General features: G+C 33.5%; 6 protein-coding genes across 11 annotated transcripts; 3 read left to right on the forward strand and 3 right to left on the reverse strand.

The window, feature by feature from the left end:
- The first annotated feature begins 4,917 nt into the window (after positions 1 to 4,917).
- LOC132757738 (uncharacterized) lies at positions 4,918 to 7,029 on the forward strand. The gene is made up of 2 exons (XM_060749124.1): positions 4,918 to 5,068; positions 6,643 to 7,029. The coding sequence occupies exons 1-2, from the start codon at positions 4,925 to 4,927 to the stop codon at positions 7,012 to 7,014; spliced, it is 516 nt and encodes a 171-aa protein (XP_060605107.1). The 5' UTR covers positions 4,918 to 4,924; the 3' UTR covers positions 7,015 to 7,029.
- Positions 7,030 to 7,340: 311 nt separating this feature from the next.
- LOC132757740 (heavy metal-binding protein HIP-like) lies at positions 7,341 to 8,446 on the forward strand. The gene is made up of 2 exons (XM_060749125.1): positions 7,341 to 7,527; positions 8,097 to 8,446. Exons 1-2 carry the CDS (start codon positions 7,356 to 7,358, stop codon positions 8,384 to 8,386), a joined length of 462 nt encoding a protein of 153 aa, XP_060605108.1. The 5' UTR covers positions 7,341 to 7,355; the 3' UTR covers positions 8,387 to 8,446.
- A 1,880-nt stretch (positions 8,447 to 10,326) lies between these two features.
- Positions 10,327 to 41,101, reverse strand: LOC132757728 (visual pigment-like receptor peropsin). Of its 2 annotated transcripts, none has more exons than XM_060749102.1 (6): positions 31,233 to 31,380; positions 25,297 to 25,456; positions 24,407 to 24,534; positions 22,970 to 23,060; positions 22,305 to 22,509; positions 10,327 to 10,932 (listed from the first exon to the last, which is right to left on the reverse strand). In XM_060749102.1, the coding sequence occupies exons 1-6, from the start codon at positions 31,303 to 31,305 to the stop codon at positions 10,693 to 10,695; spliced, it is 897 nt and encodes a 298-aa protein (XP_060605085.1). In that variant the 5' UTR covers positions 31,306 to 31,380; the 3' UTR covers positions 10,327 to 10,692. The 2 variants fall into 2 exon arrangements, with proteins under 2 accessions (XP_060605085.1, XP_060605084.1); XM_060749101.1 differs by lacking the exon at positions 31,233 to 31,380 and adding an exon at positions 40,741 to 41,101 and having other exon boundaries at positions 10,330 to 10,932.
- Positions 41,102 to 45,106: 4,005 nt separating this feature from the next.
- Positions 45,107 to 67,889, reverse strand: LOC132757729 (fumarate hydratase class I, aerobic-like). Of its 2 annotated transcripts, none has more exons than XM_060749105.1 (13): positions 67,734 to 67,889; positions 65,972 to 66,143; positions 65,012 to 65,139; positions 57,362 to 57,500; positions 56,634 to 56,734; positions 56,002 to 56,208; positions 53,295 to 53,421; positions 52,034 to 52,224; positions 50,694 to 50,804; positions 49,885 to 50,091; positions 48,850 to 48,969; positions 48,067 to 48,184; positions 45,107 to 45,976 (listed from the first exon to the last, which is right to left on the reverse strand). In XM_060749105.1, exons 1-13 carry the CDS (start codon positions 67,737 to 67,739, stop codon positions 45,876 to 45,878), a joined length of 1,728 nt encoding a protein of 575 aa, XP_060605088.1. In that variant the 5' UTR covers positions 67,740 to 67,889; the 3' UTR covers positions 45,107 to 45,875. The 2 variants fall into 2 exon arrangements, with proteins under 2 accessions (XP_060605088.1, XP_060605087.1); XM_060749104.1 differs by lacking the exon at positions 67,734 to 67,889 and adding an exon at positions 66,854 to 66,971.
- Positions 59,241 to 63,219, forward strand: LOC132757730 (uncharacterized). Of its 2 annotated transcripts, none has more exons than XM_060749106.1 (4): positions 59,241 to 59,368; positions 60,608 to 61,271; positions 61,880 to 62,017; positions 62,602 to 63,218. In XM_060749106.1, exons 2-4 carry the CDS (start codon positions 60,618 to 60,620, stop codon positions 62,830 to 62,832), a joined length of 1,023 nt encoding a protein of 340 aa, XP_060605089.1. In that variant the 5' UTR covers positions 59,241 to 59,368; positions 60,608 to 60,617; the 3' UTR covers positions 62,833 to 63,218. The 2 variants fall into 2 exon arrangements, with proteins under 2 accessions (XP_060605089.1, XP_060605090.1); XM_060749107.1 differs by lacking the exon at positions 59,241 to 59,368 and adding an exon at positions 60,198 to 60,323 and having other exon boundaries at positions 62,602 to 63,219.
- Positions 67,890 to 68,853: 964 nt separating the features above from the next.
- LOC132757733 (trichohyalin-like) lies at positions 68,854 to 112,270 on the reverse strand. 3 transcript variants are annotated; one of them, XM_060749115.1, is made up of 13 exons: positions 112,124 to 112,270; positions 105,464 to 105,526; positions 104,311 to 104,449; positions 103,656 to 103,749; positions 102,516 to 102,593; positions 100,537 to 100,684; positions 99,741 to 99,807; positions 94,551 to 94,698; positions 92,218 to 92,367; positions 91,428 to 91,948; positions 85,325 to 85,503; positions 81,957 to 82,058; positions 68,854 to 79,070 (listed from the first exon to the last, which is right to left on the reverse strand). In XM_060749115.1, the coding sequence occupies exons 1-13, from the start codon at positions 112,188 to 112,190 to the stop codon at positions 78,886 to 78,888; spliced, it is 1,941 nt and encodes a 646-aa protein (XP_060605098.1). In that variant the 5' UTR covers positions 112,191 to 112,270; the 3' UTR covers positions 68,854 to 78,885. The 3 variants fall into 3 exon arrangements, with proteins under 3 accessions (XP_060605098.1, XP_060605097.1, XP_060605099.1); XM_060749114.1 differs by having other exon boundaries at positions 99,729 to 99,807; XM_060749116.1 differs by lacking the exon at positions 81,957 to 82,058 and having other exon boundaries at positions 99,729 to 99,807.
- Positions 112,271 to 144,179: the final 31,909 nt, after the last annotated feature.

The raw sequence follows: 144,179 nt of genomic DNA on the forward strand, positions 1-144,179 counted from the left end.
AAAATACTTGATACAATTTCTTATTTTTTTCTCTCTTTTTAATAAAAAAATTAATTATAATGACTGATTTTAAAGAAAACAACATGTTAAGCTCGACTTTTAAAAAAAATATAATAAAAATAGATAAAATAAAAAAAAAAATTAAAATAATAGAGGTATTGTTACAGTCATGTCGATGTTGACGTTTCCGTCAGCAAACTTTAACTGTGATAATTACTTTTAATCTTCTTTATGTTTTGTCTTCATACTTGGCCACAACAACCTTGGGGCAAGATCTTTAAGTAGCCAACACTAAATTTGACCTTCATTCATAAATGACCTTGACCTCCAAGGTCAAATGTCTAAATTTTGCTTATTTTTTTCTGATTTTTGCTATTAGATAACTTTGTTATTTTCTAATGGATTGTCTTCAAACTTGAACATAATAATATTTCTAGGATACTAGACCTTCGAGTTAACCAGACAGACCTTGATCTTCACTCATAAATAACATTGACCTTGAAGTTCAAATTATAGAAAATTTATTTTTATTTATTTATTTTTTTCTGTGTGTGTGTGGGGGGGGGCTGTAACTGGCTATAACTTTGTTAATGATTAATGGATTCACTTCATATTATAACACAACATTCTTTAGGATATGACTTTCATGTATAAATTTAAATTGACCTTGGCTTTTTATGACATTGACCTTGAAGGTAAAATAATTGAATTTCCACTGATATTTGCTACAATTGGCTGTATCATGGTAATTGATTTATGGATTATCTTCATACATTGACAAAACAACACTTTGGACAAGACACACTATCCCGAAAAAAATGTAATTAAATGAAATAAAAGGTGGAACTGACTTTGAACTTGAACTTTAAATAATCTTGACTGTGAAAGTAAAATTTTTAAATTGTCATAATTTTGTTATTTATGTACGGATTTCATTTATACACAACTTGTTACCAATATATATATTTAATAATTAAGAGTTGGCCTTGACCTTAAGTTGAACATGACTGTTAATGTCAAATTAATGAAATTCTCTTGTTTCATTTTTGGTTTTTTAACTGGCTATAACTTTGTTATTTATAAATTGATAACCTTTATTTCCAGACATTTTAGGTCAGGACCTTTATGTATATTAAATTAAAATTTACTTTAACTCATGAATGACCTTGACCTTGAAGAAAATTTATTGAATATTAACAGATTATCAAATAATTGGCTGTAACTTGGTAATTAATCAATGGATTATTTCATACTTGGACAAAACAACCTTTTGGACAAGACCTTCTAAAAGGTTGAACTTACTTTAACCTTTAAATGACCTTGACCATCATGGTCAAAGTATTAAATTTTGGCGGTGGCTCTTGTTAAATTCAAAATCTAACATTAAAAATTTTCATTTAATTACATTTTTGGGATAGTGTGTATTTTTAAGTGGGGTATGGGGAATGATTAATTTATTTAAATTTCAAAATACTGCAAGTATCCTAATATAACCTTTTTTTGACAACTTAAAAGACTTACATCTATTTATCTTAAATTTCAGAGTCATTGCTGTATAGACAATGCACTAATTGTGAAATATGAGAATATAAGTATAATTTCAATTTTAAAATGCTTAAAATTTAAACAGCAAATCTGTTTACACGTTCCTTATTTCTTTTCCCTTCTTCATGAACTTTTACACATATCTTTCTAACATATAAAGTTAGTAAATTTTAGAACCAATATTTAGTTTGTTTGTTTGATTGGGTTTTACGTCACAGGTTATATGGCGATGTCCAACTTTACTGTAAGATGAAGACCTCAGGTGCCCTTCCGTGCATTATTTCAGGCACAAACGGGCACCTGAGTAGAACCACCCACGTTGCGTAAGCTAGCTGGATAGCTTCCTCACATGAAAGAATCCAAAGTCCCTGTCGGGATTTGAACCCACAGCGGTGAGGAACAAAAATTTTGAAGGCCACGACCACTCGGCCACGGACGCCCCACCCGAATATTAAGATTTTAGCTTTTCTTTTCATATGTTATACACAAAATTGTCTATCAATATTTTTTACTGAATGAGTGGGATAGAAAATACTATATTTTACGATGTTGCAAATTTATAAGATTCGAAAATGCAATAAAATCAAAATTTTAATATGTTGAAATGATTAATAACTGTAATAAAATAGTAAAGGATGAATTGACATTAATTTCCATGAAAAGTTAATTATTGAGGTTTACTATTTAAAATATGATAGAATATATTATATCTATGGAAGAAAGACCTGTTTGCTGTTCAGATTGGAATATCTGTCTCTCTGAAACCGCCCATGAGCTACCCAGCAACTCTGTGGACTTTGTTAGGTAACCTTAGGACAAATATTACAGTCCGAAATGCTGCATGTTACAGATATCATCATTCTGAAATGCACTTTCTGTGCTTACTTTTATATAACAATTGTTGGTCATTGTCGAAATATGAAAAATATAGTATTAATTTTAAATATAGATTTCGCTCTTTGAGCACAATGATTACTTATAGCAGACATGCATAAAGGGATACAATTTTTTGTGGATTAAATTAAATTAATATCCATAGAGTTAAATCTTAAAGGCCCATTATGCCTCAGAAATGATTTCATTTTTATTTCTCAAAAAGCTTTTTCATGTTGGTTTTCTTTTATAGTATCCAAATAGTTACTCATTGGCTAATTACCAGAACTATCTTTTTCATCTCTTTCTTTTTGGCAATAAGTACAGTTATAGTATTCTGTATAGAAGTCAAAATACTACTTTGTTTACATTTTGCTACTTTTATGACAAATTATTTTACATTTAGTGCTACTTTCGTAGGATAACAAGTACCAAACATTCTCTAAAACCATTATTCCAACATTATAAAATTTATGTTTGCCCTTTCTAAAGAAGTAAAAAGATATTTGTTTCTGAGGCCTTTAATTAATGAGTAATGAAGGAAACTATTGGTTACTGTATTTACCAGTTCGACTTTATTGAAAAGTTTCTAGTGATGCTTTGTTTTTTTGTTAATCTATTTTCCTAAAGTTTGCTTTATGTGAAATTATTTTACATCTACGTTTCTAAAATGTCTTCAGATCAGTTTTGTTCAACATGCAGGCTATAATTTATCTATTACTCCCCTGCCGCTTAGGGAAAGGGTTTGTTTGCAGGAATCTGTTTGCATAATATTCATGTCCGCTCTACTACGTTCAAGCTGCTAATAAGTATTAAAAAGAGGGCCATTATGGTCCTGTACTTGAGAAATATTACTGGAAAAGGTCACAATTCTGCGATTCAAAAGTCAGTAATAAGGCCACATTAGGTTGTCATTTTTTAAGAGGTCAAACATTTGTATTATGACCACTAAGCAATAATACATGCCAAATATCAAAGCCTTGGGCATTGTAATTTTACATAAAAAGCTTAAAATATGTTTTACATGTACTATGTAACTCTGCTAAAACTTAATGACCTTTATTAAGAGTGGACTTTTGACTCCAAGTGCATGCCTGATGTTTCTTTGAAAAGGACTCTACAAAAATAATATAAACCATGGCTGTGGGGTCAAAATTAGCCCTACCCTGGGGTCACTTAGTTTATATTGACTTGGATATAGGAAAATACATTTAAGTCTTAGTTATGAAATTATGAAACTACAATGCTACAGGCTTAGATAGATATTCATCATTGGGCATTCTACAAATATTCTTTTTTAAATCAGCTAGGGTAAAAAATGACAAACCCAATGTAACCTCATTACTGACTTTAAATCAACACTGAAAATTTAAAATTTGGACCTTTTCTGGCAGAATATATCAGGTGAGGGAGCCAGGACCATCAGGCCCTCTTGTTTTCCTATTTTTACATGGAAAATACTTATTTCATACAAGTGACAATATAACTGCATTTTGAAACATATTTGATTAAATGATGCAATGAAATTTCAAACATTAATTTCTTTAAATTTTGTTTATCTTCAAATATTGCAAATTCCCAACAGTATTAAATACATTTGCTATGTACCCCCATCCACTCAGTTACATACTTAAATGACAAAGTAGAACATGTTTTGGAAAGAAAAACAAATTCTCAATGTTTTATTTACTGATAAAATATGCCAGAAAGAGTTTATATGTAAAAAATATTTTGAGGGAAAAGAAAGAAACTGCAAAAATTGACTGTTAAAACATTAAGTCACAGGTTTTAAATTAAAAAAACATGTATTTTCCTCATATTTCACAACTAGGGCATTGTCTATTGTGCAATGACTCTGAAATATGTAATAAGGAGTAGATTCAAGTCTTTTAGACAGTCAATATAAAGTAATCTGAAGTATTTTTTAAATTTTAATAAAATTACCATTTTACCCCACCCACTTAAAAACACATTATCTTAAAAATTATACTAAAATGATAACTTTCATTGGCACATTTTGTTTGTAAAAAAAGTTGTTTCCTGTAAATCAGTCATAAGGAAACAAATCATTATTGAATTGCAAGAAAAAAATAGAAAATGTAAAGCACATATTTAAAAAAACAGCAATTTTTAGAAATATTTAGCCTTAATTATCGGTTTTTATCATAAAAATTCTACTAACATTATTAATAGATACTAAAACTAAATTTAATAAATATATTTAATATCAAAATGTTTAAAAAACAACTTTTTTTAAAAGTTAATGCTTGCAAATTTAAGTAATAAATAATAAATGATTATTTTCATATTTTTGGCGGCCATCTTGGACGCCATCTTGGATTTCTTAGTCCGCCAGCACTTATGGCAAAAATGAAATCCTATTTCGTAATCTAGGGACCCAACCGAACATTTTGGTATATGAAACCCCCTGTTTATGATCGGGGACCAGTTACTCCCCTAAATAAGCGAGTTATTTGAGTCTATTTGCAGCACTATTAGTCTTTGTATGACTTTCAAGATGTCAAGTAGGACAATGATACTTGAGGTTTTATTTACGGCAATTATCGCTCTCTGCCTACAAGGTTTTGCAGATGCATCCGATTGCAATAATGAAGAGTTTGTTCAAAGGCTGATACTGCTAGAGAAAAAGGTAAGACGATGAAATATATTTGTGTAGATTATTGTAGGATTTTGTATATAATATTTATAGTTGGCTATGTAAAACGCTTAGTTCTTTGTCACAATAAATTTATTTTGATTCCCCTTTTGACTGAGGTACTGCCTTATAAGGTTGAGGCATCAGAATTGCAGCCAGCGTTTATCCCAACGTGATCGTAGGGGGCAAATAAATGGGTTCGAATTACAGGAGTCTATGAATCTGTTGGCTTTAGCAGGTGAGGCTGTTAGGCGCCACATTACGTAAATTGTGTTGACCAAACCAAACAAAACAAAATTTATTTTGATTTCATGCGACATTCTCATGCCGAGGAAATCGGATGAGAAATGTTGAAATTGCGCCCGTCGTTGTTACGTTTGAATCTATATCTTAGAACTATGTTGATGATGTTATAAAGAATAAGGCATGAATGCATATCTAAAGAACGATTTGGGGCTAGCTTATGTTGCAAATGTGCCATGAGAAATAAAGACAACAATCAGATATGTCTCTCAATATCCAAAGTCAGAGATGTGTGTATAATGTATTTTGATATTAGGTAGGTTCAGCCAACATATTTGTATTCTACTACAAGGTATATCACTACAATGACTTTATTTGATAATAATAAAAACAAGAAATATCTTTCAAAATGATACTCGACCGAACGTCATAAACTTAGGTTACTTAATAAGTCGGTGACTTCTGGGATGTTTGCGATATTTTTATGCAAACTGAGTAAACTTACAGGAACGTGAACGTTATCTGTGGTCTCGTTATATTGGACAATATGTATAACTCCGCAAGTTATTGTGTAAAATAAACTTAGTAAGTTCTTATGAAAAATGAACTATTCATTAGAAAATGCATTCACATTAAAAATATTTTGTGGGAGAAGGTATGTTTAAACAGAACTGAGATGTGTTAGCAATTTAACTGTAAATTTAAATAAAAATCCAGTACATTTTATTTAAGCACTATCCATGACACTTTATTTTATAATAGCAAGGAACTATCCTTTACACCTTACTTTAGAACTATCCTTAACATTTTATATTAGAATGGCAAGAACTATCCTTTACATTTTATTTTAGAATGGCAAATGAGATTCTAAGAATTCAATTTGTAATTTTAACGACGAATAAAAATTCTTTTGGTTTATACAAATTTATTTTAGTTCGATTGTGTTGGAAGCTATGAGCTTATTGAAACACTCTCGAATCCGTTCCTGGAACCAACCAGTACTAAGCAATGAATGTAAAGTTTCTTGCTCAAGGAAACAACGGCTTGCCCCTGACAGGGTTTGAACCCACACGGTCAGCAATCCTTAGATTACGAGTCCGACGCGTTAACCACTCTTTTTATATTCAGTTTTTTTTTCTGGCCAAATAAAATCAGGTTTTTATACGTAATATACAATGATTTATAGAATATATCGTCTAATCAGGAAGCGTGGTTATTATTTTAATTGTTACTTCTGGCAAAATTAGACTTCTAAAAAATAATAATTCATGAATACGTTTTAAATACCATGATAAAATATAGTTATTATAGTTCTTGTTTGCCAGGTTAATCAAGAGCTATCTTTTACCAGACCAAAAGAAGAATCTATCGCTCAAAGGCGGCTGTCTCGACAAGTAAAGGTCTTGGAATCTCGTGTCGCTGAAATGGCACTTCAACAAATCAGGTCCAAGCGAAAACATGAATTGTTGGAGACACGTATTAAAGAGTTGGAGTCGCAAGTATTGCATAATGAAAAACCTATTGACAAACAGACAGAGATTGAAAGATTTGGAGGTGATGAGCAAATTGAGAAGTTAACAATAAACAATCAAGAACATTATAATGACAGTCAGAACGAACATAGTACACCATTGGAAAAAGAAAGCAGTAAGAGAAAGATGAAGCTAACTGCAGGTAAATTGATGAATATTAAATAATGATTTGGATATCCTTCGCCGACGTGACTTTTTCGCCAGATAATTTCTAACATTTCGATTTAAAAGATTTGTCCGTGTATTTATCTCATGCATATATGAAAACAATGTCGAGTTAATGTCTCTTGGACTGATGACTTGTACATGACTTTGTTCCAGTATTTTCTCAAGTTTATTGCAAGTTTTGTAAGAACCGATTATCGTGTTCTTCTTTGGAGAAAGTTTGAAATATCATCAAAGTAATTTTTACAAAAATGATTCCTTGTATATTTCTATTTTACTTATTTACGAAACATTGTATTTTATGACATTTTGCTGTACATGGATCTAGCATAAGCATTCATATGTCGCAATGGTGTTTTAAAATAGGTAGAAGAATAAGAAGATCGTTTCCAGACGTACCAGTTGCATTTACAGCCATCCTTGACCACGATGTTCGCCACTCTGGTATTGACCAGACTGTTGTATTTAACAAAGTTCTTCTGAACGATGGGAACGCCTATAATTTTCATACTGGTAAATAGATACATTTTTAATAGTACGCCAATTTCTAATTAAAAAGGCTTTATAATCAATCATATTAAATTGATTAAGGATATGTTGCCTGCTTTTTAAATTTGTCTTTCGGCGTCTTATCTGTGATATGCAGGCTTCATAACCTCTGATCCCCTCTAAAAATTCCATTTTATTTAGTTTAGCTCATTGTTTTCTTGTGTAGGGCACACGCATTTTTTTATTTGGGGACCATATGGCGCTTTTCATGGGTCACATCGACGGTTCCATGTTAACCGCCATATGAACACATCTGTTGATGTTTCAGAATTCAAAATTGTACCAGTTCAGTTCATGTTAAATGAACAAGCTCAATCAAACCGAGCCTGCAACATGATCAATTTTGTCACTTGGGCTTTGTTTAGGGATTCTTATTTTCTCTATTTTAGATCAAATATACGCATTCTTTCTTTCTTTTTTTTTTTTTGGTTCTATAGTTTACAAATACATGTCTTGTTAGGGATTCTGTTTTTCTCTATTTTATTTTGTAGACTGCACTCATCTGATATGTTTATCCTTTTGATTATTTTCAGGTGTTTTCAGTGTACCAAGAGAAGGGGTTTACATGTTTAATTTAGCTTTTGGTGCTGGATATGAATCCCATAGGTTGTGGATGCGTATTGTTGTTGATGGACAGGAGAAAGTTTCTGGTGTGGCCGATACATTACAAAATTACCATGATGCACAAGGCACAAACTTTGTTATCTTACACTTACATAAAGGCGACTCAGTATGGGTGAGCACGTTTATGGTATCGGATGTCACCATCTATGGTTCTCAAAAGTTGACTACATTCTCCGGTGTATTGTTATATGAGTACTGAGGTATACATGTAGCTCAAAGTTTTTATTTATCACCGGCGCTAAATAAACCATAAAATACTTTCATGCATTACTTATTTTGCTATACAATGCGTTCTAACTAAATATTTCAAAGAAGAGTTTGACTGTTGGATATGTTCTATGTAAAAGAAAGAGCATCTAAACACGAGTCTTTCTTGTTTGTACGATTGGGCAGGTTGCCGAGTGGTTGATGCTCTTTCTTTTTTGTATTATCTAAAAGAGACCAGCTGTCACAACATGAAACCCAGAAAAAAGTAATAAAATGAGCATCTGAATATGACATTTCTATCGTTATCCCATTGTCTGTTGTCGCACTATGTAAACCCCAGAAAAAAAGAGCCAATCAATAAGCATGCTATGGGGTGCGGGTAACTAATACGTGGACTCAATTAAACGCGCTGTTCGTGTATGTGTATGCGTTTTACATCAGACTCATTTTAAACAGAGGGTCATCAAACTATGATACAATCATTTTTAACTTTACAAACATGTTGCATACATCGAACTCTCCTGGGGAAAATATTATTTTCCACTACTAAAATTTTGAAATAATATCGGTCTTAGCGGTGTTTATCGGCTATTTCGGCTATTTTACACTGGTTTGGAGTTTTGATGCGTAGGAATTGACGGCGAAGGCCGCAGGTCTGAGTGGTTTATTTTTTGGCACCAAAACGACAAAACCGGTGTATAATAGCCGATAAACACCGCCCTGATCGATATTATTTCGATCCTAACAAGATAAAACCAGGAAGATCACTAGCGCTATTTTTTTCAAACAGAGATTACTTCTACTGCCGATTTTTGTATTACGCTATTCAATTTTGCACCATACTGTCGCTACGACAATAGAAATTAGTAAGCTAACAGAATATCAAGATAAAAGTAATTTCATCAAGTTTTCATACTGTGTTGTACTGTGTTTAACCATCATTCTTGTCAATTTGAAACGACGTCCTTCGACGCCTAATTATGAATAAGTTGTATACTTAGAATGACGTCATCACGCTACTTTCGAATTTGCGCCGTTTGTCACATATAAATTTAATAAACTGATATGAATCAAACATGTGGCCTAATGTTTGTAAGATGTTATTTCAACATTGTTTGAAAAGAAAACATAAAACGGAAAATGTCAATAAAAATGCATTATTATTGTCTTAAATAAATTGTTAACTGTATTATCGAGGGAGAAAAATATAACAGCTGTATATACATTAACCCATTACTGCATAAGCATTTTGTGAAAAATGGCTGTTTTCATTGATAAGTCTCCCGTTACATGTTCAAATTGCTATAAAACTATAAAAAAAACTGTGTCAATACTAATCAAACTTGGCACACATGTTGACTTGACCATTGTCTTTGTAGCAAGATGCTCAGTCTTAAATTTCCTTGGCAACGAGGGGACATCTCAAAATTGCCAAAAATCACCATTTTGCATGTTTTTTTTTTGTTTATTTGTTTTTTTTTTTTTCATGTTTTTTTTTCATCAAAATTGATTTAAAAGTGCTGCAACGCCTCGATGGATTTAGATAGAGTCAAAGGCTTTTCAGCGTTGGTTACACGTTACCTTATGATCGACCTGGGGTCATTTTTCGCCTCTCACAAGTCCAAAATTTTCTTGGCGATGACGGGGACTACCGCACCCCCCCCCCCCTTCACCCCCCCCCCTTTCTTGATTGAGGCAGCGCCGAAAAAGTGATCACTTTTTTCTCGACATTTCTCATACGAAAAAATGTGTTTGGGGCACAAACAGGACATTTTTTTCACTATTCGAGGCCTAAAAGAGGTGGGAGGTTGAAAGTACGTTGTTTCGCGTATATACGAGGTAAAGAGTTTAGTCCTAAACCAATGTTACAAAGGCTTTTTCTTCTTTGTGTATAGTTACAAAGTCACGCAGGAGTGTTAGAATTTTATTTCAAGAGCTTCGTTTATGACAATGTTAAGATTATACAGCTCAATACAATGTGTGAGTTTATCGTGGAGCGATCGTTTCGTCAAGTTAGTTCAAAACAGTTTATTGAACTAGTACGGGAATGCCAACAGTGGAAACGTAATGTTTCAAAAGGAGATACATGTAGTTTTGTCTGTCAAGCAGAATATTGAAAATTAATTTTCTAAATCATTTATATACCACACAATAGTCGTCGCCGAAATACAAAGATACACAAGAAGCATGCAAAATCTATTAAAAGCTGATTAAAGTTTGTGTTGCGCTATACAGTCACTTAAAAGCTTGTATATAATACTGACTACATCTAACGTCCTTTTCTGTATATATCTAAATTCATTTGGCCTTCTTGTCATAGCAAATGCCAACTGTTTTAGCTGCGTATTCTGCTCTGAAGTTCTTCGAGGCCACTATGTACACCACTGGATAAACGGCCGTGGATAACTTGGCAACGACTGGCGGGATAACGGACGCTAGCATTGTCATCTCGGATCCATGATTGACGAGCGCCCACAAGGAAAAGAATCCGTACGGAGCAAATCCAACAGTAACGATGAAGAGATTGGCAAGAGCGATCTGAAATGCATAGATGTTTTTAAAGATAATCTCTTCTTAATAATAGTAAATAGTACAATAATTTGTATATACCGTATGTTAGATGATAAATATGCTGTTATAGGGTAGTGCTGAAAATAGTTGCATTTACATATTGTCTTATATTTGGTTTATATATTTCGCAGACTTCCTTTTACACGTTTTTAGATCTTAGTGAAATTTGAAAATTTCCTTCAGCAATTAAAGAAAAATTGAATTCAAATCTCAAAACATTGTTGAGTGAAATCATCGTCCTAAAAGCTATTTATAAAATTAAATATCCCACTGCACATGCTTTTCAAATGAAGTTATTAAATACTTATATAACAACATATTGGTTTACTTGCATTCCATTACACCGCGTCGCCAATAACGCGTTAGTGGCGTTCGTTTCTAAAAGTAGAAGACTGGGAAACGAATTGTCCGCTTTTAAATAACAGAGTTATTTTCTCTTAAAAGTTTTTCGAGAAATTACCATCAATTTTATGAAATAATTTAATTTCACTGTTTTTAAACTTTTACAATTTTTATTTTTATCAGATAGTGATTTATACCCGTTAAGAGGTAATTTTCTGTAGATAGAAGTCTGTTTAGTATGTTTTGACTTCTAGTCAATATCATTATTCTTTTGAAGAAGTGCTTCCACATATCTCAATCGCACATAAACAAACAATCACTAAGTAAAAAACAGATTTATTTTTGATCGATTGTGAGAAAATGGTGAAGCTTATTTTAATCTCTTACGTACGAAAGACCGGTGGGGACATTTCAACTTCATTCATTCCTGATTTTGAAATCGTGAATTCATGAAGTTGAAAACGTGAATTCGTGAAGAATGAATCCGAGAATTCAAGAAGTTGAAATGTCACCATCGGGTTTTCGTAATATCAAGCCCGCTTCCTAAAACTTACAACTGGTGGTGTTATTTGAGGAAACATTGTGACCATAGTAGGACTCGAACCCATGACCCCTGTTTTAGAGGCAGACACCTTAACAACTAGTCCATTCAGTGTCCTTAACAGGGTTTTTAGCCAAAAAATCAATGGTCGGTTGATTCGCATATTTGGCGAATTTTTAAAGCATGGTTAACAAGGAGGAGGGGAGGGTATTGTTTTTGTCCAAGTTTTTTAATACATCAGGACAATATTGCTAACAATGATATAATGCATACAGATGTGTTGCAGGAATTTACTTTTAAATATGCTTAAGTACGGAAATTTATGACATCTCCGTACCCACGGGGGATCACATGACTTTGTATGGTAATACAAACGAGTAATGGCGACTTCTGAGCCTCGATAAGTTTATTAGTTTTATAAATTTAGGTAAGAAACGTTTCCTTAATCCAAAATAAACAATTGTCTTAAAATCTAATTGTAAATATAAAAGCTTATGAACTAAGATAAATTGTTTGTAGATTAAACTTAACGTAGAAACCAAGGAGAAAAAATGTAAGTTATATATCGCATTATTCGCGACAAAGTCGTCAAGAAACATGTACCGATAATTATATTTTACAAAAACAACTGATTAAGCATTCGTTAATTAGGAAACAAAAGCAAAATATTCTATCACAGTTTAAAGGGGCTTTTTAAGCTTTTTACAATGTAAATGTAATTATTAGGGACAACAACAAAACGATATCATACTTTACCTAATTTTATTTTATAGTCATACATAGTGGCATATGTAATTTATCTCACTGAGTAATGTCTTAGTTAATCTTTGGCATTTTATGGGCACGACTCCATTAATAAAAGCCAAAAGGTTTGGATACCGGGCATACAAAACCCTGTTAGGGCATCCATAGCAAAGCAAACAAATGACACAAAATCAAAACAAGCAAATGGAACAAACTGTATAGCTTTTTGGAACAGTATGTTCTAGAAAATCATTGATCAAAGCTGTTCAAGCAATACTAGTCTTTCAATTCTTCATTCACAAAATAGTCAATTTTCACAAATGTATATGAGCAAAACACAGCATTGACACTGTTGCGCGAAATTGGTTCTGGGAAGCAGAAACCAGTATCGCCAGTATCACAAAATGTCTATTCGCCGGCCGTGAAAGTTCATAGAACACATCTCTGGAGTCGCACCGTTGTCGAATTCTCTCTGCTGGTGGTTTTGGCACAAGCAGTTTTCCTAAAGATACCTCTTCCGTGGTATTTAGTAGGGCTAGCTGTCTTGAAACACGTCGCTTATGCTTGCTAATCTGAAAACATATCAAAAGAGGCCAGAAACAACGAAACAAGCATGACGCTAGTATTAAATTTAAGCTCAAATATTTGACAGTTCACACTCATAATTGACCGAGGAGGGCGGGTGGGTTTTTTTCAACAATTCATTTCTTCCATTGTTACAACATTCGACGCCAGCGTTAAAAGGATATGACGTAGATACAGTACCTACGTCATAACCAGGGAAGGGTATAAGTTGTTCCCCAAATAACAGAGACTATTCTATAGAAATAGTCATCATTATTAGGGACAACAACAAAACGATATCATACTTTACCTAATTTTATTTTATAGTCATACATAGTGGCATATGTAATTTATCTCACTGAGTAATGTCTTAGTTAATCTTTGGCATTTTATGGGCACGACTCCATTAATAAAAGCCAAAAGGTTTGGATACCGGGCATACAAAACCCTGTTAGGGCATCCATAGCAAAGCAAACAAATGACACAAAATCAAAACAAGCAAATGGAACAAACTGTATAGCTTTTTGGAACAGTATGTTCTAGAAAATCATTGATCAAAGCTGTTCAAGCAATACTAGTCTTTCAATTCTTCATTCACAAAATAGTCAATTTTCACAAATGTATATGAGCAACAACACAGCATTGACACTGTTGCGCGAAATTGGTTCTGGGAAGCAGAAACCAGTATCGCCAGTATCACAAAATGTCTATTCGCCGGCCGCCACTAGACTTCGGATGGTGAACGGGAGATTTCCCGTTTTCCAGTCGAAGGCTCCGCCAATAACATAAAATATTGGCTTCGCCAATATCATATTATTATTGGCTCCGGCGAATTGAATATTTAAAAAAAAATTAGTCGTGCCCAGCCATATACAACACTGCCATGTAGGTAATTCAACTTAGCAAATAAAGCAGCATTCCAGCAAATATGCATATACTAGCGCTCATAAATCAAATATGACACTATCTGAAAGACAATAATTTGGGTAGTAACCATCAAGATCTCGAGTTCAGTGCCATTTCTCCTGACATGAATATAGCAAAAACATTCAAACTGCTCCAAATATGTGCTAGCTAAATGTATATACATTTGGCAGTGCATTTTTTCGAGATATTATTTAGCAATAACGTTCAAACTGCTTCAAATATGTGCTAGATACATGTATACAATAAGTGCATTCAATCAACGTGAACTATAAATTATGCATCAACACGTCAACTTTTCAAATATACATTTCCTGAACCACCCTATGCCATAGGTGTTCGGCGCGCTGATCGGCCACCCACCCCACAACCCTCCCACCCCCCAAAACCATGTAAACTGCAGTATTTTTCATTTTAAACATGTTTTAATATTTGGTATATGCTTTTAATTCAATTACCTTCATTTCCCACAAAAATGAAAAAAATAAATTGATTTATATATACATATTTAGTAAAGGTATGCAACTCGCTGCACATTTTTCAGCACTCATCTTAATATGAACTCCATAACTCCAACGTTTTTCACCAATTTTCAATATTATGGTTCTGAAAGGTTTGGAGGGCCGCAAAGTGGACGAGGGGCCCCCGGGGGCAGCCACCAACCAACGCGCCGAAAACATATGCCCAATACAATAGTGACCATCAAGATCGTGAGACCTGCATGACTCTGAGGGCAGATATTTCCAATTGCACTCCATGGGTTCGAATCCTTCCAATTCAACCGACATGTTTAATAATGTTACATTAATCAGGTCTCCATTTGTTTATAAATCGCATGATGTAAACACTTACATTCCATGCGTATAGAAGACTAGCAACAATTCAATGCATCATATCTTCGACAAGGCAGAACACTGGTATTACATTTTAAGTATGCTTAGCAGCTATTGTCATTAGAATAGCATGCAATATTAACGTGTTAGAAATTGTCCTAATTTTTTACCCCACAATTGTACATAGGTTGCCACAATTGTACATACATGTAGGTTCGAGCTATATTTTTCAATTTGCAGCATTTCACACCACCCATCCTGGACAGTCCTGGACTGTCTTTCTTACAACTGTGTGAAGCGCTTATTTAAAATAGGTACTTATACTAATATACTTAACTGAGCTGTAAAAAGATTTGAAACAATTTATAGATTTCATGGAATATTTACTAATAAAATATCTTTATTGGCCAAAAACATACTAAATTCCCAAACTCCAAGAATAATGGTTTAAGCTTTTTGTTGGACATAAATTCTACTGCCAGTGTTATAAGCAATTACACAAAATATTCTTTCACTGGTCAGTTTGCAGCATCCAGCTATACTGTCAGTTAAAAGTTGTTTGATTCTGTATTGGTTATTAGTCAATTCAACCAATTAATAGACTTAAATAAACATTGATTATAATAATACACATGTATTTACATTTTATTTTAATTGAAAGCCACACTGCAATACAGAAAGCATTTGCTGATTATCAGCCAAGACATTTTTGATTATCAAATTAAGTAGCTGCTGAAAATAAAATAATATAGCTTAATAATATGGTAATTTAAGTTTTGAACAAAGTGAAACCTTAGAACATTGCCAACGTATTTGCATCATTTTATTTAGACATTGTAAAGTTAGTGTTTTTTATGTGCCTTATTACGTTTATTGTTAATAAAATAATCCAGACAGAAATCAACAAAGTTTATTACGATGAAGATAAATAGGCAATCATTTTAAGAACAAAAATTATATAAATAGCAAGAGCTTAGATGGACTCTGAAGTGCATAATAATTTATTACAAAATTATGAAAATATTTGTACATTTAATTGACACTAATAGAATGTAAACAGTATTAAACAGTATGTAATAGATATTTTTGACATAATGCATAATGCCCATCCAAGGCTTTAATTATAATGAGTGAACAGGTGAAAGTCAAATAAGTTTACATCTTGCCATAATTCCTTTCAATTTTATAATGTACTTTCCATTTATAAACGATAAATCAATGCCATTGGAAATTACCCAAAATGTTCAATTTATAAAAAGTTTGGGACAGTCTTTTTATATTTTAGGCATACTTATATTTTATCCTAAACATTTTAAAATATCAGCTGTAGGTCAATAACCTTTTTTCAGTCAATTATTTGAAACATAAAGTCAATTCAGCATAACTTGACCATGACAAAATAGGCACAATGTCATTTTAATATCATAACCATGTTATTTTGAAATTAATAGGGTGTACTTTTTCAAAATAAAATATTGTTTCAACACCGAAATTAAAGTAAGACGATTTAAATTAACTTTTTAAATATCAAACCTCACATCCTCTATTAGTTTACATAAAAATTGGTCTTGCAATTTAACCAAAGTTGGGTATTATACTAAAGCCAAGAGAAAACTGTCTTGAATGATTTTCCTTTGAACAACATTCAACAAAGAAAAGTTAAACGTTGAATGCATGATTTTGTGTAAATATTATCAACAGTGTTTAACACTAAAATTTAAGAAGCGTGTTCACTTTTATCGCTAGTTTAGGGGAATGAGTACCTATCATATAGCATAAGATTATAAGAAATCCTAAAGAAATGGAAAACTTTTAACCTCTAAATTTAAAACTTCTAACCTCTAAATTAAAGTTTTAAGTTTAATTATGTGTAGATCTATGGTCAAACTATAAGAAAGAATAAAAAATAAATGATATACTTTCAAATTTAAAGTTTTATATTAGGATGGTGTTCTCTATGACTCAATCATCAAAAGAGGTTCACAATCATTTAATAAATTAGCTATCCATTTATTATATTAAAATATTCATCTTTTTAGGTTGTGTAAAGTAAATAAAAGGTGCAATGGAAAATAAATTTTACAATGAAAAGTGAACTACAACTTGTCAACTTAAAATTGCAATAAATTGTGTGACAAATATAATTTGTTATAAATCTGTACTGTAATGTAGCCTACACCATGAATTATAAACAACATAGTCAGACAAAGACAAATATTTAAAATTATTATTATTAATAATTTATTATTATTAATAGAGTCTAATTTATTATTATTTTTATTATAATTATGAATTCATGATTGTCTTATTATTATCATTAGATCACATCATCATTATTATTACAATTATCAATTCATTATTATTATTACTAATTTATTATTATTATCATCATCATTAATAATTTATTATTATTAACAATTCATTATTATTATTATTACTATTTATTTATTGTTATTATTTCAGTTTTATATAATATTTATTAATTTACTATAGTTATTATTATCTAATATCTTAATCATGTGACTGATGTTGCATTGAAGTCTGCATCTTTTAATTATTTGTGCATTATTAATTTATCAATTTCTATTTAATGTGATTTTAACCCCTTCTTATCCAACATAATTTGCTAATTATGCATACTTAATTTTACCATTTAAACAATAGGCCCTAAAATAAGGCAATGTATTCACATCTATGATAACAAAAACTGAAATATAACTGAATAATTAATTTGTTCAACATGTAGATCTAAACCTACATGTAGGTTTCACATTGTAAAATAATGTATAAAATAAACATTTAAACAGGAAATACCTCACCTAATACTGTAAGGAACTAAACTACTAGCTCTACTAACATCAGTCACCAATTTATCTCATACAACAATTCATCAAATGTCAGGAGTCATCACAAGACGCTGCTGATCACCATCGCATTTATTTCCACATTTCCCATACAGACCAGTACGGCAGTAGTGTATTGTCTTTAATCACATATTCTTCCAATCTCGTCCAGCAAAAAGAAAATTATAGATCTATTTTGAAGATTTAAAAGCAAATAAAATATATTTTAAAACTGATTAATAATAACTGATTTAATATGAACCTGTTAGATTAATAGACACATTTTTTCCTAATTCAGGACAATTAGCACAAGTTAACAAAAATTTATTGCTTCCACCATTCTTAACGCCATTGAAAATAGCAAAGTGCACCTACTGACCTAGCTAGATTATCGTATATTTATATATCATTTTTTTTAAGGTTTTCATTTAATACAATCATCATCGTTACCATCATAACTAATAAACCGCGAATGATTTAACATTATAGCGAGATACAGACATAGCTAAACGAATAGCCGTGGGCGAGAGTAGATCCATGGATCGTCATAGTAAAATTGTCAATTTACGGCAGCAGTCAGCATAAAGCTAGACAAAGTACAATCTTATGTTCATTTCACAAAACAATGAATATAAATAATTTAAATTTAAACTGTTCTCGACAACAATCTTTTGAAGATCTAAATCTGAATTGACTAAGAAAACTTCTCTGTCCATATAATATCCTGCTTGATTCAGTGTTCCATGTTCCCACCAAAGACATCAAGAACAAATCCGCTTCAATCGTGGAAAATATCAACAAAATTGCTGCTTATAGGGCACACAGAAAATCACCGACGTCTTATCGATTCATATCTAGAAGATATTACTATCGATTGCTGTTTTGATCAGCGATTTTTTCCATTTTTTTTTCAACAATTCATTTCTTCCATTGTTACAACATTCGACGCCAGCGTTAAAAGGATATGACGTAGATACAGTACCTACGTCATAACCAGGGAAGGGTATAAGTTGTTCCCCAAATAACAGAGACTATTCTATAGAAATAGTCATCAATATTAGAAACCGTGCGTTAAACTTACTATTTTGTTTTCGTTTGACTTGCTATCCAGAAATTGCTTCTTTTACTTACTTCACATCGACAAAGAACGTTTTTACTTTACAGATCTTTCAACAAGATTTTATATGGACTTCTACGGTAATAGGTGTCAATATTATTCTTGGTTTAGTGTTTTTACATGTTTTAGTGAAGGAAGAACACTTATTTTTATTCATTTTTGTACAAAATTATACCGACTCATGTGAATTAGTGAAGCTGAATATGAAATTTTCACACAATAGTCTCGAAAACCATAAAACGTAGGACAACTGCTATTGATATTTAAAGAAAGTTAACTTGCATATGATAGGTTTGGTCTAGTTTTGATTAAGGAAACGATCATCACCTAAATTTATAAAAAAATAATGAACTTACCGAGGCTCAGAAGTCGCCATTATTCTACAAAGTCACGTGATTCTCCACGTGGTACCCATGGACAGAATTGGAAAAAAACAACTGTATTTGTCCTGCCATTGTAACGTATTGTAACTTTTTTAATAACGTATTGTAACATTTTAAAGACATAACAAATATCTAATAATCCCTGGCAAATGATAGCATGTACATTGTATATCAAAGTACAAATCCAGATACAGAAAGACTTCCCGCTCTGGGCGGATATTTCTACAACTGTTCAACAAAGTAACTTATCTAGAAAGTCATAATTATTATGAATTTAGATTAAACAAAGCATGATGAAAGAAGAAATCTATTTTACTATATTCAAAATGATGTGATTTAAGTTCTATGTCTGGCAATATAACAAGTGCATTTCTGCAAAGTTCAGACTAATTGATGTTTTCTGAAAATTTATTGCTCATAAAACTCCCCTTAAAAGACATTACCGTCTGGCTATCTGGAAAGCCTACACGCAAATGAAATTAACTTTCCACGACAATGAATATTTTAGCTTAAAAACTTTCTTAGATAACAATACATCATTGCTATGCAATAATTTTAAAAATTGCAGATTTAATTTTGCTGACATGTTGTGTCCTTGTGAAAAGTTTACTTTGATCAGTTTGTTTCCATGGAAATGTAGTTATACAGAGCGCTTTCATGAGCAGATGTTTGACAATGCCTTATAACTGACTGTTAGGCAAATGCGCGGAGATTAGTTACACACTCATCAACTGAACCAACTCAAATTACAATTAGGTCGTTCCGGCAAGACATCGTACATTGGTGATTTATGCTCTGCGCATTTAAAGGAACTCAACCGAAGTCAAAAGCCTAAAAATATAACATCTTATTTTTACATACATCAACTTGCACACTGAAAACAGATAGATATGCAAAAGTTAATTAAGAAGCATACATGGAAACAAAATCGTATTTTGTGCTATTCCTGGTCCAATGTGAGTGAAAAGCGTTGCAACGCTTCGTAATTGTGTGTCATTTTTTACAATTTGAATTCTGAAAAAAAGGTTGTGAGCGAACGATCAGCATTAAATTGAGTATTAATCTTGAAAAGTATCTCCAGTCTCATTTTGTCAAAAGAAACGTCAGTAGGGTCCCTTTAATAAACAGCCGGAATATTTATGAAATGCACAATTCATACACCATGCAAATACATAGCATGAGTGACATTCTTCTCGAGAAGACACTTGTATAATCGGCCTGTAGAGACTACAAATGTGCATTTACTGCTCTGTGTTATTGAAATTTGGTTATACAAGTAAGAAATCTTTCATGTTTTAAAATTACTCTTGAGAGAAAGGGATTTAACTAACTACTCTGTTAGAGCAGTACATCCAGACACTTGCAGAATCATGATCACACAGACACTTGCAGAAATCATGATCACACAGACGATTGCAGAAATCATGATCACACAGACGCTTGCAGAAATCATGATCACACAGACACTTGCAGAAATCATGATTAAAAAATAAGAATGTATATCGCTTTTTGATGAATCAGGCGTCTTAAAGTGCATTTTGGCGGACAAAAAGCCGAAAATTTATTATTTAATTCAAGAGCCTTGATCGGTATATACCGGAATACGACATTTAGTGTGGTGTCTAACACTTTTTTTCAGTCTCAGTCGAAAGAAAGTGATACCAGTTTTTGAACAATCTCCGCTTATTTCACGTGCATATTAACGTCTCGCCAATCTATAGAATTACATTTACTGTGATTGCCATTAATGAAATAGAACTAACTACATATATCAACCAGTATAGTAATTGACATGCAATAGTGTGTATGCTGCCGGGGGATAAAATTAATTGGCGTCAGTGAATGACAGCTACGTGGAACAAACTTACATTGACCTATTATTCCCTTTCACTAAAACATTTACATTTTATACTAATATATATACTTATACTTTCATTATAGTTTCTCCATGGTTATAACCAACAAAAGGGGTCGCCATGATGTTCACATAACAACGTATAACATAATGTAGTATAACCAACTAAAAGAACAGCTAGTGGATACAATAATTATTTTATCTTGTATAATAGTTTTGAAAACAACAAGCAACTGTTATAGTACTACATGCTTGATTATATAGTTTTCCCAAATAAAAATTCAAAGGAACTCCATTAATTACTTTTTTACTAGTCGTGTCAGGAAACATATTTTTTCGAGACTGATGTTCCATTTAATGTAGGACTATTCAAATAACATGTGTACATAATTTCTGATCATTCTGTCACTGAATAATTACAGAATATTTATTCTAATTGTGGAAAATATCCCAACATTGACTCTAAATCGACCTAAGAAAAGCACAAAAAATACGATTGATTTTCAATATATTTCTAAGTTTATTTTCTAATTATCTTTTGCAATTCTTTCTGTTTTAAGTTCCCCAATTGATCCACATAAGAAATTTAAATTTTATGTTTTCAGGCTTTTGGACCTCAGTCGAGTTCCTTTAATTCAATACAGTTATTGTACGACTGCAACGTTAATTTTCATTGGATAGTCGTATGGTGTATATATTATTTATGAACTGTGGGCACATTTATGAAATAATACCTATTTTTTAATTAATCAAAGATAAGATTTTTCTCGCAGAGTTAACACTTTGACAGGTTATAGTTGTTGTTTGCTGCAGGACCCTAGCCAACCGTTTATAATGGTTCATATAGCATTTTAAATTCCATTTAAACTACGAACGTTATATCAAAGTGTATTGGCAAAACGCCGACCTATTCAGAATGGCGGGCAATTATATGCATGTATGGATGATATGAAGAAATCACCATCGAACACTAGGTTTCTTTCCCTTTTAATTTATTTCATCTGGGATTTTACTTTATGGTTTCTATGAATCATAATGTCCTATATCGATTGTTCATAGTTTAAGGTTTGTTTATATTTAGCATTATTTAGACAACTGAAGGGCAATCATGCAAAATAGAAGAGGTTCATGAATATCAATTTAACATATAATGACAAAACGTTCAACAAAAATCAAAATAATAAACTACAAACCCAGTTCAACTGATGATTTGTAAACCAGTCTTTCTCGTCCATCTTCTCCGGTGTCTTCGTTGAAAATGCTACGCGTAGAGCCCACAACGATATGACGAACATTACAATAGACATAACCGGAAGTGCAATAAACAAAGATCGATGGCTCTGATCGTCTTTGTGCCAGTTCAAGCCGCAGGCAGTACCAGACGATTCGATGGTGTAGCTGAAATTCAAAAGCATTCAATGACAAGGATATTTCACAATAATACTTAGCACACCTATAAATAAGTATGTCCAACAACTTTGTTACCATTTTGAAAAGAAAATAGGAGTTCGACATATGTCTTATTTGTCTTCCAAGAATGATAGGGTGAGCTTACTTTGCAAGTACTATGCACGTACTAGGGAAATAGCAATGACACTGACGTTGTGGATGTACAATCCCCCGGAAATGAACTGCCTGATGATGAAATCCCCGCTAAAAGACTCAACAAAAAATAGTTCCTGATATTTTGGCGCCAAAAAAATTCCCGAGCATTCGCCTAGTGTTACTTGGACAGAAGATTAAAGCTTGGCTAATTAACCTTGACTAATTAACCTTGCTGTCCCCTCCCACTGCCCCGGAAATCGGAGCAGGCTTATAATTTACTAAAAATGAAAATAAGTAATTTAAACGGAAATACCTGTTCCAACCTAAAACCGGCGAAATGGCGATTCCAAAACTGTATATCCAACCAATGGCACACATGATAAGTGAGCGGCTACTCATGTCATCTGAAAATACAAACATAGCATTGTACACGGACTTGAAAACAGCTTTTACCAACTATTAAATTTTTTTCTTGAATGTTATTGGGCGTATTTAAAGTTATCAAGACTTTTGAAGTATTCGTATGAGCTGTTTATTTTTGACGTGTAAATTAATTGTGTTCATAAAATCTTAAGCATTTTTTTTATCATATAAAAATGTTCAAGATTCAAAGTAATTTTAAGACACGTGTATGAAGAGAAAATTTAAGCATAATTCTTATTTTAAAAAAAAACAGAATATAAAAGGTGAGACGACGAGTAAATTAAATTTGAACTGCGGTTAGAAGTTGTTCTTCTATAGTGACCTTAATGTTACCTAAATAATTTGATAAGCCGTTGGCGAGATCTTTCCAAAACGAACAAATGTAATACACGACCAAAACATTTGACCCTTTGAATACAATAACCACAATAAGAATGATAAATTTGGCTAATCACTTAAGACTGAAATCTAGATAATTGTTATACGAGTACATGTAGTTCATATGATCAGTGTCATCTCCTCAATGAATTTTAAACAAGTGAGTTTTAAAAACCACTTTGTTCCACGGATAACCATTTAAAAATATGTATATTTAACAATATTAGATCTAATCAAGATGCATTACTAAACGTAAACGTACGGTTGTGTTTCGGGAGACCTGTAGTTAATTTTTCAGGGATGGTGATGCCGAATGAAACCACACGGTCGAAGTATAATTAAAATATCACTTGAAAACACTTCGTTTTGTTTGTTTAATGTTGCTGCTGTTTTAAAGAGCTATATATATAAGGTGTGTTATTGGTTTTATCTTCCTCATAGAATCCTATATTTCATGTACTGGCTGACAAAATGATTTTTTTCCATTACACCACTATCAGCAAGAACAATACGATGTACAATTGACATCACTGCAATGTCGTGCTATCAGGTGAGACCACCATAGTGGTAGTTTTATTTCAGAATATTTATGTTCAAATCCGTACAAGCAATAACGAAAGGGCCAATGTCGAGGCAAGCCAAATCCGTTAGATATAGTTGAGTCGTGTCATGACAAAATCAACATTGTTTGCGACCAGCATGGATCCAGACCAACCTGCACATCTGTGCCGTCTGATCAGGATCCATGCTGTTCGCTTACAAAACCTATTACAAGTACAAACTGATAGCGAACAGCATGGATCCTGATCAGACTGCGCGGATGCACAGGCTGGTCTGGATCCATGCTGGTCGCAAACCCACTATGTTGGTTTTGTCATGACACGGTTCATTTAATATGGGAAGGGAAAGTGGGGGATATGGGTAAAATTCAAGTTCATATCATACTTACATATATTGAGAAGAGAGGAACTAAAGTAACGTTGTAGACAAAGTAACCCAGCAAACGTCACCGCACCCATGCCACCTGTATAGGTCAGTGCCCCATAGAATTGACATCCAATATCACCAAACAGCCACCTAGTAAAAAAGGTGTTTTAAACTTATTAAAGTAAATTATAATCAGTTTATTTCCCAGTTCATTGACGAAAAGTCCGAGCAAATCCTTTAATTTTTATTGCGAGTTAACAACAGAATAGTTATTGGTGCATGGAAGGAAGAAATAACTTAAGTAGATTGTAACTTTAGTCAGTTTTACAACAAATATAATAAGCCTATCTACATAGGCCCTAGAAAACACGTGCTTTACATGGGTAGGGTAATATGTTGCGTTTCTTTTGTTTGTTTGTTTGTTTGTTTGTTCGTCCTTCCGTACATTCGTCCGTACATTCATTCATTCATTCATTCATGCATGCATGCATACATTCATTCAGTCAGTCAATCTTTCATTCATTCATTCTTTCATTTATATATTTATCTATTTATTCATTCATTCATGTTTTAACCACTATTTTAATTAAGCTATGTTTTCAGTTTATGGGACGATATACATAGGTTACATTTTTATTATCACATATTGAATTACAGCTACATGAAAATCTAGCTCCAAAGAACTGTTTGTGTGAAAAACATTATATGCAATGAATCCATCTTTATCGAGCATTAAGTCCAAGATCTACGTATATAATAACAAATTTATGTTTTTCCCAAGACATATGTCATTCTTATGTACCCAGACATTATGCAGATACCTTGATTTTGCAAAGAATGATATGTCGCCTATGGGCAAAAAATGATTGATACGAATATGTTTCGGTGCGAATACGAAATCGTCATAATTACCTCCCTGCAAACGCTGAAGATCCGGAAAGCGGGATACCAGCAACAATCAGTAGGTTTGAAATTGCAAACTGTATATGCAGCTTGGATCGGCAACCAGACAAGACATTTTCTCCTCGAAGGATTGAAATTATCAGAATGTTTCCGAGTATTCCAAGGAAGCCTGAAAGAAAAGGATGTCACTTCATTTAGTTTATACAGAATTTATTTTATCCAACTGTGTAGGATGGTATTACCTTATAAACATATCCTCGAATCCGTTCCTGCAACCAACAGGTACTGAGCAATAAGTATAAAGAAACAACGTCTTGCCCCTGACGGCGATTAGAGGGCTTTGGTAACATGGTAAAATGTCATAGAACAGAAAGAATCAAGTAGTCTTTGATGATTTGAGGTTGTGTTGTTTTTTTTTTGTTTGTGTGTTTTTTTTTGTTTTGTTTTTTTGTTTGTTCTTTTTTAATCAGCTATTGAAATCAAAATGGTCAATTTAAGATATGAATTATGGTAAAGGCAAAGACGATACCGTTTTACTTATTCAAACATAATATCATGAATCGTAATGAGTCACGAAAACAAACGAGTCACGGAAACTAACGAAAAGAATTAACCACTCTCTGCAGGTCGGTATTCCAACATAATATATAGGAACTGTATGTAAACATGTTAAAGATTTCTCGTTTTCTTGTCACAAAATAATTATGTGGTAGGGAGAAAGCTGGAATATATTTCTTTCTTTGAGAAAAAATACGTCAGAAATGTATATTTCTAACTTATTATTCCAAAACTTGAGAGAAATCATTAGGCCTTGAAAGCATAGCGTGTTTTTGTCAAATATTTCAGGCAGGAAATTTCTTTGAACTAAGTCAAAAGAAGAAATGCTATTTATCTTTGTAATGTTTCACATTAAGAGCTGTTATCTGGAAACACTATAATGGGATAACAGTTTGTCTGAAAAGATCTATCACTTCAAGGAACGTCGGACGAATTTTTTTTTGCACTCCTAAAAGGAAGTTTGTACAATCAAATATTGATGTAAATATGAAACAGAAAGAAAAACGATACACTGTAAAGATATGAAAGATTCCATGTCAATAGTAAAGAATTAATATTTGATATAAATACAATATTCAAGTGAAAATAAAAACCATCTCTTCAGGCAATAGTGTATATTTATTTGGAGCAATTTATAACAATATTTGTGCAAACAAAATCTCTTATATTTTTTATAGAATACAGATCAGCCGAATAGTCATTTAACTTTGTAATTATATCGACAAAAACATGTGCACGTATATTTTCCCTCATAGCTCGCGGCACTCGAAAGTGATGTCAAAAATAAAACATATTGAAAATGTGTCGTGATTGTTGAACAATTTTGAAAAAAATTGTCATTTATTTTAACTTCTTTATGATTTATTTATTATTATGTAAGTTAGTGTGATAATTTTACAGTCAATGGACCCCATTGGAAATAAGCTTTTAGCTTTATTGGCAATCCTAGAGTTACATAGAACATACTCATTAATTAATCTTATAATTAGTTTTGTTGTATTTATGTGTGTTTTTACATATGCAAATTGATATATGTGATAACATTGTATGTGTTTATGTTTATTCCCTGAATAAATCAATACGATGTTCAAATAAACCTAATACATTTTCTTATACAACAGTTACTGTTATGTCTAGCATATGTAATTAAATACAAGTATTATTTGAATTGTCCAAGACAGTGCAGTGTCGGCAGGGTACTTCTATTTGAAAGATCATAACTTTATTTGCACAAAAAGTTGTTACTCCCTTGTTTGTTTGTTTTTTTTGTTTGTTTTTTTTTTTTTTTTTTTTTTTTTGTTTTTTTGTTTTTTTGTTGATGTTTTATTATTATGTGATAAAGTTAATGTTATGGCTCTTGTTATTTATTCCTATTGGCTATACCTTTATAACACGATCATTCTTTCTGCCTACATGATTAGGTAGATTCTGAAATTGATGATTATGTTAGACAATTTTACGGACTTTTGGGACATTCTTGCAGAAATGCGAGCCAAATGTTGTTCTGTTCCACTATAGCACACATTCTCCCCGACCTTTATTTTGTAAGCGTATGAAAAATATAGGCCAACTTTTACCAAATTATGTCGCTTGATTCTTGAAATACTTTATATCCATGTTCTGATTTTTTTTTTAAATGACATCTGTCCCGATTTTCTCTACTCCTAAATACCCAAAATTTAGGAATCATGACGTCATTTACGAAAATCATTAGTTACATTATTTATTTTTCACCACGATTTTCTTCATCATCATAACAATAAAAATAGGCCCGTTCAACACCATCGTCATAATCATCATTATTATCTTCTCCCTCATACCATCATTGTCGTCGTCATCATCATCATCATCATCATCATCATCATCATCATCGTCATCGTCATCGTCGTCGTCGTCGTCGTCGTCATCATCATCATCATCATCATCATAATCATCATCATCATCATCATCATCATCATCATCATCATCATCATCATCATCATCATTAACATCATCATCATCATCTTCATCATCATCATTAATATTACACTATCTTCTTAAGTCAGTAGCAACATTATTATCATACTCATTTCTTTTTAGCTCGTTTGTTATCATTTCTAAAGCATTATCATTTTTAACATTATCTTTATTATCAACAGTATAAACAATATTGTTGTCAGGCCTTAACATTAGCGGTGGTCCGTTGGTCCGAGACCACCTGATTTTGGCAAGGACCACCTAATTTTAAAATGCACTGGTCCGTCGGACCACTTAAATTTTCTGGTTTGTGCAAGGCTCATTTGGGAGAATGGCGACTTGGTCAAAAACATGTTATATATATTTTGTTTAAAACCATTTGTCCTATGAACATGTATATGGTTCATTAATAGATTAATCTGATAAGTTAAAGAAGGTCTTAAATCATCAATAACTTTCATTTTAAGTCGCTAAAATTTTGTCTATGCAAGTTAAAAGAGTTAAGAATTTGTGATATTAAGCTAGGTACAAATTGCATTCAAATGATGCTAGTAATGATGCATCGTCGGATTACCACGGTGGAACCTTTAATATTTATGTTATGTTACATGTTAATCACACATGGGTATCCGACGATGGTAATTATGATATTGTATGGGATACCGTATGAACTTTCAATTTCATATACATGAATAATGGCAGCAAACTAAAGGAACTTGAGAAATACATCAAGTTATTTGCTAGTTATTTTAACTTTTTAACGCTAAGAGATCCATTTCTTCCAGAGTTAAAATTACTTTTTTTAAAATGTTTAATAAAAGGTTAAAAATACTCAATGTAAAAAATAAATATCAACCAACAAGCAACGGGGCGGTAAAAATTCTGTATTCATAATAAATCTGTGAGACAAATAAGCTAAACTATAGTTATATATAAAGGTGTTTTTATTCTTTATCCTTTAAAAATTTCCTTGTTTTAAGATAATTTATTAGTTTTTATTAAAATGTTAATCTATAAAAGATACATGTAATTATCATGATTATAAGACGTACCACGTATCAGCAATGTATATTTGAATAACAGTAAGAAAAAAACCCAGACACAAATGGTTTCACTATTCCCTAACTTGAGTTGAGACAGAAATCACTTCAATATATAAGTTAACACAAATAAGAGCCCTGTTGTGTATTTTTGAATGAGCTATGAAAAAAACAAAAACAAATAACTTCACGACAGAATACCTACTAACTTGCTCTCAGGTAAAAATATATATCTAAAATGTCTGTTTTCTTTAAAGGTTAATAATACATCTTTGTCATCAATTATAAGCATACTTTTTTCTAAACTTACAGTAAACTGATATAGTAATTGACCACTTGACTTCTGGAAGGACCACCTTAATTTCAAATCTAGTGGTCCGGCTTACCACCTGATAAAAAAGTTAGTGTCGAGGCCTGGTTGTTACTTATAGTAGTGGTGTTGCCTTCGTTTTTGTTATTGACGGAGATGATAATTATTCTTCCCATATTATTTTCATTATTATTATCACAATTATCACTTGTGAACATATGTATCAACAGGGACGGTGTATTTGTTCGTTCGTTTGTTTACATTAACTGAAGAACTAAAATAACAATTACATCGTAGGAAAAACCAAATAAATGTGTGCCACGGGTATTCTATAAATTGGTTATTTTCTCGTGAAATGACATTCCTGTAAACATATATTCAAATTAAGTCTATAAGTGCTATTTATAATTAGATTATCAGACTGGAATCAATACACTGATGTATTATCATCTTTGTGCAATTTTGACTGGTTGTTTTACCCTTACCGTGCCATATTTTAAATGTTCTTGTCAAACTTATTATCTAGACAGAACTAGTCATCATTTTTTGTAATAATCAAAATATGTATTGGGTTGAATAGCAACACTGCAGGCCATGATCGGACGGCAGGGATATTTGTTTGTTTGTTTGTTTGTTTATTTATTTGCTTATTTGTTTGTTTGTTCGTTTTTTCGTTCGTTCGTTCGTTCATTCTTTATTCATTCATTCATTCATTTATCATTCACTCGTTTGTTTGTTCGTTCGTCCGTTCGTTCGTTCCTTCGTTCCTTCCTTCCATCATTCCTTCATTCATTCTTTAATTCATTTATTAATTAATTTATTTTTTATTTGTATATTGTTATTTATTTATCTATTCATTCATTCATTCATTCATTCACTCATTCATTCATTCATTTCTTTATTTATTTATTTATTTATCTATTTATTTATTCATTCATTCATTTTTGTATATCATTTATTTATTTATTTATCTATCTATCTATTTATATATTCAATAATTCATTTATGTATATTATTTATTTATTTATTTATTTATTTATTTATTCATTCATTCATTCATTCATTCTTTCTTTCTTTCTTTCTTTCTTTCTTTCTTTAATTAATTTATTTATTTATTTATTTATGTTTTTATTTATTTATTTATTTATTTATTTATTTATCTATTTATTTATTTATTTATTTATTTATTTATATATTTATTCATTCATTTATTTATATATTTATTCATCTATGTATATTATTTATTTATTTATTTATTTATTTATTTATTTATTTATTTATTTATTTATTTATTTATTTATTTATTTATTTATTTATTCATTCATTCATTCATTCATTCATTCATTCGTTTTTGTCTATTTTTGAATGTCGAGCTGGGATGTGAAGCTGGCTAGACATTCAGCACAACTTTCGGCTCGACATTCGTTTTTGTCTATTTTTATGACAACCTGGGATCTGAAGCTGGCTGATATTCATCATAACATTTAGATCGACATTCATTTATTGCAACATTCATTTATTGTCTTCTTGTTAAATGTCGAGCTTGGATGCGGAACTGGCCAGACATTTCGCACAACATTCAGCTCGACATTCGTTTCCTGTCCTCTTTCTTGATTTAAAGCTAGCTTTTATCAGAAATACATTTTGCAGATACATATTTATGGACAGTGTTGGTAAATGTAAGATACATGATCATATATTACATACCTAGATATTGCAGATAAGTAATTTTTGTCCTAGAACAATTTATTAACATTCTTAAAATGTATGCTCATACTAAATCACTTAGACCTCTTTCAGCAACTTATCTTTTTCAAGAAATAACTTATAAGAATATATTATACATTTTATAAAGTGTTCATTCTTTTTATCTTTTTTATCAATATTTAAAATACTTATGGAAAATGTTCTCGTTGTAGACCAATCCAATTTAAATGAACTAATATTTTATTCGCCAGACACTTGCCCAATTTTAATGTTATTCAACTTACATGTTCAATAAATTCAAGATTGAACCTACACTCGTCCGATATCCTTTATTTTTAAAGCGGAAAGTTTGAGAGGAAATAACTAAAGCTCACCACTTAAAAGATATAACACTCCAACAGCTCTATGACCACTCATAGTTAAGTCCGTGATTGGTGGTGAAGCCATGCCCCTTCCTTACAAGAATGTTCACACTCTAAACAAATTATGTCCAAGACTTACTTTGTAAATAATGTCCTTGCAAAATTTGTGAACGAAAAGCACCCTGTTACAATTCCGTGTACCGTGTCAAACATACTTAAAGCTATTGACTGAATCTTTTTTCTTCTTCTGTTTTCAGTTTAAAAGTCAGATGTATTACATAATTAGTGAATAACGTTCTCTTGATGATCGGACGTCAACGAGCAACGATGATTGTGTTACGGTTATATGGAAGATAATGGCTGCCAAAATTACATTCTGTTTTCTTATATTGTAAACTGCAGATTCTATACGGCTTTCATTAACACTGACGCACATATGGTATTAACAACAGTTTGGTTCCTTTAAAGCCCTATCTATGCCTCTCCTTTTCAAAATACAATAATTATTACTATGTAACACGTGGTCTAGTATTTATACTGGCGTTATATCATAGAATAATACAATTATTACACTATTATCACACATAATTACACTATACAACAATACAATATTGGGTGATTTTGAAGCTGTTATTTTGTATTTTGTGAAGCTGTTATTATCGACCCAATTTATCTCAATTCAAATTCTATCTCATCAGTAATACATTCTTACGAATATCTACATTAAAAATCCTTTTACATAAATCAAAGGCATTGCAAGAGACTTATTTAACATTCTGAAATTCCAAAAGAAAGTCATTAAAATGTTAATTAACTTATATTAGTTTACTTTTAATTTAACATGGGCAAAATATGTCTAAAGTGGACATCCGCCAAAGATTGCCTTTCTCAAGTGCTATCACAGGACCATCCCCATGCCAGAGATTGGCAATTCCTGAGCATCGGCAGCAGCTTATTAACATAAAAATGCATAGAGAGGCGCGTGTCACAACCAGACAAAACCCGGTGAAAGATGACCCTGACCATCATAAAATCTCATCCTTTCAAAGGTTAATAATCGTCTGACACATTATTATGGTATTCCTTAGTTTACTAAGAAAACTTATTGATATTATTTAATCATTAATAGGCTAATAGATTTTTTTTTGTCTTTATATTAATGTGTTTTACAAAGTTCTGACAAGTAATATAAAAAATTATATACGATAGAAACATGTAATTAAAATAAAAAGAACTACAATATTATCTAGTAAATGGATACAGTTAAAATACTTCTCTCCCTTCATACAGAAAAAGTTAAAAACCTTATTTACAAGATAAAAATTTTATTAAAAAATAAAAATAGGAAAAAGATTATTAACTATAGCACTAAAGGCAGCGTGTTTTGAAGCAGACTTTTGTCGAACATTTCACAGTATTGGAGATGTTGAGTATAATTATAACAGTTTAACCCTGTCTGAAAATAAATCAAAAGTGTTACTAATTCCCTTATTTTCATAAACAAATGTTCACGGATTTCATGTCACCATAGCAACGCAGTTGTCAGGCGTGAAAATTCGAATTTTTAGACAAAAATTATAGTTGTTATCTAAGTCATATTTATATTGTTTTAACATGTCAATTACTTTGGAAAATGTTGGTTTTTTTTCCTTCACAATAATTGTATTAGCTAATTGTGCCTTTACGCAGAATAAAATGTGTTGCTTTTTGTTGGGTTTGAGTAAAAAAATGTATGTTAAATAATGACTATAATGCATAATAATTATATAATTATAGAAATGAAGCAATCTGACTTAAGTTCAGATCTACTTAAGTTATTTCTTGCATAAAGATCTGATTGCCACCGTATTGCATTGTGATTAGGATTTCCCGAGAAAGCTATTTTTATCCACGCAAGCAAACCGTCCTTTACAGATAGGCATTATATATAATCAAAATATCAATAATTGAAGATTATTGTCAGAAAAAAATGTTTGAAGTAATTTGAAACAACTAAACTGGAAATAATAGACTCAATTTTCAATGGACAAGATTGTCTTGCCAGTTTAACTGCTGTTATGTTTGTTCTCGAAATCGTGAAAATTTTCAGTATTGGTTTTCCAGTGGTTAAAATTAGAAACTGCATTACTTTCAGAATTGTTAAAGCTCGCCAATGATTCGGTGTTTGAAGATCACGAGAAGGTGCCAAGCTACTGATGGTCGTCAGATCCTTATGCATATCGTTAATAAGGAGCTGATTTTAATCAGATTGGAAATGTAGCAACATTGAATTTCTTTCAATTTGTACTGATGATTTACCATCAATGTAAAAGTGTCCTCTGTATAAAAGCTGAAAATGACATTACCTTTATTCTCTGTGAGCAGTGATATTGAAATGCAATTAGTGTTCGAGGTTTAGAGGGTCACGTGATCCATGTTTAAAAGCATGGAGGAGCACGTGATCTGTAAATCGTACTTGATTGGTTCATATCAACGTTGTATACGTATTGTTTTAATAAATTGGTAATAAAATCTATACCACATGCACTCATGGTACTTTCGAAGGGGTATATGAAGTGAATATTCAAGTGCAATTAAAAATAAAAAAGAGTTCAATGTAAATTTGACAAATATAGTCTGTATCACCAAGACGTTTGGAAGACAAAACAAAAAGGTAAATGAAGTATATTAAAATTTTAAATCATTAAAACTTTTCCTCGCCGGAAATACTTTTTAACTTCTTAAATCTTGTACATAATCACTCTAGTCTATAAACTACTTGGTTATATATATCAGATCAGGTATGGTCGGGTCAGGAGAGAATAGAACAGAACTGAATAGCATAAAGTTTATTTAGTCATTTGTATAGTTCAGCATGTTGACTTTTATAAGTAGTACATTTACTTATATAATATGGTAAATCGATATGAACCATTTTCATGTTTTTGTTTCGTGAGCACGGTTGTAAAGAGATATTTATATTCTGTTAAAAGGGGGAGATCACCGGGGAGCTAAACAAGTGACAAATGCAGAGTCAGTATGTTTGAATCTGTTTATGACAGATAACTGAGGTGCGCCACATCTCACAGCCCTGTATTATTTGTTGTTTATTTTGTTTGTTTGGAAACTATAACAGTACATTAGAAATAAAAAGCTTTTGAAAAATGAAAGTATTTCTTGGGCATCACGGGCCTTTAATTCTAAGTATATTTTTAATTAACCTTTGCATACTTTCATTTATTTTAAACTATTCACTTATGTAATATAGAAAACTATATTTATCATCATTTAATTTTGGCTAAAACTACCTTGTTGTTCATAGAAATACAGCATGTAAAACAATTGTCATGAACACTTTCCGGTTTTGTCGGTTTCCAGAAGACTAGAAAAAGTCCATTTGTATCGCATTGTTTTTGTTTGGTGATTACTTTGCTCCGGAAACTTTTAATAGTTTTATTTTCGTTTTTCTGTCTCGAAAACCTTTCCAATATCAATTGTTTGGTTGTTGGCTTAGAACGTTCTTGTGTAACAAAATGTTTCCTTGCTTAAGTCCCAATTATTAAATAATGTAATAATTCTTCATCTGTATATTCCAGCTGCGTTATTTGTGAATCAGGGCTGCGTTTCATAGTCTAAAATTCTAAGTTTATCCTACGTTCTATATATAGGACATAAAACCAACTTTAGGACTTATATAAGACCGTTTCAATAAATGCTTTACCTTCAGTCAAACACTGAATACTATAATTAAATTCATTTTCCAGAAAAAAGTAAAGAAATGACAGACCCTTTCATTCACAATGTGTTATTACTAATCTGTATTGCTATTCAGGATTTAAGAGTTAAAATATGGGAGTCATAAGTTAAGATGTTTTTCTTCAAAAGACAAACTTGTCTCAGTTTTGGACTCAGACTAAGGACTTTCTATGAAACGCAGCCCAGATGCCGACATGCATTCTTTTGATTCATTATGATAAGGTGGGTGGGGTATGACTGAGTCGTGCGGCGGAATTTTGAGATTATACAACCTTGGCTCGAGGTTAAATTATATTATTTGAACTTGTATTCTGCAATGTTGTGTATTTACCAGCCGGTGGATTATCTGTCAGTGTATAATATAGCTGTAAGTTGCCATGGTAAAGCGATGTCTAAATTTAGATTTGTCGTAAAGTTTTAAAATACAAATTGGCAAATGAATGATCAAATCAAATTTAATAATTCAACATACATGACAGTTTTCTGCCTTTGTGAATATAGATTTTGTTTATGATTTTATGATTTATGTTTATATTTGAGTCAACAAAGGGCGTGCTGGTGCATAACGCGTTTTTTTTTCAAAACTTTTATTTTATTACGTTTGTCGCAAGGAAATGAAATTGTTTTACAGAACCCCGTTTATTATAGGAACCCGAACGCTTCCGGTTACAGTCTGTAAATTTTGTTTTATTGCCGGCAGATTAATTGAAATATCAATCGTACCGTCTCGGCCCTTTCCGTCAAACATCGGATATCAATAATAACCGAGATGTTCCGATTGTAAAAATATAAAACAGGATCAATTAATCAATGATTTATTCTGCATTTCTGAATTAATGGCGGATTTTATTGTAATTTTATTGCTATGTAATTTTAATTGAATAATTTCTTAAATAGGCTGTGCACTAGACTATTTTTACCATACAGTCTCATGGTTATTATCAAAATTGGGAGGTGCTGGCTACAGATTACCCATAATGTCAAAAAAGACTCCATATTGTATATATCCCTTTGCCCCCCGCCCCGTGTTATTTATTATCTATCTTTTTTATTCCTGTATATATAAACTAGTATCCTTAATACTAGTAAACGTGAACCCGTGCCCCCATATGGAGCAATACGTTTATCACGGGTTCACTCAAGCATGAGATTTTCTTAAATATGTTACATAAAGACTATCTCATCACATTATGGGTAACCAAGTTATTATTATTAGCCATATTTGGGACTTAGATTTTTCTTATTCTTCTATGAATTGTTTAAGTAATAGAAGATTAATTATTATGTGTGATATCTAGATGCATAATAATTTATAGACCATGAGACAGTGATAAATAGATAAGGCCGTTTCCACCACATTTTAATTATCATATTTGTTCTAATTTTGAAATAAAGTTGGTAAAAACACGTATACATTGATGCAACGGGCACCCGCAAAATTTCTATCCAGTCCGCGCGACAAACTTGTCGAAATAGGTCAACACAAAAACTTGCAGAATTTTCAAGAAAATCGGATTGACCTCCTTATTCAGATAGAAGAAATTTTAGACCAATGAGAACAAAGGAGGCAATCCTCTCTAAACCAATCAAAATTAAACTTTATAAAGCGGGTGTTCGGTAGAACTTACAAAATTTACAAAATTTAAAACAAACTCTGCTAATTACAAACATGTAATTAATTATATGCATCCCAATGTATACGGTTTATAACATGTAAATAGAAACCAACATAAACAACAGTCAGCCCACATTGAATTGGTCAGAATTACGTTCCTGACATGCCTTCTCGCACATTAGATGCGAAATCTACAATTTATAGGTAAATTTTCTAAAAACTTTTTAGTTATATAAATAAATATTAGTCCTGTTATAAAAGACGGTACTCTATATAAACGTCTTGGCCGATTTTAAATCAAGTGCTTTAATTAATAAATTTTAGATTTCTCAAACTTAGTATGGACTTCCCCATCTTCCTCCCATGGCAAAGGTTGTACGTAGAGACAAACCCTGTCATGGGGGATATGGTATGCACATAAACACATGTACGGATATAATAACAAGTATAATAAACATCAGATCCCCAATTTTTTTAATGATTATAAATGAAGTATATGCTCGCCCATATGGTCTCTTTCCGGTGGCGAGGGTAAACAAACGCAAACACACACACACACACACACACACACACACACACACACACACACACAATGGCGGATTTCTTTTTTTTTCTTTAAATTCACAAGACAGACATGCGGATTGAATTTTACTTGCTCACGGAAAGCAATGGAATTTAATCAAGTAAAATGTGCTGATATCTCGGAAGTAATCAAGCAAACAAGATTTTTAGAAAATCGTTTCCGTGACTGAGATTTGCTTTTAGTTGTTCTTCTTATTTTTCTTCCTTTTTTCTTATTCCTTTTTTTTTGCTTTTTTTTATTTTCTTTATTTTTTTATTAATTAATTTATTTATTTATGTCGATTGATAGATTGATTGATTGATTGATTGATTGATTCATTCATTCATTCATTCATTCATTTATACATTCATTAATTCATTTTTTCATTCATTCTCATCAAAATCTACGATATCATCATCGTCACAACATCACATTATCACCAACACACCGTCAACAGCATCATCATCATCATCATCATCATCATCATCATTATCACCACCACCACCATCATCATCATCATCAATATTTAAAAATTACTGGTTTTTTTTTATTATCATCTAGTTGAAACTTCAAAATGGATTTAAAACATTGCTAGTTATTGACATCATGTGAATATCTGTGTTAATAACTGGTTTCAAACGATACAGAGTAAGCGTACTGTTCTGATGCGAACGAAACATAAAACTCCATTTCAATAACTTTGAAACAAAAATTATTGCTAAATTAATGAATTTTCTCAGAAAACATTTGAATTACAGTCAAATAAAAGACAGAGAAAAGTACTATATTACACTAATTCATCAATTTAATTTAATCATACTTTTCGTCTCTGAAACATCTGTGTAAATCAAGAGTTAATTATCTCTGTCACTCACAGATCAATATACATCAGTACATTTACTCATTGCCTTTGTTTAAACAACTTGCAGTAATGTTTTTCCATTTCTGATCAAAGAAATGGAAGCAAAAAATTGTTTGTGTTGTTGTTGTTGATGTTGTTGGTATTGTCATTGTGGTTGATGTTGTTGTTGATGTTGCTGATGCTGTTGTTTTCTTGTTGTTGTTGTTTTTGTTGTTGTTTAGAAGGGGTTAATGTGCAAGAAAGTCAAACAGGTGGTTCGATTAAACGAGATTGCAGATTTGCAGAACGAGCAGTGTAATATCAAATACGTGCTGAGGACCTAAAGGCGAAGCGACTCATTGATAAGGTAATATAATTGTGACCTGCGAAAAAGAATTCCTGAGTCCAATTCAAATATAAATGTTGCTGTTGTTCTTTGTTTTTTGTTGTTTTACTGTTGTTTTTTGGTTTATTTATTTATTAACTTATTTATCAATTAATTAATTAATTAATTAATTAATTAATTAATTAATTAATTTATTTATTTATTTATTTATTTATTTATTTATTTATTTATTTATTTATTAATGGTTTTCTTTTTCGTTTTACCTTATAATCTATGGGACTCGACAGCATAGTTCAATAGATATGATGTTTAGTTCGATACTCCAAGACCTCAATTTGGTTGTCTGCAGTATGTTTAAACTAAACGTCCACTACTGCTTCAGAAGGCTTTTAAACGTGTGTATGATAACATAACTACTTGCAGAATAGAATAAAATAGAATAGAATATAACAGAACAGAACAGAACAGAATATAATAGAATAGAATCCCGAATAGAATACAATCCTGAATAGAATAATCAAAGGGCTGCAAGCTATGTGGTATTTTCTGATCTTTGCAATGTTAATAGTACTGTATATCTGTATGTATTTTCCTATTATAAGTTTATTCTTATATACTATAATTCGCCTTACAGGGCACCGAGATGCAGCGACTGCGTTTGGATTTTTTTACTATAACAGTTTGAGTTTGATACATGCGATATTTTGCATAACTAGAGATGCATCAAAAATCATTTATGTTCATTTTTTATGACAGCCACACTTTATCCTTTTATCCTTGCATATCGTGGCTAAGGTGTTACTTCCTTAAAAAGACATTAAAAAAAAAACATTGCCACGACTGGGATTTGAACTCCAGACCTCTCACACCCTAACCAAGCGCGTTATCCCTGCACCATGGAGAAGTTTAACGGAAACAGTATGAATAAAATCAAATTATTCTTATTTAAGAATATCCATACAGGGTTTGTAATCCTTATTAATTTCGAGGTATTTTGTTCACTATATACATGTTGTTAACACGGATGTAAATAATTTAGAGAAAATCAGTCCTACACTATATATTCCACTACTTGACAGTCAGATTTATTTGTGTAATGCGCTCTAAGGTAGTCGGTAATCGACATCGCTAAAAATAGCATTTTAATTGATTAAAATCATAAACTTCCGCGTGCATTTATTGACAATTTTATACGCCAACGCTACTTTTAAACTTTGAATGCGTTGTAATTTGTTTGATACTTTTAACAAAATAAAAATATTTCTTTCTTTTACGCCGCTAATTTTAAGCTGTTTTGAGAACTACTTGTTGTAAGGTTTGTCCTGAAATTTCTGTGTCAGAGATTGAATGTCAGCTTTGTATTTCCTGATCTGCGATCCGAAAATACAGAAATAGAACAGAACAGAACAGCATAGAATAGGTTAGAATGGAACAGAACATAATAGAATATAATAGAATAGAACATAATAGAATAGAATAGAACAAAACATAATAGAATAGGATAGAATTGAATAGAATAGAACAGAACAGAATATAATATAATAGAATAGAACATGATAGAATAGAATAGAACAGAATAGAATAGAACAGAATAGAATAGAACAGAACAGAACAGAACAGAATAGAATAGAACAGAATAGAACAGAATAGAATAGAACAGAATAGAATATAACAGAACAGAATAGAATAGAACAGAATAGAATAGAAATTGGACTCTTGGAGCTCGGTACACATTTTAGATACCTATTTGTGCATGCATTTTTACTGTTGTTATTGAGGCTATTGATTTATACAGAGGGCCGCTTTGTAGAGGCTGCGTTGTAATTATCGGAGAATACTTATTATAATTATTTAAAGAAATGATTTTCAAAATGATTTTTGAAACAGTTTTTTCTCACCACTGGTTCAATAACTATATTGTGTTAAAAATTTTGCGGAATACTTCACTTTTCAGAGGATGATTCCCATGTCCATTTTTTTTAATTTATTTATTTATTTATCTAATTATTTATTTGTTTGGCAGATTTTATAGTATTTGTTGCCATATTACTACCCTTGACTAACACAGATAGGACTATTAATGTTATGCATATTTTGACCTCTTTATGGTAATTTCCGTGGATTTTAAGTGCCGATAGTAGTGTATAAATCACTTTCTTCGTTCACTTCACAATATTTTACTTTTATATATATTTTCACAATTTCCATGATTATCCGTATTAATCTGGAGGCATGCTGCTTCAAAAGAACATAAAATATGAAGCAATTCAGCGAAGATGCTCAAATTTCACTTATACTACAAGCATATGAAAATATTAAAAATAATAAACAATGAGGTACAATTATATATTCACGGCAAAAGAATAGGTACACCCAATAAATAAAATATCAGAAAAATAATGATAATATAAGAAATCTTACCGCTTAGAAAATATAATATTCCGACGACTCGGTGTTCCGCCATGGAAAAATCTCCGCCGGCTGGTGAACTCATTTTTTCAGCGTTCTATGTCTTGAATGCAGACGCCAATTTTCTTGCAAACTTTTTTGTATTAATACGAAACTGGTACGAAACTTTATGAAACTAATAATTGTATGACTATTCACCAAAGAAGCACTGCTTATATTGAGAGGACGGTTAATGGTATAAATGTATATATAGAGCTTACAGCAGACGACTCGTTATTGACTAACTATATTGATTGAGGCCTCCCTGTTATGGTAAAGGCGTTACACTTAAGGTAAGTGACATGCCATTATTTGATCCCCCTTGGTAATTTTCTCTCAGGTGTAATTCATTAAAAGAACATATGTCCCTTTCTTTTCTATAACCACTGTAAAAAACATTGTTTTGTTCGTTTATTTCCAACTTTTCGCATTTTTTAGCAGAACATGAAATTCAACAGGGAATAACTTAAATAAGTTAACTGATTGATCTAATGTATACAAAAGTTATAAATTTGTTGTCAGTGTTCCAAAATATTTATCAAATATTATATATCAAAAATAGTAAATGATCTAACGATAAGAAGAAAAACGTTGCCAATTATTTTTCGTTAAATACATTTGGTACGACATTATACTAACCGCATTTTATCTTTTTCCTTAATTAGTTTAAATTAACTAGACCTTCAGAAAGAATTTATTTTATACATTTCTTATTTGTTGTTGTTTATGTATAAATAATAATTATAAATTTGTTGGTATTGTTGTTTGTGTGTTGGGATGTTTTTTGTTTTTGTTTTTAATTTTTCAGCAACATAGGTTGCCCATTTATTTTCCCCGTAATTGGTGCAGTGGGGTCGGAGAGCCATCGTGTGTTGGGATGTTTTGTTAATGTTGCTGCTGGGGTGTTCCTGGTGTTGATTTTGTCTAGGTTATGTATGTGCATGTGAATAAAACGTTTTTACAATACTTGATTGTATTTGATAAGAAACATATGAATTTAACTTTTGAGAAAGGGTGTACAAATAAACTTGTGTTAATAATAGCATTGAATAAAATGTGTAAAAATGAAAAACACGCGAATGTATAAATCATTTAAATTCATTCTGATATCAATGCGTCTTTTTCATTAAATTCTAAAGAAAACAGAAATAAACATAAAATATATTTCATGATTTATTGTGATTTTTATGCAAACTTAAAATTATGCACAGTATCTTAAAACAGAATGAGTTTGTTTAAAATGTATGATGGTTTGCATCGATTTTACGTGTGTTATTTCTCTTGATTATTGAAAAGTTGTCTCCCTTTACATCGTTTTGTCTAATTATCGGCCAATAATGAAAATCAATATTCGTAACTTAACGGCACTTTCCGATGATCTCGCCGAACCGGTCAGAATGTGTTATTTAGACAGGTATTTATATTACATAATTTTTCTCTGTAGATTTTTTAAAACATTTCTTATTCGTGGGATTTTATCTTATCCCTATGGTGGCTGATTTACGCCATGCCGTTTTTTCGCTTCTTCGCTTCAAAATGCGAAAATGAAAAAACACGAAGGGACTTTTCGCTTTTCGCATTTTCGAGGCAACAAAGCGAAAAAACGACATGGCGTAAATAAGCCACCATATATCTCCCTTCTTCATACATGTACAGGAGTGTTTTATCAATTTCACAATTTAAAATGTAGAAAAAGTTCAGATATATTAAAAAGAATATATATTATTTACATGACATGAAACATATTTTAAACATCATATTACACAAGTATGATACGATACGATGTTAAAAGTCACATAGCAACGAAATTGAGAATGTGAGAGTATTAGTTACTTTTTTTCCCCAATATTTCTTTTTCGCACTTCAAATTCAAATGATGGTGTTATGTTATCGACGTATGTATCTACTGTTAAAGTCTCTGTAATACCTTTGACATTAAATGATTAATATCCTTTGCAGATATCTGTGCATTAGGCGCACTCCAGGTCGTCGTCGTCGTCGTCATCATCATTATCATCATCATCATCATCATCATCATCAACAACAACGACAACAACAATAACAACGACAGGAGATAGAAACGTTTGTGTAGTGAAAATTAATAACAACAACAACAACTTCATGATCCCTATCATCATCATCATCATCACCATTAACAGCAACAACATGAAAAATCAGCAGCAACCACTAGCTCATCATCATAAAAACAACAATGTCATCATCATCATCATCATCACCACCACCACCAACAACAACACAAACTTTATCAACATTATCGTAGTATTACTGCGACTGTTGTGTCACTGTTATGCAACAGCTACCTTTGATGATAATGTTGTTGTTGTTGATTTGTTATGTTGTTACACCGACACAGTTAGATCATAAATTGATGTTACAGATTTACTGATGTAGGAAGACCTCAGATGCCCGTCCGTGCATTTTTTCAGGCACGAGCGAGAACTCGATAAGAATCACCATGTTGCTGTTACTGTTTTTGTTGATGACGTTGTTGTTGATGATGATGATGACGATGAAGATGAAGAAGGAGAAGAAGAAGAAGCTGATGATGATGATGTTGTTGTTATTGATGATAATGATGATGATGATAATGTTGTAGTTGATGATGGTGATGATGATGATGATGATGTTGTTGATGATGATGATGTTGATGATGATGATGTTGTTGTTGATGATGATGATGATGATGATGATGACGTTGTTGTTGATGATGATGGTGGTGAGATGAAAATGAAGAAGAAGAAGAAGAAGAAGAAGAAGATGAAGAAGAAGAAGAAGATGATGATGATGATGGTGGTGTTGATGATGATGACTATGATGATGATGATTTTGGTTTACCTTTAAAAAAAATTATCTTTACGCAATAAACAACCACTAAAATTCAAATCTCATTAGTTGTGTGATACGTACATAAAGTAAAAGACCATAAAAATGTATTTCATCTGGAACAAAAAAATATTGCCCCAGATTTCATATGTCACACAATGATACGTGATATTGCAATTTTACTACAGTTTTAAGCCTTCCTAATTAAATATTACTGATTGAGTCAGCATATTCTATGTGTCTTGATTTCCAAGGTAACGCCTTGATGAGGGGATAATAAAATATCTAATCCTATTAGAAATAATGAAACAAGGTTCGTAATAACCCGATTAAGAAATTAGAAAGAAGTATGTAGCTAAGTACATAGCATTAATTAACAGTAATTAAATATTCTTCCACTTTTTCCCCCCAACAAAACCGTTTCCAAGATATTTTATTTCATGAAACATATCTGATAACTTGTCACTGGATATGTCACGTGACTTGAAATACAAGTGCATTTGCTAATGCTGCACTAATTAGTTTTAACCGCAATCATACTCAACTGTATGCACGCCATCTGCAGCATAATTATATACATGTACCTTACCACCGATCGTAAAATGTACACGCTTTATAAATAAAGCGTCTTAATGCAGAGGCTTAATTGATTCATAATAAAGTTGAAATTGTTGGTAAAATTCCACTGAGCTCATAAGAAATTCCACTCAACATACATTCGTGACAAATCGTAACATTACGTATGTAATATATATTTAACTATTCTTTACCATTCGCCATTCTCCCTCTCTTATATACATATACCATGCATGTTATATGTTACCAGATTATCAACTATCGTCATGAAGCTAGCGACAAAGTGCGTCAATAATACACGAGAGAATTATTGTATTTCTATGTATTATTTGAAAATCTGGCAGCCATCTTGGACGCCATTTAATCGAATGACACTCCTTTTTCACATTTCGTAACCAAAGTGTGAGACAAACCCCGACGCCGACGCCAGTGTGTGTACAATATACACGTAGCCCTCCCTTTTCTGCGAACAGTTAGGGGCCTCCGTGGCCGAGTGGTTAAAGTCGTTGACTTGAGATCACAGGTCCCTCACCACTGTAGGTTCGATCCTCACTCGGGTCGAAATCTTTCATGTGAGGAAGCCATCCAGCTGGCTTACGGAAGGTCGGTGGTTCTACCCAGGTGCCCGCTCGTGCCTGAAATAATGCCCGGAGGGGCACCTGGGGTCTTCCTCCACCAATAAAGCTGGAAAAAAATCGACGAAAAATCTCGGCGGGACGCTCTAGGATGACCCGACTTGAGTGTACGGTCGCCCATATGGGCTTTCCGGCGGCGACCTTAAATAAACGCATAAAAAAAAAAAAAAAAAATCTGCGAACAGTCACGCTATTAACAGGGAAGAAATAGATTCATTCCATTCCCGGACTATTCTATAAATGTGCTAAATTAGAATGCGATCTAAGTTATTTTTTAAACAACATTTCAATTTTGTAAATTTTAATAATTTATAACATAAAGTTAGTAATAATTACTAGTATAAATTTGTTAGAGTTCACACAGAAAATGCTGCCCAAAGAATGGTCGTCGTCTGATGCACCCAAATACACATAGGTAGGACTAAAATATACTTGTTATATCAATGTTTATCACATATAATAGCAACAGAAGTTAAAAATACAGTCAAATGCATTTATATGCACGAAAGATGTAAAATGCACTTACAATATAAAAGTGTACTCATTGAGACAGTCAAGTAAATTTGAAAATACAAAGGTTTTGGTTAAGTTCAGTTCAGTTCAGTTTGTGGTAACAGTAATGAACGCTGTATATACATGTACATGATAGTTCCTGATAATGTTTCGGCCTTATTACGCTTATTTCGTATAATTATTCGAAATTTCTATAAGTAATAATAATTTGAGCCGCGTCATGACAAAACCAACGTAATGGGTTTGCGACCAGCCCAGGATCCATGCTGTTCGTTATCAGTTTCTCTACTTGTAATTGCGTTTGTAAGCGAACAGCATGGATCCTGATCAGACTGCGCGGATGCGCAGGCTGGTCTGGATCCATGCTGGTCGCAAACCCATTATGTTGGTTTTGCCATAGCGCGGCTCATATTTAGAAAATGTCAATTTAATGGTCATATTTCTATAAATAGATATTTACGACAGCTACAAGATATTGGTGTCTTATTTTATTTCATATGTTCACACTTTTCGAGTAAATGTCTCTCACTTGCCAGTTAATTAATCAATTCTCCATTGCTTAAAGAAATCGTTGCCTTTATCGTCAATAACTAGAAATGCAGGGAGGTTCTCTACCTCGACTTTATAAATTGCTTCCATACCTGAAAAAAGGAATGAAACAATAATTATCAGCGTCAACGATAGATAATTTAGGTTGTTCTAAGATTTTTCTGTAGGTATTTGCTTTTCCCTTTCACAATACGCATTTACAGTGCAACCTCTACTTAGCAAAGCGATCTGAGAGACAAAAATAAAAATATCTGTTGTTGGCAAGAGACATACTGTCTTTTGTTAGGAGGTTGTTGCTGAGGGCAGAGGGCCGCTCTACAAAGGTTGTTATATAGTATACATGTATAGTGATAGCTTTCTATAATGTAGCATGCCTCCAGATTACCTATAATGTATTTGTGAAATTTTAAAAAGTTCAGAAAAAATATTGCCGTGTGTACAGATAATGTGATTTATAGCTAACCTAAGACAATTAAAATTATTTTCTTAATATACATAAACAAATGTAGGTGTGGATGAAACCGCAATTATCCTTTCTCCGATAGAAACGGCAGACAACAGGGAAATTCAGACAAATTTTGACTAGAATATGCAATAGGCCTCATTGACTGTCAATAATTATACACGGCTGTTAACTTTTCAAATTTTTGATAGTTTTGTTTTGGCTAATTTAGTTTTTTTCAGTGTTTTATGCAGATCTAATAAGCGTCAAAATGACAAAGAATATCAAAAGTTTTCGTCATGGTCAACAAACCACTTAACAGATGAAGAACAGTGACGAAGCTGCTCCAATTGGAATGAGCTATCGAATGACAGAGCATGTTATAGGATTAGCACATGCAATGAATCTAATGGAGTAAATAAAATGCGTGCATAATATGGGGCAAATTGTGCACATCTTGCGTAAAGTATACATTTTGACATGGAAAATGATTCTTCTAGAACTTAGCGGCCATCTTTGATTTTTACAAGCGGCTTCCCAGGCTAATTAAATGAATAACATCAGTCTCTAAGCATAACTAAGCCATTCATTAAAGGGATTTGAAATAACTCGGCACAAATGTTTGTTATTGTAATAAGACGATGTGACACGCGCAACACCCAGACCTACCTCCAAGGTCAATGTCACAGCTGGTAGCCAAAGCTTAACATTATATGTTATAGGGTATATTTTGTGTCCGGTCCATAACTTTTTCGTTTATCAAGGGATTCTGTTATAACTCGGCAGAAATGTTTACAATGCACAACACATGCTTAACACCTGGATCCTTCAAAGTCAAGGTCATATTTTGAGGTCAAAGTCTCACATGGTATGTCACTGGGTATGAGACCAAGTCAGGCCAAAGTACATAAAATGTCACTGATAAGCGCCCACATACATTAATCGATGAAAAATGTATGGACCGGGCACAAAATACACCCTGTAACAGACAATAAATTTTGTATTTGTCACATTTTGTGAAGTTGAAATGTTGAAAACTACTGTACAAATGTATTTCTATTGACACATACACAGGAGTTATTTCATTCCATTTCTTTATTTGATTCTATTGTTCCATGTGCAGATCTAGCATTGATACTGAAAGTCCAGATACATACCGAAATCTTTTGAAGTTGCGCAATTTTGTGCTTCATGTTAAACTTAGGCGATGGACGTTGGTAACTTTGTTTCAAATTCTTGTTGCTAACGGCAATATAAATTACATTTATGCTTTCATTAATATGAAACTAATTTTAATTCAAATATTTTCATGACATTGATTGCATAAGTATTGAACGATAACGCCATTGTGTTAAACTTTTTTTACGACTTTCATGAATTGTCATACTGATTGTTTTGTCACCAATTAATCGATTTGGCAACAACATAATGTTAGTCCGTGAAAAAACGAAAAATGCTGTCAATAATTTATGCCTATGGTCTGTCAAATATTTACACACCACTTCAACAAAAGAACAGATAGGTAGTCTTGTAGAGAACTACATACTAATAAGCTAAGCCTAATGAAAAAGGCAATAAAAATAATATTGGAAAAAGTTGCATATTTTCAATCAAGAAGGCACACTCGTTTTCCGCCTACTAAAATACGTGCCTTGTACGTCCATCCGCCAAACCAGACGTACACCATTCATACACATGTAGATTTCATAGAACATATTCTACATCGCGTTAAAAACTTACCAAGTTCGGGATATTCTAACAATTCTATAGATTTGAAGCATTCCTGTGCTATAGTTCCTGCAATACCCCCGATAGAAGCCAAATAGAATCCTCCATTCTTCTTACATGCCTCTACGACCTATAAATAAAGAGGTAAAAATTAAAATTTTGAAAAAGTTATTTCGGAAATGTCAATGATCGGTAATGTCCGTATAAAGTCGACAATTTCCGTGTAATTCCGGCAGTATTCGAGGAATTAATGCAATGTTCGTGCAATATCGTTTTCTTATTTAATTGGCTATAGTTCGCTGTATAAACTGACTTTATAACAAAATTAAACAAAAAAAACAGGTCAATAAATCCATTCATTGAGTGGATTTTTTTTTGTCATCATTGAAAATGTACATATTATAGCTTTCGAAAATTTAACTTGTGTAAAATATTTCATTATGATCAGATAATTTGACTAGTGTAAGAGTTAAAACGCTAAATGGACTTTACAACTTTGTTGGCAGTACTATGCAAACACCATTCTGTGCAAAGGTAGCCATCCCTCTGCTGTTGGGCATCATTTGGCACTGTGGTAACATTAACGCACTTCCGTGAAACAGTCAAGTATAAAATATTACGCCTCTGTCAGGTATCGAGGTCAGATATTAAATATTAACCACAAGCAGCTTATGTTTCTTACCGAATAAATAAGTATCGGAGTATCGACCTTGACCTGATATCATTCTTAAAACATCATGTAAAGTATATTTACAAGTTTATTCAGATTTGTGTAATATAATTTTCATGCTAGACCTGTTTGCTCCTGTTTCCTTTCGCAATCATCACCATACTTCCGCCGGCCCGCTGAAACTCGTCAACATATGGATCCATTCTACCTCCCGTTGTTGGTCCGATAGATCCCGTCGCAAAACCCTATTCATTTATAAATACAAGATCTTTTCTGCCGCGCAATGACAAAACCAACATAAGGGGTTTGCGACTAGCATGGATCCAGACCAGCGTGCGCATCCGCGCAGGCTGATCAGGATCCATGCTGTTCGCTATCAGTTTCTCTACTTGTAATAGAGTTGGTAAGCGAACAGCATGGACCCTGATCAGACTGCGCGGATACGCAAGCTGGTCAGTATCCATGCTGTCCGCAAACCCATTATGTTGGTTTTGTCATGACGCGGCTCATTTTCAAAATTGTACTTTTCCAAGATATTTTTCTTATTAACTTCAGCGCTAAGGTTGCAATAATTATATGGTTTACAATACCAAGGATTTTATGTTCTTAAAATATAATTGGAGGCTGAACCGGAGATTGTTTTGATTAATCTTAATATTTATATATGAAAAAGTACTTGGAACAAATTACTGAATTAGAAAAAGTACTGGAACAAATTACTGAATTATTTTTATACAAAAATACACTCATATGGTTTATATGAAATTGTATATCGTTTATATGAAGTTGTATATCGTTTATAAATATTAAATTGTGTTCCGTTTATATAAAAATAGTACGAAAATATCACAAACCTTTATTGTTCTCTGACACTCAGAAGAAAGACATTTATTCCAAACGTACTCTATGCTCAGTCTTAGTCTTAATTTGACTTACTGATATCTGCACTTAAAACTTTTTTATCGCCATCGTCATCATCATCGTCGTCAACACCATGATAATTCCATCGTTGTTGCAGAAAAAGATCATTATCTTTTATTTTGATTAATCAAAACTTGTTGTTGTTGTAGATGATGATGATGATGTTTTTGTTGATGATGATGATGATGATGATGATGAATACGACGATATGAAAGAAGAAGATGATGAAGACGACGTACCTCTGGAGTTTTTGAAGGTCCAGCGTATATCACAGGATGCTTCTTAAAATATTCCGGAAGTGGAGAACCGGAATCTAGCCTCTCTTTCAACTTGGCATGCGCAATGTCACGAGCGACAATTAACGTTCCTGTTAAATTTACACGAGACTGTACCTTAAGTTTATTTAGCTCGGAAAGCACATCTGACATTGGTTTGTTCAAGTTTATCTGTAAAATAATGAAGCGTCAATAATGTGTATTTTCCATGCGTTAATGTTGGCACATTTTATCTATTAAACTCATATAATATAAATCAACAAAGATTAAGCAAAATTTAGACATTTGACCTTGCATGTCAAGATCATTTATAAATGAAGGTCAAGTTTAGTCCTGGTTACTTGAAGGGTTGTTGTGGCCTAGTATGAAGACAACACACTAAGGACTTAAAACGCTATGATCAACATTAAAGTTTGGGGAACGCAAGAGGAAAGCCGACATGATTGTAACAATACCTCTTTTCTACCTAAAATGGTCTCGTTTTTTAATAGTTGTTATTACTTTGTTTGTTTTCGTGTGTAAGTCAAGTAAAACCTCTAGACTCAATCATCTTAATAAATTAGGTTTCAGCCAATATTACATTTATTACAAAATACCTTTTTTTAACTAGCAAGCGAAAAAATCATATTTTTCTTTGACTTACATTACACACTGAATGAAATCAAATATCATTATATTTTCTCGCATAAATCTGATTACTTTATTGTAATTAGTCTGCTATCATTTTATATGTATAAGATCTGATTTTTATTTAATTAAACACGAAATATTACCTGCGCTACACCATCACTGAGAGAATCATTTCCAATTTCAGGCAGAAACTGGGCTGGGTTAATTTCCAATTGCTCCAGAAAAACGCCGTCTTCAGTAATAGAGCCTAAAATCTGAAATTAAAATGATTTACATGAAACCGAAGTGAAATTAGAGCCAAGTGTTTATGCTTCATCCACTTGAAATGGCGGTAGATTTCTATAAATTAATTCCTTGGCGCAAAAATGCCGTAAAATGAGTGATATAAACAAGATTTCCACCTAATGACTTTTGGTATCCAGAGTGTCACGCGCCGGAAACAGTCTAAATCTATAAAATGCATTTACGAACAATCTGTTACTAATACATGTAATATAAATCTGTAAACTCGTAGCTTGCTGATAAGCCTTTGCTCAAGCCAGCCTGTGGTGTGCAGTCTGACCAGGCTCTTTATTAGTGTTTGGTAGCTCAATTTTTGTGTTCAAACATTGAAATCCCTTCAACTTGAAATAAGAGTGTTTCAATGTTTAAAGCTGGATAAAAACATCAAACAAATTAAGCAGGTTAATGGAAAAACTTCAGTCTAATTAATTAACAAGTTATCATCTTAAAATACCCTGTATGTTGTAATTAAGGAGGCAACAACACTTAAGTGAAATTTTATATACATTAATATGATTATTCATCTCAAACAATTTTCAAACATCCCAGAATATTTTTAATATGTACTGCAAATGTTTATCCGCATTATAAATAATCATTAAAATATATATGCATTCATTTCTAACTGAACAATTTAGTGTTGACTTAATCAAAAATAAATTTCTAATTACCTCCCTTTACTTACATGAAATGTAAATTCGGTAATATCTTTACAAAAAATGCTTTTTGGAACTTACAATATTGATAAATCTTCATGACAACATATTTAAGATATAAAACCATAAAAAAGATTCATTTACAGTATCTTTTACATTATCAATAGATGGTAAATCTCTATAAAATAAAGGGAGCGTGTGCACAGTGGATAATGTCAGTTGAAGGCCCATTAGGCCTTAGAAATGACATCGACGGATATCCTCGGCCGAACTATTAACATTGATTACATATTGTGTTACATGTTAATCAACCTTGGGTATCCGACGATGCAGAAATGAAAGGGCAATCATGTTTTTTAAAACATTCAAGTAATGAAGAAATTAGCGCTAAATGTAAGTTTAAGGGATTTATATTTCTTTAGCGTAATGGGCCCTTAAGATGTATACAACATCGCAATGTGGGCTGCTGAGAAACAAATTTACATATTTAAAATATGTTATATTTCACACTATGTGTGAATATTGATTTAATCACATAGATCTACCTGTCTATCAGCTGAACAAGACACACCTATCCCAACCGGACATGACGCACCATGACGTGGCAAGCGTATCACTCTGACGTCATGGCAGAAATATTTCCCGCCAAATTGTGCTCCGATACCGGTTCTTTGAGATATTTTCAGTATTTCCTGTTCCGCATCCATGTCTCTAAACGCTCGCCCATGTTCATTTCCTTGTAGAAAATATAAAGTGTTAAACTTATACCGATTTGTTTTCAATGAAAGGAAAATATATTATGTCTTCATATTATGATATACAGATGTAGGCATAGCTTTGTTAAAAATCACATTTAAATAAAATTCTATGGGGCTATGCGTGGGTACATACCTTCACTCCAGTGTTTTTTTTTGCCATGGATTGCCGTGGTACATTTTGGAGTGTATTAATTAAGTATAAAAATGCGTACATATTTTGAGAGAACTGTTGGACGTTCAGGTACATGTAGACAAGTTTATTTTACTTTAAAAAGTTTATTAATTTGTTTTATACTGTGAAGGAAAGCTAAACAAAATATTAAGTATATATTTTCAAGACTTCAACAAGGGGGTAAAAGGTCACTGACTTTACGTCTCTTATTCTTCAACGTTACAAGTTTGAATTCGACAATAGACCTTTTACTTTTTACATATTACCAAGCTATCAAGCCAGATTATGGAAACCAATTTGTTTTATTTAGTCCTGTTCTTGCCTGAGTATCCCTCCACCAGTAAAGTTGTACAGTCACCGTATAAAGCACATGTCTCCAGATTCATGCTACTTTTCATGAGAATTTTGAAAATGTATTTAAAAGTAAAATATTGTAAAGTAGCCAAAATAAAACAATTTAGACATTACAAACAGCAATAACAAATCAAGTAAATTATCAAAATGAGGTCTAATTTTAGTAACGCAGTACAATAATGAAAAAAAAGTTACTCTGTAGAAATATGGATTAAAAATTGTGAAAATCAATCATTAATCGCCCATAACAAGTTTATTATTACTTAAATCTTATACCGTTTTACTTTCCCCCAAATCATTATTTCTTACTCTATTTTACTCAGGTTTGATTTTATTGTAATATTTTGCCTCGTCTGGACGCATGGTGAAGCAATAAACCTCAAAGTATTGACGTGGCACACGTCTGAAAATTGCGTCTAAAAAATAAATAAAGAAAACATCATACGTTTTTAGTTACTTAATACCTAGGCATTATATTTTAATAAATAAAAAGATATACAAATGTCATGTTGGTATATTTACCAGTGGTTGGTAGTGTATCCAAATATCTACAAGTTGCTAGTTTGACAGTTTTTAGGTTGAACTCTGCTGAAGTCCCACCTATCACCACAGCAAGATGGTACGGCGGACATGCTTGTGTCCCTAATGTCTGGAAGAAATACATATTAACAAAATTCAATATAAGATAATAATTGTCTTTGTTTGTATGTTTGGTGAGATTTAAAACCACGCCGACACCGCAAAATGGTGACTTTCCTGCGTGGCTGCCAATTCAGGCTGCGAGGCTACCAAATCATGCTGCGTGGCTGCCAACTTCAGGCTGCTCGACTGTTAGTCTGCCAAGTTCAGGCTACTAGGCCATCAGCCATCTTCACGAACATTGTCTTCGATGGAGGAATACCACAGTTGCCCTTCATGCATTGTTATTTCAGGCACGAGCGGGCACCTGAGTAAAACCACCGACCTTCAGTCAGCTAGCTGGATAGCGTCCTCACATGAAAAAAATCAAAGTTCCTGAATGGGTTCGAAATTTCGATCCTGAATAGGTTCGAAATTTCGATCAAGATATAATTCCATAAAGTTGTTTATACGAAAAAAAGTAAATGTACTTTCTTACACTGTACTTTATATGTAAATAATTATTAACATTGTACTTTTTTCAATTTTGAAATACTATAACAAAAAAAGCCAGTACACTTACGTTTTAGTTTGTATGAAATATACACTTATTGTATATGTAATACGTACACTATTTAAACAATGGCAAATTTGAAACATATTTAAGACTTCTTTTCTTTGCACTGGTATATATTAATTTATTTTTAATGGCGACACGTATGCGTAGAAAGTTCAGAAAAAATATAATAAGAAACACTTTAGAAATAAAACTGATATAATTTATCTCTTTTAAAAAGTGGGATCACATTTCATAAAGCTGTTTATAGATAAACTTGTAAAATATTGAAATTTCAAACCACGAAATGTTATTAAATCATGTGTTTATGGAAGAAAATATCTTAACTATCGTTCTATTCTTCCACAAATCATTTCAAGTATGGTTTTCATAGAAAAAAGTTACTGCTGTAAATTTGATTTGATAAATAAAAGCACGTTTTTAAATTAATAAATTTCAGTATTTCTGAGAAATTACTCAACTGAACGTAGGCGCTAATGATTTTTACTTATTAAGTGATTTGGTATTCCTACACCACTACAGAAAACAAACGTCAAATGGTATTTCTTATTTCTTATAGTAAAGTACATTGTACACATACGGGATTGAAGATTATGTTTATTTGCAGCAATGCTTTGGGATCATAGAGATGTTGATAACTCGATGACCGAATACAGAAAAGTCACAATATATAAACAAAATCGTAACATCCTCGGCTGTTATTCATAATAACCGTCCTTATCCGAAGACTGACGGAAAGGGCCGAAAAGTTCCGATTGTTATAATTATTTACGAACTTTATGAGAATGGAACTCTATGAGAACTCATTTAGGAAAATGGTCTTTTTCCATGAACTTTGGCTCATTTTTCTCATTGATATCGTTTAAAAATGTTGGAACGGTGCCTTAATAAAAACAAAACAAAAGCCTCCCCTTTATTTAATGTAGGAAGTCGTATAGGCCAAATATTGCACGCACGTCTTCGTTTAGATTGTAGCTCCCTGAACTTTGCCCTTCATAGAAAGTATATTATCCAGTCTCCATTATGCCTATGTAGCGAAATAGAGACCGTGCATCACTTTTTATTTTCATGTCCTCGCTATGACATCATCAGAAGCATGTATTTACGCCCCCTACCATATCCCTTGACACTTAACAATCTCTTGTGCGGAGACGAGCGCGCGAGCTGTAACACGAACGAGAAAATCATTCTTAAAGTACAACAGTTTACCCTAGCTTCCAAACGTTTTACTAACTAATATCAACTTTTTTTCTGTCCATCACTTCCCGATAATATTGTGTGCAGACATATATTCTCTATTCTTTACCTAAATTCAAAACTTCATTTAAATATTTTATTCCCTTTTTTCTCGAAACATTCTAACCATAATCATTTGAAAAAACTAACTTAAATCGAATACTAGTTAAAAACAATATTTTACTTTGTAACAGAAATTGTTTGGAGTAATTTCCCAATATTATGAAACAATCTTGAAACAGAAGTTTTCTTATTCTACTACTCTAGATAATATTGTTCTAACAAATTTATTTATTTTAATTATTTATATGATTACGCTTTTCTGTATTATTCTAACCAAATATGTGCATATTTGTTATTGCAAGTACATTATGTGTGGAAAGGAATTTACATAAGTCACATTTGACTTGTTTTCCAATCCACGAAATATATCAGTGTGTTTATATATGCTTACTGTACATATATATGTTGTAAAATAGAAATAAAATATTGTTTAAACTAAAAATGTTGGATCTTAGAGTCTCCTGCTATTTAATCATTATTTGTTACTGTCTGCAAAAGTAGAAAGGAATAATTCGAAGACAAATTTTATACTATGGTCAGTGGCCTTTTTATTTAATCTGTTTTGAAGCCAAATAACCAACTTCCGCCGGCACTTTTCATATCCGTCATAATTCCCTCTCAGCATATCGTTATATATTTGAGCTCGCCATTCTTTATATAAAGATTTTTTACTTTTGTTAGATAAAGGATATGCTTTATATATGGTTAACTTTCTTATCTTAAAAAACAACTTACCTTTATTTTTTCGTCAATAAATTTGTATAATTTTTCAGGATTAAGAAGAGCTTTTGTTTGTTGATACAGGAAAGTCTTATTTGCTGAGCCGCCACCTTTGGCCATAAACAGGAAGTCGTATTTGGAACTTCCGGTTGCGTAAATTTCCACTTGCGCAGGTAGATTTGTTCTCGTATTTACTTCCGTAAACAAGTCTAATGGAGCAACCTTTAGAAAAGAACACAGCTTTGAATAATCAAAAAAACACATTCAATCTAAATGTGTATGAATGCTATATGCATCAGTGTATATCCAATAATTATGTTGTTGTTTTTTTTTTTCTTCTCTTCAAGTGCAATCTAAATAAAACAATCCTGAACATTACATACTGAACTAAAACAACACGAGAGCTAAGTGTTGGTTGTTTTTTTTTTTAAAAAATACAATAAGTGAAATACTGTATAAATGAATGCTATATGCAACAGTGTATAAAGAATATGTTGGGATTAGTACTTCCAAGTGCAATGTAAATAAAAATATGTTAAACATAACAAATTGAATTTTAACACGAGAGCTAAGTTTGGTCGTTCTATTTTCAAATACAATTGAAAGGCCCTGATTTAGTAAATCATAAACATGTCATGACAACAAACCTGAGAGTAACGGAGATTTCGTTTTGTATATGTATTATACACACCACGTGATACCGACGCTTCGTCCTTCCCATCGGTGAGAACAAATTGTCCTTTTTTCCCTGAAATTGCAACAAAGTTTAAACTGATAACTGTTTATATTTTATGCAACCGTAGCATTTGCAATGTAGTAGTATCTATAGCGATTGACTTACAAGAAGAAGATGAATTAAAAAAATCATCTTGTGAAAAACCACAAATCGTTCAGCTCAAAGGTCAAATTTTCAAATCTTCGTTTTTTCATTATTATTTAAGCTGTAACTTTAATATTTGGAAATAAATGTTCATATCATTGGACATGCTTTTTGTTCTTACTATTATTCAGTGATACAAAATAAGGTGAAAAATGCATCCTTTGTTTGGCGACTTCAGAAGTAAATAAAGCTAAATGAAGGTTACTTCCAGGTTGCATGTAACAGCCTCATGTCTAACATAATGTATGAAGTTTTCGTTAAACTTTACGGCATATGAACGAAATATCAAGTTTTATGTGAACAACAAAAAGACCGAAAATCGCATAAACAGTCCTGTTACACATATGTTTGAATATTTCATAAAAAAAACTCTTATTTGTACATGTAGAAACAGCTTCACATTCGGCTGAGCTACAATCTTTAATTTATAAATAAACGTGATAAAAGGGTTTTCAGATTGATGAATTTTACAAGTTTTCTGAAATTGCGATTTACCAATACATATAGCCGTCCCGGTGTCCTGACACCCCGGAAGTACCATTCCTGCCGATACGCATGCGTTCTTCAGCATTTCCATTGCTATGTATCGGTCATTACCCGATGCCTCAGGATCTTTCAAAATGTTTGATAATTGCTGAAAAAAAATCAAAGAAAAATTTTCAACATTCGGGTAATGATATCGGTTTGTGTATGGCATTGTACAACAGATAGACACATGAATACAATAGAGCAATGGTCAGGCAAGCCGCAAAGATACATACGCATGACGTTCATGAATAAATGTTTCATTTCCATATACATGTATAATAAAGAGTTGACTGAAGCAATTTTAAAATAAAATCTGAAAGACCATGATCTGATATTGAACTCGCTATCTAAATGACTCGTACCAGCTATTTGATAATTCAATTTCGGACAATTCGTATGTCATGATTGAACCATAATGGTTATACCAACTGAGGTCATTTTCTCATCCTGTTTTTCCCAGAATAATCATAATCATATGAGCCGTGTCATAACAAAACCAACATAATGGGGTTGCGACCAGCATGGATTCAGACCAGCCTGTGCATCCATGCTGTTAACTTACAGACCATGTAGCAAGTAGAGAAACTAATAGCGAACAGCATGGATCCTGATCAGACTGCGCGGATGCGCAGGCTGGTCTGGATTCATGCTGGTCTCAAACCCATTATGTTGGTTTTGTCATGACGCGGCTCAATTATATAAATATATATATATGCCCATCAAAAGTCTGGAGACAAGTCAATAAAAATAAGTCTTCTTGACAAAATGCTCAATTTAATTCTATTTGAATGTATAATGATACATAATAATCCATTCATACCATATATCATCACAAAAAAACTATGCACAACTTAGATTAAAAGTATCAAATGCCAAATTTTGTGCCATTTACACTAATAGCACAACAACCAACAAACAGCAGTACAGACAGCATCACACAGTTAGTACTTGGTCTGTCCACCTCTAGCTGCCGAAATGGCTTGAATTCTTCTTGGCATACTCTGAACTAATGTTCTACATCTGTTAACTGTCAACTCATACCAGGAATCACAAACATTGACAGTTCTCTCAAATTACCATGATGCTTGTTCCCAGGCTTCATTGTGATGTGATGCCACAAGTTTTCGATGGGCTTGAGGTCTTGAGACTCTTGTGGTCAGTTCTCCAAGCACATAAAGCTGTTCTAGGAGTGCCATTCTTTCACTATCTTGGCCCGATGGCATTGGACACCATCTTCTTGGTACCAGAACCCATCTCCATGCACTAGCAGATGAGCCGATGGTATGACACATTTGTTCAAATTGTGGGTTATCTTGGGTTGTAATAGCAATTAACCATAATGCAACCAAAAGGAAACTATAGATTTGATGTTCAAACAATATCCGTTTGTAAAAATACATTTACTATAATATTATACACAAGTTTCGTGTTTGATATTGCAAGTAAGTATACACCTACATGGTCATATCTGCTTTGCTGTTTCTACACATTTTGTTGTGAATAAAAATCTGGAAAAAAGTGATCTCAAAAGCCTCAATCACAACTAACTTACAGGAAAATTGCAGATTCGGTCTGATTGAATTTTTTTTATGCGGGATAATGAAAAATGCAACATCCCTCACACCCTCTAGCACCGGCTTTCGAAAGTAACTGTTTCTCATAAGTCAAGAGCCGAAATAACTTAACACTAAAAATATCGTTACAGTCTGCACTCATGAATAAAAGGTATTTCTAATTGTGTTTCAATTATTAAGAAATGTACGAAGAAAGCACAGTCTAGAGATGTCAAAACCGATATGAATTATTTATGCTGTTTTTCTAAGTAGCGAGCATGTCTATGTATATACACGAGGTGGTTGTCACGTTAGACATGTTCATGAATATCATCAAAACTAAAGCTTGAAAAGTTTTCAATGTAAAATCTAGGTTTATAATTTCGACTAACTAGTGTCTGTGGATAAAAAAGCAAAACTGGTGAGTGAAATTTAAATAACATATTTCAACCTTTTAATATGGATTGAGTAAAATCGCAATTCATTATAAAAAAATGATTCATAAAAAATGGGTAAAACAATAAAAAAAAACCAAATTTATAGGAAAAAAGTAATATTACTATCTCGGCTGATACAGAGTGATAGAAGCCCGTAAGAATATAAAATAAATACATTGTATGCTAAATCATTTCAGCAACATGAATTGAAAACATCTGTGAAATTCCTATAATCATTAGGGCTTATATATGACAGTAAGCTTAAGCCGACTGGACTGGTCTCTTGAAGTAATAACGCTAATCTACAAATATAAGTAAGTCAAATGGACTTAAATTATCTTACGTGCATTGTTATTGGTGAAGGTATCTTACAATACAACCACAAGTGACCATACAACCACTTAACTATTTTGTATAAACTTGGTTATTTTCTAATAATATCAGATAATATAACATCTTTTTCCCATAACATAATTTATATTGCTTATACTTACATACTACTTTAGAAAGAAATATTTAATTTTCATTCCTAACATCATTTGTTTGAGGAGGAGACGCTGGCCTTATGTGTCTGGAATATTAACATGACAGTTCGTTGGTCATAACGTCCGATTTTTCGTGACCATCCGATTTTTCTCTTTATAATTATGTCTTACAAGGTTCAACAACTATTCTTGATCCGCATTTGTTTTAATTGTTTTATAGAGAATTAGATTGTATTATATGGTCGTGTATTATTTTATAGAGTCGTATACTGAGGTAAACTGAGATATACAGACGTAGATTGTATTATATATAGAGACTTAGATTGCATTATATGGTCGTGTATTATTTTATGGAGTCATATACTGAGGTAAATTGAGGTATACGGACGTTGGACTAAGATTGCATTATATGGTCGTGTATTATTTATAGAGTCGTATACTGAGGTATTCTGAGGTAAATTACATTATAGGCGTGGTGTATTATAAATAGTTATATTGTAGAATTAACATAAGGGTAAAAGTGATAGCGCATATTGAAAGTTGAATTTTCTTCGATGACAAGTTTCCTTATACATTGTATCTGTTTAAAAGAATATAATACAACATAAGTATATAGAATATAATAATGTGGGTTAAAACATTGCGAAGATATAACTTGATGTGTCAACCCATTTAATCTTACTTATCTAAAGAGTGTTATTTTTCCGCGTATCGATTTTAGATTGATGTGCATTTCAGACAAAGGATAATGATTTCAGTAGAGAACTGGAATGAGCTTGATATGAAAGGTTTTACTGTAGTAAAGAATGTGCTGACTGAAGAAGAAAGCGACCAAGCGATTGTCGAATATAAAACCTGGCTCAATAGTTTCGGAAACAACAGTTACTTTCCGGAAACCTATAATTCAATAATATGGGGATACAATGTTGGACATATGGACACCACATGGCGTCTAAGACTTAAAGCAAAGCCGGTGTTTTCAGAGTTGTGGAAGACAGAGAAACTTTTAACAAGTTATGATGCTATCGCCATCGGTCGCCCTCCTGAAGATGGAATTGAAGATTTTGATGACCCTTCTAAACATTGGCTTCATGCCGATAGTACTCCTTCCAGAGTCGGACTGCATGCATATCAAGGTGCGTTGTATTTAGAGGAACAAGAAAAAGACGACTGGACATTCCAAGTAATGGAAGGATCACATAGAAAGTTAGAAGATTTTTTTATAAAATTCCCAGAGTGCGCTGAACGCGCTCGTAGGTGCGGTTGCCATTTTGATTTGTCAGAAAACGACGTTGAATATTTTAAAAATATCGGATGCAGTGTTGTTCGTGTGCCTGTACCTAAAGGCGGCCTTGCTCTTTGGGACTCTAGACTAGTCCATGCAAATGCAAGACCTCTTAAGGTAAGCTATTTTCTTGAATTACCCACACAGACTTAAAATTTATAGTAATCACTGTAAGTACATGTTCAACTTTTACCACGATAAATATCTTTAATGAAATGGTCCAGCTTTCAGTTTTGTTGTAATTTTTAAGGAACATTTCAAAACATGTATTGACTGAACAGTAAAAAGAGCAGACCATGACAAGATGGTATCGCTGTGTAGACTTAATTTGGTGTACATTGGCCTTGGTTGCCACCAGAAGGCAAAGGGTTTATGTATCCAATTAAATATAATACATTTATTTCAACAAGCTATTGTTGACATATAATTTTAATCAGAAGAAACATTAAAATCTTCTGCCGTTTATGTTATTTATTCATCTAAGACATCTGCTGAGTGTTTTAATTCTTTAAGATGTTTCACGTATTAATTGCTGTTCTTAGTAGAAGGTACTTCAATAACAATTAAGTGTATGTAAAATAACTGACCATCAGTATTTTACCAAAAACTGGAGGACGTAAGTACCATTCAAAGTACTGGTAAAAACCCTTAAGATGTCATGGTGATATGTCGCGTTAGTGTTAAAATGATTTTATAATACGGATGGTAAATTTGTTTCATTTTAGAACAGAAACAATCCTGGAAGATGGCGTTTTGCGACATTTATATCAATGACACCAGCTATATGGGCTAATAAAGAAGATATACAGAAACATCAGCATATGTACAATACGCACGATCTATCTACACACTGGTCATCACAGGTAATAAACCAATAATACCTTTTAAAACAAACGATATTCTAAATAATTTACACATGGAACAGAGATTGTGTTGCATTTAAAAGACATTGTAAACGGACCACGCCATATTCAACCGAAACAGAAATTGATGTTATCCACCCGAAACGAAAAATGATGTTCAATAAAATACGTCTAACAAATCCGTGTGAGTCGCTTCCGTATGAGTGAGCTATCGGTAAATGAACATCACTGTGACTTTTTAAATATCCTTGGTAAAACAAGTTTTTCTTCCGTTTTTATGATAAAATGATGAAAAATATAGCTTTTTGAAAGGAAACACTATTCAGTTCACACTGTAGTTTTCACAATAGTTTGTAATTGTTTGCAATGTAGCCCATGCATATCCGTGGCACAATGAATATTTTGGCAGGATTTGTTCATAGCAAATAGGAACACAGTTCTGTTTGAACTTTTACATAAGGACACACCAGGATGGTAGAATCATATTTCGAATTTCTTAAAAGCAAAACTTTGAATTTTATTTTAATAACAAAGAAAAGGCATGTTTTTCTTTATTATTTTTTTTTCTTAATTAAACCATTTAGGGCTTTAAGTATCAAGATGGGTCACTGCAGAAACTGACGTCTGCTAAACCAACGCTGTCAGAAATACGTCGTACGGATGAAGTGTTGAAGTTATCTGGTATGTTACAGTACGATTTTAACGACGGCAAACCAAATGGAGATGATTTTAAGCCGGTGTGGAAGAAATCTACATGTGTTTCCCTGTCTGAAGAGGAGGATTTAGAAAAGAAATATGCAAATGGACATATCTAATGATCTACTGTATCAATTGATCCTATTTTTAGATCCTTGTCAGTAAATTGACCCGTTTTGCAATATATATACTGCTTCATTGTACACAAAATACAATTTTCATCATCTTGAAAATTATATACAGCCATTAAATACAGATATGACAATTATAAAAATAAACAAAATGTGACCTGTGACGTTACAGGTCTGACATGTCGATTTGGTGGTATATTTTTTTTATAAATTCTTATATATAAGACAAGGATTTTTGCATTTTGAATATACTATATAAATATATGTATACGGAATATACATATACATAGAGTTTGTTATTTCTTAAACATTAAATGTTCCTTGTTATAAATGTTCCTTGTGCAGTGTTAAAAAGATAAAATAATAATGTTTAAGAAATAACAAACTCTATGTATATGAATATTCCGAATATACATAGAGTTTGTTATTTCTTAACTAAAAAAAATTAAAAATGTTCCAAACAACAATTTTTCACCAAAATTAGGTGAAAGACCACATGTTAACATGGAAAAACTAGATTTTGGGTAATGCCACAGTTTTTCATCATTTTTTGTTAACCCTTTACCTCATATATACGCTAAATAACGCACTTTCGACCCCGCCCCCCTTCTTTTAGGCCTCAAATAGTGAAAAAATGTTATATTTGGGCCCCAAACACATGTTTTCGTTTGAGAAATGTTGCTAAAAAAGTGAGCACTTTTTCGGCGCCGCCCCCCCCCCCATCCAAAGATACATCAGGGGTTGCCAGAAGGGGGATGTGCCCCCTTCTGTTTGGGGGGTTTGGAGGGGGCGGTAGTCCCTCTCTGACATCGCCAAGAAAATTTTGGACTTGTGAGAGGCTAAAAATGACCCCAGGTCGATCATAAGGTAACGTGCAACCAACGCTGAAAAACCATTGACTCTATCTCAATCCCTTGAGAAGTTGCAGCACTTTGAAATAAATTTTGTTGGAAAAATCAAGGCAAAATAATGATTTTGTGCTTTTTTGAGATGTCCCCTCGTTGCCATGGTAACAGGAAATTTAAGACTGAGCATGTCGTTACAAAGGCAATGGTCCAGTCAACATTTGTGCCAAGTTTTATTAGTATTGAAGCATTTTTCATAGTTTCATAGCAGTTTGAACTTGTAACAGGGGGGGCATTTCAATGAAAACAGCCATTTTTCACAATATGCTCATGAGGATTATTTTTTATCTATATACATATAAACGTTGCACTCAAAAGTCGGCAAGTAGTCACACAACAACTGTCAATTTTAATTTCATTCTGGGTATATTTCTTTGTTATCCTTTGCAGAATTTTCCATTTTTAGTGTTTCACTTGATATTTGTAAGATTTTCAAATTTAATGTTTTATGCCTCTGGGCCTCAGCAGAGTTCCTTTAAATTTAAAACAAACTTCAGTTTGATTTGCTTTGTACCACGTTCTTCTCTGCCGACTCATATTTCATATCACGAATGCATTTTACTACAGTTGCCATGATATCATGAGTGTTCGCTCGTCATAAATTAATGATTACTGGTCTTGACCTACATTAAATAGAGCATTAATCTCGAAAAAAATCATTTCCGGTCCAATAATGTCAAAAAAACCTCATCGGAGTCCCTTTAAAAATTAATGTTATCATTTAAACAAATCACTATCCTACATTACGTGTCATCACGGATTAACATTACAAGGATCGGACACTTTAGTTTAGCTTAAAGTCTCGTCACGCGCATGCGTGGAATCGCACATCGGATAAAGGTGGACAGAATGAACGCGCGGAGTGCGAAAAATACAGATTTTCACAAGAGTATGTGGTGTTATTGCAGCTTTGTGAAAAAATATACACATATGAATGTATTGATACAGTATTATTTTGTGCCGCTAAAGTATTAATATATGAAAATATGCCGATAGAACGATGCTACGCTTAGTTAAAAAAGTACCTAATTAAAAAAATATTCGCCTATTGTTTAGGCATACTCTCTGTTTGACGCCCTTTTACTTCAAGCACAAATTAATACCGCGATTCAGATTCAGATAATTCTTTTTTACATGGTTTAATGGGTGCATTGCAAAAAAATATTTCTTGATTGCTTAAAAACTTTTAAAGAAATTCATGTTTGAAATTTGTCTTTATTTCTGTGAATGTAAACGTGATGATGTAGTAATTATTACCCTACCTGTAAATGGCTGGTCCTGAACAAATGTGCCATATCAGTCATTGCTTGCTCAGTCAGTAATGTTAAAGCCTGTGGTTCAACTTTCAGAAATTGATGGTCGCCGAGCTGTACCTTTTCAACGTAGGCGTCTACACGTAATAAAAATCAAGATCAAGGAAATAAACAGGGGTTAAGATAGTTCTGAAATTCAAAACTTTTTACACCGCTTAATCATTAACATTTTATTTGTCTATGTTTCTGTTTTCATTTTTTCTTTATTCGTGAGATTCGGCATGTCACAGTGTGCCTAAGAATTAAAGATCCTTTAACTCATTTTTATGGTTTTATATCACATATATAATGCTCAAATGAAAATTTATCAATATCGTAAGTTCCAAAAAGCATTATTTGTAAAGATATTAACAAATTTATGTCATGATAATAAAGGGAGGTAATTAGAAATTTATTTTCTATAAAGTCCATGTTAAATTTTTCAATAAGTAATGAATGCATATATTTTAATATTTACATATAATGTGGACAAATATTTGCAGTACATATTTTACCTATTTTTCGATGTTTGAAAATTGTTTTAGAAGCATAATTATATACATATGTAAATTTTCACCTAAGTGTGGTATACAACCTCAATTACGACAAACAGGATCTTTACTGTTGTAAGCTGGTAAGCTGATTTAGAAATAACCTAACAGTGGCGATCATTTGATTATAATTATATTGATAAACATTTTTTGTTGTTTTTGAAGTATAGTATCAAAAGTGTGACATTCAACATTACCTCTGATAGAACTTAGCTTGCAAGAGAAGTAAAATAGATTGGGACTGGATTGAAAAGCCACTAGCCACTCAAACAATGGAAATCTGGCAGATCACTTCAGTATATCAATAATTTTATTTTAATTTATAACAAATAATATTTATGAGTGTTAATATTCGAGAAAAAAACGTTTTAATATGTACCTGTGAGTTTCTTCCATTTTACATCATGTGGTCGTTCCAGGGCAAGTATATCCTGGAAATGGAACGGTTTTGCATCTGACCTGGCACTGGCTGTGCATGCTATTGTCCGTAACCAGGTTTGATAAACCGGTTTCCTGTACCTGAGTCCAGTTTTTATCCATCCCATTGCTTTCTGAATTCAGTACGGATTCAAGAATTTTATGTTGTTGCTTAAAAAAATTAATGATAACTGAAATGGTTTAATAAATGAGCCGCGTCACGACAAAACCAACATAATGGGTTCGCTTACCAACTCTATTACAAGTGGAGAAACTGACAGCGAACAGCATGGATCCTGATCAGACTGTGCGGATGCGCAGGCTGGTCCGGATCCATGCTGGTCGCAAACGCACTATGTTGGTTTTGTCGTGACGAGGCTCAATTAATATGCACTATCTGGTGAGCTAGTTAGCTCATACATGTATGGTGACTGATTTGTGCCATGTCGAATTTTCGCTCCGCGGGGCGCCGGGCGAAAACACGAAAATACGATAAGTCAATATTTGTCGTACACTCGCTCATGCGACAACACGATAATACAACAAAGTGGTGATTTTGTAGCATGTTCGCCCCGCGGGACGCCAGGCACAAATCACCCACCATATAAATGCCGTGAGTGCATTTCTATAGCATTAGTAACAAATGAAAAAAGAACGATTTTAGAATTGATCTTGTATGTTTATGTTTTGTATGAATTATTATGTGCACTTTACTTGAAATTGATAATAATAATAATGAAAGGAATTGTCATCCTTCGTACCGCAAAAAAGTCAAAAAAGCGCCCTGAGGTACTCTACTGTATGCCTATATTGACTTAAATCATAAGGAAATTTATATACTCACTGTCTGAACTTTAACGATATTCATATTTAATCATGAAATTTAATTTAAATGAAATCCAGCATTTTAAAGTTTAACATATATACTGTAGCATAAACTTTATTAGGTCAAGCCTGATAGAGTTATCTCACGTACATTATCTGTTTATCACTGTATGATGGTCAGACTACGGAAGACCGTAAGTGCCTTTAAAAATTTAACGCAAGCTTTATTATGCACCCCTAATAAACGTTGGCTATTAATTTCGCATTTCGGTGATATGATGAAATGAGATCCCCCGACACTTCCATTGTAGAGACCTCGTCCAAAAGAAAGATGAAAGAGGTAAACGCTTTTCCTAAAATTATCCGTTTTCAGAGAACATGCTTGTTTTTGAAAAAATCGAAGAATGGCAAGGTCTCTCATTTAAACAGGTCATCATAAGGTGATATGTGATAGAACCAGTTTAGTAGGGATGTTATATATGCCATGATGTTGCAAGCATATAACATATTACAAAATTGAAGCATATTTCGAAAAGGCTAAAACAATCTAAACGTGTATGTTTCTTCTTCTCTCTTTTTCTTTCCTCTTTTATAAACGCAAAAACACGTGAACAATGTCGAATATATAGAAATTTAGCTATTATTTCTGAGCGGTAAACTCCAGTTTATAAAGCACATTCTAATTCATAGTGTTAACATGAAATAAGCCTATACAACTTTAAAACATATATACCAAAATGCTTAGGCTTTTTTACTGTGTACCAATCAACACAATAATAACAGCAGCAGCAACAATAACAACAACAACAATAAAAATAATAGCAATAATAATAATAATAATAATAATAATAACAACAACAACAGCAATAACAATAATAATAATAATAAAAAACACTTACAAACATTTTTATCCGCTACCCTTGTTCGTTTTGTTTTTCATATGTAAAATGAAAACTACTTCTTTCGTTTTTACTATATACATGTAAATGTATCTCCTTATTTTTCAACGCTTAACTACTTCCGTGTTGGGAAGTTCTAAATGCGGATTAATTTCAGAAATTTAAGACAGCTCATCGAAACTACCAATTAAAAATAATCAATGCATGTATAGGCGACACTATACTAACCAAATCGATATAAATAAATGCACAGACACTTGGGGTGTGGAGTAAGATCCAAATAAAATCTATATTTGTCAATCCCAGCACATGTACTGATCATATATATAAAAAGACTTAATATAAGCCGTTTTGAAAAAAAAATCATATTTCAACGTCTATAATAATATGTGCGCCACTCGTGAAATATACCTTTTGGTGCTCACTTGGTGAAATATATTTCGATCTTACACTAAACTAAACAAAATTTTCTCTATATATTCACATACTTTAGGAATAAAAGGCCCATACACTAATTACCAGCTTAATGTCTTCAGCGTACCCGTTTATATTCTATGACACGACTTTTAATGGCGCATCAGATGAAAAACAAAAATGTTAAAAAGCGGCTTATAAAGTTTTGAAAGCCAGAACTAACTCATAACTAGTAATACTTGTACATTTTGACGGCGCTTTCAATTGCAATCAAACACGGTTTATGTTCCGTTTCCTTTTTTTTAAAAGACATTTCTTTTGATATTTGACAGTTGTTCACTTTCAGGAAAGTATGACAACTTTTTAGACTTTGTTTGATTGAGTTTTAAGTCACACGGACACAGTAGGCCTATCTGTCATATAGTGACGTTCGAACTTTACTGGTGGAAGAAAACCACGGGTGCTCTTCCGTGCATTATTTCAGGCACGAACAGGATTTTGAGTAGAACCACCGACGTTCCGTAAGCTAGCCTGATTACTTCATCACAAGACAGAGTCCAAAGTCCCTGTCATGATTCAGACCTACAGCGGTGAGGGGAAAGTGACTTTCTAGATTTACTGAAGGATGAAGAAACCTCAATGCACCTTCGAACATCAGTTAAATAATGAAGACAAGGAAATAAATACAATATAATAATACTTTAAATAATTTTAGCATATTTTATTCAAATTCATAACAATTTGTAATAAGCAAAACATAGTATTATACATGTAATCATTTAAAAAAATATCCAATAAACTACATTGTATTTTAGACTTGTTAAAATAAAACTTCATTTTAGTTATATTTTCCAACAAGACCATAAACAATAGTTTTGTGTCGTACAATAAATGGTAATTTAAGATTCAATTATGAACAAAAAAAGATCTTTTTAAAACAATTGCATTTTTAGGAACACAACTAATTGTTTTTTCCAGTCTCAGACATATTCTTTTGTATTAGATATTTTGAAATGTAAGGAAAGTAATTACTAATCAAATGCATTTAAAGCTTGAAAGAGTTGTGTATTCTGTTGGTTTTTTTGCATCTTACTATTTTTACATACATTTTGTTTACTTTTAATATTGACAACTTTATTGTTGACTAATGTCAATATTAATTCATAAGTGTATATACTAAAAATGTGACTATGAGCTATAATGGCTTTGTCTACTGTATATTGTGAGATTCATGAAAGAATTAAGCTTCTTTATTCTTCTTCTTCATAACATTAGCTAAACTCACTGGCCATTCATTAATGAAGATGGTTTGCCGGACCACAAAAACAATTATCATTTCATTAAACATTACATACAATTGCAACAGTTTTTGCACAGGTGTGAAAAAAAAATGTTTCCAGCAATTTTCCTCACAAATATGGGACTTTATTCATAAATGTCATATTAAATTATGTCTGTATTTAAGTTTTGAAAATAGAACTTATAGGTCAAGTCCATAATAGGACCATAAGTGGTCATATATCCTTTTCAGCGACAAGTCTAAGATCTAGATGTCTTCAAATATACTGAATTCCTTAGAAAGGAAAGTGCAAAGACTTCCTTAGAAAGGCAAGTGCAAAGACACATTTAAGAAATGAGCCGCGTCACAACAAAACCAACATAGTGCGTTTGCGACCAGCATGGATCCAGACCAGCCTGCGCATCTGCGTAGTCGGATCAGGATCCATGCTGTTCGCTATCAGTTTCTCTACTTGTAGTAGGGTTGGTAAGCAAACAGCAAGGATCCTGATCAGACTGCGCGGATGTGCAGGCTGGTCTAGATCCATGCTGGTCGCAAACCCATTATGTTGGTTTGTCATGGCACAGCTCAAATTTAAGTTAAAACAAATGTAATGTAAACTTTTATATAATACAAGTATATGGAAAATAGTATACAAAATACCTGACCCGTCAAGCACATTAAGATAAAGTGAAAAAACACATTAAAAGTCATGCAAAAATATAGAGACAGTCATTTTGAATGATAATATATTCAATTATTTATATGAATGATAAACTTTCAAGCAATTTACGTAAGAAATAATCATTATTTCGGTTTTCATTTACAAACATATTGACTTTAAATAAAAAGTTAAACTTGTACACAAATTAACAAATTGTTTACAAAGAAAAGCACCACAAAGGCTGGGCAATATACGCCCGAATGCAAATTTGTTTAAGAAATCAAAAATATTATTTAAATTAGTGAACAACTCATTCTAAAAATTTATCTGAAACATTTTTTCTCAATAATCCTTCTGATACCAAGTGCATAACATTTATATGTCCAAATTTCTTAAAATTCTTTCAGACGTATATAAAATCTACATTGAAGAATATGTAAAATGAGCATGAAATAATAACATTATGATGATCTGTGATGTAACTGTATCACTTTTAATCATAAAAAAATCTTTTTAATGTCACAACAAGTTAACATCTTAATGTCACATTAACAATTGCATCATAATTAATGTCATAATAGCCATAATTTACCACTAGATTCAACAATCAATCCTATCTGATTTAAATTCATCACAATCGTATCATTTTTATGTCAAAAATCTATCATGACACCTTTAAGTCACAACTCTCATGACAGCTAAATTCCTTATTCAGTTATAACATATATAAATCACAATCAATTATGACATCAATATGTCCTGATCAATCATATAACATTTTAATGTCACATCCAATCATGTCACATTAAGATCACGATAAAACATGATATTTTAATGTGACCAAAAATGATGCCACATCAATGTCATAATCAATCATGGCACTTGTATGCAACAATCAATCACGGCATTAGCATAATCAAATCAATAATGACACATTAATGCCACAATCAATCATGGTATATTAATGTCACAACCAATTATTACACATTAAAGTCACAATCAATTATGGCATATATTAATGTGACATTCAATCATTGCATATTAATGTGACATTCAATCATGGCATATATCATGCTCAATACTGAAAGGATTATAACAATTTAATGTCACAACAGCTGTGAAAAAATATAAAAACAGCCAGGCTTTTCAAAAAAATATGACAATTATCAAGATCCTGTAATTACCATGACATTATATTATCATACTCACAAATGGCATGACAATGTTACAAACCAACATGTTATACTAAACCACTGCTGTATAATAATGTCAACTTAACCATGACATTAAAACATATACAAACAATTTATGACACAAAAGTCACCATAACAACCAAATCTGACACTATGATGAAATAACCATGTAGAACACATTTACTTAACAACCAACTATGACATCATGCAGACATTCTATGACATCACTCAGTATCAACCAATGATAGTGTAAATATAATCTGATGTTTATAATGAATTACCATACAAAAATATAGGATATATAAATATAATAATAAACTTGCTAATTTAAAATAAATTGCACTTCAGGCACAAGAAAAAGTGTAAACATACAATTGTTACATGCATTTAAACAAGTAAATAAACTTTTGATCAAAGATAAAGTAAACATATGTTATACTTCCCTCGAAATTTTTTCTAGGAGCGTAATAACTACCATGACTGGCATCTGCTTTCAGGTGTCGCACCTATTTGCAACAAAACATATACGAACTTATAACAAATACCAATATAAAACATACAGTATCAGTTTTGTTGTTGTTGCTTCCCCCCCCCCCTTTTAAACAGCTAATCTAGAACCTATCTAGAACAATGCTGTTTCCATTCTTAAAATTTACTGTTATTTTCATTTAAATTTTATACTTAAAGGGACTCCACTGAGGTCGAAAAGCTTAAAGAGATAAAATTTACATTTCTTACGGGGGGAGGGGGGGGGGAGGGGGTAGGGGAGTACTTAAAACAAAAATATATGCAAACAAGAGGGCCATGATGGCCCTGAGGTCGCTCACCTTTATAGGCCTGGAGTGGGGCCAGTTTAAACCCCAGGGCTTTTATTTGAACAAACTCGGAAGACACTCATTAGAAGATGTTTCACAATAATAAGTTTTAACTACACACATGTAATGAAAAACAATGATCTCACCCGCCCCCGTCCGGTCCTTCCCCCCCTTCCCCCCCCCCTGGCAGGGCCAATTTTCACCCAAGGGCTTTTATTTGAACAAACTTTGTAGACATCCATAAGAAGATATTTCATGCTAAACATCTAAGCTCTAGCTCATTGGGTTTTTTAAAAGAAGATTTTTAAGTTTTTACTACACACTTATAGTTAAAAACAATGACACCCCTGGGGCGGGGCCAGTTTTGACCACAGGACTTTTATTTGAACAAACTTTGTAGCCGTTTACTAGAAGATGTTTTATGCTTAATATCTAAACTCTAGCTATTTAGGTTTTTTCAAAGAAGATCTTTTAAGTTTTTACTATATGCATATAGGGAAAATCAAGACCCCCCCGGGGCAGGGCCAATTTTGACCCCAGGGCTTTTATTTGAACAAACTTTGTAGCGCTCACTAGAAGATGTCTCATGCTTAATATCTAAACTCTAGCTATTTGGGTTTTTTCAAAGAAGATTATTTACGTTTTTGCTATACACATATAAGGAAAATCAATGACCCCCAGGGCGGGCCAATTTTGACCCCATGGCTTTTATTTGAACAAACTTGGTAGACACCCATTAGAAGATGTTTCATGCTGAATATCTTAGCTCTAGCTCTTTGAGTTCTTTCAAAGAAGATTTTGTAAGTTTTTACTATATGCATAAAGGGAAAATCAATGACCCCCTGGGGCGGGGCCAATTTTGACCCCAGGGCTTTTATTTGAACAAACTTGGTACACACTCATTAGAAGATGTTTCATGCTGAATATCTTAGCGCTAGCTCTTTGGGTTCTTTAAAAGAAGAATTTTTAAGTTTTTACTATATGCATATAGGGAAAATCAATGACCCCCTGGGGCGGGGCCAATTTTGACCCCAGGGATTTTATTTGAACAAACTTGGTAGACACTTACTAGAAGATGTTTCATGCCAAATATCTAAACTCTAGCTATTTAGGTTTTTTCAAAGAAGATTTTTAAAGTTTTTACTATATGCATATAGGGAAAATCAAGACCCCCGGGGCGGGGCCAATTTTGACCCCAGGGCTTTTATTTGAACAAACTTAGTAGACACTCACTAGAAGATGTTTCATGCTTAATATCTAAACTCTAGCTATTTGGGTTTTTTCAAAGAAGATTATTTACGTTTTTGCTATACACATATAAGGAAAATCAATGACCCCCGGGGCGGGGCCAATTTTGACCCCAGGGCTTTTATTTGAACAAACTTGGTAGACACCCATTAGAAGAGGTTTCATGCTGAATATCTTAGCTCTAGCTCTTTGAGTTCTTTCAAAGAAGATTTTGTAAGTTTTTACTATATGCATATAGGGAAAATCAATGACCCCCTGGGGCGGGGCCAATTTTGACCCCAGGGCTTTTATTTGAACAAACTTGGTACACACTCATTAGAAGATGTTTCATGCTGAATATCTTAGCTCTAGCTCTTTGGGTTCTTTAAAAGAAGAATTTTTAAGTTTTTACTATATGCATATAGGGAAAATCAATGACCCCCTAGGGCGGGGCCAATTTTGACCCCAGGGATTTCATTTGAACAAACTTGGTAGACACTCACTAGAAGATGTTTTATGCCAAATATCTAAGCTCTAGCTCTTAGGCTTTTTTAGAAGAAGATATTTAAAGTTTTTTCTTTCGGTTGCCATGGCAACCAGAGTTCTGCATGGAATTAAATTCTTTGAACAATTTTTAAAGGTGACCACCAAAGGAACATTCCTGTGAAGTTTGGATGAAATTGGCTTAATGGTTTATGAGGAGATGTCATTTAAAGTAAAAGTTTACGGACGGACGGACGGACGGCCGACGGACGGACGCCGGACGAAAAGCGATCACAAAAGCTCACCCTGTCACTTTGTGACAGGTGAGCTAAAAAGTAACTAAACAAAAAATTACAATCTAACATTTTGCACTCAAGTTAGTGGTATATCTAGTATTACATCAAATGGAACATTAATTTCGAAAAAAATATTTCCAGTCCCATCATGACAAAAGACCTCAGTACAGTCCCTTTAACACTAACCACAATGCAATTTTCTAACCCTACAACCCTGAGTAATTAGAATGTTGCGTTTCTTCTTAAGAACAGATCATATTCTTTAATATCGTATAACAATGATTTTTTATTTCTTCTAAATATAAACTAACTCTACAGTGGAGGTGATATTATGTAAAAAAAAGTGTGCTACAAAATATTTAGTCAAAAAACGTAGACATATGATAAATTCTTAAACTTTACTTCACATTTCAAACACTATAGACATTACAACAGTTACTGCCACATCACAAAAAATACTCTTACAAATTTTATGATATCACGATCTATAGAAGAAAACTCTTGTATAAAGAGACAGTCAAAATTCAAGTAATAATCTACTATATGCGATAAAAGACTGACTTTGCAGTATTAAACCAGATTTTTACTGCCCGACTAACACAGTAAGAGCTATTTTTGCATATTTTGACCTCTCTTTGGTAATTTCGTGGATTGTAAGTGCCGATTGCAATGTACAAATTACTTTCTTTTGTCACTTCACAATATTTAACTTTAAAATACATTTTCGAATTTTCTTAAAAATTTAGCATGAACCATCACTGGAATGATATTCTTTCTGTAATTTGACATTTAAAATGAGTCATGATACTTAACTTATACAGAAACATAGCAACACTTAAGACAGATATTCAAGCTGACAGAGGTAATACAAAAACAAAAAAAGATAACATGATTTGCATATTTAATCTCGACATGTTTAAAAAAAACATAAATTGTTGTTTTTACGTAATTTTACACATCATAGAATTGTACTGATTCTCTTTATAACATATCAATATTACCGTAAAATCAAATTCACAAAATTAAACTACCATTAATTTTATATACCGTAGATAAGATATGCACCATTGAGCCATTTTACAATTATATAAAGTACATAACACTGCAAAATATTACATATCGGTATATTTATTTTCGTACAGATTATATTCAACCAAACCTTAAAAAAAAAAAGATAATATTTTACACAAATTTATCATAATTATATCATATCACAAGTCATATATCAAATCAATTAAATGTCTGAATAATAACATCAAGTTCAATCTCTTCTTAAAACAAGAGCAATCAGTAATCACATGTGTCGCCTCATGATGGCAAATTTCATGTTGGGACAAATTTTGTGACAGACAGACGGACAGTGCACAACTAGACTTGGTACTGATCATTCCTGTAAAGTTTGGATAAAATTGCACCAGTAGTTTATGAGGAGTAGTCCGGACAAGCTTTTGTGTATCTGGCAACACACAGAAAAAAAGACCTTTTTATCAAAGGGCCATAACTGGGCCAAAAATCATTCAACCGGAAAACCCGTGCAATATGCGCAAGGACTTGAGCTACAGATCAATCCTGTAAAGTTTCATTGAAATTGCATTAGTGGTATAAGAGAAGTAGTCCAGACAAACTTTAAAATTAAAAATTATTAAAGGGCCATAACTCTGACAAAAATCACTGAACCGGAAAATGCTGACAATATGCACAACTAGACTTGGTACTGATCATTCCTGTAAAGTTTGGATGAAATTGCACCAGTAGTTTATGAGCAGTAGTCCGGACAAGTTTTGTGACGGACGGACAGACGGACGGACAGACAGACAGATGGACAGACAGACGACGGAGAAGTGATCCCTATATGTCGCCACTACTCCGTAGAGGGGACACAAAAATATCTTCAGGAAAACATTTTACATGTACTCGACATAACTATATAAACTCAGATAATCACTGATCTTATGACAACGGGCCGGCAATGGCGTATTTCCATGTGACCTGCGTTTACATTGGTCAAAGTTAACCTATATTTTTCATATGCTTAACAAATCAAGTTTTCAATTGACAGACAAAATTAATATCTATGACAATTCTATCATGCTCATTATAAGTAAGTAAATTGAGAAAAATCTGTAGAGTTATATATTCAGCAGAGAAGAAAATATACCTGATATATGAGTTTCTTGGTGTCACCTAAGACTTAAAATCTTATTAAGTACCAGAGGTCACAAATAATATAGTTACAAACTATGTTTGCAATGGAAAATGTTCAAGTGAACTCATCTTTACTGGAAAATCTGTAATACAATGAATAATTACGTTGCCAGTATTTACTATTCTAACACAACCTGCATTTTTCCCTATTGAACATGGAAGAACCGAAAGAGTGTGTTATTATGCAATAAAATTACTGTTTGACGGTCTAATTATTTAGACATGTGACTTAATCATTATATATGTGATGTAACCACTAAATATGTGACGTGCTTAAAATAGGTACATAAACAAATCAGACGCAATTTAGCTTAATATCAGGTACAACAGCATTTATTTGATGATGTCGTGTTAGAATCGAAATAATATAATCAAATCGGTGATTTTATCGCTTGATAAAATCCCTGTTTGTCGTTCGGATGTGCATCATTATATCCTTGGGCTATGCCCTCGTGATTTAATACCTGGCATCCCAACTCCAAACAGTGCTTTTATTGAGCGATAAAATCACCATTTGGGATATATTATTTCTTAATTAGACAAAACAGCAACCCATCTAGGAATCATATACATGTATGTATGATTTTGGTAAGTGTGAGAAACATGATCCGATATTACTTATATTTATATAGCAGACAATAGAATGTTCTAGAACAAAATATTATAATTCATCAAATAAATAAATAGAATGTTCTAGAATAAAATATTATAATTCATCAGATAAAAGGTCATTCTAAATCACTTAGAACTTTATCAACATAATTTTTTTTATGCAGCATTTTATAAGAATATCCAATTGATCCATTTCCATTAATATTATCATTTGACCCGCGTCACAACAAAACCAACATTATGGGTTTGCGACCAACATGGATCCAGAACAGCCTGCGCATCTGCGTAGTCTGATCAGGATCCATGCTGTTCGCTGTCAGTTTCTGTACTTGTAATAGGGTCTGTAAGTGAACAGCATGGATCATGATCAGACTGCGCGGATGTGCAGGCTGGTCTAGATCCATGCTGGTCGCAAACCCATTATGTTGGTTTTGTCATGGCACGGCTCATTTTATCAATACTTGAAAAATATTAATGGAAAATGTGCCCATTGTAAACCTAATTTCACCTTAAAATTGGAATAATTTCATAGAAAAAAAAAAAAAAAGATTTTCCGGGGGAATGTTCAAAGCAGCAAAACTTAGTAATAATTGTTACTACGAATAAATAAAAAACATTTCAATACAGGTTCTTAAAACTGGTCCCTAAAACAAACACGATACATGGTGTAAAAATTATATTATATGTGTTGGTAAAAAATATTATATGTGTAAAAAAGGACCGACACGTGTGGAATTATCTTTTATACCTGAACATACAATTTGATATGCTTGATTTTATATTTAAACGTGTATGGAATGTGACTGAAATATATCTCATTAGTGCTAGAGTTTTCAAAAACCTTAATGTTACATCTATAGGTTGAGATTGACAATAAACCATTTTATAACTCTTAAAGTTTTCAGGTTATAAGGTTAACGGAGCATGCCTCCAGATTCATGCAAATTTTCATGTAAAAATTTAAAAATATATTGAAAAGTAAATATTGTGGAGTGAACAAAGAAAATTACAATAATCGAGATTGGACTGTATATCTTATTTTTTCCAAATATGGGAGCAGTGTACCAAAATATTTCTAAAATTGTAAGTTTTCAAAGAAATTTTGCGGAGAAATCTAATGATATAATGCAAAATAGGCCATGTATTAGACCAATAAAATAAATCTGATAGGCGAAATATTTATGCAAATGAAAAACTTATGTATATGAAAAGATAACTTGATATTCACTTGCATTTCAAGATCTTTCATAAAAATTTTTAAACTGATTAATAGTATTTCAACTTACTAATTTGTTGATTTTTATGTCACCCCACCACTGTTAAATTAATATGGTGACTTTCCAATTCTTTCCTCTACTTTGAAGAGTATTTAATTTAATTTGATTCCTGAAAAAGGGCCCTTCTAATATCCAAGCTTTTAATCAGAAAAATGTCCATAACTTGCAAATTGAATAGAAAATTTTGTTAAAATTTTGCACGCAGATGTCCTTTAAGGCATATAACTGACTTATGTTGTCAATTTTTTTAGTTTGTTATAGTGCCCATTAGGGTGGTCAGTCTGTAACACCAATACTTTAGCAAAATCAATGGGCTCTACCACCAGTGTAAGTTCAGGCCAATCAGAACATTTATGCTGTATTGCTGGTTGCTTAACATTACAATTTTGTATTTGGATAATGCAATATAGTGTAAGTTAACAATAAGTTAATAATTTTAACTATACAGCTGGACAAGTGTAAATGTGTCACACACAATAACAGCAGAATTAAGGTTAAGCCACATTGACATTACACAAGAATACACACATGTACATGAAGCAGTTGAGTATATCACAAAATATGGCATAAACTTGTACACATATTCAAGATTGCCGACGTTTCATGTTTTGTTAAATGTTTGTCAAGGTCATACCAAAATTTACCCTATGGAATAAGATCTTAACATGTTTACAGTACAGAACATTTTCACTGCTGTTTGCAACTGTTTTTCTGTTTGTCAGTCATCTGACTTGGATTTGGTTTGCGACCTTTCTGTGACCTTTCACCCATGTTTCTTCTCTGACCTTGAACTGGAACAAAAGGGGAGACAACTCCGGGCCCATCGTCGTGGAAACTATCTTCTCTGGAGGAGACAGTGCTCATTGTACGATCTGAAAACAAAACAAAAATCTTTTCTTTATGTAATCAGTTATAAAAATAGATCATTAGGATTACAAAGCACTGGACAAATAGAAGAAATCACCATAAAAGTAGCATCAAACGAATGCATGCCAGTTCCTATTCATTTTAGTAAGCAATGGAAATTGTGTATTATTTCATTTAAAGTGACATTTTGCTTATTTTTTCATTGTAATTTTTATTAACTATATATTTCAAAAGATTCACTGTTAAAATGGTGATTGACCTACAGTTGATATTGGAAAAAGTTTAGAATAAAATACAAATCTCCCTAAAATATAAAAAGACTGCCCCACTCTGTTTATAAATTGAATGTTAAGGGTAAATTGTGATGGATATTAATAGAAATTTCCTTGGTTCACATGACATTTTTATATAATTCATGCAAAGTAACTTATAAAATTAAAAGGAATTATGACAAAATGTAAACTTATTCCGACTTCACCTGTTCTTTCACTATATAACATAAGATGGGCATTATTTAATGTCACTTTAATGATATTATCTGGCCCATTATAAACTATATATTATCTGAGGAAAAGGTTTCAATGTGAATGTTTTTCAAAAAAAGCAATGGTAGCTATGGTAATTTACTAATGTTCTATTTGAATATTGATACATGAAAATTTAAGTACACATTAAAATGAGATGGGGTTTTTTTTTGCCATGAACTAACGAAGTGCTCATACATTGATATAATATTTATATACATGTATTCAATAAAATTGCTCATAGTTGAATCGTATGCTGTAAAATGAAATTCATTCATTTAAATTGTTTGTGACCCAAAGGTGAAGTGTCATTGTCTTCAATAAGATGTATCCCTAAAATAATTGTGATATAACCATCTCCAATGTGAAGTAACATTATATGAATTGTGAAGTAACCTTTGTCAATGTGAAGTAAAATTATATGAATTGTGAAGAAACCAAAGTCTCCAACATGAAGTAACATTACATGCATTGTTAAGTTACCTTCTCCAATGTGAAGAAAAATTATATGAATTGTGAAGTAACCTCCAATGTGAAGTAGTAATTCAAAATTTTTGCTAAATAAATGTCATTGACAAGTAGATCTATTTTGATGTGAAGTAACACTATTTATATTTTGATGTGAAGTAACACAATTCATATTTTGAGGTGAAGTAACACAATGTCATGAATTGAAGGAAACCGTGACTGATATTACATTTTCATTTAATTGTGAAGTAATCATCTCCAATGTGAAGTAATATTAATATCAACAATTGTGCCAAATATAATGGTTAAGTGAATCTATTTTGATGTGAAATAACACATATATTTCAGGTGTGAGGACTGGTGAGGTATAACCCATTGGTGAAACAAGCTGTTTTCACTGAGAAAGAAAGCTTAAGGTTTTTTAAGAACAAAAATTTGTTAAAAGATTGCTTAGAAGCAACTGCAGAAAAAGAGCCAAATCTAGCAAAAGGATCATAGAAGGTTCTTTATCTTATCTTTTCAAAGTTAAAATATCCTACCTTCTGTATTTTAGCTAGGAAGCTTTCTTTAACTTTGAAAAGTCCAAAGTTACTGGCAGACTTTGAACCCATACAAAGTGAGGGGCAAGTAACTAAAGACTGAAGTCAGTGTCCTTAGCCACTAGGCCATAAGATTCCTCCTTATAATAATATTCCCTGATATCATTGATAAAGTGCTCAGTAACAAAATACACAATATTCACCACAATAGCTATTACTATTCAAATACAACATGGACAAAAAATGACTAAATTTCTACATTGCACTAAAACCATAACTATGCTAAAAAAAATCATACGATTTCAAATTCCCAAAAAATAAACAAAGTTCTTTTTTTTTTCTTGTCAATTACTCAAACCTGACCATGATAACCTGACCAACAGTTATCTATCTAAATGTATGTGTTGTAATATTACCTTGATAACAACAATAAATGCATTCAGATTTATTTGTTTTTGTTTTAAGAAGCCAAGTTGACAAACTACCTTTCCGTAGGCTACCTCTCATACATGGGTCCCATTCTACAAGGTACATAGCTGCTTAGTAATAAATCAAAGAGTAGCCAATGTTCATTGATAAGTTCAACAAACAAAATAATGTTTTATAGACTGACCTTACAAAATTTTATTTATTTCACCAATCTTTGAATTGGAGACAGTCCATTCCAAGTGAAAAATACTTCAGTTTCAAAATGACTAAACTTACGCTACCAACAGTATAGAGCCAGGTCAGGTTAGAGGATTTACAGGCTGGCCTGGCTTTATTATAACTAGTGGCAAAGGTTTGAGGCAAAAACTCTGATCACTATATAAGTGGCAAAAACTCTGATCACTTTTGGGCCCAGCAGGTTAAGGGCTACTAAAAGTGATCTTTGGTGTTGAAAAAACCGACTTACAGACTTCAATGTCTCTAGCCATCAAAAAATTGCTTGGACCAATAAAACATTGCCGTAACACATGCCAAGAAGGGGCTTTTTATGAAAATGCCTAAAAATCCTACAACAGTATGCTATTTTTTTTCTGTTTTATAAAAGTTTTTTATATACTTATACTGTAACTGTATGGTAGATCTTAGTAACTCAGTTACAATATTATGTCACTTACATGGTCAAAGTTCATTCAAAATTTATATAACAATCAGAGATATCAAACTTTATAATAAATGATAACAAACCATAAAACAAATCAATAAACACAACAACATGACCATTTTTTCATATAAATTTCTGACATGTAAAAAAAGTATATTGCAAAGAAATAGAAGAATTAAGCTAGGTAGAAATACAAAATGCTCATATACACAACATTCAATGCAAGCATAACCTTTTAAACAATAGCATCACACTGTGCATATATGTTACCTTTATATCCGTAATTTAAGTTTTTCGAATCCTTAAACCTAGATAAACTGCCCCCTCGTATACTTCCACTTACACTAGGGTCCCATTCTATTTCTACCCATTCTAATGCAGAAATGAAATACAGTTGTTAGAGAAAATGAAATGAGCCGCGTCATGACAAAACCAACATAATGGGTTTGCAACCAGCATGGACCCTGCGCAGTCTGATCAGGATCCATGCTGTTCGCTATCAGTTTCTTTACTTGTTATAGGGTCTGTAAGCGAACAGCATGGATCCTGATCGCAAACCCATTATGTTGGTTTTGTCATGACGCGGCTCAAATGTAAGTGAAAATGAAATAGAGTTGTAAGTAAAAATCAAGTAATAGGTTTTTTTTTTTAATTTAAAGGCCCATGTTATGCCCAAGAAATGCTTTTATTTTGATTCAGTTGCCTTTTGAAAATATTACAGTTTAAGTTATTCAGTATATTGTATGGAAGTGAAAATACTGCCTGCTTTACATTTTGTTATTTTTATAACAAATAATTTCACATTCTTTGATTCTTTCTTCATGTAATAAAAATATTACATGTTTTAAAACCATGTAAAAAGTATTTTTGTCCATTCTAAGGAAGGAAACAACTTCTTCTTTTTTTCCTGAGGCATAACATGGCTTTAAGTATTAAAAGAATTGTAACAAGAGCTGTCCGTAAGACAGCGCGCTCGACTTTTTTATTGCTTGCCAATAAAAAAAGTTTTTGCAGTAAAAGGCAATACAAGAATCTCTGTATTTTTAAAGTGAACAATGGCCATGAGCATTAAGATATTTAGTGAAGAATTATTTTATTATGACATAATTTATGGTAAAGTGAACAAGTGGATAGGAATGAATTTTTTTAGATTTTTTAAGTTTTTTAGTGCTTACCTATAATACAAAACATTGACAGTTAAGGGCCATAATTCAAATAAAATCTTTGACAGAATTACCTTCTCCTGGACATGTTTGGGAATCATGATTGTAAACAAGTATTCCAACTTTCAAATTAATATCTCAAACAGTTCAGTCAAAAAGTGGACTGGTACTAAAAACTTAACCAAGATTCTAAGTCGATAAAAGGCCTTAATTTTTAAAACAAATCCTTGACAGAGTTACCTTCTCTTGCGTACAGATGGGGGTAATGATGTGAAATAGCATTAAAAGTTTCAAAGCAATATCTCAAAGGGTTAAGGCAATAAGTGGATTTTACCCATATTCAATGTATTTTCTAAGTCAAAAAGGGGCATAATTCTGTCAAAAACCTTGACAGAGTTATGTCCTCTTGTCTGTTGATGAAGGTCGTGATGGTAAACAAGTATGGTCAGTTTCAAAGCAATACCTCCAATGGTTTTGAAATAAAGTGAGGTGGTACAAAAAACTTAACCAAGCTCAATACACTTTCTAAGTCAAAAAAGGGCCATAATTCTGTCAAAAACCTTGACAGAGTTATGTACTCTTGTCTGTAGATGGAGGTTATGATGGTGAACAAGTATGGTAAGTTTCAAAGCCATACTTGTAATACTTCTGAAATAAAGTGGGGTGGTACGAAAAACTTAACCAAGGTGTGACGCCAACGCCGACGCCGACGCCGGGGCGAGTAGGATAGCTCCCCTTTTCATAGAAAAGTCGAGCTAATAAAAATGAAAAAAAGTTCCTGGCAAAACAATTCAATACAAAATGTATTTATGTTTAATGTTAATGGTGATGATATAAATGTATTGCAGAATAGAGGTAGGGAGAGGATTTTAGTGACACTAAGGTTTCTGGCAGGAATAAATGAAAAGGATAGCTATGTTTAGTTCAATCTAAAGTAAAAAAGTTTTAATGTTAGTAATTATTAAAATTAAGGATATATTTCTGTCATCTTTGAGCAAAATATTTTTATTGCAGAAAACTGAAATCTATCAAAATTTAGATGGACACAGTATAGGTCATATGGCAACATTCAAACTTTACTGGTGGAAGAAGACCTAGGATGCGCTTCGGTGCATTATTTCAGGCACGCACAGGCACCTGAGTAGAACTACCGACATTCTGTAAGCTAGCTGGATAGCTTACTCACATGAGAGACTCCAAAATTCCTGTTGGGATTCGAACCCACAGCGGTGAGGGGCAAGTAAGTACACTGTGTAGCAACAAATATCAATTTTCAGCATAGTATACTAGTACTTTAAGCATTGAAAAGATTTTAAATACTCAAAGAAAGAAGCAAATTTCTTGCCAAAATGAAACATATACATGTACATGAAACATTTTTAAAAGTTCAAACTTAGGTAAATAGTGGCATGGGCAGAATGTTACAGTTTTTTTAAAAAAATTTAATACCGATGGTCAAAATTAAAATATATCCCTGAAAATGACAAAATTCAGACATAAAATACAATACTGTGTGAGGCACTAAGCTTGTGTCTTAATTAGCATGGTATAATAATACATAAAATTAGTGCCAAGAACAAAGTGTATTAGAATATATTTATATGTTCAGCCATGCAAAGCATTATGCATGGTTGTATTAAATAATAGACACTCATCAGCTGAGCTGGTGCAAATCTTAGAACAAACATGTGCTTTAAAGGCAAAACACTAAACATTAAAGGCCCATTAAGCCTAAAATTGCTATTTTTTTCATTTCTACAAACATTATTCATTTTTTTTGGATCCTGTTACAATTTCTGTACAAGAACTCATTGGCCTTGCAGCGAATCTATCTTTTGCTTCTTGTGATTTTTGGCAGTAAGTACAGTTATAGTGATTTTGAATGGATGTCGAAATACATATTTTTGACATTTTAGGGCTTTATATCAAATGAGTTCTCAGCAGTGCTACATATAACTTATTTAGGTAATAATACTGCTAATAGCTACAGCTCTAGAATTAGGAAAACTACAATACCTTGAAAATTCCAAAGAAATTTGTAAGGGTTAACTATGAGTTGTTTCCTTCATGACATCTGATATTTATTGCTAGACTTTTCATATCTTACACAATCCATTAGAATGTTATGAAACTGACTTTCATATGTTCCCTTTCGCCCCTGTTCCTAAACCTAACATAGAATAAATCTCTTCACTGAAATGATTGAATTGACCGAAGAGCAAATTGCGACAATAATGTTCGCAGTGCCCCTGAAAGTGTTTATTTCCCCTGCCCTTTTGCTGTGTCAGAAAAGTACCTTTTTGACTACAAATCGTTCTGTCCTTTGATTAACATAAAATGCTCGTACCCTTAACTTCGCTTTATACATCTTAATATTAACCTTTTACACAACAGCACCATACTGTTTTCAAGTGCATTTCAGTTTTGGAACTGACCTAAAAAATAATAAATAAAGTCACAAATATTGATACCAACCTTCATGAGGTAATGGTCGGGTCACTGGATGGATGACCTGTTTTCTATCTGTGGTCGCCTCAGATCTACGTGTATAAGTTGGGTCTATAGCTGCAGCTATATTAAAATTAAACGGGTCACTAACAGCATAGTGTGAACTATTGTCAGTACTTGTGTCGTGACGGGAAATTCTCCCGTTCCTGAAATAATAAATTAAAAAGAATAAAATTTAAAAAAAAATAAAAAAGTAATTCTGGTATTGGTTTTAAAAACACAATGACACTTTAATGGCAACTTTACAGCTTGGCGATTGAAGATTTTATGAGTCACTTCGTGCATTATTTGAGCCACCTGCATAGAAAAATTAAATCAACTTTATGTGAGCTCATTCTAAACATCCAATCAACATTCAATGCCTACACAGGAGTTTATTACTTACTTAGGTGAAGGACTTGTATAACAAATATGATGTGAATACTTCTGACCGTTTATTAACTATAATTATGTGTTTTTCCTATGTTATGTGAACTGCTTCAAACTACAACTGTTAATACTGTACAATGTCAATTGTTTATACATATACACTGTATATAGTTGGGCAATATATTTCATACATTCTCATGTCCCCTTGTTTGTGCATGTGGGGCACAGGGCATCTGCAGATAATTAAAGATCCAATGCAACATGTAAGACAAGAAGGTCATAATTATTCAAATCGGCAGCTTAAGGAAATGTTTTGGTGATAAAAGATCAGCTTGTACTGGTCTATTAAAACAAGAGGGCCATGATGGCCCTGAGGTTGCTCACCTGTATATAGGCCCCCGGAGAGGGGCCAGTTTAAACCCCAGGGCTTTTATTTGAACAAATTTGGAAGACACCCATTAGAAGATGTTTCATGATGTTAAGTTTTTACTACACACATATAATGAAAAACAATGATCTTCTTCTTCTGCCCCCTCCCCCCCCCCCATTTAGAGGGGCCAATTTTAACCCAAGGGCTTTTATTTGAACAAACTTGGTGAACACCCATAAGAAGATGTTTCATGCTAAACATCTAAGCTCTAGCTCATATGGTTTTTTAAAAGAAGATTTTTTAAGTTTTTACTATACACATAATTAGTTAAAAACAATGACAGCCTGGGGCGGGCCAGTTTTGACCCCAGTGCTTTTATTTGAACAAATTTTGTAGACACTTACTAGAAGATGTTTCATGCTTAATATCTAAACTCTAGCTATTTTGGTTTTTTCAAAGAAGATTTTTAAGTTTTTGCTATATACATATAAGGAAAATCAATGACCCCCAGGGCAGGGCCAATTTTGACCCCAGGGCTTTTATTTGAACAAACTTTGTAGACACTCACCAGAAGATATTTCATGCTTAATATCTAAACTCTAGCTATTTGGGTTTTTTCAAGAAGATTTTTTAAGGTTTTGCTATACACATATAAGGAAAATCAATGACCCCCGGGGAGGGGCCAATTTTGACCTAAGGTATTTTATTTGAACAAACTTGGTAGACACCCATTAGAACATGTTTCATGCTAAATATTTTAGCTCTAGCTCTTTGGGTTCTTTAAAAGAAGATTTTTTAAATTTTTACTATATGCATATAGGGAAAATCAGTGACCCCCTGGGGCGGGGCCAATTTTGACCCTAGGGCTTTTATTTGAACAATCTTGGTAGACACTCATTAGAAGATGTTTCATGCCAAATATCTTAGCTCTAGCTCTTTGGGTTCTTTAAAAGAAGATTTTTTAAGTTTTTACTATATGCATATAGGGAAAATCAATGACCCCCTGGGGCGGGGTCAATTTTGACCCCAGGGCTTTTATTTGAACAAACTTGGTAGACACTCACTAGAAGATGTTTCATGCCAAATATCTAAGCTCTAGCTCTTTGAGTTTTTCAAAAGAAGATATTTAAAGTTTCTTTCTTTCGGTTGCCATGGCAACCAGAGTTCTGCATTGAATTAAATTCTTTGTACAATTTTCAAAGGTATACTAATAAAAAGAATAAGGAAAGTGAAACACACGAAACAAAGTGGGTCAGGTTTCTATAATTTTATTTAAGACCTACGTTTCGGCTATTCAATAGCCTTCATCAGGGTACAGATATATCAGAATTTTTCATCTAAGGTACAGTTTTGACGGTTCTTTTTGTCACGTGATCAAATCTATTTATAGAAGTTATTGTTAGGTGGTTCTTTTGTCCGTATATAGTTATTTGTATGAATAATTAGAAAATAATAATAATAAATATTTATAGTTATTGTGAAGTTATTGTTTATTTAATTAACAAGAGCTGTCGGTAGGACAGCACGCTCGACTATTCTTAGTGTTTGATAGTAAAAGAGCCTTGATAATTTTTAAATTTTTTAAGTTCACAAAAGGGCTAATTTTTTTTTATAAATTCATGTTATATGCCTTAGAGAGAGTCTAATTATACAGTATTGGCTTGACTATTCGGAAGGTAATGTAACAAGGGTGTTTTATTGAGTATAATAATACTAATTACCTATGAATACAAAACTTTGACAGAAAAGGTACAAAGGCTTGTTATTAAGATGTTTTATCAAGTAAATCACTGCTTTATTATTATAATGCATAAAATTGTCCCAAAAAAGGCACAAATCCTTCAGTAGTTATTGAGATAACAGCTTACAAGCAAAACTTTACCATGAATTTCTAAGTTGAAAAAGGGGAGAAAAATCAGCCTAAATGCAAGATAGAATTATGGATCTTTGTCAGTGACCTACAATTATGACCCTAAATGCATATGTGAAGTTTTAAATAAATATCTTTAATAGTTATTGAGATATGTAAAACTTGCATGTAAACATTAACCAAAAGACTAAGTAGAAAAGGGGATATGAATCAGCCTTAATGCAAGATAGAGTTATGGAACTTGGTCAGTGACATACAATTATGACCCTCCAATTATGACCCTAAGTGCATGTGTAAAGTTTCAAGTAAATATCTTTGAAGACCTTTAACCTTTAACCAAAATTTCTAAGTTTCAAAGGGGCAAATAATTCTGCAAATATTGCAGGCAGAGTTATGCAATTTTGCAAACTGATGTACATTGTTACTATAAAAAAGTATTTTAAATTTCAATTGAATATCTCAAGCAATAATTGAGATATTTGACTTTAGAAAAAAACTTTAACCAAAATTTCTAAGTTAAAAAGGGGCATAATTCTGTCAATATTGTAGGCAGAGTTATCCAACTTGTCAATCTGATGTACCTTGTTACTATAAATAAGTATTGTAAGTTTCAATTGAATATCTCAAGTAATAATTGAGATATTTGACTTTACAAAAAACTTTAACCAAAATTTCTAAGTTAAAAAGGGGCATAATTCTGTCAATATTGTAGGCAGAGTTAACCAACTTGTCAATCTGATGTACCTTGTTACTATAAATAAGTATTGTAAGTTTCAATTGAATATCTCAAGTAATAATTGAGATATTTGACTTTACAAAAAACTTTAACCAACGCAGACGCCGACGCGGACGCCGACGCCGGGGCGACTACAATAGCTCTCATATTCTTCGAATAGTCGAGCTAAAAATACCATAGATCAAGTAAATCATTATGTCCATGTGTTTTGTGTATAGAAAATCGTCTTTTTCGTCTTGGCAAATTGTTACATCTGAGATTGTATATGTCGGCGAATTTTCGTTGGATCTAAATGGAAAGTCCGGTAATGGTGAAAGTGGTTCTTCTACTGTCATTTCCTTTATCATTTGTGTGCAATTAAATTCCGGAGTAAATTTTTTGGCTAGCCAATTTTTTTGTCCTTGAACGATTCGAAATTTAGGTATAATTGTTGGTTTCGTGTTTAATATACATTCAAAAGGTGGTTGCCATGGTTTTACTGGTTTGATTTCGTCTAAGTCAGTTGTTCTTTTCTCCGTTTTAGTTTGGTATCTTTGCATTTCCATGCCGTGTATTTTACGGCAGTGTCTTTTAAGAATGTCCCTTCTTGTGTATTCTTGATCACAATGGAAGCATATGAACATCGTAATTGTTTTCTCATGTGTCTTGTAGTGTCGGTTGAAGTTTGATTTGGATCATTTGATGAATTTATTACATTTTGAACATTGCCGTAAATTTTTTGATATAAGTTTGAATGAATCTGCCGGTGCTGGTACTTGCTTGGAATATTTTTTCATATCTGTTATTTCCATTATTGTATTAAGTTAAGTCCGTTAGGTGATTTCGTTTTAAATAATTCAATGTAGGTTTCTTCTGTTCTAAGGCGGATGTTTATGTTCCTAGGTGTCATTGTTAGAACTGTGACGTCGACGTCTTAAATGTTGTGTCCGTTGGCGTAAAAATGTTTAGAGACAGGTTTTACGTCATTTTTATTACGTATGTCATTAATATGTCCATACAGACGTTCTACGATAAACTGTTAAAATTTTGTGCTTAGTTAAATCTGCTAGGTTAGAATCGGTTTTTAGTAAATGTTCATATTTGTTAATGATTTTGTTAATGTTAGGTAACCTTGGGTTGTTAGTGACGATTAACGGTATTATTTCGTGTGAAGAGTTGTGTTTTGTGTCATTAAGATGGTTGATTTTCGCCTTTTTGATAGCTTCTCGTATAAGTGCTTTTGGATAGCCATGTGCATGTAGATTATCGGTAAGTAGTTTGCTGCATTCCAGAAATGATTCTTCAGTGCTGCATATCCTTCTAATTCTAAGAGCTTGACTGTATGGTATACTTTTCTTTTGGTGTTTCGGATGGAACGATGTGTAGTGGAGGTACATGTGAGCATCAGTAGGTTTAGTGTATAGTGTGGTGGATAAGTTCCCATATGTATCTTTTCTGACAGTTACGTCCAGGAAGTGGATCTCTTTATCGCTGATGTCAGAGGTAAATTTTATTGTGTTGTGTTGACTGTTTAAGGCCATGATGAAGGAGTTCAACTCCTGTCGAGAATGTGGCCATATCAAAAAGATGTTGTCTATGTAGCGTCTATTTTTAAAGGTGACCACCAAAGGAACATTCCTGTGAAGTTTGGATGAAATTGGCTTAGTGGTTTATGAGGAGATGTCATTTAAAGTAAAAGTTTACGGACGGACGGACGCCGGACGGACGCCGGACGAAAAGCGATCACAAAAGCTCACCCTGTCACTTTGTGACAGGTGAGCTAAAAAGATAAAACTAGAAATGTGTCCATAGGACACGGGTGCCCCCACCGCGCCACTGTTCTGTCAATCTTATGACTCTAGGTCAAATATTTTTTGAAAACTACTAGAGTAAAGGGCAAGAACTTTACAAATACTGAATAAATCCACAAGCAAACCCCAAGGTGCATAAGTACACATGCTGAGCAACATTTTTGTAAACTTTCAGGCCTACAAGTGAAATACTTTTTGAGCTATGCATGAACAAGTTGAAAATTGCAAATTTATACTATTGTAAGTCAAGGACAATAACTCTTAACAAAACTGAAAAAATCCACATGCAAAGTCCCAGGTGCATAGCTTTACAGTGATGTGAATCATTATTCCTGTAATTTAGTGATGTTGATCATTGTTCCTGTAAAGTTGTTTGACTCTATTTCAATCACACAAGGAACAATTAACAAAATAATATCATTACTAAGTAAATGGAAATAACTCTACAAATACTGGATAAATCCACAAGCGAAATCCCAGGTGCACAACTACATATGCTGAGCAACCTTTCCGTAAGGTTTAATGACTCTATGTCAAATCCTTTTTGAGTTACATGCCACACAAGTTGAAAATTGCAAAAATTTTCTAAGTAAAGGGCAATAACTCTAAAAATACTTAATAAATCCAGACGAAAATACCCAGGTGCACAACTACACATGCTGATCAACATTCCTGTAAAGTTTCATGACTCTAGGTCAAATCCTTTTTGAGTTACATGCGACACAAGTTGAAAAATTGCAAAATTTTACTAAGTCAAGGGCAATAACTCTGAAAATACTAAAAATATCCAGACGAAAATACCCAGGTTTTTGAGTTACCTGCGACACAAAAGAGAACGGATGGACGGACGGACAAGGGTAAATCTAAATGCCCGCCACTAAAGTGGGGGCACAAAAATCTTAATATGTAATGTAATAAAATGATTAACTACACACCCATGGTATGGTAAAGGATCTTCACTATGGTAGCTTCCAGGCGGGGAAGGCGAGTCTGGTATATGATCACTATTATCAGATCTTAATCTTCCACGTGTTGCATCCGGAGGTTGTGAGGCGAGCCATCTCTCCACATCCGGCATTTCTTGCGTCGGGAGATAAGCCGGATCATAATTCTGTTCATTTCTACCTCCATGAATATTGTTTCTAACTTTTTGCACATTTTGTTTGTTTTGTTTAATCTCACGGGTCGGAACAGAATTGTTTAAAGAAATATCACTTTGCACATTTCGGTTTGAGTTTGATCTTTGTCCTTGAGAGGACTGAAGTCTGTGTTCCTCAGAAGCTTGCATAGGAGTTAAATAATCTTCTGAAGAGCCCTGACTATGAGGGCTAATATCATGATGATCATCGTCCTCGTTTCCGTTCTCCATGGAGAGAATAAAACTGTTGCGTCTGTATCTACGGTGATCGTGGTCCTGGTTACGAGGGGGTAGGGCCGGGGGCCGGTTAGCAGCTTCCTACAGGAAATACAAAAAATTTCTATATAACCACATCATTGAATATCTTACATGAATATCATACTTATAAGCTAAATCAATACACAAGTTTTATAAGATATTAATTATTCTATTCTCTATCTCTTCTATGTTGACCATACATGTATATAAATGGTTGTCTGCAATATAGTTCAAAAACCATTTATATAGGACCATATAACCTATCAAAAATCTTTATAACTAATAATATTACACAATCCAGCCTAAATAAAACTATGCTTATACTAAACCTGAGCCCTTTTTATATCTTGCTGCTGTTTCCATTTCTGTTTGGCCTTTTTTAATCTAATTTTTTCTTGTTCTTCTATAATTTGTGCCAGTCTTTTATCCTGCTCCTCTATCTCTCTCAGCTTATCTTTGTCCACTTCAGCCTTTGATCTCTGTATACAGATTTAGAGGATATTGAATGAGTGTAAGTTTAATACTGAATTTATTGAATGAGTTGAATAACTAGAAATGTGTCATCATGCCACGGATGCCCCCACATGCAGTCCAAATTTCAGATGGTGCATTAATTATTTTTTTCATTTTAAGTTCAAAGCCCTAAAAACTTCTCAATGTTAACACAAACCATTTTCATACAATGTTCAAGGCACTGAAATTATTCAGTCTTAACCTTTTAAAAATAGCATATTGCATATTTGTAGCCAACATAATGGCTAAAAGTATGAGTGCTGAAACTGAAAGTTCAAAATTTTTCCAACATAGTTTGTCTAAAATCATTGAACCACGACCAAATTCAAACTTAAACTGCTTATTCCTAAGATGTATCTATATTATTTTCAAAGTGAAAGGGACATTATCTGCCAAAAAATCATCAAACCATGACCAAATTCTAACTTGACCTGCCCATTCTTTTGACATATCCATATGTCAAATTTAAGTTGAATATGTAACACTGTTGGGTAGATAATGAACAGAAACTGTAAATTTCATATTATTTTCAAAGTAAAAGGGGCATTACTCTGCCAAAAATCATTGAACCATGACCAAATTCGAACTTGGCCTGGGCATTCCAAAAACACATCCATATGTCAAATTTGAGTTGAATGTGTTGTACCTTTGGGGAGATAATAAACGGAAACTGAAAATTTCATATTACTTTCAAAGTAAAAGGGGCATTACTCTGCCAAAAATCATCGAACCATGACCAAATTCAAACTTGACCTGTATTTTTTTCATGACATATCCATATGTCAAGTTTGAGCTGAATGTGTTGTACTGTTGGGGAGATAATGAACGGAAACTGAAAATTTCATATTATTTTCAAAGTAAAAGGGGCATAACTCTGCCAAAAATCATCGAACCATGACCAAATTCGAACTTGACCTGTATTTTCTCACGACATATCCATATGTCAAATTTGAGTTGAATGTGTTGTACCGTTGGGAGATAATAAACGGAAACTGATATTACTTTCAAAGTAAAAGGGGCATTACTCTGCCAAAAATCATCGAACCATGACCAAATTCGAACTTGACCTGTATTTTCTCATGACATATCCATATGTCAATTTGAGTTGAATGTGTTGTACCGTTGGGGAGATAATGAACGGAAACTGAAAATTCATATTATTTTCAAAGTAAAAGGGGCATAACTCTGCCAAAAATCATCGAACCATGACCAAATTCGAACTTGACCTGCATTTTCTCACGACATATCCATATGTCAAATTTGAGTTGAATGTGTTGTACCGTTGGGGAGATAATGAACGGAAACTGATATTATTTTCAAAGTAAAAGGGGCATAACTCTGCCAAAAATCATCGAACCATGACCAAATTCGAACTTGACCTGCATTTTCTCATGACATATCCATATGTCAAATTTGAGTTGAATGTGTGCAACAGTTCTTAAGATAATGAACGGAAACTGATGATGTCGGAATGACAGAAGGACGGAAGAATGGAATGACGGAACAGGGTAACACTATATGCCCCGGCCATTACATGGCGAGGGCATAAAAATATATCATGCCAGACACTCTATTTATCACATACCAAAAATAACAACTATTTGAAGTGAAAAAGAACCATTTTTCATTGACGCACCTATAGTATAACGCTAACATTTAGTGCATGCATTTTAACACTATTTAAATCTATTTATAAGCTCAGTGGTCTACACCTTTGTGTATATTTGCGTGTAAGCCAGTGGTCATGAGTTTGAATCCACCTTGGGAATGAATTCTCCAAATGAACTTTCAGCTAGTGTGACAAATTTAACACTCCTTTTCTGTTAGCCAATACTGTACTACCACTGCAGAATACAGCCTCTTAACACACCAATCATATGTGTAAAATGAATGAATGCAGAGGAAATTTCTTACACTTAAACTTGAACTCAAAGGACCTCACCATCGTAATGCTTAAGAGCTACCACAGGACTAATGCTCCTCAGTAAAGACAAACAAAATAAAATATCAAAATCTTCCAAGTTTTTCTTCACAAATCCACAATTTACTCTCCACAAATCCACAATTTTCTCACTATAAATCCACAATTTACTCTCCAGAAATTCACAATTTCCTCTCCACAAATCCACAATTTACAGGGTTACATTACCTTATGTTCTTGTTCCTGTAGAAGTCTTGCCAATTCCTCGTCCTGCATTTCTTGCAGTACTTGTCTCTGGGCAGGGTCTACATTTTCTGGTAGACAGTAAAAATCTGAGAAATCACCATCATCCTCAATCTTACCACCTGGAGTCACCCTGAATAATAAAGTGATCATATCTATGATATTTAATCTTTAATAGTGCATGTTTGTAACTACTAACTAGGGGTGTCATAGTTAGAAAAAATGTTTAAATAGCGACATATTAACCGTATTAAACTTTTAACCAACTGTTCTAATAAATCCTTAGATTTTCCACATTAACTTTGTTTCTTTATGACAAGATATGTCATTTTGTTCATATTTTGTTGTACTCAAAATGATTACAATACATTTCCTAATATGGAGTAGCTATTTTCCACTAGGGTCAAACCATAATTATTTGATCAGATCGGAATAAATACATTGTTAAGTACATCTAAAATACAAACAATTGTCATATTTTGTCATAAAAAACTAAGTTAATATTTAGAATCAATTTAAAACTTTTCTGCCCCTAAGTCAAATACAAAACGCAGTTACCGGTTATTGAATTCTCTAACCGGTTTTAAGCTAAAAACCGACCGTATAAATGTGACACCCCTGTTTGTAACACAGCTTTTCATTGGATAATCATGACGTTTATATGATTTTATAATTATACACTGCTGCTGTAAATTTATGAAGAAATCTCACTTTTTTGTCTAAGAAAGGAAGTTTGCTGTATTCAAAATTTATCATAAATATTCCTGACAGGTTATATGACCATATATAAATGGTTGTTTGCAATATAATCGTCACCTTAAGTGGCATGGGTTATATATACAAGCAAATGCTTATATAGGGCCATATAACCTGTCAAAAATTTTTTATAACTTATAATATATGGCTGTAACAGTTTACCACTATAAATGAACAGTAATTGCTAGTAACTGATGCAATATGATGACACCTATAAACTCCTCATTGGTTAATCTCGGCATATTTTGGGGAAAAAAAAAGATGGGCCATTCAACTTGTATTGTATTTTATATAAAATTTAGTATACATGTGCATTACAAGTTATTTTTCATACCAAAAGTATCAAATAATAACAACTATCTATTGCGTTTAACCACGACATTAAAATTTCTTTGCTTTTTGCTTTTTTTTTAAAAAATGATTTTAACTCTTCATTGGATACTCTCTGCACATTTTCAATAAAAAAATTAAGATGGACAATGAAGTGGACAGGTCTTACCATAAGTATTTCAAATAGTGATAAAAACAAAAGAAATATTTTATTTAGATATTCCAATTTTATACTTATAAAATACTGCTTGAAGAAGTTCTAAGTGGTTTTAGAATTACATATTTATCTGATGAATAATATTTTGTTCTAGAACATTCTATTATCTGCTATATAAAAATAAGTAATATCAGATCATGTATCATTCTCACACTTGTCAACAACTTCAAAGTATAATTATTTCATGGTTTGTTGTTATGTGTAATCACTAAATACTAACCATTCAACATAATCATTCATTGTATTACAGACCTACCATTAAAGACCAATTAACTTTAAACTGGTATTTTATCAAATGTAAAATTCACGTTCAACATGATTTTTTTTTTTTGCACCAAAAGTATCAAATAATTAAACAATGTAATTCAGGTGCCCCTCCGTGCATTATTTTTTCGGGCAATAGCGGGCAGCCAAGTAGAATCATCAATGTTCCACCAGCTGTAAGCTGGATAGTTTGCGCACCTCAAAGAATTGGGATCCAAACCCACAGCGGTGAGGAGCAAGTGGTTTGAAGTTAACCACCTTAACCACTCGGCCACGGACACCCCAAATGAATTTATAAAACTGCTAATTAATAAGATAATTTGTTGAGTGACCCTAATGAGTCATAATACAACAGTTAAATACTCTAATTACCAGTACAATGTTTGTTTTAAATTTATCTCGAAAATGAAAATTAAGACAATATTAAATCAGTTAAATCACAAGTTCAACTTGTATACGCTGTATAAAACAGTTCTCACACTCACAGCCACTCCCATCTTAATTGAAAAACAAAATTAACTTCCTTTTAAATTTACTTCCTTTATGTATCATCAATGACTGGTTACGAGAGTAAAATCTATAGCAAGTTAAGGAGGGCCTGTGAATCATGTACGACAGTAAGAATATATTTTTCCTAAAACGTGTCTTTATATAATTATGTTAATTTTGAAATTTTCAAATTGTTAACAATATTCTTATACTATGAAATGACATGTTAACATACTGTGTTTAAAGGCCCATTGTGCCCAAGAAATTCTTTTTACTTTTTTCATTTCTTCAAAGCTTTTTTTTTGTGATTTTATGTTTTCCAAACAAATATTCTGATTGGGGAATAACCTTAAAATTGTCTTTTTCTTCTGTTGCTTTGTGGCAATTGGAAAATGTTTCATGATTTATTATTTTGTATGGAAGTCAAAATACAACTTTTTATAAATTTTCCTACTTTAATGACAAATAATTTACATTAAGCAATACTAGTATCTAAGATGCTCTAAAACCAGTAATTTAAACACTGTAAGTTTCCTAAAAGATTGAAAATTTATTCATTTTTGAGATATAAAAAATTGTTTATACCTCAGAAATGAATAAATTTTTATTTCTAAATTTTATATAATATAAAAAAAAATGCTTTAAAAACATATAATTGTCAGAGATAGTCTATATCAAATTTAATTAACTAAGAAAACTAATTAAAGCAATTATAAACAGGCATATCTATTGTGTACGATAATCAATAACTGTATAAGATGGAAGAAAAAACCTGTCACCAAGAAATACAGGAAACTAGGAAAGATAGACTAATAAAGTGACAAAATGTGGCTAAACAAGAAAATACATAGAGCAAACATAAATTAACTTAAGAAACTGAAAGCAGGCAATATTAATTATTCAATTTAAAATATTTCTGCAATGTTAAATAAAACTAAAAGCATATGCCTGTAATACAACTAGTCTTAGTCTTATCAGTTAAATATACAAAATAAAGTTTACTGTTACAAAAACCAAAGTTCTAATCATTTGAAATCTCAACTTAATAAAATGCCGATACAAATTTCAAACATAAATTCCCCAAAAAGTCCATGCCAAAATTTAAGAATTAAAATAATACAATTCTTGATAGCTGAACGTATAAATCAATGATTTGAAAAATCAACTGTCAAATGTTAAATGTCAAATGTCTTAAGTTGATGAAAATTAACTTGTATGAAATAAGCTAGTAAACTCAAAGTCTCCTGGGTCTGAGGTTATAAAGAAATTCTCTAAGCTCAGGACTCTGATTGGTCAGAAACTCCCACAGAATGTACACTGACCAATGAAAATCCTCGAGACAAGACTCAGGAAACAGTTATATAACCTTGAGGTGGCTACAGCATCTACCCATATAACAAGTTCACCAAGTTCATCCAGAAACCTCAGGCAGTACATATTTTGGAATTTTTCCTTTAAAGCAGCACGCCTCCAGATACATGCTAATTTTCATGAAAAATTTGAAAATTAATTACAAAAAGTAACAAATTGTGAAGTAACCAAATGGAAGCAATTAACACATTATCAATGACACTTAAATTACCAAATAAAGATAAAAGTAAGCAAAAATAGCCTTCACTGTGTTAGTAACGCAGTAAAAATATAGCTATAAATACTGGAAAATTGGTCATTAATCGCAAATAACAAGTAAATTATTACTTGAACCTTGTACCTTTTTTTACTTTTCTTAAAATCTAAGTACATTTTTCTCAAGTTTGATTCTATTAAAATACTTTCGCTCATCTGGAGGCATGCTGCTTTAAAATGAAAAATGATTTGTCTATATTGTAAAGACGGACCAGTCCATTTTAGATATTAAGTGGGGTAAGGGTTGAAAAAGTGCATTTACCCAGTAAAGGTTGAAACAAGAAACATGGCAATGCCATGAAACCAGGTTTTCAATTATCACCATTGTAGATAAATATGTTGTATTTGAAATACAAATACAAGCAAACAAACAATGTAACTATGTGCAATGTAAAACATGAATAATGTAGGAGGAATTGCCACTGAAGAAGTGTTCACTATAATATTATGTATAAGGAAAAAAAACAAAGGGCCATAATTAGGTCAAAAACTATCCAATCACAAAACCCCGACAATATGTGCCAGGGTGCTTGATGACAAAGCTTCTGTGAAAGTTTGAAACAAAATCCGTTGAGAAATGTAGGACGAGTTCAGCACAGAAGAATTGTTCACTATAATTATATGATAATTCTGTATAATGAAAAACAAGTTACAAAGTAGACATGAAATAATATATCATATCTTTTTTAAATTACCTCCAAAGATGATATGACCTTTGACTGCCAAATCAAGTTAAAATCATGTAAACAGGATTTTCAATGTTAATGTCACTGTGACCTTGACCTTGGAGCCAGCCATGCGGAACATGCGTTCTGCACGTCATCTTGATGTGGTAAACATTTGTCTGAAGTTTCATCAAAATTCTTCAAATGGTTGAAAAGTTACAGAGCGGACAGGATTTTCAATGTTAATGTCACTGTGACCTTGACCTTGGAGCCAGCCATGCGGAACATGCGTTCTGCACGTCATCTTGGTGTGGTAAACATTTGTCTGAAGTTTCATCAAAATTCTTCAAAGGGTTGAAGAGTTACAGAGCGGACAGGATTTTCAATGTTAATGTCACTGTGACCTTGACCTTGGAGCCAGCCATGCGGAACATGCGTTCTGCACGTCATCTTGGTGTGGTAAACATTTGTCTGAAGTTTCATCAAAATTCTTCAAAGGGTTGAAGAGTTACAGAGCGGACACAATTTCGTTTGACGCCCGCCCATCCGCCCATCTGCCCAGCCGCCCATCCGCCCATCCGCCCGCCATACCCCAATCTAATAACCAGGATTTTCAAAATTGAAAACCTGGTTAAAAAGTGCATTTACCGAGTAAAGGTTGAAAAAAGTGCATTTAGCGGGACAACAGTTTAAAAAAAAGTGCATTTAGCGGGTCAACGGTTTAAAAAAAGTGCATTTAGTGGGGCAATAGTTTAAAGAAAGTGCAAGAAGGAAACTATAAGTGTGAACTATATGTTAGTACGGTTAAACCACTACCTGGTATTATACCTCATAGCTACCCCCCCATTCTGTACATTCATCTCCGCCATACGATCATCTAGATCTTCCGTACTCCCTGAAATTGTTTCAAGTACATGTTTATCTATACATGTATATATATACATTATTATATTATTTTTTTTTTACAATTCAATACTTCTAATATAAAAGAGTAAAAGAATATTTTTCTGGCTGCACAACTTCATATTTTTACTTTTCCCGCACTTTTATAATGTTACGTCATTGTTATATTTGTTATATGACAATATTAAACATTACTGAAGATATGTAGTTACTCACTTTCTGAGTGAGTTCAAACACCATCATAGGCAAGAAACAAAATTTCTGTTTATTTTGTGGGCATGAAATATTGTGGTTCTGTCAGAATAGACAATTATCTGGGTTCTTAAATTCTCAGATTGTCTGTTATTGCAAAAAAAAGTAAAATGCAAATAATGTATTAAAACTAATGTACGTGTTCAGCAGGCAAAATAATAGCAGATATATAGCTCGTGATAAATACAGCAAAACCAGTCATTAATGGCAAATAACATGTAAATCATTACTTCAATCTTTGGATATTGTTTTACTTTTCGTAAAATCTTAGAACATTGTTCTTAAGTTCAAATTTCTTGAAATATTTTTTACTCATCTGGAGGCATGCACCTTTGAATCATATATTCATATTTTCATGCTTTTATTAAAAATCTAATAGCTAAGAAAATAACTTTAGTTTGGCTTATTTGCAACTAATTAGACCATCAGTGTTTTTTTATTGTTGTTGTTGTTTTTTCAATATCCTTACCTCTAACATTCAGCCTGGCCTCTTCGGTCCTCTGAGCCTGTGTTTTCTCAATCTTTTCTCGTTCCTTTTTTAATTTTTGCAACTTTTTCTTTTCTAAGTGTCTTTCGTATTTTTGTTTTTCTTTCTCTTGTATTGCCTTGGCATATTCCTTATAAATACGGGAAAAAAAACATAATAACAGGTGATAGCAATAATACATGGGGAAACCCTTTACTTTGATTATTTTTTATGATGAAATTGTCTCCTATTTTTGAATTTAGATCAGTCTATTAGTTATTAAGAGAAGGGTCAGTGTCAACACATTAAAATATGTTAAAAATGGTGCTATGGGCAGTTTTCACTCCGGATCATGGCAGTAAGCCACACTGAATTTACCACAGCACAGTTCAGCCACCGCATCGTTCCTAGGCATGCTGTCAAGCAGTTTATCAGTAGTAGTACTTCTGTACATGCCAGAATAGAGGTACAAAGTCAAATATTAAAATAGCCATATATTATATATATCAATTTTAGTTATTTCTTTTAGAATGTAATATGCAAGAAAAGGAATCAAACAATCGCTGTCTTTACAGACAGTAATATCTAGCTCTCAGGTAAATATAAAGTGAAAACTCGGCAGAGCCTCGTTACTGCCGTAAAGAGTTATCCTTGAACTAGATATAAATATAAACAAGAGCGATCAGTAATCACATGTGTCGCCTCATGATGGCCAATTTCATGTTGGGACAAATTTTGTGACAGACGGACAGACAGACAGACAGTGCACAACTAGACTTGGTACTGATCATTCCTGTAAAGTTTGGATAAAATTGCACCAGTAGTTTATGAGGAGTAGTACGGACAAGCTTTTGCGTATCTGGCAACACACAGAAAAAAAAACACCTTTTTATCAAAGGGCCATAACTTGGCCAAAAATCATTCAACCGGAAAACCCGTGCAATATGCGCAAGGACTTGTGCTACAGATCAATCCTGTAAAGTTTCATTGAAATTGCATGAGTGGTATAAGAGAGGTAGTCCGGACAAACTTTAAAAATAAAAATTATTAAAGGGCCATAACTCTGACAAAAATCATTGAACCGGAAAATGCTGACAATATGCACAACTAGACTTAGTACTGATCATTCCTGTAAAGTTTGAATGAAATTGCACCAGTAGTTTATGAGGAGTAGTCCGGACAAGCTTTTGTGTATCTGGCAACACACAGAAAAAGAAACCTTTTTATCAAAGGGCCATAACTCGGCCAAAAATCATTCAACCGAAAACCCGTGCAATATGCGCAAGGACTTAAGCTACAGATCAATCCTGTAAAGTTTCATTGAAATTGCATTAGTGGTATAAGAGAAGTAGTCCGGACAAACTTTAAAATTAAAAATTATTAAAGGGCCATAACTCTGACAAAAATCATTGAACCAGAAAATGCTGACAATATGCACAACTAGACTTGGTACTGATCATTCCTGTAAAGTTTGGATGAAATTGCACCAGTAGTTTATGAGGAGTAGTCCGGACAAGTTTTGTGACGGACGGACGGACGGACAGACGGACGTTCTCACAGGACAGTAATTATGTGGCTACTCTATTGTTCTCTCTATTGTTCTTTTAGCCACGCAAAAGAAAAATAGCCACATAAAAGCATTACGGAATGAATGACATCAAAGAGAACCTATTGTCCTTCTAGCCACATAATTACTCTCCTGTGAGTGCGGACAGACAGACGACGGAGAAGTGATCCCTATATGTCGCCACTACTCCGTAGAGGCGACACAAAAAAAATCATATTTTGTCCATTGTATTGTATAAATTATTGACCCAAAAATGGCTGCCGCTTTTGGCAAGGGAGGTAAATATTGTAAAATCGGGAACTATCTATGGCAGGACTGGAACACACTGGGAACTGGGATACAAGTTATTTGAGGTCAATGACCTTTAATTTTTACCAATGGAGGTCCCCAAAACCTTTATCAAGTAATTGCATACCTCATCAGTTAGTTCCCTTGCCATTTTTCGTGCCTCATTCTGTAATTGGTCCTGCTCCATCAACTCTTTGGCAATATGCTGATAAATAAAAATTAACAATTTTAATTTAGATAAGTAAATTTTAGCTTGTGATAAAAATAGAATCTAATCCACTTTCAAAAACATAACGGCAGTCATTGATTGGCTGATTTAAAGGTCAGAAGAAGGTAACCTTCTATTGGTGATAGGCAAATCTTTCAGCGTAGCCCATTTTAGGAGCTGAATTTTATCAAAACTGACTAGGTCATTGTGTTCTTTTGTGTTAATCAGGCCACTCAGTGACTATGGGCAGGTACTCGAGGAACAGATATACTTATCTGAATGGAAAATGCATGTAAGGTATTTTTTCTTGGATATTCTACCATATTTTATCATATTTTAAATTCTTTTCCTCAATAATTTTTTTTTTTTCACGGACATCAATGTCAAGAAATTATTGTCTTACTAAAGTATATGAATTTACAACTTTATTCATAAAAGCAAAATGACATCATTCTAAGCATGCAGTTCCATTCTAAAATATGCAGAAATGATGTCATTTTAACAAGGTTCATGCATTTAAAAAAAAAATGGTCGGGTTTTCAGTTGAACCAACACAATGTATAGGTCATATGCCGACTTTCCAGCTTTACAGAAAGAGGAAGCCAGGTTCATTCAGGTGCTCTTTCGTGCATTATTTTAGGAACAAACAGGCATCTAATGAAAGAATCCAATGTCCCTGTCAGGATTCGAACCCACAGCTATGAGGAGTTGAAGTGGTTTGATGTCTATGACCATAACATCCCGGCCACAGCTGCCAGGTTCATTCATAAATTGTGCTAAAATGACGCCATTGTGTAGCATGCGACTCATTTGTCACCGCATACCAGATAATATTTCCAGCACAGGAAAACTAATGGAAACACCAGTTTGATATGCAAGAAAAACCAGTCTTATATGCAAGAAATACCAGTCTGATATGCAAGAAATACCAGTGAAACAATTAGATTCCAAGCCAGCCAATCTGCATTTCTGTAAACACAAAAGAATTCATTCCTTAAATTGGTTTTAATTATTTACATGATAACATTAAACAATGTCGTAATATATTTTATGTTTCACCTCATCTGTGAGTTCAATAGCCATTTTACTGGCCTGATTCTGTAACTGTTCTTGTTCCATTAATCTCTTAGCAACTTTTTCATCTTCCTCGGCCCTGAAATCAAGTTATCACATCATTCAATAATTCTGTTGTGTTAAAATTAGCACTTATATTACGTAATATCCTCTAATGAACAAAGAAACAAGAGCTGTGGGTAAGGCAGTGAGCTTGACTATTCTCAGAAACTTCTGACAGTAAGTAAAAGGGGCATAACTCTTTTAAAAATGGTAACTCACGAGAACCTGTAGATCTACTTATTATTTAGATAACCACAGAGAACAAATGTTTGAAGTTTTAAAACATTCCCTTCTGTAGTATTGGAGCCACCAACTTGTATGTAAAATCTTAACCAAAGAGTTTGGCCAGGAATGAGAACAATATGTCACCTTGGTGGAATAACTGGTTAACTCCTATTAAATTTAGAAGGAATCAACTGGTTACTGCACTAAAGTGACAAATAGCTCTCCCAGTCAGCTACTATAAATAGCATTTATTTCACTAAAAAATTATCAACCTTCAATACACCTCTTTCTTTTTTACATGTACAAATCCCCCCCCCCCCAGAATAACTTTTCCAACTTCTACAAATACAAATAAAATACATAATGTACATACTGCGCTCTTAGGGCCTGTAACTCCTGGAATCTTTCATTTTGAAGCCGCAATTCCTCGTCAGACTGTACGACTTTAGCTAATGGAATGTCTTCACGTACAGTCCGTCGATTGAAGCGGTTCAATCCATAATGACGATCAACTATAAAACAAACATAAACATTATTTGAGCCGCGTCACGGCAAAACCAACACAATGGGTTGGCGACCAGCATGGATCCAGACCAGCCTGCGCATCCGCGCAGTCTGATCAGGATCCATGCTGTTCGCCATCAGTTTCTCTACTTGTTATAGGGTTTGTAAGCGAACAGCATATAGAAATAGAAAGATCAATAATGGCTTGTATATCTCAATGGATGGAGAAAAGATTTAAAGATCTTAGACAAATCTGGGCAACTTTTAATATTAACATAATTACAATCTTCAATATTAAAACCAGACTCATCATTGAAACCTTTCTTTATAATTATATAACTATAAAATTGAGGAATAAGGATAAACACAGGAGTGATAAGGTGTAAACTCTCCAGTAGAAAAGGGGAGGGTTACAAGTACGTAACAGTCTGCCCGCCTACTGATAGCATGGGGAGGGGCAAAAACTCTTCAGTAGAAAAGGGGAGGGTTACAAGTACGTAACACTGCCCGCCTACTGATAGCATGGGGAGGGGCAAAAACTCTCCAGTAGAAAAGGGGAGGGTAGTACGAAACACTGCCCGCCTACTGATAGCATGGGGAGGGGGAAAAACACCTCCAGGAGAGGCAGAAGCAATTATTTTGGTTGGGTTTTACAAGTACATCACAGTATTCACACTGATGCTGTTTAGGTGACATGGCAAATTTCTATTATTCCTGGTGGACAAATTAAGACCTACGATATTCCTCAATGCAATTTTGTTCTGACAAGACCTGCCACCGCAGTAAAACCAGCCATCTTCCCTAGATTGATATCTTATATTCTCCCACACAAGAAAGTATCAAGACTCGTGGGCGGATTTTATTTCCTGATTTTCACGAGTCAAAACCCGTAGACCCGTGTCAATCGAGAGCCTTGATTCAAGAGTCAGGCTTTTTTATCTGGTGAGGCTGGAATGCACAGCTGTGGGTCAGCCATTGACATAGTTAGATTGTGAAAAACAAAGGCAAACAGTATAACATACTTTCTTCATTCTGCAGTTGATGAGCAAATGCCCCATCCTCGTACACTGCCCACTCTTGTCGTACTGAAAATACAGAAACCATATTGTTACCTATTTGTCTATGTCATGTAACAAAAAATAATTAACACAGTAAATAACACGAATGAGTTCTTCTGTAATACCATTAAACAACAAAATTTCATTGAATCATAGACTACGCATAAAAAGTGTTATATTGGTAATAATTGATGAAAAACACTAAACAGTCTATCTTACATGGACAGTGCGTGAACAAAGAAAAATATATAACTATATTATTGTAACTGCTGTATCAAATGAAAATATAGGTTAAACTAAAATCAGTGGAGCCTAAAAATAGTACTAAGGTCACATCATTTCAATCAGAATTGACTTCTAACTGTTGCTTTAAAATTACTACAAAATAATTCTAAACAAAAGCTCAGCAATTTAATCGCACAAAAAAAGTTGTGTGATAAAGGCCAGCCTTAAAATTATCTTAATTGTTTCACCTCTCGCAATAATGTCAATTTGGGCAGGTAGGTCATTTTTGTAATGAAAAATTATTGTAGAAATATCATTATTGACCATAATTATATTTTTATATCTGAATCATATGGGCTTTGATATTTAATGTTGAGAATGCTTTATAGCATATTTATAAAGTTTAGAACTATTTAGTTTTATTCAACCTATAACCCAGATTTGAAGATATGATTCTGATTGAAAGACTGACAGCCTCCGTGTTTATTAATTAAAGGAGAAAAAAAATCATTATATTGGCAATAACAATTTTAGGGGTACATGTAGGTAGCGGGAGAGGAAACAATATTTTATTTAACGCCTAAATGCTGTAAGAATTGTTATGTACTTCAGACAGTTTTCATCATATAAAATACTGTTATTAAAGTATTATACTAGTTCATAGGGCTTGAGGGCATTTATTAATCACAATAATTATGGTTAAACTTTGAAAGTGCATTGGCTTATATTAAAACATCATTGATAAACCCCATTCAAAATCATGGGATTCAATATAAACAACACATTACATTTGAATTCAGAAATGGATTTAATGAAATGTACGTCAAAGCTAACCATGCAAGTATCTAGATTCTTGCAATGCATTTTTATGAATATTAACTAATATTAATTTTATGAAATTCTGTTAGTAAAAAATACTTCTAACATACAAATATAGTGATTGAATTAATTGTAAACACAGTCATATTTGAATTTATATATATCTATAATGCATAAAGATCTGATGTATGCAGAAATACACAAATTATTCTATTATATTATTATTAAAGATATAAACATTTTTCTTCAGTTCATTTGTAATCATTTGTGATCATTTGTAATAATGTAATTGTTTACTGATATGGAAGTATATACAAGTAACAACTTTAACCCTTTTACAGTACATAAATAAAGAAGCATGTTGGGAGTATAAAATGTACTTCCGTATCATAAACAACACAGCTAGAACATGCTCAACAGAACAACATGTTCATGTCATGTAAACAAGAACATTCACTTAGTAATTAACATGATCGTTTAACCACAATGTAACAAGTTGTTGTACATGTAAATCTGGTATGTTATAGTGCCATAGGGGATAAATTAGTATACAAGAGAATGTAATTGACTCTTAATTGCCAATGAAACAAAACAAAAAAATGACTCAAGAGTTTTAGCCATTTCCCCTTCTGTTTTGTATACTTAAGATATTTTGTTATGCTAAAGGCTGTTGTTGTTTTCAAAGATTGTGTGGCCACTTCAAATAAACACACACTGTTGCCAATTTGAGATTAGGCATCTGACCAAGATTATGTGGTCACTTCAACAAACACATTTTGCTAACTATACATGTAGATCATCTACAAGTATATGATAATGAATAAACTGCAAAATTGTCTTAGAAGTCGTAGGGTGAAGGTCAAGATCATAATGACCTCCAAATACTCAATATTAATCATAGCCATTAAATGGAAGATCTTCCCTCCTTATTTATCAATCTGTGAGCGAAAATTTCATGTCCATGTTTGTTATTATATTTCAACTGCTAAATTACATGTACTTGAACTACATTTAATTCACAAGTCTGACCAGTTTCTTATATTGTCAGGGCTTTTTTTTTCACAAGTTGGGGAAGCAGTCCTGCCCTTAATTTTGGGGAAAAATTACAGGGTATATTTGCAAAAGGGGAAGGAAAAACTTGATGTAAATTCAATTTTGGGGGAAAACTGTACGATTTTAAAGAATTTTTCTTTGGGGAAGCAGCCCTATTATAACCGGTCCCTGCTAAAGTAGGGAAAGAAGCCCTGATTGTAGCTAGAAAATATAGGATGTCACAAATTGAGGGCTTTTGAATAAATTGTTACAACATTAAAATACACAATCACGTATTAAATACTGTAATTTAATTTAAATGTGCACAAAAGAAAGATAATTAAGCCGTTAATCAATCAGATACCTACATGACATTGTACATACATACATGTATATGTATGTATATTAACAATCAAATCTTAATTTAGAATTATGATATTATTAATAATAGTCTCAGTCTGTATAAACAGTGACTGAAATTCTTGAATACCATATTGACATCTTACATTGTATATCAGTATATCATTGTATATCGGTTAATCTGTTCTCTCTGTATATACATTGTACATGTATATTTCCACACTTATTTCAAATATTAAACTTACATATAGTTATTTGATGCCATGGAAACAATAGAATTTCTTTCTTCTCTTTATTAATTTCTTTCATGTTTTAAATGATCTAAGGAAATTTGAATCATAATGATGATTATACCAAGGAAAGTTTTTTTCATACTTATCATATTCCTCATAAGGCATGGATATTTCACAATCTAGCATGATTAGCTATTAGTTTTTAATGGATATGATAGTATGATAGTATATGTAAGGAAAGAAATCAAAAGCAAATTTCACATCTCAAAGCAATCACAACCAATATTCACACATCAAACAATCACTGCTACTACTAGTTTTACACCTAAAAACACTCACAACCAATATTTACACTTCAAAACAGTTACAACCAATATTTTGACCCTTTATAAACAATCACAACCAATAGAACACCTCAAAACAATCACTACTACTAATAATAATTTTATACCTCAAAACAATCACAACTAATATTTAAACTTCAAAATCAAAACAGTTACAACCAATATGACACTTAAAAACAGTCACCTAGTGACCTAGTTTTTCATCCGAGATGACCCATGTTCGAACTCACCCGGGCAATTACATAGAAAAGCATCCTGACTAAGTCTGATGACAATTAAGTAAAAAATGTGACCACTACAGTTTTAACAAGGTTTTTCAATATTTGGGCGTTTTGACCTAGTTTTTGACCTAAGGTGACCCATTTTCAAACTTGACCTAGAAATCATCAAAACAAACTTTCAATACAATTTCCAGGATATTTGGATCAAAACAGCAGTATCCACTAGAGTATTAACAAGATTTTTCTATTTTCAGCTCCTGAGATGACACATATTCAAACTCATCTGAGCAATTACCTAGACAAGTATCCTTACAAAGTTTGATGATGATTAAGGCAAAAATGTGCTTGCTAGACGGACATTCAACGATCCTTAAAGCTCACCCTGTGCAAGCTACAAAAAAAGCCTCAAAACAAAACCATCACATGGACCTGGTAACGATGAATCCAAGATATAAACACTGCTCAGTTCCTCAGTTATCCCAAGCACTGCCCCAGGCCTGAGATGTGAGGAATACTGTTTTATGTGGCATAATGTATTAATAAAAACAAAGTCACAAAAATACAAAATATTCTAGCACAATCTATTCAAAAGTGCAAAAAAAAAACTTCACAAGCCAAACTTAGTATCTGTATTTATTAAACCAACAAAACCTACCTCCAGAATGTGCAAGACTGTTTGTTTTAAAAACTGCAATTGAAAATCTAAATTTTAACACAAAACTTCACGGTTTAGCTGTATATATTTTGTTTGTTTGTTTCATTTTACGCCTTTTTCCAACAGTATTTCAGTCATATAGGTGGGTAGTTTCCTAACCATCGTTCCTGGAGAGTTACACCAGTACAAGACTACCTTCCTCCGTGCTAAACTACCAAAGCATCTCCCGGGGATCGAACCCACGCCAGAGAGGTAACTGGATTAGAAGTCATCGACTCTAACCCCTCGACCACGGAGGCGGCTACTAGCTGTATATATAAAAGGCAAAAAGGCCTGAAATGGTTACACTTTACAATTCCTCATTCACTTATTTATTGTCACTCTAGACAATTTCTCAATCATAATTCAGACAGGGAAGACAAAGCAACTCCTCTCTCCTGTTTTTATAAAATGGGGACAACTCTTTAATTAAGTATTCTTCAACCTAGACAATTTCACATTTGTATTTTCAAAACTGTAAAAGTTACAATATAAAATCTTAAATCATTGCTGTAGTGCATAATAAACAAATCAATATGTTTTTCTCTTGATTGCCAAAAAATTTGGATATATAAATAATTGTCAATCATTTATCATTGTCCATTGTGCAAAGCATCACTGCTCAAAAAGTAATACTTTGAAAATTCTCCTTAAAGATCCTGTATGTTTTGTGATTGATATTGTTACTGTGTGTATACCACACTTGCAAAAAATTATATAAGTATATAATTATGCAAATAAAACAATTTTCAAACATCGAAGAATATGTGTACCGCAAATATTGTTGCACATCATATTTAATCAATAAATTTTATGCATTCATTTCTTATGGAAAATTTGACTTAGAATTCATAGAAACTAAATTTCCAATTACCTCCCTTTATTTACATGAAATATTAAATTTGGTAATATCTTTATAAATAATGCTTACATGTATTGGAAATTACAAAATTGACAAATCTTAATTTGAGCATCATATTCATGAAATAAAACCATGACAAAATTGTGTTACAGGATCATTTACTTTCATTATCAAATTTACATATCAGGTGCATTGTACTTGATAGGAATGTTGCACTTGGAACTCTTCCTAAATAAAAGAAAAAGCTTGTGATATTTTGTCATTCATTTTTTTTATAACGAAACAATAAGAAAATAAAAAACAAAAATTGTAACTCTATGGTATTTGTCATGTTTCAGATGTCTACATTCATAATGCCAAACCCAATTTTTTTTTTAAAATAGCTTATAAATGCAATGCTATGAAGCTTTTTCAGGGTTCTCGGGGACGCTTATTTCGGCGTCCCGGTACACATGTTTATAACAGCTGGACGCAAATATTTCAGAGCAAGGATTCCATGTACGCTTAATTTTGCCTGGGGACGCATAAACATTACCGATTGTTTACAACCAGAAATACACAAATGCGTCAGCGCGTGTCAGTCTATAGGTAGGCGGTCCTATGCACATCGACCCATGAAGCGATTAGCCAATCAGCGATAACGCTTCCGATCATAATCATGCTATAGTGATCAGACTAATTAAATGTATACACGCGCTGTACAGTGAGTACATGTAATTCAGATATAACACAAGGTGATAGATCAACAGTTGATTGGAAATAAGCAAATTTTATCGACAAAAGGATAAAATTATCGACTATTTACGCCGCAAGTTTAAAGACTGTTTTCTCAATTACAAATGAGTGTAATTTGAATGATTGTCGAATATGTTCGGCATAATAATGATTGTCGATTATTTTCGGCATTTTCTAGGCACAATTTTGCTTTAGTTTCATTCTTGCAAAATCGTTCTATAAGAGTATTAAGAATTTAAGATATTGTGCCGAAATGCCAGGTACACATACTAATGACATAGGCTTTTCTTTGATATTTAGATTCTATCCGAAAATTGATCCGAACATCGGCGATTTCACGTTCGCCAGAAACCCTAAAATTTCGCAAAAATTCTTGGTTTCCAAGCCAAACATGCGAATGAATTGTTCCTTTATTATTTAATTAACATTAACATTAAATCTTTAAATATCGATCTTCAATTTGCCCCCTTTTGAAGATATTTGCTAAAATAATTATTTCAATTGATGTTATTTAACTGCAACCAAACGCTATTTTATCTTGACGTCTTGAGACAAAGTACATTCTTTACCGTAGCCAACACGTCAATTAATCTCTAAAAAGTAAACATTCTTGACTAAAATCCTCGCTTAAAGTCATAATTAACATATGCACTTTCGCCTTCCATATATTTTTTAAAAGTGCCGTACGGCTAGCCAATACAGTGTGTCCTGGCTAGTCGTACATGACTCACATACGGCTAGAACTTTTGGCTCGCCACACGCGACCGTACGGCTAGCCACTTCCTTTAGTATTATACTTGACAGAATCCACCCATGTAAAGTACTTTACTTTACTTTTACTTTATCCATCATAGGGTCGCGAGATCAGAAATCTCTTATAACCCCCTCGAGGTTCATTGGTGCCCTAAAATATTAAGTGGCCCACCAGCATTTAATGTATATAATATATACCTGCTTAGGGTGATCGTAAAAAGGTTTTAAAGTGCTCAGTATGATGTAGAACTAGAAAAGTTTGGATTTTCGTTTGTTTAGAAAAGTTTGGAATTTCGTTTGTTTATCAATTTTAAGCAGTGCCAAAAAATTTTCTAAAGAAATTTACCTTGTCTTACTTTCCCGCGAATCGGCAGAGTATTTTTAGCATTTTCTGACTTTCCACCCTCTGCCATTATTTAAATATCTAACTCATTTCAGTTGAAATATTTTTATTTTGACAAAACAACATGACTCATCCGGAAGAGCCCTTACTTCCGGTTTCATTCGAAACAAAACTAAATGCCGTCCTATCGCGGCATGTACTTATCCGGTAATTCCCGGTCTCTCCCGGATTATTTTGACCGGGATTTACTAAAGAATGGAAAAAAATCTTTAAAACATTACATATAAAGAACAGTGGTGAACGTAGCGAATGGTTGTCCAGCCAGACTTATTATGATATTTCGTATATAATTGCTTCTTATAGTCCCGTGTAAAAAACTTAAATGCTGGCAGTTATATATACTGTCTATTTGCTTGTGGACAGCGACATATGGTTTTTATTGGTTTGAAAGTGTTACCAACCGATTTATTAGATAAAAATCTTACAAACAAGTCATTTTTATAAAAATATATTGATACTTATTACGAGTATTTAGGAAAATAGATATATCGTGTGCTTTCCGGTCCTGCTAAGATACATGTACATTACCGGATAGCAATATTGTTTATAAAAGTTATGCATGGATACTTTATTTTATTGGTTTGAAAATGTTACCAATCGATATATTATATCAATATTTTTCAGACAACATGTTTTTATAATTATAATATTATTATTATTACGTTTGATTTGGAAAATAAGATATATCGAGTGCTTTCCGGTCCTACTAAGGTACATGTACTTTACCGAATAGCAATATAGTTTATCAAAGTAATACATGAAAACTTTATTTTATTGGTTTGAAAGTGTTACCAATCGATTTATTATATCAAAATCTTCCAGACAACATGTTTTATAATTATAATATGATTATTATAACGATTATTTAGGAAAATAGATATATCGAGTGCTTTCCGGTCCTGTGAAGTTACATATACTTTACCGAATAGCAATTTAATTTCTCAAACAATCACATAAGATCTTTGTTTAATTGTATTGTAAATGTTACCAATCGATTTATTAGGTATGATACAGTATTATTTCATGTTTTATTCTAAATTCTATGATTATTTAAAAGATTTATGAATGTTAAATAAATTGAGAATGCTTTCCGGTTTTGTTAAGTATATGTACATTACCGAATAGCACTCGAATTTTCCATAAAAAAAACGTACAACCTTCATTGTATTGAATTGAAAACGTTACCAATAGATTTATTAGGAAAAAATCTCCCAGACATTATTTTTTTATAATTATTATTACGAATAAAAAAGTTTAAAATAGATATTAAAATAGATATATCGAGTGCTTTCCGGTCCTGCACATTCCATTATTGCTTTCCGGTCCTGTGAAGAAAATAATAGTAATACATCACCGAAAAGCACTGGTCCTCTTACCTCAGACATACCGATGGTATATAAATATTTAAAATGTATGTACCTTGTCTAATATATTAATATATTTATTAGTTGTAGGCTATGTGGAAGACAAGAGGATTCAAAAAAGCAGGAAGAGAAGAACAATAATTGTTTCAGTGATGTTTTTTTTATTTTTGACAATAAACAGTGCAATAAATAAAAATAAACGAAACTAATTACTAAGAATAAAATAAACAGATATAAAACAGAACTTAGCAAACATATATACATGCATAATTGAAAAATAAGTATGAAATTGAAATCAATCAAGGCACACTTCACGCCTCGTTTATTACACGGGCACACGCTGATAAAATTGAACGGACACACGCTGATTTAATTATCACATTTAAAGAGGTGTTAATATATTTACACAATAGCTGGATGTATTTAACTGATTGATTATTTGAGGTATTATTTATGATATTGAATATGTCATATGTCATCGGTATCTATTTGTTATAACAGCTGGCGGGTGAAAACGTGTTTTTTCGGATCTCTCAAAAATGGATTTAAAAAGTATTTAAATACACGTTTTTAATCAAAATTTTTGGATAAAATAAATTATGAATATAAGTGCTAATGTCAGAAGAGGATATTTGTTCAACCAGTTCGGAAATAAATGTAAAATTGAACGATAAAAAACGACCAGCGAATTCGCCATTGAATGACAACGTGGACGTGTGCACGGACTTTTACCATATTAGGGAAACCACATTCAACACAGTCGATACTAGCCTTGAGCGCGGACTAAATAAACAAGTGCAATGTAGGAAGAAAAAACGTGCTAAAGTAAACAGAACTAACACATCAATGACATCGCCTTTTACACAACACACAGGTATGTCTTTTAGCCAACCAGGCTCTATGAGCCCTTACCCTATGTCCCAACCAGCCTTTATTCAGAGCAATTCACCGCCATTTGGATTTTCCTCTATGCCGCCGATGCCCACCCCTATTTGGGCGACAGAGATTTTAGAAGAAGTTAAACAATTAAAAGTAAAACTGAAAAATATGGATTTTATTGAAAATACTGTGAAAGAAATAAACACAAAAATGAGTAAAATGGAGAATAAATTTAAATCACTAGAGTCACGTGTTACGGAAACGGAAAATGCGTGCGCGTTTAAATCCAGTGCGTATGAATCTGCTAAGGAGGATATCAAAAACTCGTGTAATGAAATAAAAAAGCTACGAAAAAAATGTGATTTGTTGGATTCTAGTGCACAAAAACTTAAAGAGGAAAGAGAAAAACTGGAATGTAGATTCGATGATATGGATGCTAGATCTATGAAAGTGAATTTACTATACTACGGTCTCGCAGAAAACGAACATGAGGACTGCGGCGCTATTATAAAAACAGTATGTACCGATACACTGGACATGCCGGACGCTAATACTCACTTGTTTGAAAGTGTAAGACGAGTTGGACCAAAACGAGGTAGCAAACCACGGCCAATTTTAGTCACATACCGTTATTTCTCTGAACGTGAAGCTGTTCGTCTGCGATCTTACGATAAGTCGGGAGAGCTGAAAGCCAAAGGATGGGGTATCGGAATCCAGTTGCCGAAAGCAATTCGTGAAGCGAGGAAATCACTTTACGGTCCTATGAATGATGCTAAAAAAGCAGGTAAACCCGTCAAATTCGTGGGAAAGCAGCTATTCATTGATGGTCAGTTGTACAGACCTGGTAATTCAGATAGTGCTACAAGTGATTAGGGTTGTCAGGAAGAGTTAACATTAAGTGTTCTCTCATGGAATGTCAATGGTTTAGTGCGGAAACTTATAGATACAGATTTTTTGGATTATATAAATACTTTAGCTTAGTTCTAATCAGCGAAACTTGGACTTCTGCCAAAAATGCATTTGACATTGACATTCAAGGTTATAAAAGTGTACACTTATATGGAAATAAACAGAAAAACATATCTAAAGGTAGATTCAGTGGAGGTTTATCAGTTTATATTAAGGACAAGTATAAACGTTTTATTACTATTATTGAACAAAATCAAAAAGGTTTAATTTGGTTGAAAATTTTTCTGATTTGTTTGTTGATGGAGATGATATTTATATTTGTTTTACATATTTTCCTCCAAGTGACTCTAAGGTTTTTAAAGCCTCTGATTTTTGACTTTTTTGATCAAATTGAAACTGATATTTTGAAGTATAATAACTTAGGTAAAGTTTTCATTACTGGGGACCTAAATAGTAGTCTCAAATGCAGAAGATTTCATTGTTTTTTGACAAATATTTAGATGAAAACTTAGATTTATTAAATACAAACGTCTCTATTCCACCTCGAGTGAATAAAGATACAGTAATTGATCACAACGGTAGACGACTTATAGAACTATGTCAATCTACTGGGTTACTAATTGCAAATGGTCGTTTAAATAATGAACCCGGAAATTTTACTTTTTGTTCTCACCGCGGTTTAAGCACGGTAGATTATTTATTATTAAATTTTTCAGACTTTGAAATTGTTTCTCAGTTCATTATTTCAGAATTTAATCAACACTCAGATCATGCGCCGATCGAGTTTAAATTTTCGCTACGCTTAGCAGACGACAACGTTAGCACGTGCACGAATTCACCGGTTAACCCAGCTCCCACGACTTCTAAAATAGTATGGGATGATAAAAAAGTACATCTTTTTTCGTGCACAGCTCACTATTAAACAAGAATTCATTTAATCACATTATCGAACGCGCATCTCACGCACCAATTGATGACGTGGTAAACGATTTTACGACATTAATGTCTGAAAGTGCACATTCAGTCTTCGGTAAAATCTTACACAAAAACATGTAACCATAAACACAAGGAAAACCAGCAAAGATTGGTTTAACGCTAACTGCGCTACCGCAAAAAATGAGTTTAAACGCGCACGTAATAATTTTAATCGTAATAAAATAAATGAAAACAGGTATTGTTCACGCGTGCTAGGACTAAGTATAATAAAGTGAAAAAAGAAAGCATACAATATATACAAAATTCGACAGGGCCAGAAAGTTAGCAATTTAGCTAAATCTCAACCTAGACAGTTTTGGAAAAAGATTCGAAAATCTTTTTAAAAAGGCACCACTAAAGGCCGATAATCTTAATATCGATAGTTTGTTTAACCATTTTAAAGCATGTTTGGTGAGGAACCGCCGAGTAGTGAAAATGACGATTATATTCCGCAGAACGACCAAACCGACGCTGACCTAGATATTTATTTTACAGAACAAGAACTTAGATCCGCAGTTTTCCACCAAAACAATAATAAAATGCCGGGTTAGACAATCTTCCAAGTGAATTGTTTAAGTCGAGCTATGATTTAATTTCACCTCTTTTGTTGAAAATATATAATAGAATATTTAACAGTGGTGAATATCCTAATTCTTGGGGTTTAGGAATAATTACTCCTATCTTTAAAAAAGGGGACATAAATGATGCTAAGAATTATCGAGGCATTTGTCTTATTAATGTACTTGCAAAAATTTACTCTCAGTTGCTTTTAAATAGATTAACTCAATGGTCCAACAAATACGATACGCTTGACAAAAATCAATTCGGGTTCCAAAAGGGGAAGTCAATAATTGATTGTATTTTTGTCCTACATTCTGTATTAAGTAAAGTTTTAGACTTGGGTAAAAAACTTTATTGCTGTTTTGTTGATTATATGTTGTGTTTTGATAGAATTAATAGAACATATTTATGTCAAAAACTTCTAACAGAAAAAGTTAGTAGTAAATTTGTACGGGCCGTAAAAGCAATGTATACTATTGTTAAGTCCTGTGTAAAGTTCAATTCAGAATCATCAGACTTCTTCACCTCTAACATCGGATTGAAACAAGGGGACCCGAGCTCCCCTCTGCTATTTATGTACTTCGTAAATGACGTCACACACAATATTAATACAAATATTGATGATATATTCACAATTAACGAAGTAAAATACTTTTTATTATTGTACGCTGATGACCAAGTACTTTATGCTACATCCCCGGAAGCATTACAGTCTATGATAAATGATCTTGTAACGTATTGTAGGGAGTGGGGTCTAACAATCAACACTACAAAAACTAAAATATTAATATTCGAAAGAGGACGTCACTCTCAACATAAACTTTTATATTGAAGATACACCCTTAGAAGTAGTTACGTCATTTAAATATTTAGGTATTACATTATTTAAAAATGGAAAACTGGTATCGCAGTCAAAAATGTATTGCACAGCATGCGTCTCGTGCATTATATAGCCTGTTCACCATCTTTAATAATATCGAGTTACCAATTAAACAAAAAGTAAGCTTATTTGACAGTTTGGTTGGTTCTATTCTAAATTTCGGCTCTGAAATATGGGGAATGCATGAAGCGACCGACATAGAACTGCTACATACTAAATTCTTACGTCGCGTATTATGTGTGAAACGCTCAACAAACCTCTCCGCACTTTACGGAGAACTCGGGCGCGTACCACTAGCCGTATTCAGAAAAAATAAACATAATTAAATATTGGATTAAAATATTAAGGCACGCGACTCTTCATTAATAAAGCAGACATATACGTTTTTAAAAGCTGACGCTGATAGCGGTCGTGAGTATCGTGGTCTTAATTGGGCTGCTCAAGTGAAAAGTATTTTAGATGAACATGGATTAAGCTATGTCTGGAAATCAACAAACGGATGTGAATAATATACCGTTCCAGTTTTAAAAACAAACGCATATTAGATACATATTATCAACGCTGGTACTCAGACATAAATAATTCGCCACGCCTTCAATCTTACTGTATATTTAAGCATAATTTTCAAACAGAACATTATTTAGAATTGCATTAAAGAGAACAAGTATAGGGTTGCACTATCAAGACTTAGAACATCGTCGCACAGTTTACTTATAGAAACCGACGTTTATGAGAATATCGCGCGAGAAGAACGGCTTTGTAAATCATGTAATATGAGAAAAGTTGAGACTGAATTCCACTTTATTTTAGTATGTCCTAAATATCGCGAATTGAGAACTAAATATTTTCGGCAGTATTTTTTGTCGTTGGCCATCTATACATAAATTTGATCAATTAATGAATGTCACATCTAAAAAATATATTTGTAATTTATCGAAATATATATATTTTGCCAATAGAATAAGAATTTCATAATTTGTCCATACACCTCCATAATACTGTATGCTCTTATTTTGATAACAAAAGCTGACATGTTAGAAAAAATACACTGAACTTTGTTAAAATGTGCAAAATACTATGTATTCATAAGTCAATTTAATAAACTTGTTTTTTCTTTTCTGAAAACACGTTTTCATGTACCTGCCGCAATTATGTATTGCTTGCTATAAACTTTGTAAAAGAGTTTTATGCAATAAATCTATGTTATGTTATGTTATGTTATGTTATTTAAACTTAAAATTTAATTATATTTACAAACAGTGATGTGTTCAAAACAAAATAAACAAATAACTATCTCATTATTATATACATATAAAACTACAAAATATATTATTATTATGCTAGAAACGTTGTTATAATGTTTAAAGCAAATAAACTGTATTGTATTGTATTTACATAGGCAGACCCCTAGATTTATATCAAAAGAGTGTGTAGTTAATTGCAATTTCTAATTATCTAATTTAATGTGCATGTAAAGGACAGTTTCTAATTAATGCAACTTTGATGTCCAGGTCGGTACTCTCAATTATCATAATTGATTAAATCATCACCTTTTTGTGCTACAATATACAAGGTCTTTAATCAGCATGGATTAGCACGTGTGATAAACAATACAACAACTACTGTCCTCCACTGATGACCACATTGCTTTTCGGTACACATAGTATGGTAAAAATAAAGACATAACTGAACGAAAATTTATAAGTTTTTCTTTATTTTACATAATATAAAAAATATAATAATAAAAAATATGGTTCAATGCTTTGAATAACTTATTGGTACTTTTTACACATCCTCTTTCTGTCCTTAATTCACACAACCTATAAAATATTAGAAATATGATACATTGATATATGGTATGAGCAAGATTGAAAAATCGTGTAACTAATCATAATATTTTTAAATGAAATAAGTTCAACTTAATTAATCAATTTATAACACTTTCACATAATTAATATGAAGGATTAGTGTGATTTATATAAATATTCGAGTGCTATTCGGTAAAGTAGATGTACTTTAGCATTACCGGAAAGCAATCAACACAACTTTGTAACAACTTTGAAAATCGCGTAATGAAACATAAAATATTTATAAAAACGTCATGATATACATATCTTCAACTACTAAATAGATTGGTAACACTTTCAAACCAATAAAATAAAGTTTTCATGTATTACTTTGATAAACTATATTGCTATTCGGTAAAGTACATGTATCTTAGCAGGACCGGAAAGCACTCGATATATCTTATTTTCCTAAATAATCGTAAAAATAATCATAATATAATTACAAAAACGTGTTGTCTGAAAGATTTTGATCTAATAAATCGATTGGTAACACTTTCAAACCAATAAAATAAAGTTTTCATGTATAACTTTGATAAACAATATTGCTATCCGGTAATGTTCATGTATCTTAACAGGACCGGAAAGCACTCGATATATCTATTTTCCTAAATACTCGTAATAATTATCAATATTTATTTATAAAAATGATTTGTCTGAAAGATTTTGATCTAATAAATCGATTGGTAACACTTTCAAACCGATTAATTAACGTTTTCATATGTTTTTATGAGAAATTTGAGTGCTTTCCGGTATTTCGGTGCTATCCGGTGCTTTCCGGTTTTTCTATGCACCGACATATGGCCCCATGTAAAAACTGAAACGACTTTAATACTAGGCTATATATTTCTCTTGTAGGTAGCCACGTATGGCCCCGTGTAAAAAACTTAAATCTCGGCAGTACTGGACTGTCTATTCGTCTGTGGACAGCCACATATGGCCCCGTGTAAAAACTGAAACGACTTTAGTAAAAGGCTATATATTTCTATTGCAGGTAGCCACGTATGGCCCCGTTAAAAAACCTTAAATATCGGCAGTACTAGACTGCCTATTCGCCTGGGGCAGCGACATATGGCCCCATGTAAAAACTGAAACGACTTTAGTAATAGGCTATATATTTATCTTGTAGGTAGCCACGTATTGCCCCGTGTAAAAAACTTTAATATCGGCAGTACTGGACTGCCTATTGGCCCGGGGACAGCGACATATGACCCCATGTAAAAACTGAAACGAGTTTAGTAATAGGCTATATATTTCTTTTGTTGGTAGCCACGTATGGCCCCGTGTAAAAAACTTAAATATCGACAGTACTGGACTGCCTATTCGCCTGGGGACAGCGACATATGGCCAATTGTAAAAACTGAAACGACTTTAGTAATAGGCTATATATTTCTATTGCAGGTAGCCACGTATGGCCCCGTTAAAAAACCTTAAATATCGGAAGTACTGGACTGCCTATTCGCCTTGGGACAGCGACAAATGGCCCCATGTAAAAACTGAAACGACTTTAGTAATAGGCAATATATTTCTCTTGTAGGTAGCCACGTATGGCCCCGTGTAAAAAACTTAAATATCGGCAGTACTGGACTGCCTATTCGCCTGGGGACAGCGATATATGGCCCCATGTGAAAACTTAAACGACTTTAGTAATAGGCTATATATTTCTCTTGTAGGTATCCACGTATGGCCCCGTGTAAAAAACTTAAATCTCGGCAGTACTGGACTGTCTATTGGTCTGTGGACAGCCACATATGGCCCCATGTAAAAACTGAAACGACTTTAGTCAAAGGCTATATATTTCTCTAGCAGGTAGCCACGTATAGCCCCGTGTAAAAAACTTAAATCTCGGCAGTACTGGACTGTATATTCGTCTGGGGACAGCGACATATGGCCCATTGTAAAAACTGAAACGACTTTAGTAAAAGGCTATATAATTCTATTGCAGGTAGCCACGTATGGCCCCGTTAAAAAACCTTAAATATCGGCAGTACCGGACTGCCTATTCGCCTTGGGACAGCGACATATGGCCCCATGTAAAAACTGAAACGACTTTAGTAATAGGCTATATATTTCTCTTGTAGATAGCCACATATGGCCCCGTGTAAAAACTGAAACGACTTTAGTAAAAGGCTATATATTTCTCTAGCAGGTAGCCACGTATGGCCCCGTGTAAAAAACTTAAATATCGGCAGCACTGGACTGTCTACTCGCCTGTGGACAGCCACATATGGCCCAATGTAAAAATTGAAACGACTTTAGTAATAGGCTATATCTTTCTCTTGCAGGTAGCCACGTATGGCCCTGTCAAAAAACTTAAATATCGGCAGTACTGGACTGCCTATTCGCATTGGGACAGCAACATATGGCCCCATGTAAAAACTGAAACGACTTTAGTAATAGGCTATATATTTCTCTCGTAGGTAGCCACGTATGGCCCCGTGTAAAATACTTTAATATCGGCAGTTCTGGACTGCCTATTCGCCTGGGGACAGCGACATATGGCCCCATGTAAAAACTGAAACGACTTTAGTAATAGGCTATATATTTCTCTAGCAGGTAGCCACGTATGGACCCGTGTAAAAAACTTAAAACTCGGCAGTACTGCACTGTCTATTCGTCTGTGGACAGCCACATATGGCCCCGTATAAAAACTGAAACGACTTTAGTAAAAGGCTATATATTTCTCTAGCAGGTAGCCACGTATGGCCCCGTGTAAAAAACTTAAATATCGGCAGTACTGGACTGCCTATTCGCCTGGGGACAGCGACATATGGCCCCATGTAAAAACTGAAACGACTTTAGTAATAGGCTATATATTTCTCTTGCAGGTAGCCACGTATGGCCCCGTGTAAAAAACTTAAATCTCTGCAGTAATAGACTGTTTATTCTCCTGTGGACAGCCACATATGGCCCCGTGTAAAAACTGAAACGACTTAGTAATAGCATGTATATTTCTCTTGCAGGTAGCCAAGTATGGCCCCGTGTAAAAAACTTAAATCTCGGCAGTACTGAACTGTCTATTCGCCTGTGGACAGCCACATATGTCCCCGTGTAAAAACTTAAATATCGGCAGAAATAGACTGTCTACAAGCTTGTGAACAGCCAAGTATGGCGCCATGTAAAAAGTGAAATGACTTTAGTAAAAGGCTGTAAATTGCCTCAGGCAGGCAGCCGAAGATGTCCCCATGAAATATACTTAACGGTTGGAGAAATGAACTTTGCATTGTTTCTATTTGTTAGCCACATATGGCCCACAAAGAATTATGAACGGTTGCATCAATGGACTATGAATTGTTTCTATTACTTTGCCACGTATGGCCCCGTGTAAAAAAACTTAACTGTTGGTAGTAATAGAATGTCTAATTGCTTGTGAATAACCACGTATGACCTTTTGTTAAGAGTGAAATGACTTTAGTTATAGGCTGAAAATTGTCTCTTGCAGGTAGCCATATATGGCCCCATGATATATTCTAAACGATTACAGCAATGGACTTTCGATGCTTTTATAAGTAAGCCACATATGGCCCCACAAAATATTCAAAACGGTTGCATCAATGAACTTTGCACTGTCTCTGTTATATAGCCACGTATGGCCCCGTGTAAGAAACTTTAATGGCAGCAGTACTGGACTGTGTTTTCGCATGTGGACAGCCACATATGGCCCGTGTTAAAATCTTAATGACTTAAGTAATAGGCTATATATTGTTCTTGCAGGTAGGCACATATGGCCTTATGAAAATACTTCAACGGTTTAACGCGGAACTTGTTTATTTGTCCCGTACAGGAGTACATATGACCCTTTGGAAAATGACAGATATTTACACCCTAGCAAGAGTAATTGCGTCTCTTACGAAGGCACGTTTGGCCTCATGAAAAATTCTAAACGGCTGCATCAATAGACTGTGTATTGTTTCAATTACCTAACCACATATGGCCCCGTGTAGAAAAAGCTTTAAGGTCTGCAGTAATAGACTTTCTTTTCGCTTGTGGACAGCCACATGACATATTGTCCCTTTGCAGACAGACATATATGACCTCATGAAATACTTTAAAGGTTAAAGGCCAAGTTTCTTTATATTTTTCCCCTACAGGGGTACCTATGCCCCCTTTTAGAAATACCATATATTTACCCACTTAGCAAGAGTATTACGTCTCCTACGAAGCCACATATGGCCCCACAAAATATTCAAAACGGTTGCATCAATGAACAGTGCATTGTCTCTATTACATAGCCCAATATGGCCCCATGTAAGAAACTTTAATGACAGCAGTACTGAACTGTCTATTCGCTTGTGGACAAACACATGTGGCCCCCTGTTAAAACTGAAATGACTTAAGTAATAGGCTATATATTGTTCTTGCAGGTAGGCACATATGGCCTTATGAAAATACTTCAACGGTTTAACGCGGAACTTGTTTATTTGTCCCGTACAGGAGTACATATGACCCTTTGGAAAATGACAGTTTTTTTTACACCCTAAACAAAAGTAATTGCGTCCCCCTTTTCAAGGGACGTTTGGGCCCCATTTAAAAATTTTTTAAACGGTCCCCTCCATGAACTTTGAACCCCAGCCACATTTTGGGCCCCTTAAAAAAAAATCTTAAAGGTCGGTAGTAATAGTCTTTTCGCGTGTGGACAGTCACATATAGCCCCATGTAAATACTGAGATGAATAAATAATTCAAAACGGTTGCAGCAATAAACTGTGCATTGTTTCTATTACATAGCCACGTATGGCCCCGTGTAAGAACTTTAATGGCCGCAGTACTGGACTCTCTATTCACTTGTGGACAGCCACATATGACCCCGTGTTAAAGCTAAAATGACTTCAGAAATAGGCTATATATTTCTCTTGCGGGTAGCCACGTATGGACTCATGAAAATACTTCAAAGGTTAAACGCCAAACCTGTTTATTTGTCTCGTACAGGGGTATGTATGACCCCTTTGGAAAATGCCAGATATTTACCCCGTAGAAAAAGTATTGCATCTCTCACGAAGCCATGTATAGTCCCATGAAAAATCTTAAACTGCTGCATCAATGGACTGTGTATGTTTCTATAACCTAGCCACGTATGGTCGCCAGAAATAGACTTTTAGTCTTTTCGCTTGTGTTCAGCCACATATGGCCTAATGTAAAAACTGAGATGACTTTAGATATATGCTGTATATATTGTCTTGCAGACAGGCACGTATGACCTCATGAAAATATGTAAATGGTTAAACGACGAACTTGTTTATTTTCTACGAATGGCCCTGTAACACCGCACTTTGGGGTCAAAAGCACTTTGGGGTCCAACCCCAAAGTGCGTTACGTACTTTGGGGTCCGACCCCAGAGTGCGTTACGCTCTTTGGGGTCCAATTTCGACCCCAAAGTGCGTTAAACAGGTACATATGCATTTTTTAACATCAGGCAACCGACCGCACTATGGGGTAATAGAAATTTATGTTCATTATATCTTAAATAATATATTGTAGTCAAAGCCAACGGTAAACAAAAAATCAAGGTATTAAATAGATGCAAACATGTGCCCTGAATTTTAGTAGAATCAATAGGGATTTAAAATGATCTTGATTTGTGGGTGAAATTTTCCATTTATTTTAAAAGAATGTACACTTACTTACATTTACTCCATTGTTTTTAGCTAAATGTATTATTTTCCCGTATTTTATTTACACATTTTATAGAAATATGATAGTCTTAGCATAGACAAAAGTATAAATTCTGGAAGTTTTAGTAAGACATTTCAGTAAAAAATGTGCCTGATAATATGTTGAAAGAGCCATTTATTTAGCTAAATGTGACATATAAGAAACTTGACTAGGTGTAGATGCGGCTTTAAGTAGTAGGCCGTACAGGCAGTACTAAAAATATCAACTATTAAAATAGTCGCACATTAAGAGCGGAGCTGCAGAATAATGTAAAATTCTCACTGGGGGTATAGAGGGGATTGTGGGGTATCGGTCCCCCCGAGGGTTAAACATAACGTTCTAAAGGCCCATTATACTTTTATTTGTTTTTCTCAAAAGCTTTTTATTTTGATGTTCTTCTATATTATCAAAAAAACAACAACAACACATTGCCATCTTTTACATCTGTTGCTTTTTGGCAATGAGTACAGTTATAGTGAATTAGTATTTTACATGGAAGTCAAATACTACAGTGTTTTGACTTGTTTTATGATGTTTGCTCTTTCTAAAGAAGTATATAAGATTTTCCATAAAAGAAAGTTTGTTGATAAGCTTTATAATGTATTTGTAAAAATCACTTTTTATAGTCCGACCAAAAAACTTGATGTTTCACCAGAACATTGCAATAGAGTATATTTATAGTTCTTTGGAAAAAGATATAAACTGCATTTTATTTCATTGCAAAGTTATCAAGTATATGACCGACAGAACGGGATATTTTTCGCAGCATCTTTTAATTCTAGGAATACACAATTTCTGTACTAGAGTATTTTGAACGGTGGCAAAAAGGGACATTTGTATTTTTTTATACTTCTTTTTTGTTTTTCGTACATATTTTTTATTTGTTTGTCGTTCATATTTTTTTTAGTTTTGAATACATATGTTTTTTAGTTTTGCATACATATTCATTTTTAGTTTGCATACATATTTTATTTAAGATTTGCATACGAGCTAATATCAAATTTCGTCCGATTTAAGGTTCTAATTTTATTCAAATATGAATACCTTATTTAGCTGCAAATTTTTATCTCATCTAGTAAGCATATGAATTTGAAAGCTAGTTTACAAAGTGCAGCATAAACTCGTCTATTTTACATCTTTCATGATTGTCAGAAGGTCAATATTGACCATTGTTTGTCTTTGCAGTAACGATAACGTTTTTTACATTTTTAATAAAATAATAAGATCTAAACAACAAAGCAAAACAAACAACACAACTTTATATAAATTTTTGTTTAAGTCCTAAATGGGTTTTTTTTATAGATGTATATATTTTCTCTACAAAAGACCTTTTTTTCGTCTTCAACCGTAAACAAAACAGGAAATTGAGTAAAACAATGTCAGTATGTTTCGCACGCACGTAAGAATATCATTTTGTCTTGTTCTATTTTTATGAACAGAGTAAGTTTTATCAATTGGAATGCAAAAATAAACTTTTTCCATGTTGCTATATTGCAGAACTAGAAATCAATCTGTGTTACCTCAAGGACATGTTTGTTACTGCAAGGACTAATGAATGTTACTTAAAGGACTTATTACTGTAAATTTACGTTTATTTTTTATCATTGAACTAACAATTAAATGTTAACAACATACAGAAATAAAATAAGCTTTGAATTATTCTTAAATAGATCTTGAATTTGAATAACAAAAGTAAGAGAAGAACTCTTTTAAAGTTACAAGACGGACATATTTGTTACTGAAGTGACAAAAAATAAAAACATGATAAGGTGTTATCATTTATTTACAAACAAAAATCATTTGAATTTAAGCACCATTACTACTATTTGTATAACATATAAACATTTCACAATTGTACAGACATGAATTTAAAATGGGGAAAAGTTACAAGTCTTTAAGGTAACCAAGCAATGTTGTGAGTTCGCATAATCTAGTCTAAATTCGTCCCAGTCAATTTTATAAAAGGGTTCAAAGAGAATACCATCAGAAGTTTTGAAGATTGATATTACATGCTATATTTTTAATCAGGAGTTTTCTAAGTTAAATAATTAGAATTTAATGCAAAAGTTCTTGGCCTTTTAGAATGCAAAATTTTAATCCTGAATGAGAGTAATAAATTTCCAGAGATTCTTTCTTGTGACAAAGCCATTCATTTACCTTACAAATTGTCAGTGGCCCTTCTGTGCCTGAAATAACCTGGGGTATTTTTCAACCATTCAAACTTTAAATTTGCCAACTGACCTTAAGAGTTTTGGTGCACAATTTTAACCAAACAAAACAAAATAGTAACTTACTGTGTTCACAAATTACGATAATGTCAGGAATTTTAAGAGAGGCCAAAATAGGACTTAGAATGTAAACAAACAGTCATGTTCTAAGTTTCAAGGGATGACTTTTAATGACTAATTTTAGTAGTTTTGAAGACAACATTTTTCTTTTGTAAAAATGCCTTAAAGGCTTGCTTGTGAATGATATAAGTTAGGTTTGCAAAGTTAACTGTAATTCTATGCAAAAAATAAGTCTCTGTAGAGATAAGTACCAAGAACTTTCCTTCTTTATACTGGTACTGCCTTATTACTTTTATTTTCTAAAATCGCTACAGTTTGTGAAATGACATGCATTTAAATTACCACAATATGTATACTGTCCTTACAGTAACTTAATCTTGAGGATTCTAAAGGGCGCAAGATTATTCAGATTTTCCTCAATTTTAACAAAAGCAATGTACTGTAAAAGCAAAAAATAACCCAATTGAATATATATACCGAAACAAAAAAGAAATTTTCTCCAAGTTTGAATGTCGATATGTTAGTACAGTACATTGAGTTTGAATTAAAAAGTCCTTTCAATAACACACTCAACAGGTTGTCCTTCAAATAACAAAATAACATAAAGCAGAAGTTTTAAATGGCATAAATTAAATGTCTAATTATAAAATAAATATATTAATGATAAATAGATTATGCCAACAAGAAAATGTATATCGTATCTTTATCCATAATTATATGTTAAAGAAAAATTGTGTTGTATTTTGTATTTTCAGTAACAGATTTTGTACTTGCAGTAACATTATTGTAAGGACAGTTACTGCAAGGACTTATTCAGGTTATTTTACAGCCTGTTTACACAAATGAGATAAGGGAGACAATTTTGATCATTTAATTCATGACTGAAACATATTTGCTAATAGCAGCATTACAAAAGGGAATCTTTCTCATAAGTTAAATAATTAGTATCTCGTTACTTAAAGGACACTGTTCGATATCATGGTTCCAACCTTTAATCAATGTCTTACAATTTTCTAAATCCTATTTAAAATTTCCATATGGTTCGTTGCTGTAGCCATGTATTATATTACACCTTTCACCTTCTTTTGAAGAGCACACTGCAACAATTTACTTTAAAACTAAAATAATCTACTTATAGTACTGTTACTTGAAGGACATTTTTGTCAAAAAAGTTGGGGACAAAATTATAACTTGCATTTTGCAAATTGAAATACTTAACTTGAGGCTTTTACTGTGTAATTTTTTTTTATAAAAGGTTATATTTTGCGTTAGATAACAAAAATATGTATTTTAGTAATACAAATTTACATGATAAACAGCTGCAATTGGGATTTTGACTTTAGGACGAGGGAAAATCAGTTTTAATTTAGGATTATGATACTACCAGAAAAAAAAATGTGTTTAATGTCTTATCCTGTAAATGTCTTAGTTTACAATATTTTATATCCTTACAAGCATGCACATTTATTTTTTTTATAAAATGATCATGCATTTTGTGAAAAATTGAAAAGGACAAGATTACAGGCGAAATCTGATATTGGCTCATACATATTCTTTTTTATTTTGCATACATATTTTATTTTAGTTTTTTTGTACATATTTTATTTTTATTTTTTCGTACATATTTTTACATGACGCCATTTGCAAAGTAGAGGTTTGGATAATTACACCATTTGTAAAACACCATCTTTAAACACTTCGCCATCTGTAGATTACAGTACCCCATTTGCAAATGCCATTTGCAAATACCAACATTTTCATTTTTGGAGGTATCAAAAAATAACAACACTTTTTAGTATATATTTATAGTATCGGCGGTAACCCAAAGAAAGGTTCTGCATATGGTTTCGATGCGGTTAACATTTGTCACAAGGTGCCTTAAAATCCTTCATGGGTTTCGGAGATAAGGAGCGGATATGAAACCAAAGTCTTTATCCTTTGACCTGTAGGTGTGACCCCGACCTTGAGCCGGCACACCTGGCATATACGTTCTGCATATTATCTGGATGTGCTAAAGAATTCATAATTCTCAATTCTCAGGGGATGGGGTTGAGTTGTGCATATTCATGGAATAATAACTGATCACCATTCAACAGCCCTTTCCAAAGAGACATTAATATAATAGTATATAATAATAAAAAACAATAATTATATAAAATACATATAATATAAAAAATGGGCCGAAAAGGGTCGACCGAAACCAGACTTGCCTGGCCGAAAACGACTGGGCCGATTCCTAAAATGGGCCAGAATGGGACCAAACCACTGTGCTAGTTTTATACTCAACTATGGGCTGTTATGAGATTTGAAGGCTGTTTTGATTGGCTAAAATATGTATTAAAAACAAAAATAAAATATGTATAGAAAAACGAAAAACAAAATAATGCAAATGTCACTTTTATGCCACCGTAATTTTGTTATATGAACACAATTTTTAGATATTTCAAGTGGTAAAAAGTATTGACCGCCATCTTGAACCTCCACCTGAAATATTCCAATGTCGCAGATAGAAAATAAGTCACGACTCAGTATTTAAGCAGAACTCAGATGACACCTTTAGACCTCTTGAACCCAAAGTGCGTTGATATGTAGCATATTAACGCACTTTGGGGTCAATTTCTCGATTTTGACCCCAAAGTACGTTGGACCCCAAAGTGCGGTGCGAAGTTTAACGCCACTTTGGGGTCGAAACCCCCCAAAGTGGCGTTTGACCCCAAATTTCGGTGTTTACATGGCCCCATGAAAATTTTTCTAAAACAGTTGCAGCAATTTTAAACTGAGCATTTGTTTCCCTAATTTTTAGCCACGTAATGGCCCTTTGTAAAAAAAACCCTTTAATGTCCAGTAGTACCCCCCGACTGTCTTATTTGGTTTTTAAAAAGGCCACGTTAACATTATGAGATGGCCCGTGTAAAAAATTTTTGCAAAATAGGTTGTTTAATTTCCTTGCAGGGAAGCTACCTTATGGCAAGCCTCCCATGAAATTATTAATTTTCAATTGGTCTTAAATATAAAAATTTTGCTTGTGAAAAGTGTACTTTGGTTCAAGATACTGAATCATGCTCACCATTACTTTATTCAAAATATCTTTCAGAAATTAGAAAGGAATTTTATTTAGAACTTCAGTGTGTTAAGAATAATATAAAAACTAAACCAGAATCTGGTCATATTTTTGCAGGTATGTTTTGCCGTATGTATCGATTGTTGTATAATTTTATATACCCTTCGGAAGGAGCTATCGTAGAGCCTAACGTGTACTAGTATCTTTAAACTTATATTGATTACTGTTTGATATAAGGCGTGTAAGACTTCATGTCAGTTACTATTTTCTTTTGTTTCCATTTATTTGAAATAATTTCTGATATGTTCTTCGTATACGGAGTATAATAAATATTCTATTTCATTATATTCAATTCTTTTCCATTCCAATCTATTCTACTTTTCTGTATGTTCATTGAACATAAAATGACTGTGCGAAACACTTTCCTACTTTGATGAAATATCATAGCTTAACCATTTATTATATAATTCTTAAAATTGAAAGTTAATATTAAAGAGGAATGATACTTTATTAATGGGGTACCAAGTTTTAAGAATACTTTGATATATAGTTGCCATGCTTAATGACAATGGCTACTGTTTAACTCAATGTTGTTACGTTCTTCCGAGATAATTTTTAATTAAGTTCACTATTGAAACAAAACAAGTGTAAAATAATAATCCGCACATATATAAATTAAAAATTAACTTAGATAACACCACAATCGGGACGCCAAATTCAGCATTATCTTTCTTCTTTCTTGGATTTCCGGCATCAAGAAAATTATCGTTTGTTCCGTCGGTGTGATCTCACAAAATGGCGAGTTTCCACTGCATTAAATAAAAGCTAATTACTTTAATAAGGGTTCCCTAAGTTGTGTTTTAGAGGACATATAAAAAGAAAAAAAAGAAATGAATCTGTCTCATTAACAAAAGTCATTCCCTTTATTGTTACAAATATGTCAAATTTGTGTTAGAAGTGTGCTAATGTATCAGAAAATTTCCTACCCGAATATAAATTTAAGTGACAAACACAGCCTTTAAAACGACGAAAGGCAACATTCTAGATAATTTAAAATTGAGCCAAGGATTCGGTTTAATGAAACAATTGTCAGAAATTGGTGTACATAGTACCAATGTAGGCATGCAATTTGACCATATCTGCGACCGGGGCCTGCCCAAGGGCTGGGGCTGCTGCTACACTGGGGCTGCGGCGGTCCTTACTGTGCATCACAACTTCTCCACTTATAACAGCAACACTGTACAGAGACTTAGACCTTCGGTAGAGCTATGCGGTACCGGTTGTTAAAGCTGTGAGGAATTAGCGGAGGTCTAAGTTGAGTTCCGATACAAATATGAAGTGTCCATCCCAAGCAGTCGGTCACGTAGTTTACTCTACTATCAGCACGTAGAGTGTGATAACTTTGAGAAAATGAAGATATAAACAGATGTTCCCGATTACTAATTCAATTTATTCATTTGGAAATGTCAATGTTTAATATTACAATATTCCTTTCTAGTTCCCTATTCAAAGTTTCTGATATTTCTTTTTTATTAAAATATATGAAGTCTACAAAGTTTCTTATCAAAATGTTTCCAAGATTCTTTAACACACTTTTACATAAATTCTGATTCTTAATAGTCCTTATTCATAATAATTCCTATTCTGTTCCTAACAATTCTGTCTTAACTTATTTTTTGTCTCTATATAATATTCTTAAGTATTATTAGTCAAAAATAATTAATTGATTAACCAATGAAAATTGAAAAACATTGTCCAATGAAAAACTAAAAAAAAAAACATTAACCAATTAAAAATAGAAAAGTATTACACGATGCTTAATCTGGATAAAATTATCTGATGAAAAAAGGTATAAAACATATCCTGTATGTTACATAATTTTCTTATAGCATTAATTGCTGTAAGCTATGAAGTATAATAAAGAAATAACACCTAGACCAAAATGTATTGATAAGTATCATCAAGATTTCAGAAACTAAAATAATCATTTAAATAAGTGTGTCTTTGATTTTCAATTACTTAAATAAACTTACTAAAATATGCCTTAGTTATGGCTTTTCAAACATAAACAGTAAGCTTATTCATAATATGATATTATGATTTCAAAACATTACATTAAATCTGAAAATAAAGCATTTATTATAAAAACATTATAATAGATTACATACACACTCACATTCATACATCAAAATATTATTACTATTTACATTTCCTTTTTATCATTTTATAATTTTACCATTTTTAATTATTTCATTTTTGTAAAAAATGGGGTCAAATATGCCCTTGGTGGCATCTTCCAATAACAAGAGACTTTTTCAATTTTTTTTTTTTCATTTTTAAAACAAAGTCGATCCGGAGTGATATTGCATCCAGGAGAGGTGGTCCTAGAATATTGAAAATTCGTAACACAAGACTTCAAATGAATTTATATAAAACTACATTATCACGAGAACAGGTTTAAAATGATGCTAAGGTTACACAAGAAGAGTGCGTGAAATATGGGGTTGCAATATATTTTGCGTGTTTGATAACTTCCTTTTGGAATTTCTAATAATCAAGAGCTTTATTATTGAGATGCTTATGACGGGTGTTTAAAAGCGATTGTTTATTTCATTTTCCATTTTCGTGGAGCTCTGATTCTAACTTAAATTGTAAACAATGTTATTTGTGGGCATGCATAATGATAAAAAAATTCTGAAACAACAATTGTTATTGGGCGTAACTGGTATATTTGGCGCATAATTTAATATGCAGCCTACAATGAAAATATACAAAACAACTTGAAAAAATCTTCATATCTACACAGAACATCTTTTAGGTCAGGGCCTTCATGTATACCAAACTCAAATTGACATTAACTCATTCATTACCTTGACCTAGAAGGTCAAATTATTTAATTTTCACTGATTACCTCTAGAATCGGCTGTAGTTTGGTAATTAATCAATGGGTTACTTCAATCAATCATACTTGGACAAAATCAACCTTTTGGACAAGACCTTTTAAAAGGTTTAACTGAGCTTGACCTTCAGCTTTAAATGACCTTGACTTTCAATGTCAAAGTATTGAATTTTGGTTAAGTTGTCATAAATTTGTTATTTATGCACGGATTTAAATAATATGTGGAAAAACAATATAAGAAAACAACCAAACAGAACTTTTTCATTTATGTATGGAAAGGATTCATACTTGGACAAAACAACAAGTGTGACAAAATAGACAACATTTTTTTTAAATAGGTTATACGTAACCGCGGCAGCGATTTCAGCTTTGACTCGGGGTCAATAGGAAAGGTTACCCTTTTAGACATAATATACCAGTCGCATGTGCCTGCAGACATTCCCTGAATCGTAAGTTTTTTACAAAAAGACAAATTATTTATTTCCTATTTACTGGGAAAACCATAATTTGAATAATTATACCTCGGACAAAACAGTTGGCGTATCTTTAGGATATAATTCATTCCTTGCAGTCATTTTACACATGGTCACATAAAATTAACAGTCTATTACTACAGGACATTTATATTTGTAGACGGGGCTATATATGGCTACATTCAAAAGATCAAAATCAGACCACGACTGCAGCCAAGCGCTTTCTGTGGCTAGGTACATAAAAAGATATCATAATATAAATGATATCATTTCTGCAGTCATGTGCGTTTTTACATGGGGCTATACGTGGCTATCTAAATAAGTAATAGACACAATGCGTAGTTCATTGCGGCAATCTTTTAGAATATTTAATGGGGCCATCTGTGGCTGCCTGACAGAGACAAGGTACAGCCTATAACTAAGTCATTTCACTTTTTACATGGGGTCATACGTGGCTATCCACAAGCGAAAAGATTATTATAAAGTCTATTACTGCCAACATTTAATTTTTTACAGGGGGCCATAAGGCGCTAATTAATAGAAATTATGCATAGGACATTGCTGCAACCGTTTAGAATATTTCATGGGACAATGTGTTACTGTCAGCCAGAGGCAATTTACAGCCTATAACTAAAGTCATTTTACTTTTAACATGGGGCCATACTTTGCTATTCACCGAATAGACAATCTATTACTGCTGACATGTAAGTGTTAACACGGGGCAATACGTGGCTGAGTAATAGAAACAATGCCCAGTTCATTGCGGCAACCGTTTAGAATTTTCCATTGGGTCATATGTGGCTGTCTGCAAGAGGCAATTTACAGCCTATAACTAAAGTAATTTCACTTTTTACATGAGGCCATACGTGGTTTTTCACAAGCGAATAGACAGTCTATTTCTGCCAGAATTTAAGGATTTTACACGGGGCCATACGTAGGTAAGTTATAGAAACATAGCAAAGTTCATTGCTGCAACCGTTTAGAATATTTCATGGGGCCATACGTGGCTACCTGAAAGAGACAATATTCAGCCTATATCTAAAGTCATTTCGCTTTTTACATGGGGCCATACTTGGCTTTTCACAAGCTAATAGACCGTCTATTTCTGCCGATATTTAAGTTTTTACAAGAGAAGACATATGTGGCTAAGAAATAGAAACAATGCACAGTTCATTGCTGCAACCGTCTAAAATATTTCATGGGGCCATACGTGGCTGCCTGTCAGAGGCAATTTACAGCCTATAACTAAAGTCATTCCCCTTTTCACATGGGGCCATACGTGGCTATTCACAAGCGAAAAGACTGTTTATAACCTCAAGCATTTAGGTTTTTACACGGGGCCATATGTGGTTCCGTAATAGAAACAATGAACAATTCATTGCTGCAACCGTTTAGAATATTTCATGGGGCCATATGTGGCTGCCTGCCAGAGGCAATTTTCAACATATAACTTAAGTCATTTCACTTTTAACATGGGGCCATACGTGGCTATTCACAAGCGAAAACAAAATGTTTTGCTGCCAACATTTAAGTTTTTTACAGGGGGCATACGTGGCTTAGTAATTGAAACAATGCACTGTTCATTGCTGCAAACGGTTAGAATATTTCATGGGGCCATATGTGGCCGCCTGCCAGAGGCAATTTACAGCCTAAAACGAAAGTCATTTAACTTTTTACAGGGGGCCATACTTGGCTATTCACAAGCTAATAGATAGTCTATTTCTACCGATAATTAAGTTTTTACAAGAGAAGACATATGTGGCTAAGAAATAGAAACAATGCACAGTTCATTGCTGCAACCGTTTAGAATATTTCATGGGGCCATACGTGGCTTCCTGCAAGAGACAATATTCAGCCTATACCTAAAGTCATTTCACTTTTTACAGGGGGCCATACTTGGCTATTCACAAGCAAAATGTCTATTACTGCCGACATTTTACTTTTTTTACACTGGGCCATAAGTGGCTAAGAAATAGAAACAATGCACAGATCTTTAATGCAAACGTTTAGAGTATTTCATGAGGCCATAAGTGGCTCCCTGCCACAGGCAATTAACAGCCAATATCTGAAGTCATTTCACTTTTTACATGGGGCCATGCGTGGCTATTCACAAGCGAAAACACAGTCTATTGCTGCCAACATTTATGTTTTTTACAGGGGGCCATACGTGGCTATTCAAAAGCGAAAACACAGTCTATTACGGGGCCATACGTGGCTAAGTAATAGACACAATGCACAGTTCATTGCTGCGACCGTTTAGAATTTGTCATGGGGCCATATGTGGCTAAATAGGAGACGCAATACTCTTGCTAGTGGGTTAAATATCAGTCATTTTCCAAAGGGGTCACATGTTCCCCTGCACGGGACAAATAAACAAGTTCGGCGTTTAACCATTAAAGTATTTTCATGAAGCCATATGTGGCTACCTGCAAGAGACAATATTCAGCATATTACAGAAGTCATTTCAGTTTTTACACGGGGTAATACGTGGCTGTCCACAGGCGAATAGACTGACCAGTACTGCCGAGATTTAAGTTTTTTTACACGGGGCCATACGTGGCTACCTGCAAGAGAAATATATAGCCTATTACAAAACTCGTTTCAGTTTTTACAAGGGGCCATATGTGGCTGTCCACAGGCGAATAGACAATCCAGTAATGCCGATATTTAAGTTTTTTACACGGGGCCATACGTGGCTACCTGCAAGAGAAATATATAGCCTATTACTAAAGTCGTTTCAGTTTTTACACGGGGCCATATGTGGCTGACCACGGGCGAATAGACAGGCAATTACTGCAGAGATTTAAGTTTTTCACACGGGGCCATACGTGGCTACCTGCAAGAGAAATATATAGCCTATTACTAAAGTCGTTTCAGTTTTTACACGGGGCCATATGTGGCTGTCCACGGGCGAATAGGCAGTCTATTACTGCCGAGATTTAAGTTTTTCACACGGGGCCATACGTGGCTACCTGCAAGAGAAATATATAGCCTATTACTAAAGTCGTTTCAGTTTTTACACGGGGCCATATGTGGCTGTCCACAGGCGAATAGACAGTCTATTACTCGAGATTTAAGTTTTTTACACGGGGCCATACGTGGCTACCTGCAAGATAAATATATAGCCTATTACTAAAGTCGTTTCAGTTTTTACACGGGGCCATATGTGGCTGTCCACGGGCGAATAGACAGTCCAATTACTACCGAGATTTAAGTTTTTTACACGGGGCCATACGTGGCTACCTGCAAGAGAAATATATAGCCTATTACTAAAGTCGTTTCAGTTTTTACACGGGGCCATATGTGGCTGACCACGGGCGAATAGACAGTCTATTACTTCCGAGATTTAAGTTTTTTACACGGGGCCATACGTGGCTACCTGCAAGATAAATATATAGCCTATTACTAAAGTCGTTTCAGTTTTTACACGGGGCCATATGTGGCTGTCCACAGGCGAATAGACAGTCCAGTACTGCCGAGATTTAGGTTTTTTACACGGGGCCATACGTGGCTACCTGCAAGAGAAATATATATAGCCTATTACTAAAGTCGTTTCAGTTTTTACACGGGGCCATATGTGGCTGTTCACGGGCGAATAGACAGGCAATTACTGCAGAGATTTAAGTTTTTCAAACGGGGCCATCAGTGGCTACCTGCAAGAGAAATATATAGCCTATTACTTAAGTCGTTTCAGTTTTTACACGGGGCCATATGTGGCTGACCACGGGCGAATAGGCAGTATATTACTTCCGAGATTTAGGTTTTTTAAACGGGGCCATACGTGGCTACCTGCAAGAGAAATATATAGCCTATTACTAAAGTCGTTTCAGTTTTTACACGGGGCCATATGTGGCTGTCCAGAGGCGAATAGACAGTCTAGTACTACCGAGATTTAGGTTTTTTACACGGGGCCATACGTGGCTACCTGCAAGAGAAATATATAGCCTATTACTAAAGTCGTTTCAGTTTTTACACGGGGCCATATGTGGCTGACCACGGGCGAATAGACAGGCAATTACAGCAGAGATTTAAGTTTTCACACGGGGCCATACGTGGCTACCTGCAAGAGAAATATATAGCCTATTACTAAAGTAGTTTTAATTTTTACACGGGGCCATATGTGGCTGTCCACGGGCGAATAGACAGGCAATTACTGCAGAGATTTAAGTTTTCACACGGGGCCATACGTGGCTACCTGCAAGAGAAATATATAGCCTATTACTAAAGTCGTTTCAGTTTTTACACAGGGCCATATGTGGCTGTCCACAGGCGAATAGACAGGCAATTACTGCAGAGATTTAAGTTTTTTCACACGGGGCCATACGTGGCTACCTGCAAGAGAAAATATATAGCCTATTACTAAAGTCGTTTTAGTTTTTACACGGGGCCATATGTGGCTGTCCACGGGCGAATAGACAGGCAATTACTGCAGAGATTTAAGTTTTTCACACGGGGCCATCAGTGGCTACCTGCAAGAGAAATATATAGCCTATTACTAAAGTCGTTTTAGTTTTTACACGGGGCCATATGTGGCTGACCACGGGCGAATAGACAGGCAATTACTGCAGAGATTTAAGTTTTTCACACGGGGCCATACGTGGCTACCTGCAAGAGAAATATATAGCCTATTACTAAAGTCGTTTCAGTTTTTACACGGGGCCATATGTGGCTGACCACGGGCGAATAGACAGGCAATTACTGCAGAGATTTAAGTTTTCACACGGGGCCATACGTGGCTACCTGCAAGAGAAATATATAGCCTATTACTAAAGTAGTTTTAATTTTTACACGGGGCCATATGTGGCTAACCACGGGCGAATAGACAGGCAATTACTGCAGAGATTTAAGTTTTTACACGGGGCCATACGTGGCTACCTGCAAGAGAAATATATAGCCTATTACTAAAGTCGTTTCAGTTTTTACACAGGGCCATATATGGCTGTCCACAGGAGAATAGACAGGCAATTACTGCAGAGATTTAAGTTTTTCACACGGGGCCATAAGTGGCTACCTGCAAGAGAAATATATAGCCTATTACTAAAGTCGTTTCAGTTTTTACACGGGGCCATATGTGGCTGTCCACGGGCGAATAGACAGGCAATTACTGCAGAGATTTAAGTTTTTCGCACGGGGCCATCAGTGGCTACCTGCAAGATAAATATATAGCCTATTACTAAAGTCGTTTCAGTTTTTACACGGGGCCATATGTGGCTGACCACGGGCGAATAGGCAGTCTATTACTTCCGAGATTTAAGTTTTTCACACGGGGCCATACGTGGCTACCTGCAAGAGAAATATATAGCCTATTACTAAAGTCGTTTCAGTTTTTACACGGGGCCATATGTGGCTGTCCACGGGCGAATAGACAGGCAATTACTTCCGAGATTTAAGTTTTTTACACGGGGCCATACGTGGCTACCTGCAAGAGAAAATATATAGCCTATTACTAAAGTCGTTTCAGTTTTTACACGGGGCCATATGTGGCTGTCCACGGGCGAATAGACAGGCAATTACTGCAGAGATTTAAGTTTTTTCACACGGGGCCATACGTGGCTACCTGCAAGAGAAATATATAGCCTATTACTAAAGTCGTTTCAGTTTTTACACGGGGCCATATGTGGCTGACCACGGGCGAATAGGCAGTCTATTACTTCCGAGATTTAAGTTTTTTACACGGGGCCATACGTGGCTACCTGCAAGATAAATATATAGCCTATTACTAAAGTCGTTTCAGTTTTTACACGGGGCCATATGTGGCTGTCCACAGGCGAATAGACAGTCCAGTACTACCGAGATTTAGGTTTTTTACACGGGGCCATACGTGGCTACCTGCAAGAGAAATATATAGCCTATTACTAAAGTCGTTTCAGTTTTTACACGGGGCCATATGTGGCTGACCACGGGCGAATAGACAGTCATTACTGCGAGATTTAAGTTTTTTACACGGGGCCATACGTGGCTACCTGCAAGAGAAATATATAGCCTATTACTAAAGTCGTTTTAGTTTTTACACGGGGCCATATGTGGCTGTCCACGGGCGAATAGACAGGCAATTACTGCAGAGATTTAAGTTTTTCACACGGGGCCATACGTGGCTACCTGCAAGAGAAATATATAGCCTATTACTAAAGTCGTTTCAGTTTTTACACGGGGCCATATATGGCTGTCCACGGGCGAATAGACAGGCAATTACTGCAGAGATTTAAGTTTTTCACACGGGGCCATACGTGGCTACCTGCAAGAGAAATATATAGCCTATTACTAAAGTCGTTTTAGTTTTTACACGGGGCCATATGTGGATGTCCACGGGCGAATAGACAGGCAATTACTTCCGAGATTTAAGTTTTTCTCACGGGGCCATCAGTGGCTACCTGCAACAGAAATATATAGCCTATTACTAAAGTCGTTTTAGTTTTTAAACGGGGCCATATGTGGCTGTCCACGGGCGAATAGACAGGCAATTACTGCAGAGATTTAAGTTTTTCACACGGGGCCATACGTGGCTACCTGCAAGAGAAATATATAGCCTATTACTAAAGTCGTTTCAGTTTTTACACGGGGCCATATGTGGCTGACCACGGGCGAATAGACAGGCAATTACTGCAGAGATTTAAGTTTTTCACACGGGGCCATCAGTGGCTACCTGCAAGAGAAATATATAGCCTATTACTAAAGTAGTTTTAATTTTTACACGGGGCCATATGTGGCTAACCACGGGCGAATAGACAGGCAATTACTGCAGAGATTTAAGTTTTCACACGGGGCCATACGTGGCTACCTGCAAGAGAAATATATAGCCTATTACTAAAGTCGTTTCAGTTTTTACACAGGGCCATATATGGCTGTCCACAGGAGAATAGACAGGCAATTACTGCAGAGATTTAAGTTTTTCACACGGGGCCATAAGTGGCTACCTGCAAGAGAAATATATAGCCTATTACTAAAGTCGTTTCAGTTTTTACACGGGGCCATATGTGGCTGTCCACGGGCGAATAGACAGTCAATTACTGCAGAGATTTAAGTTTTTTACACGGGGCCATCAGTGGCTACCTGCAAGATAAATATATAGCCTATTACTAAAGTCGTTTCAGTTTTTACACGGGGCCATATGTGGTTGACCACGGGCGAATAGGCAGTCTATTACTTCTGAGATTTAAGTTTTCACACGGGGCCATACGTGGCTACCTGCAAGAGAAATATATAGCCTATTACTAAAGTCGTTTCAGTTTTTACACGGGGCCATATATGGCTGTCCACGGGCGGATAGACAGGCAATTACAGCACAGATTTAAGTTTTTCAAACGGGGCCATAAATGGCTACCTGCAAGAGAAATATATATAGCCTATTACTAAAGTCGTTTCAGTTTTTACACGGGGCCATATGTGGCTGTTCACGGGCGAATAGACAGGCAATTACTGCAGAGATTTAAGTTTTTCACACGGGGCCATCAGTGGCTACCTGCAAGAGAAATATATAGCCTATTACTAAAGTCGTTTCAGTTTTTACACGGGGCCATATGTGGCTGACCACGGGCGAATAGGCAGTCTATTACTTCCGAGATTTAGGTTTTTTACACGGGGCCATACGTGGCTACCTGCAAGATAAATATATAGCCTATTACTAAAGTCGTTTCAGTTTTTACACGGGGCCATATGTGGCTGTCCACAGGCGAATAGACAGTCCAGTACTACCGAGATTTAGGTTTTTTACACGGGGCCATACGTGGCTACCTGCAAGAGAAATATATAGCCTATTACTAAAGTCGTTTCAGTTTTTACACGGGGCCATATGTGGCTGACCACGGGCGAATAGACAGGCAATTACAGCAGAGATTTAAGTTTTCACACGGGGCCATACGTGGCTACCTGCAAGAGAAATATATAGCCTATTACTAAAGTCGTTTCAGTTTTTACACGGGGCCATATGTGGCTGTCCACGGGCGAATAGACAGGCAATTACTGCGAGATTTAAGTTTTTCACACGGGGCCATACGTGGCTACCTGCAAGAGAAATATATAGCCTATTACTAAAGTCGTTTCAGTTTTTACACGGGGCCATATGTGGCTGTCCACAGGCGAATAGACAGGCAATTACTGCAGAGATTTAAGTTTTTCACACGGGGCCATAAGTGGCTACCTGCAAGAGAAATATATAGCCTATTACTAAAGTCGTTTCAGTTTTTACACGGGGCCATATGTGGCTGTCCACGGGCGAATAGACAGGCAATTACTGCAGAGATTTAAGTTTTTTGCACGGGGCCATCAGTGGCTACCTGCAAGATAAATATATAGCCTATTACTAAAGTCGTTTCAGTTTTTTACACGGGGCCATATGTGGCTGACCACGGGCGAATAGGCAGTCTATTACTTCCGAGATTTAAGTTTTTCACACGGGGCCATACGTGGCTACCTGCAAGAGAAATATATAGCCTATTACTAAAGTTGTTTTAGTTTTTACACGGGGCCATATGTGGCTGTCCCCAGGCGAATAGGCAGTCTATTACTGCAGAGATTTAAGTTTTTCACACGGGGCAATACGTGGCTACCTGCAAGAGAAATATATAGCCTATTACTAAAGTCGTTTTAGTTTTTACACGGGGCCATATGTGGCTGTCCACGGGCGAATAGACAGGCAATTACTGCAGAGATTTAAGTTTTTCACACGGGGCCATACGTGGCTACCTGCAAGAGAAATATATAGCCTATTACTAAAGTCGTTTTAGTTTTTACATGGGGCCATATGTGGCTGTCCACGGGCGAATAGACAGGCAATTACTGCAGAGATTTAAGCTTTTCACACGGGGCCATCATTGGCTACCTGCAAGAGAAATATATAGCCTATTACTAAAGTCGTTTCAGTTTTTACACGGGGCCATATGTGGCTGACCACGGGCGAATAGGCAGTCTATTACTTCCGAGATTTAAGTTTTTTACACGGGGCCATACGTGGCTACCTGCAAGATAAATATACAGCCTATTACTAAAGTCGTTTCAGTTTTTACACGGGGCCATATGTGGCTGTCCACAGGCGAATAGACAGTCCAGTACTACCGAGATTTAGGTTTTTTACACGGGGCCATACGTGGCTACCTGCAAGATAAATATACAGTCTATTACTAAAGTCGTTTCAGTTTTTACACGGGGCCATATGTGGCTGTCCACAGGCGAATAGACAGTCCAGTACTACCGAGATTTAGTTTTTTACACGGGGCCATACGTGGCTACCTGCAAGAGAAATATATAGCCTATTACTAAAGTCGTTTCAGTTTTTACACGGGGCCATATGTGGCTGTCCACAGGCGAATAGACAGGCAGTTACTGCAGAGATTTAAGTTTTTCACACGGGGCCATACGTGGTTACCTGCAAGAGAAATATATAGCCTATTACTAAAGTCGTTTCAGTTTTTACACGGGGCCATATGTGGCTGACCACGGGCGAATAGGCAGTCTATTACTTCCGAGATTTAAGTTTTTTACACAGGGCCATACGTGGCTACCTGCAAGATAAATATACATCCTATTACTAAAGTCGTTTCAGTTTTTACACGGGGCCATATGTGGCTGTCCACAGGCGAATAGACAGTCCAGTACTACCGAGATTTAGGTTTTTACACGGGGCCATACGTGGCTACCTGCAAGAGAAATATATAGCCTATTACTAAAGTCGTTTTAGTTTTTACACGGGGCCATATATGGCTGTCCACGGGCGAATAGACAGTCCAGTCCGGCTGACATTAAACTTTCTTACACGGGCCCATACGTGGCTAAGTAAAAAAAACAATGCACAGTCCATTGCTGTGACCGTTTAGAATTTGTCATGGGGCCATATGTGGCTATATAGGAGACGCAATACTTTTGCTAGTGGGTTAAATATCTGTCATTTTCCAAAGGGGTCACATGTACCCCTGCACGGGACAAATAAACAAGTTCGGCGTTTAACCATTATTGTATTTTCATGAGGTCATATGTGGATATCTGCAAGAGACAATATTCAGCCTATTACTGAAGTCATTTCAGTTTTTAAAACGGCGCTATACGTGGCTGTCTACAGGCGAATAGACAGACCAGTACTGCTGCCATTCACGTTTTTTACACGGGGCCATACGTGGTTTAGTACAAGAAATAATGCACAGTTCATTGCTGCAACCTTTTTTATAATTTTTCACGGTACCAAAAAGCGGCTACGTAGGAGACCCAATACGTTGGCTTTGGGGG

The sequence above is a fragment of the Ruditapes philippinarum genome, unplaced genomic scaffold (assembly GCF_026571515.1).
Source record: "Ruditapes philippinarum isolate M1 unplaced genomic scaffold, ASM2657151v2 ctg790_1_1_1_1, whole genome shotgun sequence".
NCBI lineage: Eukaryota > Metazoa > Mollusca > Bivalvia > Venerida > Veneridae > Ruditapes > Ruditapes philippinarum.

What these genes read in the sequence shown, in the direction of transcription:
- LOC132757738 (XM_060749124.1), top strand. Translation starts at nt 4,925, where the DNA reads ATGACTTTCAAGATGTCAAGTAGGACAATGATACTTGAGGTTTTATTT. An exon ending in TGATACTGCTAGAGAAAAAG is followed by an intron (nt 5,069 to 6,642) that starts GTAAGACGATGA and finishes CTTGTTTGCCAG; the next exon opens with GTTAATCAAGAGCTATCTTT.
- LOC132757740 (XM_060749125.1), top strand. Translation starts at nt 7,356, where the DNA reads ATGTCGCAATGGTGTTTTAAAATAGGTAGAAGAATAAGAAGATCGTTT. An exon ending in CGCCTATAATTTTCATACTG is followed by an intron (nt 7,528 to 8,096) that starts GTAAATAGATAC and finishes GATTATTTTCAG; the next exon opens with GTGTTTTCAGTGTACCAAGA.
- LOC132757728 (XM_060749102.1), bottom strand. Translation starts at nt 31,305, where the DNA reads ATGGCTTCACCACCAATCACGGACTTAACTATGAGTGGTCATAGAGCT. An exon ending in TCTTCAGCGTTTGCAGGGAG is followed by an intron (nt 24,535 to 25,296) that starts GTAATTATGACG and finishes CTTTTTTACTAG; the next exon opens with GTGGCTGTTTGGTGATATTG. An exon ending in TTCCTCTCTTCTCAATATAT is followed by an intron (nt 23,061 to 24,406) that starts GTAAGTATGATA and finishes TTGTATTTTCAG; the next exon opens with ATGACATGAGTAGCCGCTCA.
- LOC132757730 (XM_060749106.1), top strand. Translation starts at nt 60,618, where the DNA reads ATGATTTCAGTAGAGAACTGGAATGAGCTTGATATGAAAGGTTTTACT. An exon ending in CAAATGCAAGACCTCTTAAG is followed by an intron (nt 61,272 to 61,879) that starts GTAAGCTATTTT and finishes GTTTCATTTTAG; the next exon opens with AACAGAAACAATCCTGGAAG. An exon ending in CTACACACTGGTCATCACAG is followed by an intron (nt 62,018 to 62,601) that starts GTAATAAACCAA and finishes TAAACCATTTAG; the next exon opens with GGCTTTAAGTATCAAGATGG.
- LOC132757729 (XM_060749104.1), bottom strand. Translation starts at nt 66,877, where the DNA reads ATGAATATCGTTAAAGTTCAGACA. An exon ending in CGGGACGGCTATATGTATTG is followed by an intron (nt 56,735 to 57,361) that starts GTAAATCGCAAT and finishes TTGCAATTTCAG; the next exon opens with GGAAAAAAGGACAATTTGTT. An exon ending in CTTGTTCAGCTGATAGACAG is followed by an intron (nt 50,805 to 52,033) that starts GTAGATCTATGT and finishes TTTTAATTTCAG; the next exon opens with ATTTTAGGCTCTATTACTGA.
- LOC132757733 (XM_060749114.1), bottom strand. Translation starts at nt 112,190, where the DNA reads ATGGCAGAGGGTGGAAAGTCAGAAAATGCTAAAAATACTCTGCCGATT. An exon ending in TCGCGGGAAAGTAAGACAAG is followed by an intron (nt 105,527 to 112,123) that starts GTAAATTTCTTT and finishes CTGTATTTTCAG; the next exon opens with TACGACAAGAGTGGGCAGTG. An exon ending in GCTATGAGGTATAATACCAG is followed by an intron (nt 94,699 to 99,728) that starts GTAGTGGTTTAA and finishes TTTATTATTCAG; the next exon opens with GGTGACTCCAGGTGGTAAGA.